We start from the raw sequence: 144179 nt of genomic DNA on the forward strand, positions 1-144179 counted from the left end.
AGGAAATGATAGAAAAAGGAAAAAAAAAAAAAAAAAAAAACCCCAACTTCACAGAGTTCCTAAATACAAGGGGAAAAAGTAAAGGAGTAAAATTTGTCAAAAAGAAGAAGAAGACAAAGTAAGGAGAAGTGTGGTCATTTGAAACAAGATCTAAAGAGGGTTTCTACGAAGTAAATTATGACGAAGTAAGGAGAAGAATGGTAATTTGAAACAAGATCTAAAGATGGTTTCTACGAAGTAAATTATGACTCTGAACAAACCTTTTTTTCTTGCATCTATTTTGATTTCATTATGCTGAGTGTTGGACTTGAGCTTCGGTGGCCTTATTCGGTTGTGTGTTTTTCACTATTTCCTATGACTTCGTTTCTACTTTCCACACAATTCCCTGATTCAGATCAGAGGTTGGATTTTTAATGATTTTTTTAACATTTTGTTTTTGCAAATGATGATTTTATCTTAATTATTTATTTTTTTTAAATGGCAGATGAGGGAAACTTTTTACCGTCCGGTATTCTTAATATATGATTAAAAAAATATTATCAGTTTTGTTATTATTTTTTTAATATTTCTAGTAAAATATTATATAAAATATTATTATTTCTACTTAAAATATTAATGTTTTTTAATATTTTTGGTAAAATATTAAATAATAACAAAATCGGTAGAAAAAATAATGTTTTAGATAATACTTTATCGAATATGTTAATAAAATCGGTAAAGTGTCCAATAATAACAAAACCGATATAAATAATAATTTTTTAAATAATTTTTTATTAAAAATATTAAATAAATAGTAACAAAATTAATAACATATTTTTTTAATCATATATTAAGACGGACTCACCCTAGACTTTCCTGTAGATGAAGCAAGGGCTTTACAAACTGTTAAGTTCCCCTGGGGCGAGTAGACATATCATGGTTTAGAGCATCTTGAAGGAAACACGGTGGCGATCAAATGATATGATTTTATTGATTGTGTGGATTTGATTATATGTTTTTATATCTAACTTTCAAGTAATAATACGAATGATGATTATATGTTTTCATATGTAATGAGCGGCATGGGCGGATGCACTGCGGATCAAGTGTATTCTATTGTTTTACAAAAAATTATTTAATTTAATTTAGTATATTAAAAATATATATATAACTTATTTTTTTAAAAATAAAATATTATACCTTTATTCTTAAATTTATGGATATGCACTGATGAGGGGTAGTTTTATCATATGGTAACTTAATTTAAGGTTAAAATACGTCAGAAAATGAATGTAATCGAAAATATTAAAAAAAATAAATTTAATATTTTTAATTGGATATAATTTAAAATATTAATTTTTTAATACTTTTTGTTGAACCAAAAATATTATGAAAATAATATTTTTGTTTAATCTAAAATATTTAAAAAAAATTAATATTTTAAGTTATGTTTAACTAAATATATTATTTTTATAATATTTTCAACTACACCCATTCTCTATTATTTCTTAACATTAATTCTTAAATTAAGTTGTCATTTCTTATACTCTCCTATAATGAGACATTTTCCTATTTTATAATTGTTAAGATTTCTATGCATCCAATGACAGATCAAAAATTGAAAACTTTGACGGTCTTAGTGGCTAATACCTAAAATTTTATTATTTTCGTCTTATTTATGAAATATTATTTTTTAAAGTTTTTTACTAAAATAAAATATTTAATTAAATAATTTCAACAATTTTAATGATTAAGAGAATCATTATTATTTTTTAATATTTCTAGTTTAAGTATTATATATAAGGATAAAAATATTTATTATCAAATAATTAAGAGTTTTTAAATAATAAATAATTCAATATAGATTTATAAAAAAAATTAAATAGTATTGCGTAAGAAAAAATAGATGTTAGATGTCACTCTCTCTTTTTAAATTTTTTTCCACTTATCATTGTTTATCTTCTTATCATTTTTTATTTTATTGATGGACAATAATATTAATTTTAGTGTTGGTTGTTGATTGTCAGTTTTATTTATTTATTTATTTTTTATATTGTATTTATAATTTTCTTTTGTTATTTTTTAATTTCTAATAACTCTACTTTCATGATATCATTTCCTTTGTCTTTATGGTATGCTTCCTATTATCTTTTATCGTGTATTTTTATTTATTTATTGTTTGGTTGTTTTTTTTTTTGTTTTTTTCTCATGTTTAAATATATCATTGTCTTAAATGACCAAGATGTTGTATGTCTATTAACTTGTCGATCTTCCATTATTTGGATTATCGAGTTAGATTTAGATATCATATTTACGTTTGTAGATAGTTTTCTCACGATACTCAATTTTGATTTACGATTGTTTGTGGTCTTCAGTAGTTTGATATCATGTTGTGATTTATTTTATCGATGAAGTTAAATATATTTAAATCTATTTTTTGTTCGAGTTTTTTAAATGAGTTTTAAATATTTTCCTTATTTGATCATTTTAAGATATTAAGTAACTAGTTTTTTGTTTACGATTATAGAAAAATATCATAATTATATATTTAATTTATTATAAATATTAATTGTAATTTTAGATATTTTATGTTCATACTAAACTAACAACTTCTATAAAAAAAATTTCAAATAACATTATTGATCAAAATAGTATTTTTTTTAACGTGCACACGTAAAAGCGTCTTTTCAAAGGCGTATTTTTATCTATGTGGTAAGTCATTTAGGCAATGTCTCTCACGCTAACGTCGCTTAGGGTTAAAATAAAAGAGAGAGAAAATAATATACAAACATAAAAGAGTTTGTACGAATTTTATATAAAAAGAAATAATATGCACGGTACTTGTCTAAGATAAATATTTACATGAGCATGAGTCGATATGATGGCGATAATGATACGTACATATAAATTTTATCTTTAATCACATAATGAGTGCATATTTAAAATATTAAATTTAAATATTAAAAAAGTTGTATGCCAACGTTACATGCTTATTGTTTTGAGTGTATGTTATGTACGTAAATTCTGTTTTGCTGTAAAATGGTCATTCTGCTTATTCTCTCTTTCATCACGGAATATGTTAATGTTAATCCCCACTGGATTTCTCAACAGAGCTTGGGGTTTTTTAAACTGTAAGTGAAAAAGCCAACAAAATCCAAACAACAATAACAACAACAACAAAACCCTATTCCCATGTGTAATGGGGTAAGGGGGATGTAGGGTAGTAGGGTAGTAGGTTGCCCCCAATGCCAGGATTGAGAGTAGCTTCCGTGGAAGACCTCCGGCAGTCAGAAAATCAAAGATAAAGATTAAATGTAATGCATGTATAAGTAAATAAATAAATACATAGTTGAACAGTCTTCATATGCAGACTTCATATGCGTGTCTGTAATGGGAAGTAATCCCTGTAAATAAATTCCTGCGTAAATATCTCTGCATATAGACAGAAACGTAAGACCCGACTAAATTTAAAAAGAGGAAACCAGAAGAGAATGATACACAATAGTCAACGATATCAAGCTACGAGAAGGAATAAAGTCAAATGGGTTAAAACCTAAACTAAGGCAACACTACTCCGCTACCCTAGTTCTAGGCCTTCATAAAATCTAATGACAGAAACGTATATAAAGTAGAAGTCATGAAACTTATTACAAAGGCGTTAAAAAGAAGACAGAGATGTTATACCATATGTCTGTGACCCGCACTACTCGGCTACACTGGTCTTAAGTCTCTATATTTTCCTATCAGAGGTCATGTCATCGTTAATGGCTAAATCCTTCAAATCAGATCTCAAGCAGTCTTCCCACTTCCACCTTGGTCTTCCTCTCCTTCTGGCACCGTCGATTGTAATCAACTCTACCCTCCTGACCGCATTCGACGGTTGTCGCCTTTGGACATACCCAAACTACCGTAGTCTACCCTCCCTCAATTTTTTGGATACAAGCACCACCCCCAAGGACTTCCTAATAGCAGAGTTTGGTGTCATGTCCCACAGAGTTCTACCACATGCCCATCGAAGCATTCTCATTTCTACGGCCTCCATCCTCCTTACGTGATCCTTCTTGATTGCCCAACATTCTGATCCATACAGTAGCGCTGGTCTTATTGCCATTATATAAAATTTTCCCTTAAGTTTTAGAGGCACCCTCTTGTCACACAAAACTCCAGTTGCAACCCTCCACTTTAGCCATCCCGCCTTTATACGATGTGTAACGTCATCATCTACACCCCCATCTTTATGTATCATAGACCCTAGGTACTTGAAACATTCATTTGAGGGGATAACATGTCCCTCTATACAGACTTCTACATCTTCATCATTTTGGTTCCCACTGAAGTTTGAACATAAATACTCTGTCTTTTTAATATTGATCCGTAAACCTTTTACTTCCAAAGCAGTCTTCCAGGAAGCCAGTCTTCTATTCAGCTCAGTTTTTGTTTCAGCAACTAGGACAATGTCTTCAGTGAAAAGCATACACCATGGAATACCGTCTAGTGTCGCACAATAGATGTCATCCATAATCAAGGCGAAGATGCAAGGGCTAAGAGCCGACCCCTGGTGGAGCCTGATTTTCATCGGGAATGCCTCGGTGTCGCCAACCGTAGTCCTGACGTAAGTAGTAGATCTACAGTACATATCACGAATCGCCCGGATATAAGCAGTTAGGATCCGTCTCATTTCCAAGGTCTTCCAGATCGTATCGCGGGGAACGCTATCATATGCCTTCTCAAGGTCAATGAACGCCATGTGGAGATCTCTATTTTTTCCCTATATTTCTCCATAAGCCGTTGAAGTAGATGAATTGCCTCCGTAGTAGACTTGCCTGGCATAAAGCCAAATTGGTTTTCCGAAACCCTAGTAACATGTCTCAACCTAGCCTCTATCACCCTTTCCCATAGCTTCATGGTATGGATGAGTATTTTAATACCTCTGTAGTTGCCACAACATTGGGGATCTCCTTTATTCTTATAGATTGGTATCACCGTAGACTCTCTCCACTCCTCTGGCATCTTGGCAGTCTTTAAAATAATATTAAAGATGTTGGTTAACCAATTAACTCCCACTTCTCATAGGGCCAACCACACAGTGATAGGAATTTGATATGGACCTACAACTTTGTCTCTCCCCATCTTTTTAAGAGCCATTTTGACTTCCTCAAACCCAATCCTACTTGTAGGATAGTCATTGGCCGCTGAATGATGGTCGACTGACCCATTGACGGTACTATCTCTACAGGGATAGGCACCGTCATTAAATAAGCCAAAGAAGTAACTACCCCAAACCCTCTTAATATCATGATCTTTCACTAAAAGAACGCCATTGTTGTCCTTAATAAACCTAATGCTACCTAGATCATTTTTCCTATTTTCCCTGGATTTTGCAAGCCTGAAGATGTCGTTTTGTCCTTCCTTGGTGTCTAGTCTCTTGTACATTTCCTCGTATGCCTTATCCTTTGCTTTAGCCACTGTTTTCTTTTCCTCCTCGTAACTTTGTTTAACTATCGATCTTTCTTCATCGTCATTGCATTGTAGAAACTCTTTGAAGCAAGTTTGCTTTGTCTTCACCTTAGTTTGGACTTCGTCGTTCCACCACCACGATTCTTTATGTTCCTTAACCTTCCCCGTCGATAACCCAAGGGTGTTTTTGCCCACCTCTCTGATGGAATTTACCATATTTTCCCATAATATATCTGCATTATTTGAGTTTGTAGTTCCAAAACCTATACTAGAGAACACCTTACTCCTAAAGTCATCAACTGTCGCTCCATGTAAGTTCTTCCAAATGATCCTAGGTTTACCAAGTTTAGCCCTCTTATGAGTGCTCCGCCCGTGGCGTACGCGAAACACCAAAACTAACAATATGTGTTGTGATGTGCATGCCTCTTCAGGAAACACCTTACAGTCAATGCAAGCCCATCGATCCCGATTTCGAACCAGGATGTAGTCGATTTGGGTACAATGTCCCCCACTATAGAACATAATCAAGTTCACATCTCTCTTGTTAAAGAAGGAGTTAGTGACCACCAAATCGTGTGCAGTAGCAAATTCAAGCAACGTACACCCCTCCTCGTTCCTACTACCAAAATCGAAACCCCCATGAACACCGTCATACCCGTCGGTTGCACTACCTATTTGGCCATTGAAGTCTCCCCCTATGAAAACTCTTTGGTCCTCCGGAATGCTCCTAAGTACATCATCTAACTGATCCCAGAACCTACGTTTCTCCCCCTCCCCTAGGCTAACGTGTGGGGTAAACACTGAAAAGACATTCACCACTTCCGCTTCTATAATAACCTTAATCATCAAGATCCTATCCCGGTATCTACAAACTTCAACTACATTTTCCTTGAGCCTAGAGGATACCAAGATACCCACCCCATTTCTAGCGTTATCTACGCCTGAATACCACAACTTGTTCCCATTACACTCTCTGGCACGAGCCCCTTTCCACTTAGTCTACTAAATACATGCAAAATCTATTTTCCTATTACTAAGTACGTCGGTCAGCTCCAGTAGCCTAGCATTTAACGTGCCTACATTCAACGAACAAACTCTAAGTCTAGTCTCCTTAACACCTCTCTGTCGAGCCCTCTCCCTATACGCCCTATGGGATCTAAAAGAAGGACATTACCTCAAGTAATCATCTATAGCCGAAGCTATGAGGAACTATGAAAAAAGAATCCAAAGAAGACAGAAGATGCACCAATAAAACGCTAGAGAATTGGGGTACTAAGAAGCCTAATTGGTTACTTAATATAATTTTAAGACAAATTAACACTATCTTACTTATCTTTAGGCCAACAACTAAAAATCAAGTGGTAAAACCACAACAAATTTTATAAATCTTTATAACAGTAGATCCTACTCAAAGCAAAACTACTTTTCAAGTAAATTACAAATTAACTCAAGCTGATATTTAGGTAGACAAATTAACAATCAGAAATAAAAAGGGCCGGATCCAATGCTACATCTAACTCGAACCTAAACTGAAACATATATCAACACAAAGAAGATAAGGAAATCGAATCAATTCACGGATATGCAGTTACAACACTGGTATGACAAAAGAAACATGAGATCTCTAGCTCTGGAGCTTCACGAGTTCATATAGTTGAGCTTTCAGCAAAAATTTACAAATCAAAGTATCTTAAAATTTCCTTGAAAGCATCGAATTCTTCTAATAGAAATTAAAAAATATGAAAGCATTCGAAAAGCGACAGAAATTAGAATTAAGAAAAGAAAAACAGATCTTAGAGAAAAAAGCTTCAGGGAGGAATGAAATCTTTACTTGAAGATAAAGTGGGAAGGAAACAGGAAGCTTCCCTTACTAGCAAACACCTAGAAGCTAAAATTAGTAGATCTTAATCAAAATTTTCAATTTTTTTGTATTTAAGCTAAATTTTCAATTTTTGTATCCTTTTAGCTGTGTGTTTGACATTGGGCTGGAATAAAGAAATGGTGTTTTCCAGCTTTTGTTTGATATTGTTGTCAAATGTCTTCTTCATGGTGGTGGAGATTATGATAACATCACCTCGCACATAAGGATGCCTTTGTTAAAAATTAGATGGTTTCTATGATGAAATTCATTCACAGCCTCGTAGGAAGTAGTATTCCTTATGATAAAGAAGCGCACTGACTTTACAGTATCACGAGCCTTTTGAGCCATGTCCTATTCTGACTAGTTTCAAGGTTCCCTTTGTCTTTCACTGGCTTGAGCAAGTTATTTAGTTATATGATTCATCCAAGTTGATTTTATGTCCATGTATATATATTAGGGATTCCAGTTTAAGTTGCAAATGCTGTTTCGATGAGCTTTTTTTTACGTTTATCTTTGGAACAATCTTAAACAAACAAATGGTACAAAAGTTCAACCTTCATAGTATTGAGGTTCACTTTTCATATATGTTGTTTTGCAGCTTGTTTTTCAAGCAGGAAATGGAGCTATCTTTGATAGGACTTCAGAATGCTGGAAAAACCTCGTTAGTAAATGTTGTCGCAGTAAGTAAATTAAAATCAGTTGTAAATGCGGTCGCAACATATGCAGGGTCCATTACTAGCTATCTAAAAACATGTTTCTTTATCTTATTCTCTGAATTGATTTTAAGTTGATTGCTTGTCCTTTTTCCCCAGACTGGTGGGTATAGGGAAGACATGATCCCTACAGTGAGTCATATAATCTAAGTGGATTTCTGTTAATTTTGTGAACTGCAATGCTATTACATTCCAATGCTTTTATAGTCCTTTATTCATCCGAATGGCTTCTTTTCAGGTTGGATTCAACATGAGGAAAGTGACAAAAGGAAATGTTACCATAAAGTTATGGGATCTTGGAGGCCAACCTAGGTTTCGTAGCATGTGGGAACGATACTGCCGTGCAGTTTCTGCAATTGTGTAAGAAGCGACTACTTCATTTTCATAGGCTCGTCCTATGCAATAACTTTCTTTTATTTCCATTGACAATTTCGGGCCATATCTGCATTAGTAGTGAGCATTTCAATGCTATCTTGATAATTTTATCCAAAACGACCAGTCCTTCATGTCTGTTTAGGGCGATGTCTTTGAAAACCGTAGCTAACGAACTGAAGGCATCTATTCTACTTGGTATTAGAAAGGTTTATACTTGATGCAAAAAGGTTATATAGCCTAGAGATATGTGCAAGAATTATCATATATAATTTTTTTCAGTATTTGATTGGCCTTCGGTTGCTTACCATTGTACTTTCTGCTTCTCAAATCACGAAACCGAATACCCCCCCTAGTCATAGAATTGCATCCACTGCTTTGTATATCTGCTAGAATAAACCTGATTTTCTCGCAGTTATGTAGTGGATGCAGCTGATCCCGGTAACCTGAGCATCTCAAGAAGTGAGCTTCATGATTTGTTGAGCAAACCCTCGCTTAGTGGCATCCCTCTTCTGGTGCTAGGCAACAAAATTGACAAGCCAGGAGCTCTGTCAAAACCGGCTTTAACTGAAGAAATGTAAGAGAGATTCATTCAATTTTCTTGATTAACTAGACATAGCAGAATTGCAAGTATTTCTGCTTTGCTTAAAAAGTAAAATACTTTCTCCTAACATGTGACATTTCTAATGCAGGGGGCTCAAGTCAATTACTGATAGAGAAGTCTGCTGCTTCATGATATCTTGCAAGGATTCAACCAACATTGACTCGGTTATTGATTGGCGTGTAAAGCATTCAAAATCTAAGAACTGAAAAGAGGGTTTTCTTTGATTTATCTTGTGATGAATCTGTGTTTTTATAATTTGCATTTCCGAAAGGGATAAAATTCGTGTTTGAGAATTTCGGCTTTTGGTTTTTCCCTAACTTGATCTTCCGACGGTTGAATCACTGTCTTCTCAACGTGTACTGTACATTGGATCATCACACGTGTTATTCAAGTAAGATTATCTTTCTCATAATTCATAGCAATTGAACGAGTTGAGTAAAAGTTTAACAAATTGATTCCTACTCCATTCTTTGAATAAGTAAGAGGCAGTGTGAGAAGTTCATTGAGGTGGCCAATTACCCAACAATAACACATCATTGCTAGAACACAAACGTGCAAAACTGTAGTTCAATTTATTCAGATGGACTTCCAATAAAATAACAGATAATATCTCAAGAGTGCCATCACAATGCCATCTCTATTTCTTTTGCTATATATATATATACCCTCTACTTCAAGATAAAACTATAGAATCACATAAACCTCTAAGCTTCTCAGCAAATGTTCGTCCAAAAAGAAGCACAGCTTCATGGGTTGATCTCATATTTTCTTCTTTACAAGCCTAATATATTTACAGTAATAGACATGATTCATAGTTGATATACCAGGCCAGCAAGATGTCAAGTCTGATGCAAGGTTCCAGCAACAAGCTAAGACGAAATGGTGTCCTTCTACACCATCTGCACAAGTTTGCGACTGATATAGATAAGATAAACAGAAAGAAAAAGAAAAAGAAAAAGAAAATCCACTAAAGAGGGGGCAAAATCCTAAACAATTACATGTCACAATAGAGCTATATTATTTGAGACCAAAGACAAAACTCACCCACAAAATGCAATGCATTGTAGTTGTGAATAGCTATCTTTCCTAAATTGTTGTTTCAGAAACTTTTCAACCATGGAGGAGAAGAAAAGATTAAAGTAATCTCATAAATAAGTAAATAAAATTTGTTCAGCTGATGTCAAGTTGCTGTGGTAAAGCTTTGTTGAATGACAGAGCTGCAGTTTCAGGGCGTAAATATCGCGAGTATTACTAGCTGTACTCTTGGTTGAGATCCAACCCTTTTAAACAACCTACACGAGCATCCTCTGAGAAACCCTGTGTTTCCGGATCTATGTACATTGTTCAATGGAAGAATATATAAGAACAAGGATTTACCATGTAACTAGCATCCTAGACTTCAATGCTTTAGCTGCCGCTTTAGCAAAGATTTTTGCTGCTTCAGCTTCAGCTTCTGCGGCCTCTGCCTCTCTTGCTGCCTTTTCAGCCTCGGCAATAGCAACTTCTGCCTCTGCAACTGCTCGTGCGGCAGCCGCAGCAGCCTCTTCTGCAGTCATGCTCTTCATTTTTGATAACTCTGCATCAACTTGAGTTTTAGTAAGAATGTTGTTGATGCCTTTCTTCTCTGCTTTTGTAGAATCCTTCTGCCTTCCTTCCAAAGCAAGCAGAGGAGTTCTTCTTGCTTCAGAAATAGTCGAATGTGGTGCAATCCTATACTTATGCTTTACCTATCAATATATGCACAACATAATTACGAATCACTCCCAACTTATGAACATTCAACTTAAACCTTCTTTACAAACATGCTAGTAACTTTCCAAAAGTACATCAGGAAAACCAACATAATATTTCACGCAATTCACACGGAAGAAAAGTATTGATGCCATGATATCCATTATGCAACTAGTATGCAACCTTTCCACCTTTCTTTCTTTAAATCCAATATTGCAAGAGTTCTGTGCGACATAAGTAGACACAATTTCATTTTCGGAAACATTAACGGCTTTAAATTATTACCTAACGGCTTTAAATTATTACCTAATATAAAGACTTTTCTATGACCCAAGAACACTAATGTGGAATTTAACTTTTCTGGCATCAAGCTACATTACAGGCTAAATATTATATATATATATATAAGGAAGATAATACTATTATAAAATAGTGTTACACAAACAATAACAGAGTAATTACTTTTGTCAATGTCCCATTTGCTACCAGCAACTTTAGTTTTGTAGCCAAAAGCTTCTTGAGGTTTGGCTGTGCAGCATATTTCTCCTAAAATGTCAAAAAAAAAGAAGAACAAACTCTAATTAGTTTAGATGTTTTAGGGAAGTCTTTTGCAACAGTTTCTGAGCTGAGCTTCGGTTTAAATGATTGAAAATAGAATGTACAATAAATAAGGAGAAACAGAAACCCTAAGTTCCACACTCACTTGGGAACAAGACATAAAGAAAATTGTTGTCACATAAAGCCATTAAAAATAGAAAAGGCCTTGTTCAAGTATTTAGGATTTATACCGATCCAAGAAAGAAAAGTACCTCTATGTATAAAGCAATTGAAGCTCTGTCAGAACCACCAGGCTCTCTCAAACTAGTGATAGCCTCTAATAAAATGTTTTCCAACCTACAAGCATTGAGATGACGTCAGGATTTGTTATGCATGTACTAATCAGAATAGTAAGGCTCTCAACACAAGATTGTTTTGACCAACAATGACCAAAGGTCGTATAATTTTAGTTTTCATCAGCTAAAAATAACTTATCTAAATCCCTAATCTAAGGAATTAACCAAATATTTGCATTTACAGCCAGTTTGAAATGAATCAACCTTGGAAATGTCTTGCCTTCTGCTTCATTTCATGTTCTAATATCTGGCAGACAGGAACTCATATACTAACGTTTAACTAGTGTAAGTTTGGTATGATATAAGAGAATACATAAAAATAACCTTGAAATTAATTTTTTGGAGCCAGTTGCCCTCGGCGTTCCACTATAAATGGCAAGAGGCTTAGGATATACAATTTCTTCACTCGGAGGTACAGTGATAAGCGCCATGTGGTTATCATCATGTTTAGCAGCCATCTGATTTCTTTTAAGAGCAAGCTTGGCCTTCTGCCTTGACCCCCATATGGCCGTGGCATTTATATTTCTCCATTTGTCCTGGTCATATTAACACTTTACACATTATTTCACCTCTATTCATTACAGAACAATGTCAAATAAAATATGCAAACAGCTCATGTTCAAAAGTTTTGGATGCAATTAATAAAGACACTGTCCAAACACAACAAATTTAGGTCATTAAACCAGAAACATCAAAACTCTTATTGTGATGATGTTGATGAATCCTACTCGAATCTCAGCTACATACCTTGAGATCCACGTTTGAGCGTGAACGCAGGACCGAACTAAACTCAGGATCTGAAAGTATATTGCGCCATTTTCCAGTTCCATGTTTGAGAACTCCTGCCTTGAGGGCAGCTTCTTCTTCTGCTGTCCATTTCTGCTTAGGGGCACCCATCAACAAATTCCTGAAACCCCCAATATATGAAAATATATAAACATTTCAAACTGAAAAAATCAATCACCAATACAAATCAATTGTATATACTTTCGTGCCTATTCATAAAGTTTAGACAACCAACAAAAAACATTGCATCGAACAAAAGATAGGTGCTAAAAAATGCATGTAACCATTTGAGGCCGCAATCTCATTAACACAACACCTAGACATTCCAAGAAAGATACTTTTGCTGACATTTTGCAATAAATTGATCTCAGACTCCAATTCTCAACCATTCTGAAATTCATATGTAGCAAATTTCAGAATTTTACCAAAAAGAGAGGTAAAATACAGAAACTCAGAAGCAAAAACAGAAAATATCCTTAATACAATCAAGTTTGAAAAATCTAGACAAAAATTTACAAAATTAACCCGTTCTTAAGCATAAAACAAAAGTTCCAAGTTTCCATTTCTCTTAACTCAAATTATACACGAATTTAGACTCAACCCATCACAGCATGTAATCGCAGCTAATAAATGAAAGCACAATTATAAATCTTTAACTTCCCGGAAAACTCCAATAAAAAGCATATCCTGAAATATACAATTTGTGAATGTTTAAAATTCCCACAGATTGCATTCCTTTTGTATCATCTCTACGAAAACAACGTCAACAGAAACGAAGCAGAAAGAAATCAGATTGAGCATTTTCATCACGAGCTTATAATTTGATGAAATTCATCAAGGATCGATTTATCTTAGAGAATTCCGAAAAAAGATTAAAAAACAAACAAACCTTTTACATTAAGCACTGAATTCTACAAATTTAAAGCGAATAATTTAGGAGGAAATTGAAGATGAAAAATGGAGTACCTGATCGGAGAAACGCAGGAAGGGAGGAAGAGATCACGCGCAGAGTATCGGGCTTTTGTTACGAAATTATTTCTTACAAAACAAAGCAGTGAATAAGGAAAAAAAACATGTAAGAGAGATTGCTTTAGTTTTATGTCCGTAAGAATATTTAAACGGAAATGTTTTTTTTTTCCACTTCTACTTAATATTATTTATTATTTCTGTTATTTATTTTATTTGCCTATTTGGCTTTCTGAAATCAACTGCAGCTTTATTACTCTAGTTTTGACTTTACCATTCCTGCTTTTATACAGTGTTTACTTTTTCTCATGTTGTTTTTGTTAATTTTATTAAAGTACTATATATTTATATTAAGTTATTAACTTTTAAAAAATAGTCATTTATGGGTAAAACTTTCGAGATAATGTTCTCGAATTTTTTATTTAACGATATAACGTACTCCCAAGATTAATTGCTCAAATAGGGTGAATTGTACAGTATTGGCCGTAGGTTGCCATGCCTTCCGGGCGACCTACGGCGTGGCAGCTTCCCAGCATAGGTCGCCATGCCCTCCGGGCGACCTTGTAAGTCGCCATGCACGCCAGGCGACATGGTAGGTCGCCATGCACGCTGGGCGATCTTGTCCTGCGCCCTGCTCCCCGCTGCATACTTGCCTGCTCCCCACTGCATGCAGGCGACCTCTTCCGACGTGCATGGCGACCTCTTCCGACGTGCATGGCGCATGCAAAGCTTCATCCTCTCACCACAGCTCGTAGCAAAGCTTCATCCTCTCGCCACAGCTCGTATAGAACACTTTTGTCGTGATTTCATTGTTGCATGCATGAGGGAGACAGAGGTGAGGGAGGCAGAGCCACCTTTGTCGTGATTTCAACAGAATCACGGAGGAGTTCGAGCCGCTTGCATGGCGACCTACAAGGTCGCACCGAGTGTATGGCGACCTATGATCTCGTTTGGCTTGCATGGCGACCAATCCATGCACTGTATAATTCACACCATTTGAACAATTATTTCTTGGACAGCATTATCATGTGAATTATTTTTTTTCACAGCAATATCTTGTGAGTTTTGCCGTCATTTATGTATAAAATTTAATATATACAATAATTCATATTATGCGGTATGTTTGGCAGGTCTATTATTTGTTTCTCATGTTTTAGTATATGAATTAATAGAAAAATTGTAATTATAGAGGGGTAAAGATTAAATATAAGTTAAGGGAGGGAAAAATATTTCAAATAAAAATGAAAAAAAAATAATTTTATAAAAATAAAGTACAGAGACTAAGATTTAAAATTTAAAGGGACTTTTGATATATTTAAACCATTGTTAATACATTGTGAAATATTTTCTTAGAAGAGACTTAAATCTATTAGCATTTGTTCTCAATTAATATTCTTTTCAAACAGGACCAGAGTCGCATTGACTATAAATAGTATCAGCAGATACAATTAATTGAATAAACTTCGGGCATGCATAATCAAAATAAAAAGGACAAATGGGTGAGACGCCCATGAAGCAAGAGTGCGTGCGACCAAATTTACAGTGTCATACCTAGGTAACCTCCAAATTCGAATGGCCCGCAAGTAATTGAAGGGCCTCCTCAAGATGAAAACGAGCCATAGAAAACTTCAGTGTTCGACATTGTAGTTGACTAATCAAATTTATCGCGTCACTTTCCATGATAATCTGAGTAACACTTAACGTGAAACCTATTTGAGGATCAATGGTGATCGTGTAAGCTTCTGCAATAGCAGTAAGAGAGAAAGTCTGCCCAATGACCACCATGCGATACTCATCACGGGCAATAATCCCCACGACTGGCATCCCTGTTGGTGAGACACCACCATCAACATTAATCTTGATGATTGAGTTTGATGGTTTACACCATCTAGATGACAGTGAGGACGAGAGAAATGGAGTCGGATCAGCATGAACTTGCGCATAAACATGATCTTGTAAAGCGCGAGCTTTCGATATCAAATGTAACCCTGATGTCAACCGCCCCTCATGAACAAACAAATTACGACACATCCACAAGGAGTATATAATCCCCAAGATATCAATAAACTGGCATAAGGACAAAATCTGTACCAAATAAACTAGTCAATCATCACATGAGGTATGAAATGTGTGAATACATAAAGCCGAGTAACCCACCTCAGACAAAATGGTTGCCGAGTCCAGACATTCCCGAACAACATGCAAAGCAGTCTTAAAACAATAATAACACATGATAAAGGATTAAAGCCATTTATGAAAAAAATATATTATTATTCTATCAAATAAATATCCTTAAAACTTATCCAAGTTTGTATTTCACAATTTTTAAAGATTATGTTTTAGATAAATTTACAAGCTCATAGTGTGATAAAGAGAAAATATAAAGAAAATGTTTAGGTAAACTCTTAAATATATGTAAAGTTAAAAAATATATTAATTTGTATTTTTATTATTATTTGATACAATGATATTAATAGAGACGGATGCATGATTTTATCTTGTTGTTGTTGAATTTCTAAACTTTAGAAATAGACGAACTTATAAAATTCTAAAGGGACGAAAACAAATTTTTTATAAAAATTATATATAGGATAATATAAAATATATATTAATTTTAGATTTTCAGGGGACAACTGTCTCCACCTATCCCCTCGGTCCATCTGTAAATACTAATAATATTAAATAATCAAGACTCTAAAATTATAAATTATTATTCAATCCTTGTAAACTTATTAAATTTTAACTTAATGCAATGATTGTTACTAATTTATAAACGAAAAAAATAAAGAAGGGAGAACATAGAAAAGATCATATGAGAAATAAAATTTAATATGGTTCAACATTAGTTACCTCGATTGATTAGAAGAAGAAAAATTTACTATAAATAAATAGATCACGAATGGTACAAAGCTTACAAATACATAATATCACATGTATCCTAAAATATGATATCTATATCAAAATTCGGAATATCTCAAATCACTCTTCCAATATCTCTACAAAACTCATGTCTACGATGTAAACAACAAAAAGTTAAAGAGAATACAAAATGATTACATCTCTCCAATATAATTTTCTCTTATAGTTCAGAACAATATTTTTATAGAAGTAAAGAAACAAAATAAGTATCTGAAATATAAATATATCAATGAGTATATGTAAAAAATGATTGGTCAAAAATAAAAAGACGATATTCAAGTACATTTAATGTTGATTAAAATCCATAATTATGAGCGCGCGCACACACATATATATATATATATATAATGTAAATTGTTATCATAAAATATGACATAAAGCAAGTGATCAATTATATTATAAAGTCATAAGGTATTAGAAGTGTCATAGAAACAAAAGTGTAGATAATGTTAAAGTTTTATTTATAATTTGATGATGGGAAAAGTTACAAGTACAAACAATATATGATTCTTAAATCAGTTATATAGAGGGGTTATGGTCCCTAAGAAATAGATAATCTCGTATTTACTCTTATCCCCGTTCAAAGAGTTTATACTTAATGAAACTCTATCTTCTTGGAAGATCACAACCAAAGAAATACGTAAAGATTTCAACATATCAATTAATCTAGATACGCTTCCACAAATCTAATATTTATTATTTTTATAATTATTATGGTTTGGTTCTAACAGTTAAATCAACTTTAACAATGTGAAGTTTTTGAATTAGTAATTCAAACACCTAAAGCTGTAATGTAAACGAGGTATAAATGAGTAGTCCTAAAAAATAAAATACGATTTGAATTACGATATTTTTTTAAATTACTTTGTGGTGGATACAACTATTTTATTAGTCTGATAGTTATGAAAAATTTTATAATATGTCTAATGATTTTGTAGATCCACATATAGTTAAATTTATCATTGAGTGATTTAAAATGCAAAAAACATTTGAAAATTCCTTAAAACTTTTGTACAAATATGCATACTTAAATATTTTGATTGAATGAATCAATCTAAATATGTTGTATAGCTAACTCAATAAATATTTGTTGAAGGTTAAATATGATATCAAAATATGTTATAATATATATATATATATATATATATATATATATGATAATTTGAATATTATTGGAACTTTAGAAGAGCGTTAAATTAAAACTCATCAGAGAGCTTCAATAACATCTAGATAAAAAAAATCATAAAATCAAGTTTTGTCTCTACTTTATAAATCAAGTAGTTAAATGTGTAATTTCCCCCCCTTCAAATTGATACTAATAAAGGATCTAAAATAGCAAAGATATGAATAAAGTATATATATTGAGTAACTAGATGATTGTAAGTCTATTAAATGTGATACAAATATTTTTATCTTCAAAAGAAAAAGAAAAAAAAAATTACTCTGGAAGCACCATATTTGAATTGATAGAGAAACATTATATCTTACTTGATATAGAAGTACTAACTAAGTGTTACAAGATCATATTACCTTTAATCTTCAAACATTAGTCGGCATCATTAACTTTATACATTGAACTTTTTTGTCACTCCGTCTTTAATTTTGTAAGGAGGTTATGGTTTGGCTTAATTAAATATTTTTTAATCATTAAAATACATATAAAAAAAAATATTTTCTTTTTTTCTTTTACTTCTTTTTCTCTTCTTCTTCTTCTTCTTCTTTTTATTCTTCTTCTTCTTCTATCTCTATTTCTCTCATCAACTTGAATGAACTTAGATTTTGACCAATAACTTTGATCGTTATTATGATCACTGTCGATCTCGATCAAGCAAAAAGAAAAAAAGGAGGGTTTAGCAAAAGAAAAAAATAGCTCTTAAGAACCCCATTATAATCTCATCATACACCCTCTCTGGTAATTTTCGTCCACCATTCGAGGTCCCTCTTTACCATCTATGTTGCCTCGGCCTTAATCACGATCAACTTTCATAATCTTCACCTTAAACACACACACACCCAAATTGTTGGGATTTTTGAAGCTCGATTTGCACAACCGAAAAATACACAAGGGGTGAAATGGAAAAAATTGTTTAGGGAGTAAGGAGAAAGAAAAGATAGAAAATTTTGCACAATAATTTATAGTTGTTTGACTTCTCAACTAAGTCTACCTCCACTACCTTAGCTCCTTACTAAGGATTTTCCAACAAATTCACTAATTTGTTCTTTCTTTTTCAAGGACAAAGAGATAACCTTTACAAGACACCCTAGCTTTTAACATGCTCAGCTAGAACCAAAACCCTTTTACAAGGAAAAAATGCAAACAAAGAAAACCTCTAAAAGGAAGGTGTTTACAAATTTAAAGCGCACAAGAATAAAATATTTACAAGAGTATAGGACTAAAGAGTGAAAATCACTTCTCTTGTATTTGATTACTTGGATAGGTGTTCTGACCCTTCTTCAAGTGTCTTGAACTTGTATTTATATGTTGGAATAAGTTTGTGGCCATTTCTAGCAGTTAGGAGTAATTTGGAGCCGTTGGAGATGTTATCTCTGCAAAATAAAAATGCCTAGTACAGAGGGTATCAGTACTTCTATAGAGAGTATCAGAACTACCTTTGTTATATTTAAATAAAACTAGACGTTACCCACCGTTGGGCATATGGTATCGATACTAAGCTATGGTATCGTGTTGGGATTTGCGGAAGCTCGAATCGACAATTGAAACGGTTTGCAAAGAGGGGTTGGAACGGTTTTTGTGTTTAAGGAGTAAGGAGATTGAAAGATAGAAAATTGTACAACGATTTATAGTGGTTTGACTTCTCAACCAAGTCTACATCCACTACCTTAGCTCCTCACCAAGGATTTTCCAACAAATTCACTAATTTGTTCTTTATTTTTACAGGACAAAGAGATAACCTTTACAAACTCCCTATATTTTTCACGGGCAAAACTAGAACCTTTCCCTTTTACAAAAGGATAAAAGAAGTAAACAAATAAACCTCTCAAAGGTAGGTGTTTACAAGAATTAAGCTCACAATAAAAAAAATATTTACAAGAGAAAGATGAAATAAGAATGAAAAACTCTTCTCTTGTGTTTGATTGCCTGGATAGGTGTTTTATTACTTCTTCAAGTGTCTTCAGCTTGTATTTATAGCTTCAAATGAGTTTGAAGTCGTATATAGCCGTTGGGGATGTTTTGGAGCCGTTTGGGGATTATTTTTCTATAAAAATAGGTTTTCCATAATAGGGTGTATCAGTACCCCTTTATAGGGTATCAGTACACTTTCATTAAATTCAAATAAATTAGCCCTTACTAGCCATTGCAGCCAGGGTGTATGGATACACTTTAGGGTGTATCGATACACTAGTGTGTGGATACACTCATAGGTGTATCGGTACACTATTTACATTCGATGTTTGAGCAGTCATAGGTGTATGGATACACCTGCAGGCTGTATCGATACACCAGTGTATAAATACACTACAGGGTTTATGGATATACTACAGGGTGTATGGATACACTGCATGGTGTATGGATACCCTTTGACCCCTTTAGCATTTTTGCTCAAATTCGAATTTAATGGACTTTGAATTATTTTTGAAACCTTTTTAAAACTTTGAATAAATTTAATTCAAGTCCAAAAACATTTTGCCTTAAATTTGTTACATCGAAACATAATTCAACAATCTCCCCCTTTTTGATATAACAAAACATTTGAAAATTTGTTTTTGGCAAAACTCCCCCTTAATAAAATGTTTAATGAAAAAGATACCAATTGTTTACAAAAGGATATCAATTGTTAAAAAGATACCAATTGTTACCAATTGTTGGAAAATATATGAAAATGTTAAGCTCACTCTTTTTCATTAAGAAGTTGAACTTTTTCATTAAGAAGTTGAATTTTTCAAACCAAACTTCTCCCCCTTTTTGTTATATAAAAAATAATTCAATCTTTAAAGTTCTAAATAACTTTGGTGAGTAAGTTGTAAATTTGACATTTAAAAATTATTTGAAAAATCAAAGCTCCTCTTCAATAAATGCATTCCAAACAAAATTAAGCTTTTAACATCTTGACACTTAAAATTGAATTTCAACAAGGAATAACAAACATGTTTGTAGCATATGAAATTCAATATATCCAAGTATAAAATACTTTACGCAATATCAATTGTTGAAATTAAGTGCATATGCATAAAGCTTTTCAAAAATGTTATGCATTTGAAATTTTTTGATATCAATTGTTAGAGAGATATCATTTTCATTTAAACGACATGCATAAACATTTAAATTTAGATCAAAAATTTAAAATTTATAAAATCAAAGTATTTGAAAAGTTGATATCAATTGTTAGAGAGATATCATTTGCATTAAAACCAATTTTGACCAAAATTTATTATGATGAACAAAAATTATGAAAAATCATTAAAACTTTAAAATGTTTGTCATACCAATTGTTTTCAACATACATGAGATTAAAACAGTACATAATTATTTAAAATAAAAACTCATGCATGCTTAAACTAAAATGAGCAACCAAATAATCAAAATAAAAAGCATTAAGTTTAGAAGTTACCCATTTCTTTTTCATGTGTGGCTAGAGCATCTTGAATATCATTTCTTTCATCACCATTGCTCCCACACACCTAAAAGAGACATTTAAGTAGATTTTGGTATCCAAATTGCTTTAGATCCTTGAACATTAGTTTCAATGCCCCTTGTTCCTTTCGGAACCCATACTTGCCTAATTTTAAAATATTTTCTTTTCTTTATGGGACAAGTATGTTCCAAATGGCCATGAAAATGACAATGTGAGTATTTTGTCATTTTTAATCATAATAAGTTGTTTTTAGAAATTAATTCCTTTTCTTTTGTTAAGCTTTCAAGCTTAACTTCTAACTCAAAATTTTTCTTTTCTAAATCATTTATTTTGATTTTTGAAAGCTCTAAATCATTTTTCAAAATTTCATTTTGTTTTTCAAAATCAACTTTTGCTTCCAAAATCGATTTATTTTCAATTTTGAGTTTTGAAATTAATTTTGTATATTTGGAATTCATGGTCCCAAATCCCAAATACAACTTATTATAAACATCTTGTAACTCATCAAAAGAATATGAATTAAATTCATTTGAGTTAGAAGATACCTTGAATTCTTCTTGAGTGGCCATGAGGCATAGGTTGACTACTTCATCTTCATCATTGGAATCATCTTCATCACTCCAAGATGCAACAAATGCATTCTTCTTGCTTGACCCCTTTTTCTTTAGAAGAGGACATTCATGATTGACATGCCCCTTTCTTTGACAATTGAAGCACACCGAAGGACTATTCTTCTTGGTTGATTCATGCTTTACTACCTTGGAAGTCATGAATCTCTTTAACTCTTTTAAGAGCTTGACCGTATCATCTTCTTGTTTATCATCATCTTCATCCACCTCATCACTTGAATCTTGATAGCTTTCATTGGTGGATTTGAAGGCAATGCCTACCTCATTCTTCTTCTTGTTTTTCTTCTTTTCATATTTTTCTTCTTCCTTCAACATCATCTCATGAGTGAGAAGGGAACCAATTAGCTCGTCAAGAGTTAGAGACTTTAAGTCTCTAGCTTCGATAATGGCCGTCTTATTTGATTGCCACGACTTTAGAAGATAGTAGATCATCTTTCTTACAAGCTTCTCATTAGGGATTACTTCTACAAATCCCCTGAGACCGTTGACAATCACGAAAAATTTATCTGTCATAGCTTTGATGTCCTCATGGGGTTTCATCTTGAAGTTCTCATAGCTATGGTTGAGAAAACTTATCTTTGGTTGAGAAAACTTATCTTTGATTCCCTCACTTAGTCGGTTCCTTTATGAGTGACTTGGAGCTTATCCCAAATCTCTTTGGCACTAGAACAAGATGAGATTCTTCCATATTTATTTGGGCCTAATGCACAAAATAGAATATGGATAGCCTTAGAATTAAGCTAAAACTTTTTCTTCTCTTCACTACTCCAATCGTCGTATTCAACGAGTAGAGTGGAGTAACCCCTCGTGATTGAGTTCTAAGCTCCTAGATCACAGGCTCGAATAAAGTACATCATCTTGTTCTTCCAATGATCATAATTTGCTCCATTGAAGAAGGGCGGCTTGTTGACCGGTTGTGAATCCATAATAGGATAATCTTTAATGTAGTAAGCACCGGGGGTTGAAGCCATCTTTTTGTCGATTGCGTCAGGAATTGGTAGAGCTTCTTCGAGGATTGTCTCAAGGTGGTTAAACATTCTAACGAGTTAAGCTCTGATACCAATTGTTGGGATTTGCGGAAGCTCGAATCGATAATTGAAATGGTTTGCAAAGAGGGGTTAGAACGGTTTTTATGTTTAGGGAGTAAGGAGAATGAAAGATAGAAAATTGCACAACGAATTATAGTAGTTCAACTTCTCAACCAAGTCTACATCCACTACCTTAGCTTTTCACCAAGGATTTTTAAACAAATTCACTAATTTGTTCTTTCTTTTTATAGGACAAAGAGATAATCTTTACAAACTCCTTAGTTTTTCAGGGCTAAACAAGAACCTTTCCCTTTTACAAAAAGATAAAAGAAGTAAACAAATAAACCTCTCAAAGGTAGGTGTTTACAAGAATTAAGCTCACAAGAACATAAATATTTATAAGAGAAAGATGAAATAATAATGTAAAACTCTTCTCTTATGTTTGATTGCTTGGATATGTGTTCTGTTACTTCTTCAAGTGTCTTCAGCTTGTATTTATAGCCTGAAATGAGTTTGAAGTTGTATATAGCCGTTGGGATGTTTTGGAGCAGTTTGGGGATTATTTTTATACCAAAATAGGTTGTCCATAACAGGGTGTATCGGTACCCCTTCATAGGGTATCGCTACACTTTCATTAAATTCAAATAAACTAGCTATTACTAGCCGTTGCAGCCAAGGTGTATGGATACACTGTAGGGTGTATCGATACACTAGAGTATGGATACACTCATAGGTGTATTGGTACACTATTTACATTCGGTGTTTGAGCAGTCATAGGTGTATGGATACACCTGCAGACTGTATCGATACACCAGTGTATGAATACACTGCAGGGTGTATGGATACACTGCAAGGTGTATGGATACACTGCAGGGTGTATGGATACCCCTTTAGCATTTTGCTCAAATCCGAATTTAATAGACTTTGAATTATTTTTGAAACCTTTTTAAAACTTTGAATAAATTCAATTCAAGTTCAAAAACATTTTGCCTTAAATTTGTTATATCGAAACATAATTCAACATATCGATACTACTATGTAAAGTAGTATCGGTACCCCTTTGGGTATCGGTACCATTTTTGCATTATGGAATTTGAGCAATGTTGGTAGTATCGATACTACCTAGTGAGTATCGATACTTTCCTTACCTTTGGTATCGGTACCATATGAACATTATCGATACTGTTCATGAGGTATCGATACTGTAAGAACAATATTTGTACTTCTTGTTCAGAAAAGTATTTTGTGCTCAATTCCGAGTAAAATTAACTTTGAATTATTTTTGAAAACTTTGGAAACTTTGAATAAATTCAATTCAAGTCCAAAAACATTTTGACATAAATTATTATATCAAAACATAGTTTAACATAAATCACGACACCCATACCCACTATCACATTACCATCTTTTCAAATAATTTCTAAATAATCATTTCTCTTAACCAAAGCAATAAAATACCCATATCTTATCGTTATCACCTATCGCCACCAAGTGAAGCCCTAACTCTTAATCACCAAAACTTTCTACCCTTTCCATCTGTCTAACACAACCATCATTACCTTAAAGCCATCAAAACACCAAAATTCCTAAATCTTTTCCTTGAATTTCTCTAATCCAAACAACCAAACCCAAAGAAAGACTAGTTACAAGAAAAAAGAATATCAAAAGAAAAGAGAAGGAAATAGGAGACTACCTATGCTCGGCTAGAGATGGTCACTCATGTTCGAAGGGTTGCCTTCCAGATTCGGATAGTGAGGAGACATAAAGTGACGAAAGGACTAACATACTTTTATTTGGATTTAATGCGACAACAAACATAGAAGATAGGAGGAGGTGTAGTTGAAAGATCTCGATCCAAATTCATGGTGATAAACTAAGCAAAAATAAAAAAAAAATTAAAAAAGAATGCTTCTTCGATTCAATAGTCTCTCTTTATCACGATTTTTTTCTATCTTACTTACATGTATAATATCTCATTTTTATTTTGTCGATAGCTTGCCTTCATCAAAACTTGTTTTAGATGAAAAGAAACGAAGAATATATTAGTGAAAAATATAAAAAATAATATTAAAAAAATATTACTTAGAGCCTACTTGGAAGTTAAAATAAATTTAATAAAAGAACACCATTTCATCGCATGGTCGAAGAGAAAAATGATGGTGATTAAAAAAACTTCTATATATAAAGTTTAGTGATTAAATTTAAATGTGTTAAAGTATAGTGAACAAATCAGGAGTAATAAGAAAGTATAGATATTATTTATGTAATTTATTCAGAAGGTTTAAAAAATTGAAGAGAGAAAATTAAAGAGCGCAAAAACAATCTCAGCCCTATCCCTCTCTTGCGGTTGCCCTGCGAGATCTCTTTCGCTTCTATCGACCTATCGTTTCCCCGGTTAAGTTTCAATCGCCGGCGCACCTTATCGATTGCGGTTCAGGTACCTTTTAGTTTCTCTTTTACAACCTTTGATGTTCTTATTTTAAACTTTTGTGTGTTGCTTTTGTGATTTTTTAATTTAGCTAGTTTATATCATTTAAATGGTTGTAGTCGAATCGGCTGAATATGAAAGACGGGAAAAAATGAAATTACAATTTTGGAACGTTTTTCTCCCAAATAGTTTACGTATGTTAGTTTGTCTTTCATCTGAGTTTATAGGGGTTGTACTTCATAACAATGGAATGAAAAAATTAATTTTTCTTATGATGAAGAGTAGTATACTTCCTATGATACATGGTAGCATGTTAAATTAGAAAGATCTGCTAAAGTTTTATATATACATATATATGGTGTTTCTTTAATTGATTTAGGATTTCCGTTATGCCTGCAAATTCATCCTAGAATATTGCTAATGAGCGTTTGGTACATCATTCTTGTTTCTCATAAATTAACTTGCAGTTGGAATTAGGACATAGGCTACAAATTAAAGGCTTTGAATAGCCACACGAGGTTCTGCAAAGTATAAAATGGCACACCGATTGTTAAGAGATCATGAGGCGGATGGCTGGGAACGCTCCGACTTCCCTATCATTTGTGAGTCATGCCTTGGTGATAATCCATATGTCCGAATGGTATTAACTTTAGTCTCTTTAATACTCTCTCTGTCTCACTCTCTTCATCTCCTGTTTAGGGAATTTGAATTGCCTTCTTTTTTGTGGGAACAGTAAACCAAGTTTTCATTTACTAAATACTTTGTAAGGATTTAACCTTTTGTTTTTGGTTTTGCTTTTAGTCATATATCTATATAATGTTAACAATCATGTTAGTGTATGTGTGCAGTTGGAAATACAGAAACTTTCTATAATTTGGTTGACCGTTGACCCTCTTTTGCTGAGGTGAAAACGTAGAATAATAAATCATTTTTTTCAAGGGGTTATCAAATTTGAATTGAAGGGGGCAGGTTTTGACTGTACTCTTCTCTTGATTCTTGCAATTTTTTTTACTAGTGAGAACTAGTAGACCTGTTATATTGTTTGTTTCTACATTTGCCTTTTTTCTTGCTTCCAGTTCTATGACTTCTATAGCCTTGGTTAAAAATGAAATAAGATTCTCCCAAATGAATTTTCTGTGTATAAAACAACAAGATGGTTTACACTAGCATTTAGGTTGTAATAGTAATACTAATCGGACATATTTGAAAATTTCATGACATGTGTATTTCTGTTACATTGGTTGAGATAACTCTAATCAGCATCTGCATAAGCAGCAAGAAAGGATTGCGATATAATAAGACAGTTAGACTATGGTTCTGAACCTATAGATTCACCTTGGAGTTTGAATTTAATTTCCTTTTGTTTTTTTAATAATATAAATTTCTGTGTTTTTCTCTTATGGGTTTCTTTAAACACTGGTTACAGACAAAAGCAGATTATGATAAGGAGTGCAAGATTTGTACACGGCCATTTACAGTCTTTAGGTGGAGGCCAGGTCGTGATGCAAGGTATAAGAAAACTGAGCTTTGTCAGACTTGCAGTAAGTTGAAAAACGTTTGTCAAGTCTGCCTTTTAGATCTTGAGTACGGATTGCCAGTTCAAGTTCGGGATACTGCTCTTAGCATAATCTCCAATGATGCCATTCCAAAGAGTGATGTGAACAGGGAGTATTTTGCTGAGGAGCATGACCGCAGGGTATGTATTTTCGTGCTTGACAGCTATCTTTTAGCATCTTTTTATGAAGAGAGTGAACCTCTTAAAAGTGTCATCTTATATGAAAATTTTCAAGCAAGTTCTTGGTAAACTGTTTACTTTATAGAATGCTATTGTTTTGGTTGTCATTGCAGTAGCTGAAGCATTTCAAGTTGCCTTTGGAAATTTGCTGTAAAGATATTTTGCATTTCTATCATGCATTAGTAGAGATTTGCACAATGTGAAAGCTGAACCCTTTTGCTAGCTCATGTACTTGCCAAACACATTAGTGCAGCTTACATTTTCTTGAGTTGATATGTAGATACACCATCTCTCCTTGTTCCTCTTAGTACCCAGCATTTAATTCATGATGAGTGTTAAGTTTTGCATATTCACTGCTTTGCATTTGAGTTTGTGGTTTTTTCAGTTGTCACTTACTAATTACTCTCACTGTATTGGGAATAAATTTGTTATGATGTTTAAAATCTGATGTTAAAGCTTTTCCTTCAGATTTTGTTGATTTGTAGTTGTTGTCTGCTGGCATATAATTTTGAAAGAAATTGTAAGATGGAGTAATGAACACTGGAATTGTTTTTATAAAAACTGTTCCATAGTTGGTAAATTTGTGATGTCTCCTCTTTTCTTCTCTATGATCATGGATGCTTAAAGCTCTATGGCTGTGCGAATGAGATGGAGTTGATGGTTATAAGCGTGTCTTATTTTTTTGTTTTAGTTATCCTATTTCCTTTTTCTGTTTTTCTCTTATGCTTAGTTAAGTAAATTTGTGGATTGCAGGCAAGAGCTGGTTTAGATTATGAATCCTCATACGGGAAGGTACGGCCAAATGACACTATTCTGAAGCTTCAGAGAACAACACCATACTACAAAAGAAACCGGGCACATATTTGCAGTTTTTATGTGCGGGGTGAATGTACTAGAGGTGCTGAGTGCCCCTATAGGCATGAGATGCCGGAAGATGGGGAGTTGTCCCAGCAAAATATAAAAGACCGATACTATGGGTGAGCTCTTTTCTTTCTTCTTTTTCTAATGATAAAAAAATTAATGGAACTATGTTTTCATGGAACGAACATTGTCTGGAAGATGGTTTAGGCATTAGCCCTTAAAGAATATCCCTTCTTATTGGGTCGCAGTGGTGGGATGGTCATGTCATGAACAAAATTTTATCAAGTCTTTTTAACAGCATGTCCTTTCCCCATCTTTCTATATCCTTTTGTGTGAATTTGTTGTGTTAATTGTCAAATGTGTTTGGCCGTGGAAAGCAATGTCACTGGTCATGAAGGCATGAAATATTCTGTCTTTATGTTTTTTACTTTTTAGTTCCTTGTCATTTTAATGTTCATCTCTAGATATTAATGGTAATGCTGCAATTCATCGACAAACTTAATATGCTTACACAGCAGATGATGCTTTTTTTAATATTGTGAATGATTTTGTCTCTGTTGTTGCCCCTAAATATTTGCAGTGTGAATGATCCTGTGGCACTGAAGCTACTTAACAAGGCTTGTGAAATGCCTTCTTTGGAAGCTCCCGAAGATGAAAGCATTAGAACACTTTACGTTGGTGGGCTGGATAAAAGGATTACTGAGCAAGATTTAAGGGATAACTTCTATGCCCATGGTGAAATCGAATCAATAAAGATGGTCCTTGACAAGGCATGTGCCTTTGTTACATACACAACCAGAGAAGGAGCTGAGAAGGCTGCAGAAGAGCTTTCTAGCAAGCTAGTCATAAAGGGTCTTAGGCTAAAGCTAATGTGGGGTAAGCCGCAGGCACCAAGACCCGATTCAGAAACCTCCAATGGAGCCAGACAGCAAGCAGCAGTGGCTCATAGTGGAATGTTGCCCCGGGCAGTAATATCTCAGCAGCAGAACCAATTCCAGCCATCTGGGCCTGGCATGCATGACCAACCCCCACCTATGCAGTATTTTAACATCCCACCTCCTCCTCAGCTGGACAGAGCCTACTATCCATCAATGGATCCTCAAAGGATGGGTGCTCTGGTTCCGTCCAACGACGGGGAGAACAGACCTGGATCAGAAAAACAAGGGCAACATAATCCCTATCAAGCTATGCCCCCACCACCACCTGGGCAATATCCTCATCAGCATTATCCACCATTCGGGTAGATGCAACCAATGCTGCCTTATCAGCAGTATCCTCCGTATCATTCAGCAATGCCTCCGCCTTGTGGTCCACCTCAACAGTATAAACATTCTGGGCCACCAAGGCCTCCACCACAGCACACACCACCATAATCTACATCATCAGGGGGTTCTGCCCCAGCAGCCCCAGGGCCATCTGCTGAATCTGGTTCATCTAATCAGTGAAGGTTTCACTGACCGTTGTTTTTGCTACCTTAAAAAGACAAAAAGAAAACTGTTTTTGCTAATGTAAGAATAAAACCTGATAGCTAGCTCTCAACATTATTTTTTTATTTTGACTTCAATTTTTTTTTGCTTTAGTTATATTTTATTAGCTTTCCACAATCGGTTAGGATTGAGAAGTTAGGATAATTAAGTATACCGAAGGGCATTCAAATAAGGGCCTGGATTATTTGGCCCATTAGGGCAACCTAACTTTTAATTTGGGATCTACGACAATTGCAACAGTGCCATGAAATTTGTTACGTCGGCGTGATGAGTTCTATAGGATATAATTTTTTAACGGGTCGTGTCAGGTGGGTCCCGCAGCCAGAATAAATTTAATATATACCTAATAAAAATATTTTTTTTCAAAAACTTTAAAATAAAAGAAAAAGTAATATTTTAATGCTCATGGAACTTATCACGCCGGTGTGATGAGTTTTAACGGGTATAAATTTTAATTTTTGACTGTTGGATTGACCGTTGTTCAACGTTCGAAATTCTTTTAAAATTTCAATGAAACTCGTTACGTCGGTGTGACGAGTTCCAATAACGAGTTCCAACGGGAAAAAAATGTCTTCCCTTTAAGTTGTACACATCATCTTCAATCTCTTACATAACACACTCCTTTCATCTTCAATCTCTTACACAACAAACTCCTTTCATCTAACCAAAAATATTTCAAACAATGAGCAACAAATTCTTCACAGTTGTCCATTATAATGGTGAAATTCTATGAAGTAATGTTGGTGTTGTATTTAAGTCACACAGGCCCATCAATATGATGTTCCCTATAGATGTATCTCATCGCCAAATGAAGCAAAAAATAGAGAGAAAACTTGAAGCTTCTGTTTCATGTTTAAGTTATCGGCACCTGATCTCCTCAAATCCAATGACATATGGAAAAGTTCAGGTTGATGACGACGACGATGTTGCTGTTATGGTTGGACTTCATCAATCATCAAATAATAATATGGTGGAGATATATGTCGAAACCACGAATGCAACTGATATTCCGACGTCATCAATACCAGCTTGAAAAACAGAATAAGCAAGACCATTTGAACCACATGCAAGTTATGGTGATGATAACCTTGTTGGACGGTTCGACGAAAGCCCTGCTGAATTTAGCGAGGATGATGAAGACATTGTTCCGTTGGTAGACGATGACGACATACCATTAGTCGATGAGTCTGATTTTTTTGAGGTTACTTCAGATGGACAAGGTTTGGATGTTTAGGCTGATGTATGGGAGATAGTTGTTTCACGATGTCAAGGATTGCAGAATACTCCAAATGTTTGGGCAAGGACAGGCCCTCAACCTGAAATACCTCACCATGATTTGCCTCGATATCATTATGCAGTTGCAATGCATGACATTAACTATGATGCTATGCGGAATCCTGAAATATTTGATATGCCAGAGTTATGTGCTGCCCACTGGGGTTCTTCAGACGAGCGGTCATCTGAGTTGGCTATTGGGTCTCAGTTTCAAATAAAAACAGAGGCTATTGGGTTCTTCAATTCTATGTCGCGGAGTAGGATCAAAAGACTTATTTTGTAAGGTGTATACACCATGATGTTAGCCGTAAATAGAGGATACGAGTACCATACCTACAACAGAAGATGTTGTGGGAAGTCACAAGGTTCAATGCAGAGCACGCATGTATAATGACCTCATTGACACATGACCACAAACATTTAGATTCGGATGTCATATGCTCTTATGTGAAGCTGTTGGTGGAAAAAAAAATCCAAGAGTGCATGTTTCTATGTTAGTGGCATCCATTCGAAATACATTTGGTTATATTCCGACTTATTACAAGGCATGGATGGCTAAACGAAAAACAATGACCTTGTTGCATGGTGATTGGGATCAGTCACTTAATGAGCTACCACCACGTCTGCTGCAAGCAATGAAAATTTTCATCCTTGAAACCATTGTTAGGTACAATACTCATCCTGCAGTCACGTTTGAGGGAGACGTTATCCCTGGGAAGATAACTTTTGGTGCCTTGTTCTGGACGTTTAAGCCAGTTATCGAAGGGTTTAGATTTTGCAAACAAATGATTCAAGTTGATGACACTTTTTTGTATGGGCTCTACAGACACGTCTTGATGATAGCCGTTGCACAAGATGGAGACATAAATATTTTCCCATTGCCTTCTCCATTGTTAAAAATAAATCGGAGGAAACTTGGAATTTCTTTCTCTCCAACTTGCGTTCCCATGTTATCACTCAAGAAAGGGTTTGCATGATCTTAGATCAGTCGCCTGGGTTATTAAGCACAATTGGTTGACCCGAAAATAGATGGATGCCACCGCACGCATATCCTGCATATTGTATACATCATATCGAGTCGAATGAAATGAAGAGGTTTAAGCAGAAAAAAGATAAAAAATGAGATTATCAACATGGGTAAGTACCTTAGCTTTTGTCATTAATTATTTATGCTTCATTAATTTTTTTTCAATAACATTTAATTTACTGTTTTTTAAGGTATGCTTTACTCCAACCAAATTTCCGTGCACGGCTTGAAAATTTGAGAAGATATGGATATGATGTGTATGAGTTCACAGCTGAAATCCCTTGGGATAGATGGTCACAAGCATATGATGTTGAGGGTCGACGTTACGACCATATGACTACCAACCTTGCTGAATGTATCAACTCAGTGCTGAAAGGGACTTGACATCTCCCAATAGCAAGTATTGTTAGGGAGACTTACTTTAGGTTTGGTATATTATGGGTAGACAAAAGTGCACAAATTGATGACATGACCAGCGATGGGAGAAATTGGGCTCCAGATTTAGAGAAGGCAATATAAAAGAATCAAACACATGCGACATCAATGTTTGTCCACAATTTTGCCAGATTTGGTTTTGATTTCGTTGTCCAAACACTAGTTTGACCACATGAGGGAGATAATTCTACAACATACACTGGTAATCTGAATAGAAGATGGTGTGATTGTGGTCGATTTCAAGCTTTTAGGTTCCCATACGCTCACATTGTTGCTGTATGTATGCACATCAATGTTGACCCATACTTATATGCTGATGATTGTTATAACTTGCACACTATGCGCAACATTTACAGTTGTGACTTCAAATACCTCCCAAATGAAATATACTGGTATCCATGCACAATTTCTAAGGAATGGTTGCCAAATCCTCAATTGTGTAGGAAGTTATGGGGTTAACCTGAATCTAGCCGAATTCATACCGATATGGATGATCCTCAAAGAGAGCCAGGTCAACCAAACTTTGTGGCCACTGCAGAGGTGAAGGTCATAACAGAATACATTGTCCACATCTTCCAAAATATCAAGTTGGACGCTAAAATAGGCGTTACAAAATATTATGTACTGTAAAACCCCCTAGTTCCAAACTATTAGTAAAATTTGTGATTTCTTTTTCAAGGATTAAGAGTACCTTGGAAAACCCCTAGTTAGTCAATGATTATCGTAGGACCTTTGTATTTTTTAAATAAATCTAGTCATTTAAGACCATTGGGTTGGACAGTATCGGTCATTGTCCACATCTTCCAAAATATCAAGTTGGACGCTAAAATAGGCGTTACAAAATATTATGTACTGTAAAACCCCCTAGTTCCAAACTATTAGTAAAATTTGTGATTTCTTTTTCAAGGATTAAGAGTAACCTTTGGAAAACCCCTAGTTAGTCAATGATTATCGGTAGGACCTTTGTATTTTTTAAATAAATCTAGTCATTTAAGACCATTGGGTTGGACAGTATCGGTACTCCTCTTTATAGTATCAAGACTATTGCGTGAAGTAGTATCAGTACCCCCATGAGTATCGGTACGTATTTTGCATTCTAGAATTTGACCCGTTTGGAAAATACTGGTAGTATCGATACTACCAAGTGAGTATCGATACTTCTTTTACCTTTGGTATCAGTACCAAATGAACAATATCAATATTGTTTTTTAATTGAAAATGGAGAAGACAAATTTATAATTTACAATTTAAAATTTAAATTTAAAACTTCATTAAAGTTTTTTAATTGAGAATTTACTCAAAATTAATCATTTTGATAACTATAACTTCACATTTAATGATAAATAAAATTTTGAATTTTAATGAGACAATAATTAATTAATTAAGACAACATCATACATAAACTAAAACCATACAAATCAATATTTGAACATATGCCATTTTTTTTAATTTTTTACATCCATCTATAATTCGATCTTCCTTCGTCTTATTCTTTTTCTTCTCAATTTCTATACTTCTTTTAATTTTTTCTTCCCTCTCAACTAGTCATTTTCTACGCCGCTTCGGTAAATCTTCATACTTCATACTTCATACTTCTTCTTCTCCTTCTTTTTCATTTTCATTTTATTCTTCTTATGCTCATCAACTATGTACTTTGTTGCCTCCTTTTCCCACTCTTCATATGAATAATAGCTTGAATTCAAATCGTCAATCTCCAAGTCGATGATGTGAAACCCATAAACACTGTTAGCCAAATCAATCCCAAAATTTTCCCACGACCACATATTTTATATTTTCAATTTTTTGTCACTTCTCATACATCATAATCTTCACCCTAAACCCCTATTTATACTAAAATTTTCAAAATAGCCGTTGGAACTCGTCACACCGACGTGACGAGTTCTAGTTAATTTAAATTTTTTTGACCGTTCCACAATGGTCATCCCAGGTCCAATTTTTGAATTTATACCCGTTGGAAATCGTCACACTGGTCTGACTAGTTCCTTGTAGTTTTTTACCTTCAAATTTGTTAAAAAATTCTAAAAGTTTGATATTATTTTTAGCTTCAAAATTTTAAAATTTTAAAATTTTAAAAATTTACATATTTTTGTTTTTAATTTTATTAACTACACTAAATATCAATGAAATTTAAACAATTATAATTTTTTTATAATTTTAAAAAAATTACACTTTATTTAATTATAATTTAAAAAAACCAACAAATTTATTAGTTAGCTATGAATTTTTGATACAATTAAATATTGAGTACAAAAAAATTTTATTGCTTATATTTGTGCAATTCTTGCCGATGTTGAGGCGTGGTAGAATGGTAATGACGTGGTGCTCATCGATTTCATCGTGATCGTCTACCTTCTTCATTGTCCTCTTCTTCCAGTTCCGGTGTGCCGAACACTACTCCACCACTTTGATATACATCTTCAGGTGAAAATGATGGAGTACACAAGGTATTTGACGCCATCGCTTCAACTTGAGATTGTACGTGATGAAGACGATGATCCCATGAACCTTTTTCTCCTGGTTCTGAGGAAAATTATTGTGAAGGTGGCACTTGATCCCACCCACTTCCTTCCCACGCCGCTCGACTCTCCATCGATGGTTGATATGCACCATATCTACCATAACTTTCTTGCGATGAATAATAATTGGCGGAAGCATAAGATGAAAATTTGATGAAGATGATGATGTTTTCCACATTTTGCCTTCATTATTTCCCACTCGGACTGCTCCTCCAGCGTTATCAAGTATGGTTTCTTATTTGCTTCATAATTTTGGAGGTAGGGAGAAACAGTGAAATCAAAATCTTCGGGTTGTACCTCGGAACGATTAGGCAATCGTAAATGTCTATTTTGCCATTGATGTATGAATGTAGAATGCTTCATCGGCCAATCTTCGATATGCTTCCCACGCGCATCTATTTTATGCAAATCATCAATATTATATATTAACATTTCTATCGGTTGGTGAAACCCAAATTGTCGTAAAACTCTATCGACGACATGAATCTCAACAATTTCGAAATGGAGCTATGGTGTTATGGCACACCATGTCTCTGCTCCTTCAAAGAACATTGGCGGTAGACACGGTTGGATATCCTAGTCATAATAAGGCATCCAATTAAACTGTCAAAAATATTATGTTAGTATAATTAAATAATTAATATTACAATTTCAAAGTTAATGCAAAAAATACTAACATTTACCGCATGCATCTACTTTGGTTGCACATGACAACTTTGTATCGGTTATTCGGTGTCACAATCTAAAACAATTATGTTATTTATTGTCATTTTCAAAATATTTAAATAAATATTATAAAATATCAAAACTCTAAACATATGAATTTATCTTGCGGCGAGAGGAAACTCCATAGGAGAGGATGTAATAGGCCTCATAAATGGGAGATGATACCAAGCCCATGATTGGAGCAAAACTAAACAACCTGCTACATCCATTTTTTTTTCCTCTAACGAATACGATTGCTTTACATAGTTCATGAACAAACGCCAAATTGCAAAACCCCAACTTTATTGGTGACATACAGCAAAATCCTCCATTATCGGAAGATATTGGGTGTGCACCAAATTGCCCGATTTATCCGGTAGCAAGATCCCTCCAATCAACGTCATAAGATATGCTCGAGCTGTATATATCACTACTTGCTTAGTTGATTGTTCATCTACTATAAATTTTCTTTCTAACCATGTCATCTGTACTCGCAACCCATCAATGACATCGGCTGGAGCCTCCTTTCCCAATAAATTTGAAATAACATCATTTACCTTATAAGTGTTGCGAAGCACCAATGACATACCATTAATCGGAACGCTAAGTTGATACAAGACATCATCCAAAGTTATCGTCACTTCACCACAAGGTAAATGAAATGTATGCGTTTCGGGACTCTAACACTCAATCAACGCCGATATCAATGCCGACATTACCTTAAATCCGCGAAGAAACGTCGCTCCATATAATCTCGACTGTGAAAGATATATCACTATCCACTTATATGGCTCTTCATTCGTCATTCCTCGATTACGAATGACTCATTCTTCTCGCTACAATTTGAAAATCAATTATTTATACAATTACATAAATAACTATTATTAATAATATCATTTCGTTAAAACTAAAATGAAATAAAACAAATTAAATTTCTTCTCTTGAGACCATGTCAACACAAAAGTTTTTGGTCTCAATAGAATGTTTGATTACAAGTGATAAATCAATCCAACCCAAACCCCTATTTATACTACTCTACCCATCAGCTAGTTTTTTTCAAATTGAAAATAGCCGTTGGAAGTCATCACACCGGCGTGATGAGTTCCATTGTAATTTTAAAAAAATTCGACCGTTGAACAACAGTCAATCCAACGGTAAAAAAAGTCAAATTTATACCTGTTGAAACTCGTCACACTGGCGTGACGAGTTCCATGGGCATTAAAATATTATTTATTTTACTTTTCCTTTAAAAAATTTGAAAAAATATTTTTTATTGGGACTCGTCATGCTGGGGTAATGAGTCCCTCAATATATATTAAATTTATTTTGGATGCGAGACCCACCTGACACAGCTCATTAAAAAATTATATCGTATGGAACTCATCATACCGGTGTGACAAGTTCTATGGGCACTATTGCAATTTCCGTAGATCCCAAATTAAAAGTTAGGATGTCCTATTGGGCCAAAAAATAAATTGGGTGGATTATTTGCCCAATTTGACCTTCAAATAGGTATGCTTGTGAAATAATTTTTTTCGCTGACATTGCATGATATAATAACCCTCCCTTTTCTTTTATCAGATTTATTTTTTAGAGGAGTTAATTGCACTCCACCATCCCTAAACTTTAACTTGCATCTCAAATTAGTCTATAAACTTTTAAACATTTCAATTTCATCCTTAAACTATTAGTATATGTTCAGTAATGTCCTTCTGTCAATAAAACTGTTAAAATGCCCATTGAAATCCATGTAAGCATTGATGTAATATATAATTATATGACATACCATAAATTATTATTAAAGTGAGAAATAAAATAATAATTAATTTTCTCAAAATTTGAAAATTCCAACCTACGCTAAGGAAATTCAATTCTCTCAAATCCTTCCTAAGATCATAATAAAGATAAAATACGTGGAACAAACAGAAGATCAACTGGAATTTTCTCTAATCCTTCCCAAGATCATAATAAAGAGAGAAAATAAGTGGAACAAACAGAAGATCACCTGTAAAGGAGAGGAGCGTTCCCCTTACTCTAAACCATCCATCTTTACGATCCCAAATTCATCTTTTTTTCCAGTCTTTATAGGGATCAACTTAGGGATGACAATTTAACTCGAAACCGATAGATTTTTGACCCGATTTGATTTGATTCGATTCGATAGGATTGAATTTTTGTAAAAAAAATCGGGTTTGGGTCGGGTCAAATTTTTTAAGGAGTGAGGTTGGTCGGATTCAGGTGGAGGATGAAAAAATTCTGACCCAATCCAGGGATAATAATGAAATTTTTTTAAAAAATATTTTTTAATTAAGTCTTTATTTTAATCGGTCAAGTTGGATCGGATCGAATTTATACTCTAAAAATTTGGATCAAGTCAGAACCAGATGGAAGATATATATATTTTCTTGTTGGATCAATTCGAATGGATGCTATATTATTTTCAGGTCAAATGACCAAAAGCCCAACTGTATTGTAGAACCCAACTCTATTCCAGAACCCAACTCTATTCCAACATGTTACCATCCCTAGGTGAAATACAAGGTTCAGTTAGGAGAAAGCCACGCTCAATCAATTGATTCGGGGCCTGAGGAGAATCATTTTCCTATTGAAGTTGGCGGCATGTTTAGGAAGATTATTAACTGAAACTGATAATCCATGGTTTAAGAGGTAAGTATTTTAAAATAGTTATTAATATTTTAGTTACTTTAAATTTTTTTAACTTTACTGTTTTTAATAAGTTCAATTTAAAGATTTAAGATTTTGTTTATTAGTATCTTATAACACTTCAAATTCCATGCTAGTAGTTTTAAGTTTACCTGAGAGGTATGCGAATCCAGTGAATTTCATAATTTAAGTCGTTGGACTTAATTGGATTGTGTTGAGTTAATTGATCAACGAAATAGCCAAGGGGTGAATTGACAATAAAAATTTTGGTAGAAGATTTTGCAGAAAATTGAAAATATTTGCACAGCGATTTAGAGTGGTTCGACTTTCTCAACCAAAGTCTACGTCCTCTACCTTAGCTATCAACACTAAGGATTTTCCACAAATTCACTAATTTTCTTTCTTTGAGGACAAAGAGTAACCTTACAAATCCCTCAAGAATTATACCCAAATTCTTGATAACACTCTCTCCAAAGAGAAAAACAAATTTCGCAAACTTACAGAAAAACCTCACAAGGCAAGATGTTTGCAAAATTTTAGAACAAAGAAAGAACACTCAAGAATAATACAATTAAGTACAATAAGTGTTCTTGAAAGCAAAAATGAATATTGAATAAAAATAGGCTTGAATTGCTCAAACTTGAGGTTTGATGCTTTCTCTTTGATTCTCTAGCTTCTCTCCTTAATTGTTGTTGATCAATGGCTACTAAGCTTGTTTAAATACACCTTGAATTACTTCTGAACGGTGGGGATCATTGGTGAAGTCAATAGAGCCGTTATTGTGTGAAAACAATTAAATAAAACAGTTGGGAGCGTGGGGGTATCGGTACCTCTCCATAGGGTATCGATACCTGTAGTGTAAAATTCAAATATTTCGATCGTTAATTGACTAGGGGTATCAGTACATCCAGGGGGTATCGGTACCCATAGAGCATTCTGTTTTTCTTGGAGCCAAAACTTGCATAGGGGTATCGGGTATTACTAATTTTCATAATTTGCATAGCCATAATCCAATGTTCATAATTTAATGTTTCTTTAATATTCTTAGGCTCTATACATGAGATAAATGCAAAATAATTACAAATATTTCTAAGAGAAGATCGAGTTGTTACCCCTTTGGATGGATCACCTATTATCTCACCATCCTTGACATAGTTGTATTCTCTTGGGTAAGAGACTTCCCTATCTTCAATGGTTGGATTCTCGAGAACAACATGAGTTTCCTTATCTTTCATTTATTCCTTTGATGATGGTTCTCCAACGTCATGTCTACCGTCATTTGTATATACAATACCTACATCATCATTCACACAAGAATCCTTCCTTGGAAGGAGATTATCATCGAAAACAACATGTATAGACTTTTCTACCACTAACATTCTTTTATTAAATACCCGATAAGCTTTAGAATTTAAGGAATAACCCAGAAAAATTTCTTCATCACTTTTAGCATCAAATTTGCCAAGATTTTCTTTACCGTTGTTTAAAACAAAACATTTACATCCAAGAGGATGAAAATAACTAATGTTAGGCTTTTTATTTTTGAAAAGTTCATATGAAGTTTTCTTTAAAATTGGCCTAATCATTACTCAATTATAAACAAGCGGTATTTGTGGCTTCGCCCAAAAATATTTTGGCAAATTGTTTTCACAAAGCATAGTTCTAACCATTTCTTCTAAAGTTCGATTTTTCCTCTCAATAACTCTATTTTGTTGAGGGGTTCTAGGTGCTGAAAAATTATGGATAATACCATTAAAATTACAAAAATAAGTAAATCCAAGATTTTCAAATTCAGTACCATGATCACTCCTAACACTAGTTATGGAGTAACCTTTTTCATTTTGGATTACTTTTGAAAACGTGATGAATTTTTCTAATGCTTCATCTTTAGTACTTAAGAATAGAATCCAAGTATATCTAGAAAGTCATTACCAAATACAATCAATATTGTTTTCCACCTAAGCTAACAGTTCTAATTGGCCCAAAAAGATCTATATGAATCAATTGTAATACTCTACTAGTTGATACATCATTAATGGACTTAAAGGAAGCTCTTTGATGTTTTCCCTTAATACAAGCATCACATATTTTATCTTTATCAAATTTTAGTTTTGGCAACACTCTTACTAAATCTCCTTGAATAAGTCTTTGTAAAAAACTCATGCTAGTATGTCCTAGTCTCCTATGCCATAACCAACTATCATGCTCATCCTTAGCAACTAGGCATAAATTAGTCATATTTATGGAATCTAAATACACCATGTAAATGTTTCATATTCTGTGACCAATAAGCATAATCTTGTTAGATGCAATGTCAATGACTTTACAACCATTTGTTTCAAATAAGACATTGTATCCTTTATCACAAAATTGACTAATACTCAATAGATTATGCTTTAACCCATTCACATATAATACTTTTTCTATCTGTATGGAAGAGGTATTACCTATTGTACCTATACCTTCAATGTGACCTTTTGAATTATCACCAAAAGTCACATCTCCTCCATTTTTGTCGTTAAGCTTGATGAACCGTCTCTTGTCTCTAGTCATATGTCTTGAGCATCCACTATCAAGGTACCATGAGTTTGAACTTGTTTCTCATGCATTGTAGCAATGCTCATTTTCCTACAAACATATATTAATTTTTATTTTTGGTACCCAATTTCTTTTGGGTCCATATTCATTAGTTTCTAAAATTCTAGTCCCCTTGGGTATCCATTTGTGTAGGATATCCTTATCTTTAGTAGTAATGAGTTCTTTAGGAACCCATATACTTTTAACTATTTTTCCATTTGAGGTTCTTCGGGAACCTCTATGATTGTAGTTTTTAAAATGTTTTTTTAACAAAGTTGGATTTTGAATTTTCTCATTTTTCAAAATGATTTGTTCTAATTTTATTAAAAGAAGCTTTAAGATCATCAATTTTCTTTTGATGATCATCGTTGACTCTTGAAAGTAAGTTTTGCAAATTAGTATTTTTCTTTTGAAATTCATCTAATTTGATTTGCAATTCTTTAATCTTACTTTCAAGATCGTTGTTGGTTTTGGACATAAGACTACTTTCATTTCTCAATTTTGAAATATCTTTTTTGTATTTTGAAAATAAAGTCTTATAATCCGAAGCCAACCCATTATAATCCTCTAATAACCCATCATAAGATAAACCATCTGAATCAAATGAGTTAAAGGTTGTCTGAGAGTTTTCCCCGATGGCCATCAAGCACAAGTTTGCTACTTCTTGTTCCTCTTCATCGAAACCTTCCTCATCGCTCCATGTAGCCATATAAGCCTTGTGCTTCTTCTTGGATTGACAATTTTTCTTCAATTACGGGCAATCGTATTTGACATGACCCGAATCACTCTAATCTCTTATGGATTTGACATAGAAAATAATAGGGTCTTTCTCCTTTGGTTCATTTTTTAAGCCTTCGTTACGTTTGAATTTTATTCCTCGGTTGGGCCTCATTAATTTTTCTAAACCGTTTAACAAAAAATTCCATTTCCTCGTCATCGTCATCTTCATCCGAATCACTCTAATCTCTTATGGATTTGAGAGTAACTCTCACGTTCTTCTTTTTCTCATTCTCCTTCTCTTTGTCTCGTCAATCTTCTCGAGGTCTACCTCATCTTGAAGCATCATTTCATTAGTGAGGAGAGAACCAATTAACTCTCGAGAGTTAAAGACTTTAAGTTTTTAGCCTCGATGATTTCCGTCTTCTTTGATTGCCAAGATTTTGGAAGAGAGTAAACTAACTTCCTCACAAGCTTTTCGTTTGGAATAATCTCTCGATAAGATTTGAGACCACTGACAATCATGAAAAATCTATCCGTCATAGCTTTGATATCTTCATCCGGTTTCATCCTTAAATTTTCATTGCTATGAGTTAGAAGACTAATTTTAGATTCTTTTACCTCTTCTATGCCTTTATGAGTGACTTAAAGTTTATCCCATATCTCCTTGGAGGTTGTACAAGATGAAATTCTTCCGTATTCATCCGGTCCAAGAGCAAAAAAAATAATATGGATAGCCTTTGAGTTGAGCTGGAATATTCTTGTCTCTGTTTCACACCACAATCTTGAATGAGTGGAAGAAATGAAGTATCCGTCTTCTATGATATTTCATGCTCCCATATCACTTGCTTGAATGAAATATCTCATTCTATTCTTTCAATAAGCATAATTAGCTCCATTGAAGAAAAGAGGCTTGTTGACGGGCATAGAATCAAGACCGAAGTCAGAGTTTGAAGTGGAGGCCATTGATGACTTGAATATCGATATAACTCTTCCTGAATCTACTCAAGAGGCGATTAAACCTTCAAATGAGTGAGGCTATGATACCAATTGTTGAGTTAATCGATCGACGAAATAGACAAGAGGGGTTGAATTCGCAATAAAAAGTTTGGTGGAAGCTTTTGCAGAAAATTGAAAATATTTGCACAACAATTTAGAGAGAGTGGTTCGACTTTCTCAACCAAAGTCTACGTCCACTACCTTAGCTATCTACACCAAGGATTTTCCATAAATTCACTAATTTGACTTTCTTTTGAGGAAAAAGAGTAACCTTACAAATCCCTCAAGAATTATACCCCAAATTCTTGATAACACTCTCTCCCAAAGAGAACAATACAAATTTCACAAACATACAGAAAAACCTCACAAGGCAAGATGTTTGCACAATTCTAAAACAAAGAAAAAACACTCAATAATAATACAATTGAGTACAATAAGTGTTCTTGAAAGCAAAAATGAATATTGAATGAAAATAGGCTTGAATTGCTCAAACTTGAGGTTTGATGCTTTCTCTTTGATTCTCTAGCTTCTCTCCTTAATTGTTGTTGATCAATGGCTCCTAAGCTTGTTTAAATACACCTTGAATCACTTATAAACGTTGGGGATCATTGGTAAAGTCAATAGAGTCGTTAATGTGTGAAAATAATTAAATAAAACAGTTGGGAGCGTGGGGGTATCGGTACCTCTCCATAGGGTATCGGTGCCTATAGTGTAAAATTCAAATATTTCTACCATTAATTGACTAGGGGTATCAGTACCTCCAGGGGGTATCGGTACCCATAGAGCATTTTATTTTTCTCGGAGCCAAAGCTTGCATAGGGGTATTGGTACCCTATAAGGGGGTATCGATACCCTCTGGGCATTCTAGTTTTTCTTGAAATCCTTTTATAAAGAAAATATTTTGACTCGATTAAGGCTCGAAATACTTTATAAAATTTGTTTCAAAAAATATTTTAAGATTAAAACACAATTTTACACTTAAGTAAGGATTGAATTTTACACTTAAGTAAGGATTGAATTTGACATTTGAAAAACTTGGAGTAATATTTTGATATTCGAATAATTTAATCAAATATATAATTTAATATAAAATCTAAAAATTCATTAATACTTAATTTGTTATATCGAAACATCAAAATGTTTTCAACAGGTTGTAATTGGATCCAATTAGCCATAAAAAGAGGATTTTTTAATAGTAGAAAATCGAGGAAGGATCAATTGTCCAATTTCACTTTTTTAAAGGATAAAAGCTTTTATATCTTTCATTTCATCCCATTCTCTTCATTTTTTCATTCCTTCTCATTTTCTTCTCCCATTTTCCTCTCCTAGTTCCATAGCTCAAAGTAAGTTATTGAGCCTATTTCATACTTCAATTTCATTCCTAATGCCTCCATCAACATCATTTTAATGAATCGAAGCCTTGGGTTCTTTCTAGCTAAAGAAAAAGTAGGGTTTTCATCCAAATCAAAAAAGAAAGGAGTGTGGCTAAGCAAGGAGCTTCATTCGAGATTAAACATCAGTGTAGTGTATTTCTAATCCTTTGGAGTGTTAAGGCTTTCATAAATGTGAAAATTGCTAAGATTTGTGTAGTTGAGTATTTTACGGTTTAAATTTGATTTCATAATTAAATAACGTTTTAGATGTAAAAAGGTGTTTTTATGTCACTTTAAGACCCCAAGTAACATTATAAAGGTTTAACACATGTTTAAGAACTAAATTAAGATATTTGGGATACTTTTGGGTGTTTTCTAAGCCTAAACAAGACATTTCTAGGTTCGAGTATCGGTACTGGATGAATAATATCGATACTAGATGAATTGGGATGAAAATTAGAGATTTCCAACAGGGAGCATCGATACTTCCCCAACAATATTGATACTCAGGGTATACAATATCGATATTGCTCCATATTTTCAATAATAGAAGCCCTTTTTGGTACTGATACTCACAGGGGTATCGATACTTGACCCTAGGGTATCGATACTACAAGTAGAATATCGATACTACTCACTTTGGATTGTTATATTAGACCCATTTAAGGCCTGTAAGAGTCAAGGATGATTCGTAATGGTGGAACTTAGTCTGTGGGGGACATAAATGGCCAAAGGGACCCATAGACACTCGTAGGAGTGGGTTACAACCAGAGTAACCATAGTAGGCGTAATACGTCCAAGTATCTTCAGTTGAACACGTAGCAAGTATCTGATAAAGAAGTATCATTGCAGAGGATGTACCAGTAAGCAGTATGATGAAATAATCAAATTTTAAAAATAATATAATCGTGTATTGCAAGAATGATAGAGAATGATGGACGTATAATTGTCCCTTTAATTCGAGTGTAAATTGAGGGAAATAGTGGTAAGATCGAATATAGTATCGATACCCCTAGTCAGGTATTAGGCTAGCAAGTATCACAACCAGTGAACAGTAAACATAATAATAGTCGTAAAATCACGAAACACTTAGAGACTCCTCTAGAGACAGAGAACGACTAAAACACCCTTAAGTAATGAATGAGAAGAATAGAGCCACTTAAAAAACTAACATAAGTAATAGACTAATAAACCTTCACATAGCGTTCTAGATGAGAGAACGAACAAGATAGAGGCTAGTGAGGGGTTGACCTTACTTTAGTGTGTCGAGCTACACTAGTGTGTAGTTAGGTTACCATAGTTTCCTTAGTGGGGTATTTTCAGTGTGTGAGGCACTTCAAGGGCTAACTAGGTTGCGAGGACAGAACATTCACGAAGAGTAGGTTAGCGATATCAGTGTTGTATGACCTTTGGGCCCTTAGATATGCATGTATAATTGCATCAGTCCAGTACAACAGATATTTTTAAAGCTTGGCTTGACGGCTATGTGAGACTGAGCCAATGCTTTAGTTGAGTGGGAATTGTACCGATGCTATGTGACACCGGATTCCTCCTCCATGATCTACCTGATGGTTATGTGAGGATCAGGAGATTATTCAGCAGCTTAGTGGAAATTTCACCAATGCTATGTAATACTGGGTTACCTCAGTTAACTAGTGTTGATGGCTATGTGAAACCAGATACTAGTATTGCTGCATTTAGATAATGCACGTGAGTGTCAGTGTCACATTTAGATAATGCGTAGTAGTTACAATTATTAGGGTTAAATACTCTTTAGTGGTGTACTCACCGGTGAGGCCCTTAGCAGAGGATTAAGGGAAGCATGAGACTCCTATTTCAGTGATAGAACAATTAAATCCTAAGTATGTAACATCCTAAATATCAGGTTAGTGACCAACATGTAAGAATTCAAAATTTAGTGGTTTAATTGAAATAACTTGAAAAGTTCAAGGATTTATTTTTGAAATTTTTTTAAGACTTGATATCAAAGTTGGACTATTAGAAGGGCATTATGGTCTTTTCAAAGGAAGTATTTTTATCTTCCCTTTTAAGGGATATAAAACACGTGGAAGAGAAGGGAAAAGTCTGGAAAATTTATCTTCTTCATCCTTGCCCGTGGAAACCATTTCAAAGGTGAGTAAGATTTAGTTGATGATTTCTTGAAATTTTTGGTTTGGTTGTGGTATTTGAGTAATATATAAACTTAAGGAAAGCTTAAGGTTGATTAAAACTAAGAAATTAACGATTTATCAATGGATTAGTAAAATGAGTTTTTATGTGAAGTTATGAAATATGGTCAGTAAGTGGATTCTAATTGCATATTTGACTTGTCAAGGGTTAAATTAAAGTGTTTGAAGTATTAGAAATGATTTAGAACATGATTGAAATTAAGGTATGATTTTTAGTCTCAAGTGTTTTAGTGGGATTTTGGATGGTTAAGAGTGTTAAAGTAGTTGGTTTGATAAGAGTAGTTGATTTAAAAGGCATGAAAGGAGATAAAAGTAGGAGATTTAGGTAAGTTTTGGTTAAATTTCGAAATAAAAATGGTAATTTCTGGGCAAAGAGTATCGGTACTGGAAGAACAGTACCGATACTTCAAGGAAAAATCAGTTTGAGTTCAAGGATCGGTATCGATACTGATTGAGGGAGGTACCGATACTGAAAGGGGAGTATCGATACCAAGAGTAAGGTATCGATACCATTATCAGGTTTGAAATTCCAAAATGCCGAAATGGTATCGGTACCGAAGTGGGTATCGATACCATAGAAGGGAAGTATCAATACTGTAGTGGGAGTACCAATACTAATACGCCTGAAATGATAAACTAAGTGTTTCTTTCAGGTTAAGTTATTATGTGTGGTTATAAGCGATATGAGTTGTGATATTCATTTTCGATTGTTCTTGTGTAGACACCAATCAAAGAAAAGTTACAGACACTTCGACGTTATAAGTTATCGATCAAAAGTGATAAGGATTCGTTTAGGACTTCAGTGAGGCAAAGTGAGTGCAACTCATTTGTTTATATTCAATTCGAGGGCGGCTTGTGATAAGCCAACCTCAGAGTTTTCGATCGAAAACCTTTGAATTTCTTTTATGTTATATTTTTACAATGTTTTATTCAAGTTCTATTATTTAAGCTATGTTTGATGATTATGTGTACATGATTATGAAAACATGACATCTGAATACGAAAATACTCGATGTGAAAGTGTCTATATGAACAAGATATTCTTTGAATAATGAAATGATAAATAATTATATGGTCAAAAGCCCATGGAATTTGTATGATGATTAGAGGTATAGTTGGCATGCCAAGAGTCGAGGTTCTATGTGGTCATTCGGGACAATTATGTGGCACTTCGTTGCAAATTATGCGAGCTGTGGTGACAACATTAGTGCACAACCTCAATGTACTAAAATACCTACAGTTCTCAGTAATATACATTGGGTCTTTAAAAACAAAGTTATATGAACCGAACAATGAATAAAAGAATATATTCTTGTTATGAAAAGCAATTTGAATCCCTTATGAAATGTTTTATGGCATGAATAAGAATTTTTTTATAATGTTTTATGTGACTCGTAATTGCCTCACTAAGTCAACGGCTTAGCGTGTGAGTGTTTCATATGTAGGTTTGAAGAAACCAGATGATTAAGGTTAGGCTAGGACAACAAACTCCCGCAAAGATCAGATCAGAACAATTTAAATGTATGTTTCTTGTAAATTGTAAGCTGTTAGAATGTACTACAAGTTTAAATTGGAATGCTCTGATCTATTTTGTAAAATTATACTTTTGTATTTATGTAAATTATTAAGGTTTATTTAAGTATGAATGCAAGTTTCATTATTTACTTTTTTGCAAGGGTTCCGCCATTTTAATATGTATAAAAGTTTAAATTTTACCTCATTTTTTAAGAGTCAATATTTTCAAAAGTCGATGTGACACTTCGGATTCGTATCTGGGTCGGGTACGAGTTAGGGGTGTTACAAAATAAGTAGCACTTGATTAAGATCACACATGTACATACTGCTTAGTACAATGTCTCTATCATGCTTATGTTTACGAGACTCATAATGGTTCTCTAGATTAGCAATTATACTAATGGACTTTGTAAGCTCAACGTTCGGATTTTTGTCGTTCGTAGGTCAGTAGCTACAGCTGTTCGTGGAACTTTTTTGGTTTATTAATTGATTTTGTGTTAATGAAGATGAAGCTAAAAATATTTCAATAATTTACTATTAACTCAAAACATTTAGATAAACATCACGTTTAATCTGAGTATTTGATTCACTTTCATTGAAAATATTTAAGCTAGATTTATTTGTCTTATATTATATTTGTTTTATTGGTTGAAACCTCTTATTATTATTAGTTAAAGCATTCTGATATTGTATTTGACTTTGATTATGTTGTTATCTGAACAGAATAATGTCGTTGCATTTAATATGGAGTTACAAGAGTGGTTAGAGGCTTTTATTTGTATCACTCCTGCAATATCAAGTGCGATTGATCACCCAATACATAACATTTTCAAAATCATTGTCGGTAATCAACTGAACATCTCATTGAGAGTGTTGTTAACTTGTATCAACGAATTTCTCAAATAAACTTCTGAAATTATACAGCTGTTGTTAATTTAATTATACTTTTATGTCCGTAAGATTAACAAGCAAAACACTAATTGCTCAACCTCACCAGGCTTAAAATATTACATATATTTAAATTTTGTTATTTTTTATATTTTCTTTCAACTTTTTATTACATGAACCTTGACAATAAAAGTATGGTGCTGATGGTATTGACACTGGGCCTTGTATCTTTTTAACGTATTATTTTTGTTACTTACTTTTATAGTATTGAACTTGATTCTAATTGGTTCGAATTCAATTATAGACCAAATGATGATGACTAATCACTATCTCAAGTAGGGTTGTAAACGAGCCGAGTCGAGTTCGAGTATTGCTAAGCTCGACTCGACTCGAAAACTCGCGAGCTTAAAATTTTCAAGCTCGACTCCAACTCGAAATCCTGAACTGAAGCTCGTGAGCATCTCGAAAAGACTCGAAATGAAAAAAATCTTAAACTTAACTCGATTGAAGCCTCAAACTCAAACTCGAACATGAACATTAAATTCATGAAATCTTACTGTATTTTTTTAAAAAAATCAATACATAAATGTTAATATTATTAATAATTTATTTTAAAAAATAAAATCTTAATATATTATATTTTCGAGCTACTCACGAGCTTTTCGATTCGAATATCGAGTAGCTTGTTTCGGCTCGTTAAGAACTCAAGTCGAGCTCGAGCTCGAGTCCATTCAATCCGAGTATTTATCGAGCTTTGATCGAGTCGATCTCGAGTAGCTTGCGATCTGTCTCGTCTCATTTACGACCCTAATCTCAAGTATTCGGTTCTCAAAACAGAAAGGAAAAGACTGCGGCATGTACTATTAACAACATTGTTAGACTTTAAACACTCTAACTCATACGGAAGTTGTTGGACGATTGGATCAAGCTTGAATGTTATTGATTATTGATTATTTTTTATCACTATCAACCATGTATTTAACATTAAATGAAGCATTCAATTTATTAAAAAAACTTGAATTATTGATTATTTTTTGTCATATCGTTTTACAATATTATTTGAGGATGTTTATTTTTATATTCGAAATGAAGCTTATGTTAAATAGCAACAACTTGATTTTTCAGACTATATCAACATGATGTCACTGTATGTGATAGGACTCAAAAATTAAAAAAAAAATAGAAATATTAAAGAGATTTTTTTATATTCCTGATTTTAAACGTCTAAAAAAGATATTTTAACTTGTTACTAGAGTGACTTTTCTTTGTGGGACTAATGGGATTAGGGGCAAATTTATTCTTTGAATTGAATACTACTGTCCATTCATAAAAAAATAACATTTTGATGTAAAGATAAATGATTAAAAAGATATTACGAAATACATACCACATTTACTTAGTTAGCTGGAGAAAGGAGAAAAAATGTTTTATTAGGAAGTGAGTATAACAGAAAGTATACACAGGAAAGAATGACTTGTTATTCATCTCAGTTGGTGCATTACATTTATAAGAGAAGATTAAGCTCTCATTAGCTGCCAATAACCGTCTAAACAAACTAACACTCTTAGCTAATCAACCTAACAGACTAACTCCTCATGCATGTGTGCATTGATAACAGTCTAACATTCCCTCTACTTTCTCTTCCTCCTTCAACAAGGTAAGACACATCCTTCCGTTCGACTTGAATCGGAAGTGCCGATGCTTCCTTTCGTTCGACTTAAATCGGAAGTGCCGATGCTTCCTTCCGTTCGACTTGAATCGGAAGTGCCGATGCTTCCTTCCGTTCAACTTGAATCGGAAGTGCCGATGCTTCCCTCCGTTCGACTTGAATCGGAAGTGCCGATGCTTACAAATATTATTTGGATTGTGGTGATGGAGGCTGAACGTGGCTTACCATCGTACTATAATGTTCTGGGAGTCGAGATCGATGCTTCCATTCAAGACATCAAGCGTGCTTATCGAAAGCTTGCAATGCAATGGTATCTGGATAAGTGGACGAGCACTCCTTCTCTATTGAGTGAAGCCAAGCGTAAATTCCAGCAGATTCAAGAAGCTTATTCCGTTTTATCAGATCAGAGAAAGAAAACTCATTACGATGCTGGATTATTTGATCCCGATGATGAAGACGATCAGGGCTTGTCTGATTTTATGGCTGAAATGATCTCCCTTATGGCTCAAACAAGGGAAGAGGAGAAAGTTTGCAGCCTGGAGGAGCTGCAGAAAATGTTGTGCGATATGGCACAAGAATTTCACTCACCGTCGTGGTTATGTGGACCGTCATCTCTGCCGAGGCACCAACGCCTCAAGAAACCAAGTGCCGATGCTTCCTTCCGTTCGACTTGAATGAAGAACTAGAGAGACAGAAAGTTTAGAAGCGTGAAAGCAAAATTCCCAGGACTTTGCGAAAGAAAGATACCATATTGGAATGTTATAAGAAAGTATGCCAAACTAAAACTAACACTCTTAGCTAATCAACCTAACAGACTAACTGCCTCCTCATGCATGTGCTGCATTGATAACAGTCTAACATGTTTGATTTCAAAAAGTTATATCTTATCATTTGGTTACATGTATTTAATTTAATTATCATAATAATAATCATTATTTATGTTCAAATCTACACAAAACCTGAACTTGGTTTGCAGTGTTTTAATTAGTGATAGATGACCATGGATGACCTGGTTTTGGGATTGAGTATTCAATGAGGTTCTAAAATGTTGGTGCTGGTTTTGGTTTTGGTTTGATTATGATAGTATATTGAACAAGTAAATTTGGGTAGTGGGTTCATGTTTCATACAAGATGGGGTGCACAGTTCTCTAGTAATGTTTATTGGAGGCGGTTGATTACTCAGGGATAGAAAACAGTTGCAGGCCACTGGAGCGCTGGTATTGGGTCTATGGTTTTGTTTTTATTTGCAATATGCTGAAGCACTGCTATTGCCTCTCGGAATTTGTTTTTTGTTCAATCCCGATTTTATCTTCATTATAGAGGACTAAGTGGAAGTGATTAGTTTACATGGTGTTATGTGTGAAGCTTTTAATTGAACATGGTCCTAATTTTAATTTTAACTATCTCAGTCGTTTGTTGCAGATGGAGCGTGTGTGAGCCTGGTACTTTATGTATTGTGACAGATGGTTGAGTGTTTTTGTTTAGGCGATCATGGTACACTCTTTTTTCCTCCAACTAGGATTAGGGAGGTTTTTAACGAGGTCCATGGTTTGTCTTATTTTGTATGGTTTCGTTTCAATAAAATCAAACAAAATTACCTCTTTTAAAACAAAAACAATACCTAAACTTAAATAATATAAATATAATAAAAATAACTATTGATAAATAACATAAGAAAATACTCTGTTTATCTCCCCAATAACAAAAAATCATTGTCAAACTGCTTGATAAATCGAAGGACAATTTATACATGTTGGATTTGTGATTGTTTAACTTGAGTCCTAACAAACAAAATTTATTAACTACAAACACTAAAACAATTCGTTTAACTTAAGCCCTAAAAAACGTAATTACTTTAAACACTAAAACAATAAAGTTAGATAACATTGTTATGTTTGGCTTGAAAAAATTAGCAAAGTTGAAAGTTTGCAAAATTGAAAGTTGGCAAAATTGAAAGTTGGCAAAGTTGACATCTTTTGTTGGTGGCTAACTTGTACACATTGGAAAATTCTTTGTTAGGTGGCCAACTTATTTTTCATATTTGGTCCCTAAAATATTAAGTTATTTATAAGTTTAGTCCTTAAAACACAACTATAAATAGGCCTAAGTATTTCATTACAAATCATCCCAAAAACAAGTATCTCTTCCTCTTGTTTTATTTATTCTCTAACTTTTGGGAATTCTAAAGAATTCCATTTGTTGCAATATTTGTTGATAGTGAAGTTATCATTCGGTGTGGTGCCCGAGGAGAAGACGATATTCTCGTCGAACCTCGTAAATTTGGTGTGTTCTCTCCTTTATTGTTCTTTATTCTTTTTTCAATTGTGTTTCAATATTCAATAGTTTGACAGGTTTTTCCGCTATGCAACCTTTGGTGGTTTTGATCTTGACATTTGAGATCAATTTTGAAACTACGTTCGTGTGGGAAATAACCCGATTTCCCCAACAATTGGCATTAGAGCTTCGGTTGAGGTTATCCTTGTGGTCTTGTTGCTGAAAAGATACAGTTCTTGCTATTGAATATTGTTCGTTAGAATTAAAATGCTAAAATACAGATCAGTTGAGACATCAAGCTCTTCATCTGGACCGGTGGGGAGGATGATGTCAAATGCAAATTTCTCGGTGGAGTTGTTCGATGGATCCGGTCATTTTGGCATGTGGCAAGGCGAGGTGTTAGACGCTTTATTCCAACAAGGTCTAGACATCGCCATTGAGGAAGAAAAACCCGAATATATGGAGGAGAAAGAATGAGAAACTATCAATCGTTTGGCGTACAGCACGATTCGATCTTGTATTTCCAGGGAGCAAAAGTGTGGCTACAAGAACGAGCCTTCTGCAAGTAAGATATGGAAAGCATTAGAGGAAAAATTCCTAAAGAAAATCTCTTTAGAGGAAAAATTCCTAAAGAAAATCTCTCAGAATCGTCTCCACATGAAGAAAAGATTGTTCATATTTGATTATCAACCAGGCACCAGTATGAATGAACACATCACTGTGTTCAATGAGCTAGTGGCAGACTTATTGGGCATGGATGAAACCTTTAAAGATGAAGATTTGACTTTGATGTTGTTGTCATCTCTTCCAGATGAATTTGAGCACCTTGAGACAACGTTACTTCATGGTAAGGATAATGTTACCCTTAAAGATGTAATTGTTGATTTGTATAGTTATGAGCTCAGAAAGAAAACCAAGAATGATAGCAAGTACGAAGCAGCGGAGGCCATGGTGGTAAGAGGTCGCTCGAAAAGTCAAAAACCATAATAGAGAGGGAGATCAAAGTCGAAGTCCAGACTGGGAAAAGATGAATGTGCCTTTTTTCATGAGAAAGGCCATTGGAAGAAAGATTGTCCGAAGCTGAAGAAGAAAGGAAAAGCTGCTCTAGATGCATGTGTTACAGAGTATGATACAAATGACTCTGACATATCATTGGTTGCTTCATCAACAACATTCCATTTAGATGAGTGGATATTAGATTCGGGTTATACCTATCATATGTCCCCTAATCGGGAGTGGGTCTCCGATTTAGTATAACTAAATGCAGGAGTTGTTTATACGGGCAATGACAATGCTAATAAAACTATTGGGATAGGTTCAATTCGATTGAAGAATCAAGATGGATCAACCAGAGTTCTGACTGATGTCTGATACATGCCAGTTTGAAGAAAAATCTCATCTCATTGGGAGCATTGGAATCCAAAGGCTCAGTAGTCACTAAGAGAGATAGAGTTTTAAAAGTCACATCTAGCGCACTTGTGATGATGAAGGGCATCAGGAAAAATAATTTGTATTGCTACTAAGGTAGTACAATTATTGGAGCAGTTGCAGCAGCTTCTGGAGGCGATGATTTGGACACAACCCAGTTGGGACATGCTGGAGAGAAATCATTGAAAACGCTGACAAGTATTGTGGATTATTCACTCAGATGTATGGGTCCTTCAAAGACATCGTCTTTGGGAGGAACCATTTTTTGTAACTTTTGTAGATGACTTTTCCAGAAGAGTTTGGGTGTATCCGATGAAGTCTAAAGATGAAGTGCTTCAAATTTTCCTTAAATGGAAAAATATGATCGAGAACCAGACTAGTAAAAAGATCAAACGTCTTAGGACAGACAATAGAAGGGAATATAAAAGTGACCCATTCTTTGGCGTTTGCCATTAGTATGGTATTGTTCGTCACTTCACTATTAGAAATATACCACAACAAAATGGGGGTGGTAGAGCGTATGAATCGATCACTATTGGAGAAAGTTCGATGTATGTTGTCTAATGCTGGGTTAAGTAAGGCATTTTGGGCTGAGGCTATGACATATGCTGGCCATCTCATCAATCGTGTACCATCATCAGCGATAGGAGGAAAAACACCAGTAGAGGTATGGTTTGGAAAACCTGCTACTGATTATGATTCATTACATGTATTTGGATCCACTACTTATTATCATGTGAAAGAATTCAAGCTTGATCCGAGAGCAAAGAAGGCTCTCTTTATGGGAATCACCCATGGAGTGAAGGGATCCCCCTTTTGGTGTTTAGACACCAATAAGATAATTTGTAGCAGAGATGTTACCTTTGATGAATCTGTCATAGTAAAGAAGGTAACAAATGAAGCTGTCCAGACAAGTAGTACTTCGCAACAGGTGGAGCATACTCCAAAACAGGTGGAGTTTCAGCAGACGATGATCCCAGAAGTTGATGCAGCTGATTCTTTAACTCCAATAGAAGAATCAGAAGATGAAGAGGTTCAAACCCAATAACCATTGGAGACACCAGAACCACTTGCAGTTACAAGGCTAAGGAGAGAAATTCGTAGACCTGCTCGATTTGTTGATATGGTGGCCTATGCTCTTCCAGTTGTTGATGATGATATCCCTATCACTTACCAAGAAGCAATACAAAGCTTGGAAAGTGATAAGTGGAAAAGTGCCATGGATGAAGAAATGCAATCTCTCCAAAAGAACAACACTTGGAAACAGGAACAATTACCGAAAGGTAAAAGAACAATTGGATGTAAGTGGGTATTTGCAATGAAAGATGGATTTCATAGCAAGAAAGATGTTCGCTACAAGGCAAGGATGGTAGCTAAAGGCTACGCTCAAAAGGAGAGAATTGACTACAATGAAGTATTTTCCCCTGTTGTGAAACATTCCTCCATTAGAATATTGTTAGCCTTGGTAGCAAAGTTGAATTTGGAGCTAGCTCAACTTGATGTAAAGACGGCTTTCTTACACGGTGATTTAGAAAAAGAGATCTATATGACTCAGCCAGAAGGATACAAAGATGGTGATTGTGAGAAATGGGTTTGTAAGCTGAACAAATCATTATATGGATTGAAGCAATCTCCGAGGAAGTGGTACAAACGATTTGATAGCTTTATGAGGAGGCAAAAGTACACTAGAAGCAAATATGATCATTGTGTGTATTTGCAAAAGCTCAAATATGGATCTTTCATTTATCTTCTCTTGTATGTTGACGATATGTTGATCGTTTCGAAGAGTCAAAAGGAGATAGAAAAATTTAAGGCTCAGTTGAATCAAGAGTTTGAGATGAAAGATCTAGGTGGGGCCAAGAAAAATCTTGGAATGGTGATAAGTAGAGATAGACAGAGAGGAAAGCTTTGTTTAACTTAGAAGCATTATCTGAGAAAGGTATTACAATGTTTTGGCATGAATGAAAATACCAAACATGTAAGTATCCCACTAGCTTCTCATTTGAAACTTAGTTCTCATTTATCTCATAAAACTAAAGAAGAACGAGAGTATATGGAAAAAGTTCCATATGCTAATGCAGTTGGGAGCTTGATGTATGCAATGGTGTGTACACGTCCTGACATTTCACAAGCAGTTGGAGTTGTGAGCAGGTACATGCATGATCCTGGAGAAGGACATTGGCAAGCTATGAAATGGATTTTACGGTATCTCCAACAAACCATGGATGTTGGTTTAGTTTTTGAACAGGATGAAGCACTTGGTCAGTGTGTGGTTGGATATGTTGACTCCAACTATGCTGGTGATTTTGATAAGTGTCGATCAACTACTGGGTATTTGTTTACTCTTGCTAAAGCCCCAATAAGTTGGAAGTCTACTTTGCAATCTACGGTGGCTTTGTCTACTACAGAGGCAGAATACATGACAGTTTCAGAGGCTGTGAAAGAAGCAATTTGGCTTAATAGGTTGATGGAAGACTTGGGAGTTGTTCAAAGTCACATTAATCTCTATTGTGACACTCAGAGCGCTATTCACTTAGTGAAAAATCAAGTCTAGCATTCAAGGACTAAGCATATCGACGTGAGGTATCACTTTGTGCGGGAGATCTTTGAAGAAGGAAAGATTATACTTCAGAAAATTGCAACAGTAGAAAATCCTACAGATATGATGACCAAGGGGGTAACAGTAATCAAGTTCAATCATTGTTTGAACTTGATTAACATCCTGAAAGTTTGAGCACCTTCGGGTGTATGGCGTTTGTGAGCACAATTAGAGGCACTACATTAAAAGAGTTTCGTGAAATTTGGGGAGTTGAAGAAATTGAGTAGGCTTGGTAATTTCAAGCTCAGGTGGAGATTTGTTACGTTTGGCTTGAAAAAATTAGCAAAGTTGAAAGTTGGCAAAATTGAAAGTTGGCAAAGTTGACATCTTTTGTTGGTGGCTAACTTGTACACATTGGAAAATTCTTTGGTAGGTGGCCAACTTATTTTTCATCTTTGGTCCTAAATATTAGGTTATTTAAGTTTAGTCCTTAAAACTCAAACTATAATAGACCTAAGTATTTCATTAGAAATCATCCCAAAACAAGTTCGTATTCTCGTCGAACCTCGTAATTGGTGTTTCTCTTTTATTGTTCTTTATTCGTTTTTTCCATTGTGTTTCAATATTCAATAGTTTGACGGGTTTGTCCCCTGTGCAACCTTTGGTGGTTTTGATCTTGACATTTTAGATCAATTTTAAAACTACGTTCGTGTGAGAAATAACTCGGTTTCCCCAACAAACATAGTCTTATACACCTATACCAGACACCCTTAAAGTAGAAATTAGTATATATAGTTAAATAAACAAAAATTTTATAACCATCACACACTTACATCATTTGATTGTTGCAAGTTCTTATTCTGTTTAATAACTATGTAAGTTGTCATGTCTCTATTATCCACATTTTGAGCATATTATGGTAACTGTAATTTTCTTAAATTTATTAGATTCTTGTTTCTATGAAGTTAGTTCACCAGGTTCATTTTTTTTGTACAATTTAAGTTTTCTTCTTTTGGTTGTTCAATAGAAGACTTTGAAATGATCATAAATGTTGAGTATGATGTGTTACCTTTAATTGGATTAATAGCTTCTTGATAAAAAAAATTGTGTGTCAACAAAGTAACACATAACAACATAAGTCTTTGAATTCCCTTTGTTAAACGAAATGGCCAAAATTACATGAAGGATGCCATATAAGTTCCACTTCTTACAATTGCATGACTTCTCATCTAAGTCCACCATGAATTGATTAATGAGGCATATGATTTGAAATTTTCTCAATGTTAATGGTTGTGACCAATAACGTCCTGAAATTTCTTATTTTTACTGAACTTTTTTAGAATCTTATGACATGATGGACCATAACATTTATCCGTGGCATTCCTATTAACATAAAATATATTCATCAATTTGTATATAATGTTTTCAACCATAGTTAAGATTGTCTTTCGCATCTAATATGAATATTTTGAAACATTCACATAAACTATTCAACAACATATCACACTTTGATAGGGTGTTAAAATGAGACATTGACCATGCTTTTAATGGTTTTTTCCGAAAGTCATTTGTTTGCATTTATATTCTTTGCTTTCAATTCATCCATAAAATGGTTGAAGTATATCATGTTCGAAGCTGACACAACATCCCATAGTGCATCTTTTAATCCCTTATCTCAAAATTCATCATTTTTGAAGTTGTTATGTAAATGTTTGACAAAAAAATCACTTCTAAAAATAATATATTCCATACTCATGTTAAACTCTATATTAAAATTAATTATTATTAGATAAATAAATTAATTTATATATTATAATTGACATATAAATTAATAGTTAAAGTATGTACCTTTTGTTTATGTGATATCATGTCTAAGAATATTAATTTCAATGTTAATATTTTTACTCAAAGCTGAGTGAACCACTTTCATGTTTTGTGTTTTCACTTTCAACTACTGCATATGCTATTGGAATGTATTCGCATCAATATCTACAACACTTAACAATTGTTCTTCGGATTTTTCTTTTAGATGATAACCATCAATACTAATAAAAGGTCTATAATAAGTTAATCTTATCACACATGCTTTGAGGCATACATACATTCTTTGGAACAAATCATTATCTAATTTACAAATAACATTAGAACTGTTCATTATAATTTTCTTGAAGTGTTTTTAAGGCTAGTTGTTTTACACTAAACAACTTGGATATTGGGATAATTAACACATAATCATTGTAAACTAAACTCTCAAATAAAGATAATGGGGAATTTGGATCAGTAAGAAAACAATGCATATTTTTTTTCACAATCACTCGTAATTCATACTTTCATTTTCATAATCTTTTCAGCAATTATTTTTCGATTTTTATGTTCTAATATGAAAGATTGGGTCATCAAGGTCTTTAGTGAATTTTCTAACATATAAAGTTTAATCACACCCTTCTTTACAAATAATCCTAAATCTTATTTTATCATTTTTCTTAACAACTACATTCACCCTATCTTTAATGTTAGCATTTTTTATAGCAACCTTTATTTACTTTTTATCGGTAAATAACATCCTAATAGAAAAAACTGGACCATTCATATCAGTCACATAATTAAACTCACATCATTTCTAATTTGATTTATCAACTTCTTCATTATCATAATCATCAATACTATAAAGATCAACCGAAGAAGAAATAGCTTCATTATCTGATTCATTTTCTTCCAATCCTAAATTTTCATCATCAACAATTAAAAACATTTACATTTTTGCTCAAACATGGCATCATCATCTCATCAATTTCATAATCATTGTCATTAAAATCACTCTCAATATGATCATCATCAACAATAATTTCATTTTCAGCTCCAACTTCATTAAGAGAACCAAGGTAAAAGGTATGTGAGGTCCTCACACTTTAAAAAAATTTGATCCTCATATTTTTCTACACTCAATGTAGCCATCAAACTTAGAAAACAGATCCAATGTGGCCCTTTGACCAACGTTTTTAGTCGTCGACCGTTACGATGCTGATGTGGTACTTCACAAGGTTAACGTGCAATTTACGGTGACTAATGATGTGGCTGATGATGTGGCAGATGGGTTATATTGATTTTTTTGGTCGAGTTCAAGGGTCAAATTGTTTTTTTAAAGTCAAGGACTTATTTAATTTTTTTATGTTTTTTTAATTTTTTAATTTGAACTATACAAATATAGAAAAAATATTAAATATAAAAATACTAAAAATAAAAATTAAATTACAAAAATATATATATATATATATATATATATATATATTAAGGTGATTGAAAATGTTATTATTGAATGATTCATTTAATTTAGAGACAAATTCTAATGTGAATTTTATTTTACTTAGCATTATAATTATATTGCTATGTTTATACATGTCAATTTTAATGTGATTTTTATTTTATAGAGACGAATTTTCTATTCTTGAAAATTTTTAAAAAATAAATATTAGGGATAATAAAAAAAATCTCATACATGTAGATTACATATTTAGTGAATTTTATTTTCTTAAATCATGTTATATTCAGTAAAATGCTCTTTTTAATTGTATAACTATTTTTTAACATTTTTAATTATATATTTTTTGGTAATTTATACATAAATTTTAATTTTATGACTTTTAAATTTTATTTTTATATGAATTTATAGTATTTATTTAGTTAAATTTTATAAAAAAATTAGTAAAATCAAATTAGAAAGAAATTTAGAGTTTAAGATAAATAGAGGTAAATGTATAAAATAAAATTTGCATAGGATGGACAAGTTCATGTTTGTATAAATAAAAATCTGGTTAAATGAGGTAAAATATAATGACATATTTTTAATTTTTAGTAATTTAATTTTTAATTTTTATATTTAATTTTTTGAATAATTTTTTATTTTAAATTAGAAATATTTTATTTTTAAAATATCAAATAAGTCCATAAACTTTTAGAAAAAACCAATTTGACCCTCGAACTTAACCCAAAAAATAAATTTAGCTGATCAGCCACGTCACCAACCACCGTGGATTACCACATCAACACCTTGAAATGCCATGTTAATATTATAACGGTCAACGACAGAAATCATTGGTCAATGAGCCCACGCTAAAACTATTTTCTAAGTTTGAGATCCACATTGGATATAAAAATAATACAAGGATCATATTATTTTTTAAAAGTGAGGGCCTCACGTACTCTTTTTCCAAAAATCCAATTATAAAACATAATTTTTTATCAATACATAATATACTAAATACTAATTAATAACAACTTACATCTGGATGGTAGTAAACAAAACCCTAAATCTTTATATTGAACTTATTCAAAATAGTAAAGTAAAAAAATGACACTAATTAAAATATTAATAAATATTTTAAAATATTTACCTCCTAAATTATGGATTATCAATTCCCTACTAATTATGTTCCAAAACTTGTCCCAATTTAAATCGAAAAACGTTTCTCTTATGTTTGTTCCACTGATTTTCTCTTTTTATTATGATCTTGAGAAGGATTCAAGAGAATTCAACTTTTTTAGCATATATTAATAGTTTAGTGATGAAATTGAAATATTTAAAAGTTTGAGGATTAATTTAGAGTGAAAGTTAAAGTTTAGGGACAGTGGGTGCAATTAAAGAAAGATTCAACAGTTTTGAATTATGGATTACTTCGGTCCATTGCGGATTTTTTAAAAATCATCTCTTATTTACAACATTACCCCTCCCATGTCTCTTATAAATACAAAGGTTCATGTCATTATCGTTCACACCAAAAATCATATACTTTTTTCTTCCTTTTCATTTGTCTTTTTTTTCAACAAAAAAAAAATTCATTTAAGTTTCATCTTTTTTAATTGGATCAAATTTCATTTATATATATTTATTTTTTGTCTTTATTCTTTAACAAAAAGTAGTTTCATTTAAGTTTCATATTTTGTATGTGGATTAAATTTCATCTTTCACACACGCATATATATTTATTGTTTTTCTTCTTCAACAAAGAGTAGTTTGTTTAAGTTTTATATTTTGTACATAAATTAAATTTCATCTTTTACACACACATATATATATATATATATATATATATATATATTTACGTTAAAGATAAATTAAATTTTTATCTTTCTTCTTCAACAAACTGTAGTTTCGTTTAAGTTTCATATTTTTTACGTGGATTAAATTTCATCTTTCACATATATATTTTTTTGTCTTTCTTCTTCAACAAAGAGCAGTTTCATTTAAGTTTCCTCTTTTGTGCGTGGATTAAATTTCATCTTTAATATATATTTCTTTTTTATATTTCTTTTCTATATTTCTTTTCAACAAAGAGTAGTTTCCTTTAAGTTTCATCTTTTGTACGTTGATTAAATTTTATCTTTCATATATATTTATTTTTTGTCATTCTTCTTCAACAAAGAGTAGTTTTATTTAAGTTTCCTTTTTTTATTTTCATATATATTTTTTTTGTCTTCTTTCAACAAATAGTAGTTTTTTAAGTTTCCTTTTGTACGTGGATTAATTCATTTTCATATATTTCTTTTTTGTCTTTCTTCTTCAACAAAGAATAGTTTTGTTTAAGTTTCATCTTTTGAATGTGGATTAAATTTCATCTTTCATATATATTTCTTTTTTGGTTTTTTTTCAACAAAGAGTAGTTTCGTTTAAGTTTCATCTTTGAATGGATAAATTCATCTTTCATATATATTTATTTTTTGTTTTTTCAACAAAGAGTAGTTTCATTTAAGTTTCTTCTTTTGGGCGTGGATTTAATTTTATCTTTCATATATATTTCTTTTTTTGTCTTTCTTATTCAACAATGAGTAGTTTCGTTTAAGTTTCATCTTTTGTTTGTGGATTAAATTTCATATTTCATATATATTTCTTTTTTGTCTTTCTTCTCCAACAAAGAGTAGTTTCATTTAAGTTTCTCTTTGTGTGGATAATTTCATATTATATATTTCTTTTTCTTTTCAACAAAGAGTAGTTTCTTTAAGTTTCATCTTTGTACGTGATTAATTTATTTCATATATATTTTTTTTTTTCTTTCAACAAAAGTATTTTTTAAGTTCCTCTTTTGCGTGATTAAATTTCATCTTTCATATATATTTCTTTTTTTTTTCATTATTCTTCAACAAAAGTATTTTTTAAGTTTCATCTTTTGTACGTGGATTAAATTTCATCTTTCATATATTTTTCTTTTTTCTTCTTCAACAAATAGTAGTTTCGTTTAAGTTTCATCTTTTGTACGTGGATTAAATTTCATCTTTCATATATATTTCTTTTTTGTCACTATTCTTCAACAAAGAGCAGTTTTATTTAAGTTTTCTCTTTTTTGCGTGGATTAAATTTCATCTTTTATATAAATTTATTTTTTTTCTTTCTTCTTCAACAAAGAGTAGTTTCGTTTAAGTTTCATCTTTTGTACGTGGATTAAATTTTATCTTTCATATATATTTCTTTTTTGTCTATCTTCTTCAACAAAGAGTAGTTTTGTTTAAGTTTCATATTGTGTACGTGGATTAAATTTCATCTTTCATATATATTTTCTTTTTGTCATTCTTCTTCAACAAAGAGTAGTTTCATTTAAGTTTCATCTTTTGAGCGCGGATTAAATTTCATCTTTCATATATATTTCTTTTTTTTCATTCTTCTTCAACAAAGTGTAGTTTCATTTAAGTTTCATCTTTTGTACGTGGATTAAATTTCATCTTTCATATATATTTCTTTTTTGTCTTTCTTCTTCAACAAAGAGTTGTTTCATTTAAGTTTCCTCTTTTGTGCACAGCTTAAATTTCATCTTCTATATATATTTCTTTTTTTTGTCTTTTTTCTTTAACAAAGAGTACTTTCGTTTAAGTTTCATCTTTTGTGCGTGGATTAAATTTCATCTTCTATTAATTCTTTTTTTTTCTTTTTTTGTCTTCTTCAACAAATAGTAGTTTTTGTTTAAGTTTCATCTTTTGTACGTGGATTAAATTTATCTTTCATATATATTTATTTTTTGTCATTCTTCTTCAATAAAGAGTAGTTTTCATTTAAGTTTTCTCTTTTGTGCGCGGATTAAATTTCATCTTTCATATATATTTCCTTTTTGTCATTTTTCTTCAACAAAGAGTAGTTTTGTTTAAGTTTCATATTTTGTAGGGGATTAAATTTCATCTTTTGTATATATTTATTTTTTGTCTTTGTTCTTCAACAAAGAGTAGTTTTGTTTTTCATCTTTTGTACGGGGATTAAATTTCATCTTTCATATATATTTCTTTTTTGTCTTTCTCCTTCAACAAAGAGTAGTTTCATTTAAGTTTCATTTTTTATACGTGGATTAAATTTTATCTTTCATATATATTTCTTTTTTGTCTTTGTTTTTCAACAAATTGTAATTTTATTTAAATTTCATCCTTGTATGTGGGTTAAGTTTCATCTTTCATATGTGAGTGTATGAATCTAAAAGTTTATGTACTAACTTCAAAGGGATAACATCCATCTTAAAATTACACTTATTATCATGAAATTACTTATAAAATAATAATTCTCCATGACATAGTAAATTTGTTTTATTTCTTGTAATTTATTCTTTTCTACCCAGTATAATATTCTGTTTTATTTTAGTGTTATTTTCTAAAATGTTTACATATTGAATAAATATAAATAAAATGTATTTCAATAACAATATCCCTAATAAATAAAATCAGATTCATATATTAAATTTTGGGGTTAATTACATTGTTGATCACTTATGTTTGTGTTTTGTTCACTTTTCCTCACTGATTTCAAAAAACATAATATATAGTCACTTTCGTTTTTATTTAATTAAGAAGTGGTCACCTCGAGTAAAATGTCGTTAAATATTTTGATATAACCACACGTTGGTCCCTATTATTTATATATTCTCTCAATTTAGTCTTACTTTTAATAAAATAAAATAAATTTAATCCTCCAATCGAATGATGTCACGTGTCACTGGTAGCACATGTCGTGCCACGTGTCACCATTCGGTTAGAGGACTAACTTTTCAAAATATTGGTGGAAAATAAATATATTAAATTAAAATAAAGTTAGTCCTCTAACCGAATGGTGATAAGTGGTACTAGTGACATGTAGTATCATTCGATTTAAGGATTAAATTTATTTTAATTTATTAAAAGTATGACTAAATTGAGAGAATATATAAATAACAGAGACTAAATGTGTGATTATACTAAAATATCACGTCACCTAATATGTTGATGGTAGTTAACTCGTGGTGACCACATCTTAATTAAATAAAAACGAAAGTGATTATGTCTTAATTAAATATAAACGAAAATAACTATATATTACGTTTTTTGAAATGAGTGAATAAAAGTGGACAAAATATAAAGATAAGAGAGGAACAATGTAGTTAACCCTAAATTTTAAACGATTCAAGATAGGATTGGTGCTGAAGACATAAAAATCAAAATAGGATAGACATGAAATGGTTACAACTTCCTGCTGGTGTTTCTTTCAGCCTTTATTTAGAATTTTGCTTTTGATTATTGTTTACATAGTCTTTGATTAAACTTTTGAGCATATAGAATTATGCAAATGAGCGGCTTCTGTATGATCTGGATTAAGCTAGAAGATGTCCCAATTTGTCAAATAAAAATCGAAAAATTATCACAACATTTACAATTCTTCTGAATGACCAAATGGTTTTACATCTAACCCAAGCTCTACCTCTCTAAAATCTACGACAAAAAGGCAACAGCATGAAGGTGTTGTAAAGGGTGAAACTAAAGGTTATTTCTTTACATATAATGCTTGTTTTTTATTGCAACGAGGGAGAGAATGACAGGAGAAGAAGCATGCAATATGCAGCAGCACAGCACTGCATTTCAAATTCCAAATTCTGCAATGGTCATCAAGGCAGGCCTCCATTGCCCATCACCACTACCACCGCCATGATGTCTGCCCATATACCTACTGCCGCTGGCTCCGCCACCGCTGCTTCCCGGTCTATTAACTTCCTGCCCCACCTGCAAAAGATTAAAGGACATGCAAATAGACAATGGCACCCATAAGACATTGGCAATTCGAAACCAAGTTTTCCACTACATTTGGATCCTTATCCATTCATTTGCCAGCTTTGCAGTAGACCACACCGTACGAAGAAGACAAGATATTGGACTAAATTCTTATGGTCCAATTAGTCAACCACCTACACCTAAGTTGTCTAATTGGGCTTTTTGAAAGGCACACACGTGCACACTTCGCCACTAATCGCATACAAACAAAACATATAGTCATGTCATTTTAACAGCAATTTAAATTATTTTTCTGAAAAAGCTCTAGCCTTTTCTATAAACATAATCAATGACAATTATATTTGTCACCTTATTTAAGTCACCATGATGAATGGTGATTAAGTTAAGATTCTTCCCTGTATCCATACGATAACATTTTTTAACTTATCAACTCATAAAGATGAAAGGAAAAACATAATACTATACAAACACTTTGCAGATAAAGTGTTTCCACTTTCCACTTTCACCTTCTTTTTATTTACTTTTTCAGATCATAAAAGTTCACCTTCTTTTTTCTGCAGAAAAGAGGAGACTTGATGCAAACAGGCCACACTGTAGTGTTATTAGTTTAAATAAATGTCTTGAAATTCGAGACCCGAATTAATATTATTACTCGTTTCAGAAGCTTAGCTCATCTTTCATGACAAGTTTTTGTTAATTTTCAGGGAACTTGAAAGAGTAGTTCACGCATACAGAGAGTTGTAAAGCTTTGAGCTTAGTTTAATTACCTTAACATCACTGTGGTCGTCAGATTTAGAGTTGAGTTTTGAGTTCATATTGGAAGCAGTGATGGACAAATCCTTTCTCTTCAACTCCATCCCAACCCCAAGCCCTCCGTTTTCTTTCAACAGTTTACCAAGTTTCACGCACTTGTTTGCAGCAAACTCTTTCAAAACTTCTGGCTCAAAAGAAGCCCCAATTAATATCAAATGAATAAGAAAAAGATACTATCCTTAACAAGTTGTGCATGCAAGGGATTAAGCAATGAGAAATAACCTTCGAAGCTGACAAGTCGATAAACATGGCCGATTAACAAAGTGTCATTGGGTTTCAAGAGCTTGAGCTGCTTCACCGGCGTGCCATTTTCCTTCTTTAAAGTGGGTGAGGTGACGACGAGAGCAACGTAATGACCGGGATTCGAACCCATGATTTCATTAGCAGTAACCGACCAGAAAATCCTCTGGATCTTGTTTCCAGGGTGTTGAATCACCACCGTGGATGCCTCAGCTGCTTGACAGTTCCCCATAAGATCTTTTCTTTTAAGCTAAAACTTAGAACAAGTCTGGAAAACAAACGATGAACATATGTGTTTTTATGGAGTTTTACAGCATGGGGGGGGGGGGAAGGTAAAGGAGTTAAAGCGGATAACTCGAAGGGAAACAAGGAACTGAAAAGGAAAATTTGGGGAAATTGAAGGCAAAGTACGAAAAAAAAAACAAAAAGGAATCGTAAATTGGGTCTTATACTTTACATGTTTTGGGGCAGATGCTGACCAAATTACAAGCTTTATACAAAATGAATTAATTGCATCCAATTTTTTTTTGAAATTAAAAAAAGTTAAGTTTTAAAAAATAATTATGACTTCATTTGAAGAAAATAAAGGTTTTGAATTAATTTGAATAAAAGTCGTCATCGATAGTTGGGTTAGTAGATCGAATATCTAAAACGTCTTTTAAAATAATTTTAAGAAAAATCGTTTTTAAGAAAAAATTGGTATGTGTTATCAAAGATTCATTTTTTTAGGATATGAGAGTCGAATACGCACGGGGAAGGATAAACACCCCATAACGCCCAAAATTGGTACTTAGTCGCTTATATATTTTCGTAAATGATGGAAATAAAAATTCAAATAGAAAATTAAATTATGATTCATTTATTGATTAATTTATTTCAAATTATTAAAGAACATTCCATATTTTGAGAAGAGACCACGAGATTTGCACTTCAACTACTAGGAATGCTATCTCATCGATTTCCTCTCTATAAAAGAATGCCCCTTATGTATTCATGGAAACAATAATATATGACTAGAATATAAATTGAATATCGGTGATTGCATAAAATAAATTATTATTTAAAGAAACAAGCATTGCCATCATTTGAGTTAAATAAAATGAATTAATTATCAATTTTATAAAAAATAAACTCGACTTATTTCAAGTTCACTTCGCGTTCGAATGTCGTATGGATGTTGTATCAAATCACACTACTTTGATCAAACAGTGTTTTTCACGCCTATTCTACGATGGAGTGTTCTTGAAAACATTCAAAAAAAAATATATAAAAAGAAAATTAACATCAAGTACAGGAGATATAAAACATTGAATTGAGCATTTTATAAAATGAAATAAATAAATAAGGTCAAACAAAATAAAATAAATGTTAGTAATATATATAATATACAAGGGTCAATGAATATATATATACAAATATATGAATAATATGATATAATATATACACACAACAAAGACCAAATAATAATAATGAAAATAAACATACATAAACATACTTATATGATAAAAATAAAAGTAACATGAACCAAATTATGTGAGGATTAAATCAGAAGAGAAACAAAACAATAAGTATAAGATATATAGTATACAAGATGTACATAATTTATACATACATAAAATATAGTATACAACATGTCATACGACTATTATTATCGCCTAATATAAACATACATATATAATGTAATAATTAAAATATACTTAACCGAGATATAAATGCATATAAGGCATATAATGTATTTACATATATGTAATAATATAAGGTACATTTAATAAACATAATAGTACATATATATATATATATATATATATATATACACAAAAGGTAAAATGAAAGGAATAAAATATTAATATATAGACTAAAATAAATGCAATGTACAAGGTGTCAAACGGAAATGATGCGTGAAATAAGGTAGGATTAAACTAGGAATCAAATGAAATTAATTAACGGAAAATGGTAAAATGCATCCAAAATCTTATGGAAACTTTAAAAGATGCCTTCAAGATGTATGGAAAGTGAATCAATTCATTGAATATAGAAAAATAAAAAGGAAACCAAAATAAAATTGGAAATGAAATTAAAGTTATAGTATTTAATATAAACACATATTCGTGCTATATAAATAACATATACTTATATACTAAATATATCCAAATATTAAAGGTAATAAATATATAAGTATTATCATACTATTATGCATGAATGTAAATATAACGAATCCCAAAAATAAATAACAATAGGAAATAAATTACATACCAAAATAATAATAAAGACATAGATAAGAGGTAAGATGGCAGAAATTAAAGTGTAAATAAAAAGTTTAAAGGGAAAAAATGGTCAACAACAAACAAAATAAATAAATATAAACATAATAAATGCTTAGAATATAAACTTGAAAAATAAAGGACAAACGTGCAAATAAACGAAAAATAAATAAACAATAAATTTATGGACGAGAATGAACAAAGAAATAAAATAAAATAAAAAATAAAAAGCAAGGCATAAATGTAAACAAAAGTAATTAAAAATGTACTACATTGAAAAAAGCTATAAACCAGATGCATAAATTCTAAAACAAATAAAATAGAAGTTCACATACCAAGCAAAGGAGATTAAATTGATTTAAACCATAAATTACAGGTTACAAAGAGTAATTAGCCTAGTGACCAAAATAAAAATAATAGAAATCAACAAAACAATTCGAAATAAATAAAAAGTATAACAAGTGACCAAAATAAAATAAAACATAACATGCAACCTAAATCAAAACAAATAGATAAAAGATGAAATCAGTGACCAAAATAGAAATATGCGGCTAAATAAAAGGGATTTGGACAAGATTTACCCAAAACTTTAATATAAACCTAATTTTATAAGTCTAAAAAACATAATCCTAAACTAAACTAAGCACCCCCTCCCCCTTAGTTTTCAACGAAAGCTCTTCATCTTATATTCTCTCCTTATGGTCGAGAAGGCTGAGATCTCAAAAACAACATCGGGCACCATGTATTGGTGGTCGTTTACCACTCTGAACGCCGCTAGCCACTACTGAGGAGGCTCCACCATCCCTAGATGAACCGAAAAGCTTTGATTTCTTTTCTACTCCAAAACCTAAACAACCCAAATACTAAAAGGCCTATAAAATATTAACTATCTCGAACGGTTCTAAACCAAACCCCAACCTCTATGCTTCCTCAGACTCTGGCGACATCCCAAACCAACGATAAGGGCTGACAACAAAGGTAAAGAAAACCCTTTCCCTATCTTATTTTCTGTGCTTTGTCTTGTTTAGTTTGAAATTAAAAGAAGAAGAAAAACGTAGAAAATGAAAGAAGAATGCTCATTGCTCTTTCTTTTTGTATTGATTTCTTAAAAATAGGAAGTGATTACAAATTTTTTAGAGAAAAAAAGACACAAGAGAAAAATCGAGAGAGCTGAGAGAGAAATCAAGGCCCCCTTACAATATTTTTTTGGGATTTTTATCCCATCCTTTACAAGAAAGAAAAAATTATACATTATTAATCTGACTGATGATTTGGTTGGCACATTTGGTGGTGCCGTGATTTGGGGGATATGGTGGCCTTGTTGTTGCTGTCGTGGAGGTATGGGCAACAAATGGCAAAGCATGGTGTTGGCAGGGCAATGGTGGAGCTGGTAGTGTATGGTGAATGGGATAGCAGGGTATGGTGTTGCAAATAGGTTAATCAATTTAGGTGAAGAAACCCAATCGGGTCTTGGGCTCACCAACGGGTTTCGCTCTAAGACTTGGATTGAACAACTGTATCGGGCATGGGATGTTGTTTGTAGTCGTGCCCAGGGAAAAAAACGAGTGCCTACATCTTCCCTCTTTGCCTATTCTTACGTTAACAAGAATAGGGCAAATATGACAAGGCGAGTTTTTATTCGATTCTCTTTCTTTCTTTGAAATTTGATATTAAAGAAGACACTGCTCATCCATGTTGAAGAGATCTGGCCGCTTTCAGATAAATCATTTGCTAAAGTTGATGTTATTCCTTCTCGCTGAGGAAATATGGTTAATTTGGAGATAAATTGATGACAACACGGTTCCTACGTGATGAGTAAGTGTGATTGTCTGAGGGTGACAATGCTCCTTCGCGTTTGAGGAGATCTGGTTGGTGGACAACATTGTTCCTACGTGATGAGGATGTCTACCATCTTTAGGGATAATTTGGAAACAAGACAGTTCCTATGTGATGAAGAAGTCTGGTTATCTGAGGATGACGCTACTCCTACGCATTGAGGAGATCTGGTCGGTGGATGAAATTTTACCTACGTGATGAAAACATTTAGCCGTCTTTAGGGATAAATTGGAGACAACACGGTTCCTACATGATGAGGAAGTCTTGTTATCTGAGGATGATACTGCTCATACGCATTGAAGAGATCTGGTCGGTGGACGACATTGTTCTTATGTGATGAGGACGTCTAGCCGTCTTTAGGGATAATTTGGAGACAACACAGTTCCTATGTTTAAAGAGAAATTATCTCAAGCGTGACAAAAATGTTTTCGAGAGAATTAATCTCAAAGGTTTCTGTTTCAAGAGAAACTGTCTTAAGCGAAACAAAACTTTGTTTCGAGATAAACAATCTCAAAGATTTATTTTTCAAGAGAACTTGTCTCAAGCGAGACAAAACTTTGTTTCGAGAGAAACAATCTCAAAGGTTTATATATTTTGTTTCAAGTGAAATAATTTCCAAATTTTGTGTTTTGAGGGAAAACTGTCTCAAGCGAGATGAAATTTGTTTAAAAAAACAATCTCAAATGTTACCAATTTTGTTTCAAGTGAAACAATTTCAAAATTTGTGTTTCGAAGAAAAACTGTCTCAAGTGAGATGAATTTTGTTTTGAGAACAATCTCAAGTGAGATAAATTTTGTTTCAAGTGAAACAATTTAAAATATTTTTTGTTGGGGAAACTTTCTCAAGTGAGACGAAATTTGTTTTTAAGAAAAACAATCTCAAATGTTCGTGACATAAGGAAGACTGTCTCAAGTGAGACGAATTTTTTTTTTTAAGAAAAACTGTCTAAAGCGAGACTAAATTTGTTTTTAAGAAAACAATCTCAAGTGAGATCAATTTTGTTTAAAGAAAAAATGTCTCTAGTGAGACGAAACTGTAACACCCCCGAATACGAGTCTGATGTGTAACAACGACCTTTCAAATCATTTACTTATATAAAATAAAAGAGAATTTCAGACTTAATTTGAATAAACTGAATAATTTACATACACTAAATCAAAAAGATTACAAAAGTTGATCAGAGCATATACAATTTAACTTTAAGGTACATGCCAACACTATTTACAATAACAAAAGAACCGGCTATTAAATTTCTTCTGATCCGACCTCTGATAATGTTATGATATCTCTGATGCTTATCCTTACTATTCAGACTTCTTGGATCCTACGTATGAAACACTCACACGCTAAGTCATAGACTTAGTGAGACATGTAAACAAATATTGGAAACTTTAACTACTTAACAATGCATGTACATTAAATACGATAATATCATACCAAATCATATAACAAATGCTTACGTACACATGTACCACCATTATCATTATTACCAATCTTATCATTAGTTCTTATAATTATATACTATTATACATAACATTCGTAATCATCATATAATACATTTAACCAAGCAATACACAGAACATCACATAAATCCTATATTACATTTCACATAACAAGTCATATACATCACATACAGCGTATTTGTTTTTATCTCTTTATTAGCCCATGTACACTTATGAGAACTAAAGATATGTGAGTACATTGAGGTTGTGCACAAATCCTGTCACCACAGCTCGTATATTTGCACCGAAGTGCCACATAGAATGTCCCGAAGGACCACATAGGTATATCCCAAAGGACTACGTAGAAATGTCCCGAATGACCACATACATATATACTCCAAAGGACCAAATATGTGTCTCGAAGAACCGCATATATGTTCCAAAGGATTACATATACGTACCGAAGGACCACGTAGAACCCTCAACTCTTGACATGCCAATTATACCCTTAGCTCTCATATCGCATAACATGGACATTATCATTTATATCATTTCACATATTCATATAAGCACATAGTTCACTTGCACGTAGAACATTTTCATATGATTCACATTCACATGTCACATGGTTTATATCTTGTTCTTATTCTTCTCATAGACATATATTCACATGTTCACATAGTCAACCAATTCATCACATATACATGTACTAGTATGACTCATATCATTTTACATGTAGTCTCATAACTTATTCTCGTGTAGATCATATAACATTCTCATAGATTTTCATAGCTCATAGTCATATATAGCATATCACATAGGATCATCTCACATAACATGTATTCATGTAAATCATGTATAGAAATTGACTTGACATATAGACATATACATATACTCATGTACACGTAAGCACCATCTCAATATCATACTTGTATTAATGTACTCCTCTAATCTAATATAGGAATTAGACTCTTCGCAAGTCTTAATTCAATAAAATAACCTATACATAATATCATGTACTCACCTTGGTCTCACTAGTCAATACCGATCTCTTATCTCTCTCTCGATGACTCTTACTTGGTCGACTTATCTGAACTTTGCTCTCGATCGATATTTACACGAATATACAATCCATATAAATATCATAATTTGAATTACTGTAAAATTATTATTACCAATGCAAACTAAATAAAAAACTAAATTCCAACTTAAGTAATATCTGTACTACAAGTACAGTACCGATACCTCTATGCTTGTAGTATCGATACCATCCAACGGTATCGATACCTATTCTTAATTATGGAATTTTATTGTAAAAATGGTATCGATACTTCCATCTTGGTATCGATACCTATGGTACAGATACTATCACTTCATTATCGATACCCCATGAAGACTTTACCAACTATTGCCTTATAGTATAGATATTGTTCATGCAGTATCGATACCTACACATAGTTATCACATATTACTGCCTTGTAGTATTGTCCGCGAATTGTGAGTACTAAATATGGGTGCGGAAATATGTACAAGTATACACAATCGAACAAGTAATACAGTGATGAGTGAGTATCGTATCCACAGGGATTGGAGAATCTTGAGTAAAGTTTATGCACTATTCTAAAGTAACTAAGTATAGCTAATGATATTCAAAAATGAGAATGTTGTGGCAAAATGGATGGAGATGTCGTGACAAATTAAATTGTGTTTAGTTCAAACAAATGGAAATGCAAAGGCAATATAAAATGTAAATACTGGATTTGATTATCATGACTTTAGACTTCCTCACATGACAAGCTACTATGGGAATGAGTGATAGGAGTCACTAAGGAAAATCTAAGTCCATTTCTCAGAATGATCTTACTTCTATGTCTAATATGCCCGACAGAGTCTACTAGGGTGCCCTATGCTATCTCTAGTAAGGGACTCGACATAGTGAAGATGCCTTGGTAAAACCGGTTGGCGTAAACCCCTGTAGTGATTCTATTCGTCCAGATAACAGGATATGTCTCGACAATACCTTTTTGCGGCAGCATTAACATCTAACATATCGCTCATGTACAACTCCTTTTAGTCGAATGAAATCCTAGCCTTACCTCTAAGGTTGATTAGGCCTAGTTACTATCTAGAACCCCTTGCTTATATGGTTCCTCCCTAGTTTCTCTCGAACACTAAGGATGTGCTACCTAGACATTCTCTCAAACACTAAGTAATCTCCTAAGGAACGACTACTATCGTAGCTCCTATAACCTTAAGGCACCAAGCTTCAATAACAAAACATAATATAACATAGAAAAATAATCATTTATTAACGCAAAACTTAAATATCCAAAATAAACTCCCACCAAATAGGATTAGTTCATGGTGGGGGCTCGAAATAAGCAAGCACAAAGCAAGTTAATTCGTTCCTTACAACCCAAACGATAAAATATGAAAGCAAAGAGAAAAGGGAAGGAGGAAAAGCCTTTGACGTGCACTGCCGGAGCTTCCCTCGGCCACCACGGACAGTCCAAGCGAATTAGCTCCTCTCGGACGCCTAGAACGCCACTCCCTCTAGCTTGTCAACGGAGGAATGCCACGGTAAAAATGATTGACGGAAAAAGGAGATATCTTTTTCTCCAAATTTTTAGGCTCTTAGTGGCTGTGTAAAAGTCTCTAAGTCTCCTTAAAAAGTCAGTCTTCATCTTCTATTTATAGGGGAGAATGAACCTAGGGTTTTTTGTTAAAATTACATTAGTACCCTAAAGTTCATTCCTTTTATGTGAGAGTCGGTGCAAAGATGGTAACTGGCCCCTCCTTTATGGCTGATTGCAGAAATCATGTTTTATGCCATGACAACTAGCTCTTACTAAAAATATTTTCTTTGACTTTTTCTGCCCAGAAATGTCGTCCGAGTTGTCGCGACAATCATATTTTGCTCAGTAGTCTCATCATGTCATGGTAATTCCCTTTTGCTTATCATTGCTCCCAAATCCTACACATCATCAAACAAAAAACCTTCCCCATAAAGCATCACTGATTACAAAATAAAAATGCCTCGGCAAACAGAATTCCACCACATGTAACTATATGCTCCTAAATGCATCTATATGATCCTAAATGAGATTTTAGACAGTAAATAACTTAAGTTAAAAGGTCCCAAATATGACCTTTTTACGGAGTTATCAAGTATCGTACTTACTCATTCAGTACCGATACTACTAACCCATATCATACTTCTTTAACTCAAAAATTACCAACACTTCACCTAAACTCCACTTATATAACTCCCTTCATGCCATTAAACTCAACTATATATACTTAAACCATCTTTTATCACTATAGCACATCATCATCTTCAATTTCTCACCATAACTCTTGAAATTAAGAATTTTGCTAAACTTTCAACATGTTCTAAACTCATTTCTAATACTTTAAAATTCTTATTCCTACTTATGACAAGTCAAATTTATCAACAAAACTTAAAAAACTACATCATATTAATAATTCACTTCTACACCATTTTTACAAATTCCTTTCTAATTCTCTTTCTTGTTGTTTTAATCCTATACAAGCTTTCTTTAAGCTTGTATAACACCCAAGCCTTCAACGCAACCCCAAAATTTGAAGAAATTAACAAAAATCCATAATCTTACCTTTGAAGTGGAGCTTACGGGAAGTAGAAGACAAGAGGAAATGTGTTCTAGATATCTCTCCCAAAATCCCACGTGCTTATCTCTTATTAAAGGAGATAAAATATCCTTTATTATGGAAAGACCATAATACCTTTCATTCTTTCATTCTTTGCTATTTAATCCAATACCAAGATATTCTAATTTAAGTCCCTAAACTTTTCTAATTTTTTTGAAATTATAAAATTTCAAAATCTTATAATTTCACTAACATATTTTTTGGGATGTTACAAATCTCCCCCTCTAAAAATATTCATCCTCGAATTTTTCACTTCACAAAGAAATAGAGAAATCACATATATATATCACCCTTACGTTCTTAGATTACTTTCAATACTTTATGATTTTCGTATATGTCATAAATAAACTTGTATTCAATCTCCCCATAATTCAATCAATTACCTGACTTTCTATTCCTTCAATTTAATACCTACATTTGACCTTTAGAACTCCTTATAACATCATTCAACATGTACAAAGTTCTATAAATATAACCTTGATATTCATCATGACTTGCACAATATCTTGTTCTATATTACTACTTATCAATAACCATCTAGGTTTCCTATATTTTTCAGAATAATTTTTCATACCACATAACAATTCAAACAAAACTTATTCATCTGAGAACCATGCCTTAATAGTTTATTCTCTACTATCTCAATACTTATTGCTCTAAATCAACATTTTCAATTCTCCCACTAATGTTCTACCAGTGTATAACTATGTTGATCCCGAATCTATCAAAACCCAAAACTACTTTACCACATTATTGAAAAGTACCTGCAATGATCTCTGGATCATCGAAATCTTTGTCGGTCCTTAAATTGTAAACCCGTGTAGTTGTATGCATATCATGTTGAGTGAATGACTCAGGCTGATTTCTTCCATGACCTCTACCTCTACTTCTTTGAGATACTATAACAGATCGCTCTCTCTGTACAGTCTCATCAATCATGAACGAACAAACTCGAATAAAATGTCCTATATCACCATATCTAAAGCAGGCTCTGGAAACCACTCGAAATAATCATGTATCATTCTTTTCACAATGTGAACATTGCCTTGATTGACTTACATTTGATCATTTAGCCGAAGATATAGCTCATTCAGACATAATTTGAGTTTGAGGAGCAAAATCTCTACTTCTTTTTTATGGTGATGAACTGGACGAAGCACCAACTCTTTTATATATCTGAACTTTATGCTCTCTTAACCTCTCATTCTGAGCTCTCTCTAGAGCTTTAGCATGATTGACTACCTCTTGAAATGATGAAAGATTCAAAACTAACAACAACTCTTTTAATCTAGGGTGCAAGCCCTCCACAAACCAATCACATACATAATTTTCAGTTGGAATAAGCTCAGCGGCAAAATGACTTAACTTATTAAACTCACATTCATATTCATACACAATGTAATTCCCTTGCTTCAAGTTCAAAAATTCTTGTTCCATTTGCCTAATAAACTGATCACCAATATACTTATGCTTGAATTATTCTAAGAATAATAACCATGTAACTTGATCATTTCTCAATCTCATGGTGGCATTTGTCCACCTCACTCTAGATTGACCATACAACAGCGAAACTATTCCATCTAATTTCTCCACTTCAGAGTAGTGGAGTCCATCTAACATTATCTTAACATCATTTAACCAAAGGTTCACAGCAACAAGACCTTCCTCAACTTCACCCTTGAACTCGGGTGCTTCTAACCCTTTCAATTCCTTGGCAACATTCACTCTAGGAGTTGAGGGACCAAGAGGTTGAAAAAGCGTCATAATGGCATTTAACGTCCTGAAAAACAGTCCTTGATCTTGTACATGTATTACCGGAGGTGTAGATCTTAACCTTGCCTGGCCAGGGCAGGTGAATTGCTACTACCTTTAGGTCTATCATTTCTCCTTTCACTTTGGAAGCTCTCACAATCAGACATCTAAGACATAACCATATAACTCTATTAGAAGACAACATACACATTACTCTATTAGATCAGAAGTATTCACCTTTTTATTGGCATGTATACTTTTTAAAACACTTTTGACATCGGTTAAAGCCTAGAATCGGCTAACCCTTAGCTCTGATATAATAAAATGTAACACCCCCAACCTGTATCTGACCCAAATACGAGTCTGATGTGTCACATCGACCTTTCAAATCATTTACTTATATAAAATAAATGAGAATTTCAGACTTAATTTGAATAAAATGAATAATTTACATACATTAAATAAAAAAGATAACAAAAGCTGATCAGAGTATATACAATTTAACTATAAGGTACATGCCAACACTATTTACAATAACAAAAGAACCTACTATTAAATTTCTTCTGATCCAACCTCTGATAATGTTATGTTGTCTCTGATGCTTATCCTTACTCTTCAGACTTCTTGGATCCTACGTGTGAAACACTCACACGCTAAGTCATTAACTTAGTTAGACATATAAACGAATAATGGAAACTTTAACTATTTAACAATGCATGTACATTAAATACGATAATATCATACCAAATCATATAACAAATGCTTACATACACTTGTACCATCATTATCATTATTACCAATCTTATCATTAGTCCTTATAATTATATACTCTTATACATAACATTCGTAATCATCATATAATACATTTAACCAAGCAATACACACAACATCACAAAAATCCTATATTACATTTCACATAACAAGTCATATACATCACATACATTGTATTTGTCTTTATCTCTTTATTAGCCCATGTACATTTCTGAGAACTAAAGATATGTGAGTACATTAAGATTATGCACAAATACTGTCACCACATCTCGTATAATTGCACCAAAGTGCCACATATATATTCCAAAAGACCAAATATGTCTCGAAGAACCATATATATATTTCAAAGGATTGCATATATGCCCCGAATGACCACATAGAACCCTCAACTCTTGGAATGCCAACTATACCCCTTGCTCTCATATCACATAACATGGGCATTATCATTTATGTCATTTCACATATTCATATAAGCACATAGTTCAGTTACACATAGAACAATTTAATATGATTCACATTCACATCTCACATGGCTTATGTCTTGTTCCTATGACTTCTCATAGACATATATTCACATGTTCACATAGTCAACCAATTCATCACATATATATGCACTCGTATGACTCATATCATTTCACATGTAGTCTCATAACTTATTCTCGTGTAGATCATATAACATTCTCATATATTTTCATAGCTCATAGTCATATATAGCATATCACATAGGATCATCTCACATAACATGTATTCATGTAAATCATGTATAGAAATATACTTAACATATAGGCATATGCATATACTCATGTACACCTAAGCACCATCTGAATATCATACTTGTATTAATGTACTCCTGTAATCTAATATAAGAATTAGATTCATCGCAAGTATTAAAATAACCTATACATAATATCATCTACTCACCTTAGTCTCACTAGTCAATACCGATCTCTTATCTCTCTCTCTCGACGACTCTTACTCGGTCGACTTGTCCATACTTTGCTCTTGATCGATATCTACACGAATATACAATCCATATAAATATCGGAATTTGAATTACTCTAAAATATTCTTATCAATGCAAACTAACTAAAACACTAATTTCTAAATTGAAACTTAAGTAGTATCGGTACTATAAGTACAATACCAATACCTCTATGCATGTAGTATTGATATCATCCAACGGTATCGATACATATTCTTAATTTTAGAATTTTATTGTAAAAATGGTACATATACTTCCATCTTGGTATCGATACCTATAGTACCGATACTATCACTTCAGTATCAATACCCCATGAAGATTTTACGAACTATTTCCTTATGGTATCGATATTGTTCATGCAGTATCGATACCTACACATAGTTTTCACATATAATTGCCTTGTAGTATCAATACTTTCTCATCCAGTTCCGATACTACTAACCTATATCATATTTCTTTAACCCAAAAATTACAAACACTTCACCTAAACTCCACTTATATAACTCCCTTCATGCCATTAAACTCAACTATATATATATACTTAATTTTATCACTATAACACATCATCATTTTCAATTTTCACCATAACTCTTGAAATTAAGAATTTTGCTAAACTTTCAACTTGTTCTAAACTCATTTCTAATACTTTAAACTTCTTTTTCCTACTTATGACAAGTCAAATTTATCAACAAAACTTCAAAAACTATATCATATCAATAATTCACTTCTACACCCTTTTTACAAATTCCTCTCTAATTTTCTCCTCTTGTTGTTTTAATCCTATACAAGTTTTCCTTAAGCTTGTATAACACCCAAGCCTTCAACACAACCCTAAAATTTGAAGAAATTAACAAAAATCCATAATCTTACCATTGAAGTAAAGCTTACAGGAAGAAGAAGACAAGAGGAAATGTGTTCTAGATATCTCTCCCAAAATCCCACGTGCTTATCTCTTAATAAAGGATAATATCCTTTATTATGGAAAAATCATAATACCCTTCATTTTTTTCCTTCTTTTCTATTTAATCCAATACCAAGGTATTCCAATTTAAGTCCCTAAACTTTTTTAATTTTTTGAAATTAGATCTTAAATTTTAAAATCTTACAATTTAGTCACTAACTTAGTTTTTAGGATGTTACAGAAACTTTGTTTCGAGAGAAACAATCTCAAAGGCTACAGACAGTCTATTCCTTTATGTTGAGGAGATCTAGCTTCCTTTAGAAGATCTGATCGTTCACTTTAGGATGTCAAATATGTGGATGACATTGTTCTTTCATGTTGAGGACATTTGGTCATCACCAAACTTTGTCCTGAATGATTATCTTGAATGTTTTATGGGTGTCATGATGAAGTTTATTTCATGTATTTGATTTGATGGCTTTTTTACTTTGTCCTTGTGATAGGATGAATGATATTAAGAAAAGAAATTAGATGATGTCCTCATGAGAGGAGAAAAATAGCCTTTGGGAGAAAATAAAATGAGGATTTTAGGAAAAACAATCTTAAGAAAGACAAGATTAATGTTTTTAGACAAATAAACTTGAAAAAGATGAAATTAGTTTCTTAAAAGTAATTATAAAAGTATCTTTATGAGGATAAAACTTTTTATTGCAATGTGATAATGAATGTATGATGCAAAATGCAAATTTCATATAACATATATGTATATGTTGATGTATTTTTCTTGATTTAATGGTCAGGGACGGATGTTTGAGCACTATTCCTTCTATCCCTGATTCGGTTGTCTTCACTCTTTGTTTGCACCAACGTGCATCCTGGCAATTATTGACTCATGTTAATGAAATTCATCCTAACTTTTGCTTTTTATTCATAATCGACCCTTGTCATAAATTCTTCAATTAAAGCCCAATTAAGCCCAATAATTCTCCAACATTAAACTTAAAACCCAATATCTCAACAATACCAAAATTACCATTCAAGCCATTAACTTATCAATATTCACCAGTTTGTACTTAAACTTTACCAACTTTCCAAAATGGCTTAATTTCACATTCTAACTTCAATTTCAGCCCTCTAACAGTAATTTCCAGTAGTGTAAATCACATATTAACAAATTTAGCATCCAATCACAACTTTTCTAAAATTTTCAAATTGGTCTCCAAACTTTTCATAAATTACAAAATAGTTCCCAAATTTTTCTAAGGCTTAAAACATACTTCCTACATCATTTCCAGCCCTTATAATATTTTTCCATAATTTCTCTCCCTCAAATACACCATGGTCGAATGCTTTAACCCTTAAAACTAGGTTTTCATGATTTTACTATATTTTGATTCGATTCAAGCATGAAATAAACTTCTAATCAACCTTAAAAAATCTCTATAATCAAAGCCCTATTCAATTCTCATCGAAACACAAAGTTCTATAATTTCATCTTTTGACCAAAAATATATAATTAAATCATCATATTTCATCAATTTCAAGAACCCTAGTGCGATGATAAACCCTAAATTTGAGGATTTTTGAAATCAACTAAATTGATCAAGCATAATTGGTACCAAAAGATAATGTTGTTTTGAATAGATCACTTTTTAATTTCACGACATAAGAAAACCAATTTTTTCCCCTTACCTTAGGATAGCTCACGGAACTTTGGAGAAGAAGATGAATAAGTTGGCATGAATTTTTTGATAAATTTCATGCTAAATTTACATTTTATTTAACTTTAATGAATATTAAATTCATTAAATTGGGAAAAGACCAATCTACCCTTAATTAAACTTCATATTTACCATCAAACCAAGACACCTAAACCTTATCATATTCTTAAAGTCAAAGATGAACAAACAATATCTTACTTTACCGATTTGCCCTTACCTTTTTTCCAAAAATTGCATTCTTGCCACTTTAATCCAATAGTTCATATTAAACATGAAATTAATCCTAAAATATAAATATTTATATTATTTTCCAACATTTAAAAATGTTCAAATACTAATTTTAGGTCTAAATTATCATCCTTTAGATTTTCCTGAATTTTCTATTCGATCTGATTTACCAGATTTTTACTCAACTTCATTGCTTTATAACTTTTAATATAAAACTCGTACTAAAATTCTAATCCCCACATAAACATTATTCTTGAGATAAATTATTTATTTACTAGTCCAAAATGTAACTTTTTAAAATTATCATATTAGTCCCTAAACTTTTTCAAAGTTTATACTTTAGTCACTAAACTTTAAAATTTTGCAATTTGGTCACTAACTAAGTCCATTTATGAAATAAAATTATTTTTTTGAAAATTACCACTTAGATCCTTAAACTTTTCCTAATTTTCTACTTTGACCATCAAACATTCAAAATTTACATTTTGGTCGCTATCCAAAATTTTTTGGTATTACAAATCTCCTCCTTAAATAAAATTTTTCCTCGAATTTTAAGACGTACCTGATGTTAAGAGATATGGATACTGCTTCCTCATATCCTAATCTCTTTCCCAAGTAGCATCTCGACTTTTTGATTCCTCAGAAGAACTTGGACTAAAGGAATGGTCTTATATCGTAATTCTTTGACTCTTCTAGCTTGGATATCAACTAGCTCCTCTTCATAAGTTAAATCTGGTTGATCCTCTATTTCCTCTGGTGTAATAATATGCGACGGATCTGATCGGTACTTCCTGAGCATCAACACATGAAAAACGTTATGGATCTTGTCCATTTCATAAGGCAAAGCTATCTGATAAGCTACTGGTCATACTCTTTTCAAAATCTCATAAAGTCCAATAAATCTCGGATTCAGCTTTCCTTTCCGTCCAAACTGCAATACTTTATTCCAAAACGATACCTTTAGAAATACCTTATCTCCCACTTGATATTCAATCTATTTTCTCTTTAGATCTGCATAAGACTTTTATTGATCGGAAACTATCTTAAGATTATCTTGGATAACTTTCAATTTATCTTTCATTTCTTTCATTCAATCAAGGCTAATTAGATCTCGATCATTTAGTTTTTTCCAATTTAATGGTGTTCGACACTTCATCCCATACAAGGCTTCAAACGGAGCCATCTTGATACTCAATTGATAACTGTTATTGTAGGCAAATTCCGCTAAAGGAAAATATCTTTCCCATGATCATTTGAATGCAATCACACATGCTCTTAGCATATCCTAAAATATCTGAATAGTTCGATTCAATGCCTCGTGCAAAGAATTCCAAAATCTTGAAGTAAACCTGGGATCTCGGTCAAATACTATCGATACAGGCACTACATGAAACCTAACTATCTCTTTTATGTACAACTCAGTATACTTATCCATCGAGTTATATATTCGAACTAGAATAAAGTGAGTTGTCTTGGTCAATCTGTCCACAATTACCCAGATTGAGTCCTTTTTACTGGGTGTCAAAGGTAGCCCTGTAACAAAATCCATAGTAACTCGTTCCCACTTTCACTCAGGAATGGATATCGGTTGTAGCAATCTGGTAGACCCTTGATGCTCAATTTTCATTTGCTGACATGTCAGTCATTCTGCAACAAACTCTATAATAGCTCTTTTCATGCCAGACCACCAATATCGACTCTTTATATCCTGATACATCTTATTCCCGCCTCGATGCATAGTCAATGAACTATAATGTGCCTCAGAGAGAATATCTTTCTTCAGTTCTTCATTATCTGGAATGTAAAGTCTTCCTCCATAATATAAGTATCTATCAGTCCTGATTTCAAAGTCTTTAGTCTCGCCTTTTTCTACTAGTGCAATTCTTGCCAAACATTTTACATCTTTTCCTTGCAGCTTTTTTGTCCAATCCAACATCATCTACTTTAACTTAAGCTCAGTAATCAAGGCGCCATCTTCCTTTAATGATAAACGTGCATCCAAAGCTCGTAAAGCTGCAAAAGTCTTTCAGTTAAGTGAATCAACTACCATATTAGCATTCCCTGGATGATAATCGATGATTGTATCATAATCTTTTAAAAGCTCGATCCATGTTCTCTGCCTCAATTTCAGCTCTTTTTGAGTCAACAAGTACTTTAGACTTTTGTGATATGTATAAATATAGCACCGCTCACCATACAAATAATGATGCCAAATCTTTAAAGCAAACACGACCGCTGCCATTTCTAAATCATGTGTCGGGTAATTCCTCTCTTGATTCTTCAGTTGTCTCGAGGCATAGGCCACAACTTTCCCTTCTTATATAAGCACACATCCCAATCCGTTATGAGATGCATCACTAATAACCACATAATCTTTACCCGAATCAAGTTGTACAAGTATTGGTGCCTCAGTTAAAATCTTCTTTACCGTTTCAAAACTCTCTTGATATTTCTCCATCTAAACAAAAAGCAAATATTTTCTTAACAACTTGGTTAGCGGTGAAGCTAACATCGAAAAGTTCTTCACGAACCTTCGATAATAACCAGCAAGTCCTAAGAAACTCTGAACCTCAGAATCATTCTTTGGGGGTTTTCAATCCACTATAGCTTGAATCTTTTTTGGGTCTATTCTTATGCCTTATGAAGAGACTATATGGCCAAGGAAAGCAACCTCTGCTAACCAGAATTCATATTTGGACAATTTGGCATACAATTTTTTCTCTCGAAGAGTCTGAAGAACAATACCAAGATGAGCATCATGTTCCTCTCTTGACTTTGAATGCACCAAAATATCATCAATAAATACCACCACAAACTGATCCAGGTAAGGTTCGAATACTCAGTTCATCAAATCCATAAATATTGCATGAGCATTAGTCAAACCGAAGCATCACCATAAATCCATAATGTCCATACCGAGTCTAAAAATTTGTCTTTGGAATATCGTCCTATTTAATATTTAATTGGTGGTATCCTGACCGAAGGTCTATATTAGATAACACTGTTGCTCCTTTCAGATGATCAAACAGATCATCAATCCTCGGAAGAGGATACTTATTATTTATTGTTACCTTATTTAATTGTCGATAATCTATGCATAATCGCATAGACATATCCTTCTTTTCCACAAAAATTACAGGTGATCCCCATGATGAAACACTAGATCTGATGAATCCCCTATCAAGAAACTCCTGTAATTGGGCTTTTAATTCTCTTAACTCAGCTAGGGCCATTCAATATGGAGCCATAGAAACATGTTCAGTACCCGGGTAAACATTAATATTGAATTCCACCTCACAGTCTGGAGGTAAACTCGGTAATTCTTTTGGGAAAACATCTAGAAACTCTAGAACTATTGGAATATCATCTAATCTCGCTTACGGTATTTGAGTGTCTATTACATTAGCCACAAAAGTTTTACTCTCTTCCAACATCATTTTTTTGCAGTCATTGCTGATATCACATTGGATGGTGCTTTTGCTTTTTCACTTATTACTAAGATTTTTTAACCTTCCGCGTCCTTCAAAAATAATCGCTTCTTGCAACAATCAACCCATCAATGATGTTGAGACAACCAATCCATGCCCAAAATAATCTCGAACTCGTTGAAAGGCAATTTCATCAAGTTTGCCGGGAACAAAACCCCTTGAATCTTTATCGATCATTTTCTACATATTCGAGTTACCCTTGCACTATGACTCATAGGATTTACTGCTATCATTTCACTAGAGATTGGTTATAACAGAATTTCTCTACGTGTAGGTATTTAATATTAATAATAAAAAGGTTTTTATTTTATTAAGTATTTATATAAAAATGTCATTGTTAATATTGTAAAATTTCTTGAAATTATTTGTTAATTATTCACTTAATCCATGCAAGACCTCCAAACACTTGGGGTGCCCTTCCGATAGTTATTCTAATATAGATAATATTAATATTAGTATTTGTTATTTATCTATATTTATGTTATATTAATTTAATTAGATACATTTTATTTACTTTCAATGAATGTAAATTTTTTTTATATTTTCATATTTTTTAATAATGAAATTACTTTAATAAATATATATATATATATATATATTATATTGTATTTATTTAGTTCTAGGTATTTTTCAATTTATTAAGTTATTTGTTATATCATATGAATATTCTATCCATTTTATATATGTCATTTATTATTTTTGCATTCATAAATCATGCACTGACTTTCTCATTTTATAAAATATTCAAAGGTAATGTTGTTTTGCGTCGTGTATTAACGAAATTACGTCCAACATAACTGAATTTCAATTTCCATTAATTCACGTAGTGAGATGACATCCTTCTTAAATAAAATCGAGTCAATTAAATCATTTTCACTAAGTCAAATATTTTAAAAGGGATTCACTCATTTGTTATAAACTCGTAGAAATATAAGGATCGCAACTTAAATTTTGAGTTCAACTATGTAAAATTTCATCGTTTTAGACACGTATGATCGAGAGTACCAATTTTGGGCACTGTGGGGGTGCTCACCCTTCCCCATGCGTAATCGACTCCTGAATCCTTAAAACGAATTTCTGGTAATACACATACCACTTTTTGTCTTAAAAATGATTTTTCTTAAAAAATTTAAAACGTTTTTAGGTATTCGACCTACCTAACCTAAAGGTCAATGGAAACTTTAAAATTCAAATTAAACAAAATTTCAAAATAAAGGCATAATTGTTTTAAAATTTAATAATTTATAAAAAATGGTTATGGCAGCTTAGCGACTCTGTTGGGACACTAGAGTGTCAAGCCCTGTTCGATTATATGTTGTTTAAGTCGATAGAATTTTATAAATTTGAACCGTTATTTGAGTTACAATCCTTTTTATTTCAATTCTCATAATCATGCATCATATTTTACTGATTTCTTGTAAATAGTTGACCTAATAATTGTATTTGATAGGTTTTAGATAAGTTAACTCTTTTTGAAGTAAAACGGTCATGTTTTTGTTTTTTTGGGAAAAAAGTTTGTGAGTTTTTCCTCACACACATCAAGTGCATTTTCATGTCATAAGGTCTATACCCGAGCTTTGTCCTATTAAGTGGGAGTGAGTCACTAGTGCCTTCGTGAGTAGCCCTCTGCATAGACCAGTGAATAACTTCCGAAGTACATGCCCTTATGATCTTTGTAAGCAACCCTCCGTGTAGACATACAAAATATGCTTCCTCGAATTGAATTCAATCCGCTTAAGTCTATAATGGAAGAGGATTGATGGTTCGGCAACCCATGCCCGTCAGAAATCATGTCGAAACCCCGTCCGACCTTACTCACCATAATGAGTACACAAAGGAAGAATGTCTCATAACCTTTTCTTTTTAATTCATATAGTAGATTTATTTCAGAAATAAAAGCATACAAACTAGACACCATGTGGTTACATTGTGATTACACAATTCAAGCATGTGGGTTAGAAAGTATGTCTTGGTAAGATTGTTTCTTTAATAAAAGTATGCTTAGGTAGGTACCTTGATAGAGTAGGTAGTATTTATTTTATCTTCTTATCCCGACTAACTTGTGTTCCTTTTTGTTCTTTTTGATTGCTTTTGTTTGTCATTTCATATCATTATATTGTTATAAAAGAAGGCATTGATCTACTAAGTGATTTTTTGTTTGGAAAAAAATCATACATGGAGCAAAAGTATTAGAACCGGAATAGCTCGTATACTGAAGTTCGGGTATGGTCTAAGACTTCTAGAAAAGAACGAGAAGATGGTCTGTCAAGGGACTACATATCAGAGCTAACTAGATACACTCACATCGATATCCAGCAAAACGACATCGAGGATCTAGAGAAAATATGGATTAGTTTGAAGAGAAGTGATAAGCAAGCATTCTGGGGCATGTATGGTGACATCGTAGATTTGTTCTTTGTTACTGTAGAGGAACTTTTTATCAAAGTTTTGACGCAATTTTGCAACTCAGCCTATACTTACTTTACTTTTAATAAGCATGATATGACCCGACCATTGAGGAGTACATTGTTTTGTTTAATTTCAAAAAGATTCAGGTGGATCAAATTTATAGCCGACCTTCAAAGCCTCAATCCATCAAAAACAAGATAGTAGTTGTTACGGGGATGGGTGAGAAATATGCCTTTGAATAAATCAAGAAGAAAGGGGAATGTGAAGAGGTTTCATGGTTAGACATCAAGAAGGTCTTCGAAACACACCCTGATAGTGACAAGAAATTAATCTTGTTGGACTTAGGGATTTATGGCCTTGTGATCTTCACTAAGATTCTGGTATGTGGAATAAATTATGTGGGACTTTTTTGATCAGTTGAAAAGTGGAATCAACCCTACGTCGATGGTGTTAGATGAAACCTTTCGATCCCTAAGTGCATGTCGTAATCATGGAGGAGGATGGTTTTTACCGATATTCTGGATCCAAAGTCATTTTTGGAAGGAAGAAAACACGTCTTTTAGTACAATGTTATCCAATTATTCTCCGGTATAAGATTTTCTCAAGTAAGAATAGGCAACAAATACCCTTGAGGATATATGGACTATTGCTTTCAAAAACCTTAAGGAAGAAGAAATCATCTGGAAGACACCTTAGTTTTATCTAAGATATGTCCTCTATCACAAAAAAGACCATGATTGGGTAATGTTTTTAGGAATATGGGGGAGCTATTGGGTATGCACAACTTCTGGTGTTGAAGCAGTATGGAGTACGTCAATTCATGCCTGTCACCCATGGTTTGGCTTTGTCTGAATTTCCTTTTCAATGGGGACACTATAAGTCAAAAATCAAATTAATTTCTAAACAATGGAGTAAGATTTTCCGAAGCTTACTAATGGCATCGACATTTATGGTAACCCTTGATTATGAGAATTGAAGCCTATAAATAAAGAACGAGAATCTTCTACAACCTGATGAAAATGACGTCCCAATGGAAGAAGTGATAAAGAAGATGCCTTATGAAGTTGAGATTCTTAGGAGATAATTCGAGGTTGAGAGAATCGAATGGGTAAAGGAAAGTGTAAAAATGAAGGATGTGGTATTCCATCTACGATTGGACAAAGATGTTTAAAAAAAAGAAGCTAAGCAGTACAGAAAGGATTTCGAAAAACTCGAAGAAGACCATGAAGATTTAAAAAAGGTTTATAGGGAATTGTACTTAAAATACCGAAGGGCTTGGTTCGACAAGACTTCAGAATAGTGATTGAAAGATATGTGAGTCTAAAGAAGACGTTTTAACGTCTTAAAGGATGAGAATAACTTCATCTCAAAAATTTGAAGTTGAAATAAAAAAAAATAGAGAAGAATGAGAGGCTAATATGAACGAAATGATCAAGTAAACCAAAGCCTATAACCATGAAATTGATAAATTAAAGAAGAAAAATTATGAAGGCTGAGAGAAAGAAAGGATTAGAATCCATGAATTGAAAGTTGAAATGAACAATGTGCTGGAGCAGTATGAAGCCAGAGTCCAACGAGTTCAAGAACTTGAGGAAGAAAAGGAGTTGAAAAATGAAAAAGTCTGGACTGAAAGACAAGGTTGGAACCATATTCTTGATACAAAATTAGTCAAAGTTCAATCTTGGATGCAAAGGTACTCAATGAAGAATCAATGTGTTGAGGAACTTAGCATGGAAATAGGAGAGGTGCATCTAAGACACGAGGAAGAAATGGGACATACTCGAACTAGGAACCTTGAGCTCGGGGATCAAATCTCATAATTGGAAGAGTGGCTACATCAAGAGCAGGTCCTACCAACTTCGATGAACTTAAGGTTATCTCGAGAAGTGAATAGAGCTTTGCGAGGACAAGTTAAGGGACTAGATGGTGAACTTCATCAATGATGGATTCAAATCACCTACTTAGAGAATGAGATCAATAGTATAAATGCTGGATGGAAACACACCTCTGAGTATTATCGAGCCATATTAGTAGAACGAGAACACATGACGGGCGAAGCAATTGCACAAATGGGTGATGTAGCCCGATACACAAGAGACTCGGCTAATATGGTAGAAATTATTTTGGATCTTACAAGTCCAGTATCTGATTATGGAAGAAAGTTCACAGTGCTCATAAATGAAATTATAGAACTGAATATAAGGGCTAGGCCTTATCTGTAATCAAAATACTTTGTATTTCTTGAGACTTTTTGGTCTAATGAAACTTGTTCTATGATATTCACGATTAGGGATCAACGCCTTTTTGAATCACATTTTTGCACTTGCATAAACATTCATACATTTATTTATTGAGTCATTCATAAAATACATTCATGATTAGAAGAATGATAAAAATTAATTTATCAAAGATTATGTGACAGAAGATATTGGAGGAAAAAAATGATACATCAACATAACACTCAAAGCTAAAGAATGGAGGAAAAACTTGAACAGATGAAGAAAGAGATGGAAGAGAATTTAATGAAAATGCAACATGATTTATAAGCGAAAATGGAGCAAAGTCAGAAATCTTCCATAGACGACATCATGTAAAGCCAATCTAGTATGGTTGATCAAATTGTTGCATAGTTGACTGCAATAAATGTTGAGACTGGGAAAGAGTTGGTTGTTACACCAGTTGAAACTACTAAATGTACTCTAATTTATTCTATTATGAGATCGGTCATCAAACCTGAGAAGACCACTGAGAACCTTGTTGGGTCATCTGCCACTAAATCCCAAGTAGTAGTAAAGAATCTTCAATGCAATCTTAATAAGCCCATGGTACCAGAACTTGATGAGATGGAAAGAACCAAGAATGAAATACTTGAACACCTAAAAGATTGGTGTAATGATTTCTTCAAAGAGGTGGGAGGGCACAGTTCCCAAGAGGTAAACGCGACTGAATTAAGCTTAGTACCTGACTTGATACTACCTCCCAAATTTAAGATGCATGAGTTCGAAAAGTATGAGGGTAAGACTTGTCCTGTTTCACACTTGATAATGCTTATCATGAGAATGACAAGTTTTATTAAAGACGATAAACTTTTGATTCATTGTTTTCTAGCAAGTCTGACTGAGCCTGCTGTAAGATGATATAATCAATTAAACCGAACATAAATAGAATCCTAGAATGATTTGACTAACGCATTCAATGAGCAATATAAACATGTCACTGACATGATGCCTGATAAGGTAACTCTCCAATATATGGATATGAAGCACAATGAAAGTTTTCATCATTAAGCTCAGCGTTAGAGGGATATTGCTACTTAGGTTCATCCTTTATTGGTTGAAAGAGAATTCATAACAATGTTCATAGACACATTGAAGTCTCCCTACATTGATCATATTCTAGGGATTGCTACAAAAAGTTTCTCTGACATAGTCATGTGTGAGGAAATGATTGAACGAGAACTAAAAAATAGACAAATTGTTGGTAGACCAAACTCGACAAAGAAGCCCTTTGTGAAAAAAAATAAAGGATAAATGAATAATGTAAACATTTCTATAAACAAACCAAAGAATAAAGGTTCCAGTTCATAAGGTATGACAAAACGTGAAACAACGATGAGATGATGTCATTTACTCCTATTCCGATGACATATAGTGAGCTCTTCCAGGGCTTGGTCAAATAACATGTAGTAGCTCCAAAGTATGTAAACTAGTATGAACCACCATACCTAAAATGGTACAATGAGAATGAAACTTGTGAGTACCACACTAATATCCCAAGATATACAATTGAAAATTACATTACTTTCAAAAGAGTAATTGAGGACTTGATTAAGAGAAATGTGATATCATTCAACTCTATATGAGCACCATGTATTGCTACAAATATGGTTTTAAATCACCAAAATAAAGGCATCAATGCCATGGATGAAGGCCAAAGGATCAAAACTAAGGTGGAAGAGGTCAGGACACCGTTGAGCTAGATGTATAAACAAATGTTGGCTAGAGAACTAGTAAGTCTAAAAAAATAATCCATTGATGATAAATCCAAGATTTACTATGAGTATCATTGTGAGGAAGGTCATCAACTCCAAGACTGCCAAGAGTTCAAGCAGGTGGTCCAAGAATTGATGGATAAGAATGAAATACAATTCTTCGTAGAAAGTTCAACAAACAATGAAGATGATGTTTATCCATTTGCAGAAAATTTAGAAAATATTCAATGAATGATGAGAAAACCAATGTTGGTTATATCTAAACCAAGTTATGAGATGAACAAAAGAAAGTCAATGCCAAATATAGTAATACAAGCATCAATACTATTTGCTTACACAACCAAATAAAAAGGTCTCGTGGAATTACACATGCCAAATTAACACTCCTAAAGATAAGAAATATGATGTTAATGAAGTTGGACGCTTCACTGGGACTAGTAAATGTTATGCCTCTTGTTTAGCTGAAAAAAAAGATAGTATTAGCAATAACAGAACCCGATGATAGGGTGAATGAGCATGTTCACACTGAGAAGGCTTAGGAATTCCTAAAATTTATGAAGCCTAGTGAATACAACATTATGGATCAGCTCTGAAGGACCTTAACATAAATTTTGATGTTATCTCTTCTTCTGCATTCTGATGTACATCGAAACACATTGTTGAAGGTGTTGAATGAGACCTTCGTACTGAAGGATATACCACTAAAACACATTGATAGGTTAGTGAATCACATCAATGCAGATAACTTCATCTATTTTTATGACGATGAAATACTTGAATAAGGAAAAGGTAGATACAAGGTGTTGCATATAATTGTTCACTGCAAAAGGGGTTATTCTTTCTAGAGTGTTGATAGATAATGGATCAGCTTTGAATGTTATACCATGGGCAACGCTAAATAGACTCCCTATGGAGATTTCACACATGAATGTTTGTGGCAACATTATTCATGTGTTTGATGGCACTGAAATGAACATTATGGGTAAAATCACAAGTCCCCTCCGAGTTAACCCAACCACATTTGAAGTAAGTTTATGGTAATGAACATTTATCTGAACTACAATTGTTTGTTTGGAAGGCCATGGATACATATGGTTGGGGTAGTTCATTCTTTATTACACCATAATTTTTAATTCATTTTTGAATTAACTTTGGTTACCATAAAAGTTGAAGAATAGATAATATCGTCTTTCACCACTAATGCACAATATGTTGAGGTGAATGAGAATGTACTTGAATCATTATTCCAGTCTTTGGAGTTTGTCAATACTACTTTTGTATTTGAGGGAAAGAAAATGTCCTCTCCTAGAATTTTGAAGAGCTCGAGTTGGAAAATGATTAGGCAAGAGGTTGTAAGAAATCACTAAATTTCAGGCTCTATCACCCAAGATAAATTGCTTTAGAATTGGGTACAAGCCCACTTATCAAGACAAGATTAAAGATGCCCAGAAGATTAAAGAAAGAATGAATGCAAGGGCAAGTGGTCAGGATATTACTTGGGGGCCTATGGATATACCACTCATCACTAAGACTTTTACATTTGAGGGTTTTATGGTCGATACATTAGAGCACCCATGGGTTTATGAAGAGGATACTAAATTCGAGGTTATAACGAAAAACTTGAGCATAAATGCTATCATAGATGAGTTAACTGCAGAATGCTCATGATCGTCGATTCATCCTTGTCCTCTTGAATATGCTTTAGCCACCTATACTATTGAAGAACTCCCTATAGTCTACAAGCTTGTTTCAAAGTAATGCATAATAATAATCATGTTGTTTTTACCTGTATATTGTAGGGTTCTTTTTGTAAAGAAAAAACTGTTATTTTTCATTACTTCCATGAAATTATGCATTTTCCACATTCTCTTCGGAACAAACATTTTATTTATTTCTTTATTGAATTACTATAACTCTTCTTTTGGTAAATAAAATATAATTATTGTCCATAGCCTGAACACATTATTTTCCATTTGCAGGTCTCCGGATATCAATTGTTCAAATAATTATAATTCTAAACCAAATGTTGATTTTGAAAATGGTATGCGTCTAAAGGAATATAAGGGTTATAAGGATGATGAGGAATGTTAATTGAACCCTAAACTTGTTAGATTAATTGATAAGAAATAAACAGATTTTGCCTTATCAAGAGATTATTGAGACAATGAATTTGAGGACAGAGGAAGATAAAAAAGAAGGTCAAGATTGGTACTTCACTCTCAGTAGAAATAATACATGACCTCATAAACCTACTACATGAGTTTAAAGATATGTTTTCTTGGTTGTATCAAGATATTTCAGGTTAAGTTACTGATATCATTGTACATAAGCTGCCAATATAGCGAGAATGTAAGCCAATACATCAGAAGCTTTTAAGAATAAGACCATACATGTTGAAAATAAAAGAAGAAGTGGAAAAGCATTTTGACACTAGATTTATGTAGGTTTCTAACTATCCTGAATGAGTAACTATTATTGTGCTCGTTCTAAAGAAAGATGGGAATGTTTGAATGTGTATTAACTACATAGATTTTAATCGTGCAAGTCCCAAAGGCAACTTCCCACTTCCTCATAATGACACCTTGATTGATAGCACAAATAAGCATGCTTTTTTCTTCTTCGTGGATGACTTTTCAGGGTACAATCAAATCAAGGTAGACCCCAAAGATAGGAAGAATATAATATTTGTGTCAATGTGAAGCACATTTTTCTATAAAATGATACCCTTTAGATTAAAGAATGCATGGGCAACTTATTAATGAACTATGGTCACATTATTCCATGATATAATACACAAAGAAATAGAGGTATATATGGATGATATGATTTCCAAATCACAAAACAAAGAAACTCATGTTGGAGTTATAAGGAAGTTGTTTCTAATGTTAAAGAAATACCAATTGAAGCTTAACATGGCCAAGTGTACATTTGAATCAGGGAAATTGCTAGGGTTCGTAGTAAGTGGAAAGGGGATAGATATAGATTCAGACAATGTTAAAGCAATCCAAGAGTTGCCACTTTTAAAAACTCTAAAAGAAGTTCGAGGATTCCAAAAGATTATGAATTTTATTGCTTGATTTATCTCTCAATTAATAGAGAAGTGTGATCTAATCTTCTATTTGTTGAGAAGGAAAAACCCATCGATTTGGGATAATATCTGTCAAAAAGGTTTTAATAAAGTCAAGCACTACTTATCAAAAGCATCAGTTCTAGTACCCTCAATTCTAGAAAAGCCATTAATTTTTGTTGGGATTTTCGGAAGCTCGAATTGACAATCGGAACGGTTTTTATGTTTAGGGAGTAAGGAGATTGAAAGATAGAAAATTGCACAGCGATTTATAGTGGTTCGACTTCTCAACCAAGTCTACATCCACTACCCTAGCTCCTCACCAAGGATTTTCCAACAAAATCACTAATTTGTTCTTTCTTTTTAAGGACAAAGAGATAACTTTTACAACTCTCTAGTTTTTCATGGGATAAACTAGAACCTTTCCCTAGCTTTTACACGGGCTTAGCTAGTACCTTTCCCCTTTGCAAAAGGATAAAAAAAGTAAACAAATAAACCTCTCTAAGGTAGGTGTTTACAAGAATTAAGCTCACATGAAATAAGATTGAAAAACTCTTCTCTTGTGTTTGATTACTTGGATAGTTGTTTTATTCCTTCTTCAAGTGTCCTCAGCTTGTATTTATAGCTTGAAATGTGTTTGAAGTCATATCTAGCTGTTGGGGATGTTTTGGAGCCATTTGGGGATGATTTTTCTGCAAAACAAGGTTTCCCATAACAGGGGGTATTCTTCAAGGGGTATTGATACTACCTTTGTTAAATTCAAATTAAACTAGTCGTTGCTAGTCGTTGGAGCCAGGGCGTATGGATACCCCTGCAGGGGGTATCAGTAAACCCAGGTATAGATACACATAGGGGTATCGGTACCCTTTTGCATTCGGTGTTTGAGCAGTCATAGGGGTATGGATACCCCTGCAGGGGTTATCGGTACACCCGGGTATGGATACCCTTTGAAGGGGTATCGATACCCATTTGCATTTTTGCTCAAATTTTAATTTAATGGATACCAATTGTTTACAAAAGGATACCAATTGTTAAAAAGATACCAATTGTTGGGAATATATGAAAATGTTAAGCTCCCACTTTTTCATTAAGAAATTGAATTTTTCAAACCATACTTCTCCCCCTTTTTGTTATATCAAAAATAATTCAATCTTTGAAGTCATAAAATAACATTGGAGAGGAAGTGATAAATTTGACATTTAAAAATTTATTTGAAAAATCAAAAGCTCCTCCTCAATTAATGCATTTCAAACAAAATTTAGCTTTAAGAACTTGACACTTCAGCAAAATTAAATTTCAACAAATAATAACAAAAATGTTAGTAGCATATGAAATTCAATATATCCAAGTCTAAAATACTTTATGCAAAATCAATTTTTGAAATTAAGTGCATATGCATAAAGTTTTCCAAAAATGTTATGCATAGAAAAATAATTATATCAATTGTTAGAGAGATATCTTTTACAATTTAAAGCACATGCATAAACATTTAAATTTAGGTCAAAAAAATCAAAATTTTGATATCAATTGTTAGAGAGATATAATTTTCATTTAAAATCAAAGTATTTAAAAAGTTGATATCAATTGTTAGAGAGATATCATTTGTTTTAAAACCAAATTTACCAAAATTTTATTATGATGAACTAAAAATTCTGAAAAATCATTAAAACTTTAAAATGTTCATCATAAACATCTTTTTAACATACATGAGATTAAAACAATGCATAATCATTCAAAATCAAAACTCGTGCATGCATAAATCCAACTGAGCAACCGAATAACCAAAATCAAAAGCATTAAGTTTAGAGGTTACCCATTCATTTTTCATGTGTGGCTAGAGAATTTGAATATCTTTACTTTTATCACCATTACTCCCACACACCTACAAGAGACATTTATTTCGATTTTGGTATCCAAATTGCTTTGGATCCTTGGACGTTAGTCTCAATGCCCCTTGTTCCCTTGAGAACTCATAATTGTCTAATTTAAAAGCATTTTCCTTTCTTAAAAGGACAAGTATGTTCCTTATGACCATGATAATGGCAATGTGACCATTTTTCCATTTTTAAACATAATAGGTCGTTTTTAGAAATTAATTCTTTTTCTTTGTTAAGCTTTCAAGTTTAATTTTTAAATCAAAATTTTCTTTTTCTGAATCATTTACTTTGATTTTTGAAAACTTTAAATCATTTTTCAAAATTTCATTTTGATTTTCAAAATCGACTTTTACTTTCAAAATCAATTCATCTTTAATTTGAGTTTTAAAATTAATTTCATATATTTGGAATTCATGATCTCAAATCTCAAATACAACCTATTATAAGCATCTTGTAACTCATCAAAAGTAAATGAATTAAATTCATTTGAGTTAGAAGATACCTCGAATTCTTCTTGAGTGACCATAAGGCATGTCCCTTTCTTTGACAATTGAAGCACACCAGGAAAATATTCTTCTTGGTTGATTCATGTTTCACTTCCTTGGAAATCATGAATCGCTTGAGTTCCTTCAAGAGCTTGACCATCTCATCTTCTTGTTCATCATCGTCTTCATCCACCTCATCACTTGAATCTTGATAGCTTTCATTGGTGGACTTGAAGGCAATGCCTACCTCTTTTTTTCTTGTTTTTCTTCTCTTCGCCTTCATCATTTTCCTTCAACATCATCTCATGAGTGAGAAGGGAACCAATTACCTCATCTAGAGTAAGATACTTTAAGTCTCTAGCTTTGATAATGGACGTCTTCTTCGATTTCCAAGACTTTGGAAGAGAGTAGATCATCTTCATCACAAGCTTCTCATTAGGGATTACTTATCCAAATCGCCTGAGACCGTTGACAATCACAAATCTCTTTGGCACTTGAACAAGATGAAATTATTCCATATTCATTTGGGCCTAAAGCATAAAAGAGAATGTCCATAGTCGTTGCATTGTGCTGGAATTTTTTATTTTCTTCATTACTCCAATCATCCGAATTATCTATCTCATCGGGTGGAGTGGAGTAACCATTCGTGGTTGAATTCCAAGCTCCTAGATTGTAGGCTCGAATAAATAACATCATTTTATTCTTCAATTGTGCATAATTTTCTCCATTGAAGAATGTTGACTTTTTGACCAGTCGTGAATCCATAATAGGTGAATCTTCAATGTAATAGGCACCGGAGGTTGAAGCCATTTCTTTATCAGTTGCATCGAGAATCGGTAGAGCTTCTTCGAGGATCGGCTCAAGGATGTTAAGCCTTCTAATGAGTCAAGTTCTGATACCAATTGTTGGGATTTTCGGAAGCTCGAATCGACAACTGGAACGGTTTGCAAAGAGGGGTCAGAACGGTTTTTGTGTTTAGGGAGTAAGGAGATTAAAAGATAGAAAATTACACAGCGATTTATAGTGGTTCGACTTCTCAACCAAGTCTACATCCACTACCTTAGCTCTTGACCAAGGATTTTTCAACAAATTCACTAATTTGTTCTTTCTTTTAAAGGATAAAGAGATAACTTTTACAACTCCCTACGTTTTTACGGGATAAACTAGAACATTTCCCCTTTACAAAAGGATAAAAGAAATAAACAAATAAACCTCTCTAAGGTAGGTGTTTACAAGAATTAAGCTCACATGAACAAAATATTTACAAGAGAAAGATGAAATAAGTTTGAAAAACTCTTCTCTTGTATTTGATTGCTTGGATAGTTGTTCTATTTCTTCTTCAAGTGTCATCAGCTTGTATTTATAGCTTAAAATGTGTTTAAAGTTGTATCTAGCCGTTGGGGATGTTTTGGAGCTGTTTGGGATGATTTTTCTATAAAACAAGGCTGCCCATAATAAGGGGTATCAGTACCCCTTCAAGGGGTATCGGTACTACCTTTGTTAAATTCAAATTAAACTAGCCGTTGGAGCCAGAGGGTATCGGTACACCCGGGTATGGATACCCTTTGAAGGGGGTATCGGTACCCATTTTCATTTTTGCTCAAATTTGAATTTAATGGACTTTGAATTATTTTTGAAACCTTTTTAAAACTTTGAATAAATTCAATTCAAGTCTAAAAACATTTTGCCTTAAATTTGTTATATCGAAACATAATTCAACAATTTTGTACTTAGTAGTCTTTGAAAATTCAATGGGGTGTGTACTAGAACAACTTGATGAAATTGGAAAGAAAGCGTGAGCCATCTATTATCTTAATAAAAAATTCACTAACTATGAGACTCAGTATTCTCCGATTGAGAAGTTATGGTTTGCCTTGGTGTAGTCTACAAAATGACTGAGGCAATACTTGTTATAGCAAATTACTTGGTTCAAATCGAATTTAAATTCGTTTAGATGTATGATGGAATCTTCAGCCTTAACTGAAAGGATGGCCAAGTGGCAGATATTGTTGTCTAAATTCGACATAGTTTATGTGAGCCAAAAGGTAGTGAAAGGTAGTTCCATTGCAGACTTCTTGGCAAGTAGAGCGTTGGAGGATTATGAACCAATGAAATTTGAGTTCCCTAATGAGGACTTAATGTATATCTTCAACGTAGAGGAGGAACAAGCCCCAATAGATGAAATATGGAAGATGAACTTTGATGGTGCCTCAAATACTATATGGTAGGAAATTGGGGTAGTGTTGGTCTCACCAGAAGGAGATTATTATCCTTTTACTAGTCAGCTTGCTTTCGAATGTATGAATAACATGGCTGAGTATGAGACGTGTATCATGGGAATCCAAGCTACAATTTAGCATAAAATTAAGATCTTATAAGGATTTGGGGATTCAACCTTAGTCGTCTACTAGTTTCATGGAGAATGGATGATTAGAGATTCCAAATTGATATAATACAATAATCTGATCAAGTATTTGCTAAAATAATTTGAATAAATTACCTTCACTTACCTTTCGCGTGAAGAAAACCAAATGGCAGTTGCCCTGGCTACGTTAGCTTTAATGTTCAAAGTTAAAAATCATGCTCGAATAATGACCATATGAATGTGTATACGAGAAGCTCCAACTCACTATTGAAACATTAAGAAAGATAAAGAAGATGATCTCCCACGGTATTATGACATCCTTTAATTTGTTAAATATCAAGCTTATCTGAATAAAGCTACGGAGAATGAAAAACGGACTTTGAAAAGATTAGAAATGGGATTTGTACTCGATAGGGAAATCCTTTACAAGAAAAGAAACGATCATATACTGTTGAGATGCTTGGACAAAGTTAAGGCCAAAAAGATACTTGAGGAAGTCCATGAAGGAATATGCAGAACACATGCCAATTGGTTCACAACGGTAAAACAAATAATGAGGTTTTGGTATTATTAATCTATAATGGAAGGGGATTGTATAAGCTATGCCCGAAAATGCCATAAATGTCATATCTATAGTGATAAAATTCATGTGCCTCCCTCACCCTTACCTGTAATGATTGCACCTTATCCTTTCTCAATATGGGGCGTTGATGTCATTGGATTTATCACACCAAAGGCTTCTAATGTGCATCGCTTCATCTTGGTGGCCATCGATTACTTCACCAAATAGGTCAAAGTTGTATCTTATGCTAGTGTCAAAAAGGGTGTAGTTTGTAGATTCTTGAAGAAATAGATCATTTGCAAATATGGAACACCCGAAAGAATTATTTTAGTTAATGCTTTAAATATGAACAATGATTTGATGACAAAAATCTATACAAAGTTCAAAATCAAACATCATAATTTGGCTCTTTATCGCCCAAAGATGAATTGTGTAGTGGAGGTAGCAAATAAAAATATCAAAAGGATTGTCTCGAAGACTACTGAGACATATAGGGTCTGGTATGAAAAGTTACCCTTTGCTCTACTTGCTTATCTATTTGCACCTCAACTGAGGCAACACCTTTCTCACTGGTCAATGGGACGGAAGCGATTTTACTGGTCGAACTAAACTTAGAAGAATTATATTAAGTACAAAATAGGTTTGCCCAACTAAACTTAATTAAGGAAAAGAGGTTGGGAGTTATTTTTCATGACCAGGTGTATCAGAAGAGAATGTTACGAGCTTATAATAAGAAGGTTAAACCCCGATAATTTTATGAGGGAGATTTGGTGTTGAAAAATATTCCCTCTATACAAAAAGACTTTTGAGGGAAGTGGATGCCAAATTGGGAAGACCCTTACATCATGTAAAAGGTCTTTTCTGGATGAGCTCTAATTTGACTGAAATGGATGGAGATGAGTTTCTTAATCCTATGAATTCTGATTCAGTCAAGCGATACTATACATGAAGAAAAGAAAATAAGAAAGAAAAATGAAAAAAGTGAAAAATGAAAAAAGTGAAAAATGAAGTGAAAAAATAAAAAAATAAAAAAAAATGAGAAAAGAAAAAATGAAAATGAAAAAATAAGAAAAAGAAAAAAGGGTTCAAGATGAAAATCCAAAAATGGGCTTCTTCAAACCAAAAGAGGATTCAAGTTGAAAATCTCCAAAGGACAACTCAAATTTTTATGATTAAGTTAATGAATGGAGGATTCCCTTAGAAACCTGACAATTAAGGGAGATGTACCCATACTCTAATATCTTTAGTATGATTTGAATCATTTAAACACATGATAATATTCACAAAAGACTGTTAGTGAGAACATGAAAGGATTTTTGAACTTGATATCAAGGGACTTGGTTTTCGTTTTTTTGTAATGTTTGCCTTCTTCTTCTTGAAAGAAACATTGACTCCAAAGGATTTCACCTTCCTCATTTTTTGTTGTTAATAAGAACATTTGATTATATTTTACTGCTTCATTTTATAAGCATCATACATATAAATAATTGATTAATGACATTTTTTTCTATATAAAATGATTATTATGCTTTACTTTGAGGAAAGTTCAGGGGTATAGGGATTTAAAAACAGGTGTTTGCCAGGAAGCATAAATGAATCCACCCCTCATTAGTTCATTTTGATTGATCAGGACATGAACCAAAGTAACTTCAATCAATTCATCAAAATGAAAACAGTATAGACATGAACTCGCCTTCAAGCAATTTCCAATTAGGGATATACTTGGTTAGACTTCAATCAATCAAATCATTTCAATAAAAATTGATTTTTGTAAAGGACTTGGTTCTTCTATCAAATCAGAGAAAATGAATTCAGGGTAATAATAGGCAGAGTGACCAGAAAATAGTACAGATACTTGATCGTCAAATAGTATAGGGACCTGATCGCTGAATAATACAAGGATAAAAGTCACAAAAGCACAAGTAGTAGAGGAAATTCCACCTGCTACGATAAAAGATCGTTCACCAAAAACAATAAAGTCATAGTTCCAAGATTAAATCATGCAAAACTACATCCAACATTCATCATATCAAATTGCATCAGATCATCTTTAGGACATGTTGCAAATGACATGTATGGAATCATAATGTATTACTTATATTTAGCAGGATCCAGGAAATCCATCTCAGTAGTAGATCAATCATCTTTCAATTATGACTAGATCTCCTCAACACGAAGGAGACATGTCATCATCAGATTTGACATCTAGCAAATTACTGAAAGTGACCAGATCTCCTCATCATGTAGAAGCCGTGTCGTTTTCAAAATCAAGTTATCTCTAGACAATCAGACTTACTCAACGCGAATGAACAGTGTTGTTTCCATATGCTCAATTATCAAGACATGACTAAACGTCCTCATCAAGTAGGAAATATTTCATCCACTGAATAGATCTCCTCAACATGGAGGGGCAATGTCATCATCAAATTTGACACCGATAAAATTACCCAAATTGACTAGATCTCATCACGTAGTAGTTGTATCGCTTTCAAAATCAAATTATTTTCAGGCAATCATATTTCCTCAATACGAATGAACAACGTTGTCCTCAAATACATAATCACTCAAATACGGCTTGCATCCTCGTTAAGTAGGAACAAAGTCGTTTTCAGACCTTTTACCTTGGAATTTGGGATACATGGTTTAGAGTGAATGTCAAGGCTGGACAAAATGGTTTCTTTGGTCTTTTCCCTATTCTCGTTATATGACAATGGACAAAGTGGGGCAGTTGTACACAGTATATTTTGTCCGACTTTATTTACTCATTGTTGTTATTATTAGATTACGTATATATAGTTGTTATTATTAGTTAAAAATAATCAGTAGCTATTATTAGTTAGTGTTAATTGTGTAGGTTAATGTTAGTCTAAAATAACAATGTATAATGTATGATAGTGTCGTTTAATATGAAAGTTTGCCTCGTATGTGAGTACAGACAAGTGTAGTTTAATAATATGAAAGTGTTGTTAATTATTGTTACATTTAATAATATAAGTGAGTATTAAATAATTAAATATGAATATATATTTATTAATTTCCTTTTATGTTAGTAGATTATACAAAAAAAAGGGACCCAATACAAACAGGCCAACGACCCAAACAAATGCAAGCCAAACACTAAGCCTTAAAGTATAAACTTAAGAAGATGGCATGTGTGTGTCAAACCCAACAAGATTAGGGTTTTACCCTTTCTTCAACCGCCACCTTGCTCCCAACCGTTAGATATGTGCTTAATCCAACGGTCCAGATGAGAAAAGACTAGGGTTTTTAGAACCCTAAACCTAGGGATAGACATAGGACCTGAACCTGACAGGTTCCGACCTAGCCTGACCCAAATCGGGTCAGTTTTTTAAAAAAACTTTTGGGTTCGGGTCGAGCCAGATCTGCTTTTTTAATGTTATGTTTAGGTCGGGTTCGAGTTTAGGGTAAAAAATACCCGACCCAAAAAAATTTATAAGTTTACCTTATATATTTAGGGATAATTATAATAACACCCCTCTATATATTATTTTATTTCAATTAAACCCCTATTTTTATTGAATAAAAATTATATTTTTTTAATAAATATATTATTTCTGGTTGGGTTCAATTTTTATCTAAAAAAATCAGGTCAGGTTTGGGTCGGGTTCGAGTCGGGTGAAAGGTATATATTTTTCAGGTCGGATTCGAGTTAGATGGAGGATTTATAATTTTCGGGTCGTGTCGGTTGGGCCAAAAATCAAACCTGACCCATGCTTGTCCCTACCTAAACATGCTTAACCACCGCCACCATTATCTGCTCCTTCCACCGGCACCGCCTAGGCCAAATCACTATGACATTGTCGTTTTAGCCGGTAATTAACATGCTAATCAATCAATAAAAAACCAAAATCAACCAAGAAATACATATAGCAAATATCTACTCAAATAAAAGAAGGAATCCCGAGGAATGTCTAGGATTGTCAAGTGCCAAAAATAGGATAATCATGCCCTATCTTCTCGGTAAAACCAAAGCAGACCGTAAAATATAACATGCAAAGATGGATCTCGAAAGGAAGAGAGAAGAGGAGACCATTTTTGAACCAGAGAAAAAAGATAGAAGAGAACACGAAGAAACGCAGAAAATAAACTAAAAAGGAATAATGTTTTACCTCTAAACCCCAAAGATCTTTGTATCACCGGAGGAAAGCAAGTCTCAAAGTTTCAGAGTAGTCTATTTTGAGTTATTTTGGGATTGTTTCTGAGAGATGGTAAAGGTTTGAGTCGGGTTTGGGACTAGGCAGTTTAGAGGTTTGAAATGATGAATTTTAGGGAGTAAACATAGATTCATTGATCCCTCTCGACATCGTTTAGAGGGTTACCAAAGAGAGTTTTGTTGAATCGCTCGTTTGAAAGGAAAAAAAATAAAGATGGTTGGAGAAGATAGAAAGCGGTTGGGAGAGGAGAATTAGAGAGTTAGGATTTTTTAGTTATAATAGGGTATTTAAACAACACGAAAAAATTGTTTTTGGGAGTTAGGGTTTCTTGAAATCAGCGCATGGTCCAATTATGTCAGGGGACATATGTAGTTTGTAATGTTACATTTCATTCACTAAATGCTAATTTTTATTTATTACGATTTAAGCCTTAATTTTCCTGTGTTTACATTCTAGCCACTATATGTTTTATTTATGTATTGGGCAAAGTGCCTTTGGTCACCTGACTTTTTCATGAATTACACGTTAGCTTTATTTTTCTTTCAAAATTGGCTCTATGTTTGAAAAGTGTTGCATCTTAGTCCTGCATGTTTAATTCAGGTTTATTACGATTTATGTGCTCCTATTTGGTGTTACTTCTAGTTTTTGTCATGATTATTGCCATGATTGGTTGACAAGCTTTTAAAATTACATTGATTTTTTCCATTTTATATGTCCATTATTATTGTTGCATTCATAAATCATGCATTGATTTTCTTATTTTATAAAATATTCCAAGGCAATGTGTTTTGCGTCGTGCATTTATGAAACTATGTCCAACATAAATGGATTCCAATTTCCGTTAATTCACGTAGTGAGATGATATTACTCTAAAATAAAATCGAGTGAATTAAATCATATTCAATGAGTCAAATATTTTAAAAGAGATTCACTCATTTGTTCTAAACTCGTAGAACTAGAAGGATCGCAACTTAAATTTTGAGTTCAAATATGTAAAATTCTATCGTTTTAGACAACGTATAATCGAGGGTACCAATTTTGGGCGTTGTGTGGGTGCTCACCTTTCTCCATCTGTAATTGACTATCGAATCCTTAAAACAAATTTCTGGTAATATGCAGACCAATTTTTGTCTTAAAAACGATTTTTTTTATAATCGTTTTAAAAGACATTTTTAGGTATTCGACATACTTAACTCAAAGGTCGATGGCGACTCTAAAATTCAAATTTAATTCAAATTTAATTTTTTTAAATAAAATAACAATTATTTTAAAATTTAATAATTTATAAAAAAATTATTCTAACCATAGATATGGTAATTTTAAATTTTAGGAGGACGGTCGCCATTCCCAGTCCATCCCTGCCCACGCGAGGAAATCTGTCCCTCAATACATCTCTCTTCCTACAGGATTTGAGTCCCATTCCAACATCGTCTCAATAGCTTCTACAAGTGCAGCGTCACTTAATGTATTCCAATGTTCCTCCAATATTCTCAAGCCCTCTATACAATTCGTCTCTAATTCCTAATATTGATAGCCTGACCACCATTGATGCACAAATTATCCCATAATCATTGAAAGGCTTTAACATAAAGAATGAGCCTTGGTGTAATGAAGAAACACATGATATTCACATCCTATTCACTGTTGTTACAAATAGTACACATGCTATTCGTTAATTGAGGAAGGGCACTTGTTGGCAACATTACCATACTGACTTTCTACTCACATATTACCATACTTGTTGACGACGATTAACATTACCATACTGAGTTTCCTGTTCACTGTTGTTACAAATATTACATATCCTTATTCGTTAGCAACTTACCTCTTAACTAACCAAAGAAAAACTCTAATGCCTGGGGGACATAGATTTTCTAAATAACCTTCCAATGCCCACCGTTGGAGCCCTCAGTTTTAGCAAGGGCACCATAAGTTGATTTAATTGAGAAGGTTCTCTCATCCCGTCACCAACCCAGAGTATCGGCCTCGAGATTAGCTTGGGGAGGACTGGACTGGTAACACCAATCTACCTTGGTAACAGGCCATTTAAATATATGGTTCCAATCCCATTGGCCTGAGCCGGTATGCAGGAGAAAGGACCATTTGATCTAGCCGTTTATTCACTAATGCACCCTCATGATTCAACCACGTATCGAACCAAAACGTAGGATGTTGTCCGTTTTGAATAGTCCTCCTTAAGCTCCTTAACACATCCTCTCAAGTTCTACATATTCCCTTCCGAATCTGTGACCAATTATGACCTCGCAAAAGCTTTGGCAATCAACTCTGAACAATGATATTTGGTCGTTAAGACCTGCACCTACAACTTGTCTGTATGCTTTACTAATTGAAATTCCGATCTTCATAAGAAACGTTACAAGGCTCTAACTTTTTTAATCCCAAACAATCATCCTCAACCCGTTTCTGGAAAGTGTTACAATCGACAAGACTAATCCCCCTCTTGTTGTTTGTACAGCCCCATGCGAAGTTCTGAGTCATCTCTCCATTTCATCGCTTACATCTTTAGAAAACTATGACGATTGCATCATATAAGAAGGAATTGCTTGTAGAATGGATCGAACTAGATTGATGTGACCAACCAGAGAGAGTTTTAGCCGCCCAATTAGACAACCTACTTTTAAGTTTATCAATCAAAACAACATACGTCGATTTGAGAACTCATTGTTGCAGCACAACCCCAAGATATTTACCCAAATTAGCAACTTCCACCCGAATTTCTCTCTTGACGTTTATAAAGAGAAAAAAATGAGTCTTTGAGGCGCTAAGTCGATGCCCCAAATTAATATATAAGCCCTCTAGAATCCCTTTAGTAACATTCATCTGCTCCAATGTTACTTCACCGAAGAGAACTAAGCCATCCTCAAAAAATAAGTGTAAAATAGGAGGACAACTGCGGAATAATTTGATTGGTTTCCAACAGCCTTTATCAACATTTCTCACCATCACTTGAGAGAGGTGCTCCAACAAAGCACAAAGATGCAAGGCCAAAGGAGTCACCTTGCCTAATGCCTCTTGTACGTTTAAATTCTTCAGTCTTTACTTCATTCCAGAGTACTTGAGTGGTCACTGAACGCATGCAATACATAATGAACACAATTAGATTGGGCGGAAATCCACGTCAACTAACGTATCTTCAATAAAGTCTCACTCCAAATGATCATAATTTTTTTCAAGATCGACCTTTATGTTCATCCAACCCTTTCTTCCTGCTTTATGTTTCTGCTCGGCACAAAACTAACTTGATTCAGAAGAATTCACTTTGATAAAAATGGTTTTAAGCGATTCACTATAATCTTAATGATCGTTTTATATATGGGTGTACACAAACGGATCAGTTGATATTAATTCAGAGACTCCGGTGACTCTATCTTTGAAATAAATATTAGAAAAGTGCTATAAACCCAATTATGTAGAGTTACACCCATAAAGAAACAACTTTTACTCGGAGTCTTCTCAGTTCACAATGAGACTTTAAATGTTTGTACGTAAGTTTTATTACCCCTTTCATGTTTGGGCAATGAACCATATTGTCACCTGTTGGTAATATGGTAATCTTAAAGAAAGTATGACCATTTACTTCTGCAGGCCTTTGATTGGGTTCTTTATAATTGAGGAAGGCTGATTTACGCAAACTCAGTGACGAGCTAAAGACTACTCTCCCATCACTCTCCAATGTCGGTGAACTTCTTTATACTTGTTTACCTGAGAGTTTCTCCTCTAGGAATCAATCCATTCTATGTTTTCTATTAAATTTTATTGTTTTGATGTTTTCTTAAAACGTTAAGTAATGTTTTAAGATGTCATGCCATGCCTTGTCGTTTTTCATTATTTGATCATGAATTTGAGGTTTTGGTCATGCTTTCTTATGAACTTTAGGTTAAGACGTGCTGCTACTTTTATTCTTCATAATTGCAGAGAAGTATGAAGGAGGATATGGAAAACATAATAGCGCCATTGATGGTGAGACTGATAAATCGATGGCTGCTTTTCGGGCGGTGCGGTGTTCTACCTATTAATTAGCTAGCAGCGTGTGCCACCTCCTGTGGTGCCACTCGGAGCACTTATCGTATATTGTTTGCAGGCTAGATTATGACGCCATCGCTGTTCTTATATCAACTTCCTTCAATCCACCTGGGTGCTACTCTTTCATATGTGACCCATTTCTTCAAACTTCTGCCTGGGATTCATAACCATCCTCGGAGTTTCAACGATCATGTTTTCGTTCTTACCCGGGGGGTTCCAAACCCTTTGTGCATTCCTCTTCTTCGGTATGGGGATTATTCACAAGCTGATCTTGTTCTGGCACCAACCCAAGGGTCAAGGCACTTCATACAATCTGGTACGAGGTTTTGATGGGGATATTGTATGGTGTAGGAGCTTTGGTGTATGCAACAAGGATACGGAGCGGTGGATGCCGGGGAAATTCGACATTGCCGGGCATAGTCATCTGCTATTTCACGTCTTGGTTGTTGCCGGGACATACACTCATTACCGTGCGGGTCTGGTTTAACTCAAATGGAGGGATCTACACGGATGTTAAACATGTGAACGTCGAAAAATAGTTTTGTAAGTATTTTTCTTAGTAGAAGAAGTGGAGGGAATGGATGGATACAGTTGTAGTGTTAAATTCAACCCATTATCACCAACGTGTATGATTCTTCAAGAAAAAAAAATTCCCATAGTGGAGAACAATCCAGTTTCAACGTTAACATATGCTATGAAAATGGAAATAACAGTAAGTTTGTTGCAGAGCTTTCTCCATTTTTTTCCATGTTTCAGATAGTTTTCCTATTCTGTCGATGAGCATGTTATGGCCGACAAGGCAAAGGAGGAAAAAAAATGTAAAAGAATAATTGCTTTCGTTGAGAGTCGAGATCAAGACCTCCCGCTTACTAAACGGGTGCTCTAACCAACTGAGCTACGAAAGCAACTTGGTACGGTACTTCGGTGTTAATATTTAATTCTTAGTCTGCATGTAACAAAACGAGCAAAAGTAAACCAAGTTAAGAGAACCAATAACCTCTCTTTCCATTATATAAACTTTTTTATTTAAAGTATAGATTTAAAAGGAGTTGAATATCCATTAATCTCTCTTTTTTTTCTACGTTTTTTAATTACCCCGATTTGAGACAGTTTAGGGGAAGAAATTGAAACTTTTAAAAGAAATGTAAAATGTTTTTTTCCTTAATCTTTTACATTGATTATTTTATGAAAATATATAATTTTAAAAATTATTAAAATAAGGTTTAAGGGTGAGAAAATTTCCTGTTTTCATTTTTTTAAAATGACTTAGTATTTAATTTTTTTTACATCCAATTAAGCCCACAATTCGAGAAAAAAATTAATATGAGCCTTTGTCTAAATTTTTATTTCTTTTTCAAGTTAATTGTAGCATGCATCCTAAAATTATGAATTTCATTTTAAATTGTCTACTAAATTTTTTAATGTTTTAATTTTATTCTAAATTATGAATCTCGTTTAAATTATTTCTCAGACTTTTGCACATTTTAGTTTCATCCCCAAACTATGATCCTCATTTTAAATCAGTGTAAAACTCTTTAACATTTCAATTTCATCATAAACTATTAGTATAATGCTAAAGCTAATCAAATCTCATGTTAATAAAAATCTTTAGGCCAGGGTTAGACTATGTTTAAAACTAAGGATTAAGGGTCACATTTGCCCTTGTAGTAGACTTAATTTATCATTTTCGTCCCTATCATATTTTCACATCAATTTAGCCCTCAAAGTTGTTTAATTGCATCATTATATATATCTTACCCCTAACTCAAAACCCTAAATTATATCCCTAAGATAGGGTTTAATGTTAGGATCTATGGTTTAAAGGTTATGGAGTTTTGATTTAGGGTTTAAGATTTATAATTTAGGGGTTAAGTTAGGGGTAGAGTATAAAATGATGCAATTGAGCAATCTCGGGAGAAAAATTGATGCGAAAATACGATAATGATGAAAATGATAAATTAGGTCTACTACAAGGGAAAAAGTTACCCTTTTGCCTAAAATTAATTATATATTTGGATGAATTTGGGGATGAAATTGGAAGATCCAAAAGTTTGGGCATCAACTTAAATTGAGGATCACATTATATGGATGGAATCAAGATTTTTAAAATTTTGAAGATTAATTTAAAATGAGAGTCATAATTTAGGTATGGAATTGAAATAGTTAAAAGATAAAGATAATTTTAAAATAAAAATCATAGTTTAGGGATCGAGTGATTTAATTAACCCTTCTTTTTTCTTTAACTTTCCTTATAATTATTGTCATAACCATTTTTTGAGAAATAATTAAATATTATTTAAAAAAACGATTATGACTTTGATTTGGAAAAATGATTGATTTTGAATTGATTTGAATTAAATCGAATGGGATTCGCCATCGACCTTTGGGTTAGGTAGGTCGAATACCTAAAAACTTCTTTTAAAAACAATTTTAATGAAAATCGTTTTTTTAAACAAAAAATGGTATTCGTTTACCAAAGATTTGATTTAAAACGGGTTCGGGAGTCGGTTACGTGTGGGGAAGGGTAAACACCCCACAACGCCCAAAATTGGTACAATGTCGCTTACACGTTGTTGTACATGGTGAAAATCGTGAGTCGAACGTAAAGTTAAAATGTGATTCATTTATTGAAATTTAATTAATTTGCTTCGAATAAATTAATTACAGAAAATTCTTTAACTCAAAAAGAAATATTGAAATTAGTAATCCTCCATCGGGAAAGCTAACTCGACTATTTCTTGTCAATAAAAGAATATTCCCTCATTGATAAATATGCGAATCGAATATAAATGAAATTGACATTTGCATTCAAATAAAAGGAAATAAATAGTGAATTAAAAATAACACACACTGTATTATTAAAATAAATTAATTAGTAAAATTAAATTGATTTATTTCAAGTTCGTATTTATTCGAATGTCGTATTGGATTATACCACTTCGATCAAGTGATACTTTCCATGCCCGTTCTACAAATTCGCGTTCTTGAAATTATTCGAATAATATTTAAATAAACACAATGGAAATAAATAAAAAATATGCGAAATAAATATTTACAACAAATAAAATTAAGCATACTTAATTCTATATATGATACAAATAAATATATATATATATATATATATATATATATATATATATATATATATATATACATACATAGGGGATGGAAATAAATACAAATCAATATTACAAAAATACAAATGAACCAAAAAAGTAAGTATTTGAAATTATAAGGGACCAAAATAGCTAAAATATAAACTCAAAGGACCAAAATAGTACAAATAGGAAATTAAAGGACTAAAATGTTAAAAACAGAAGCCTAATGAACTAAATACCAAAAACAGAAAGTTAAAGAGTCCAAATAACAAACACAAAGACTTTAAGGGCTAAAATGACAAAAACAAAAATTTGGGACTAAAACAGTAAAAAAGGAAAATTTAAGGACCAAAATACAAATACAAAAACTTAAAGTGCTTAAGTAGAAGAAACATAAATTAAAGGACTAAAAATAAAAATTACAAATAAATAGGAGCCCAAATCATAAATATATACATAATATAGGTACTGGAGATAGAAATAACCCATAAATTATGATAAATAACTAAAATGAAATAAACATAAATATAAAGGGTCCAACAGTAATTAAACCAAATACATACGAGTGACTAAAATGAAGGGTTCACAAATTACATGGTCAAATTCGAATGTCAACAAAAATACACAACACAGACTACAAGTGACTAAAATAAAATAACTGAAAACATTGTGACTAAATTAAAACATACACAAACATAACAAAATAAACAAACTAGTGACTGAAATATAATTAGTGAAAGATACATGCCTAAAACAGAACATTAGAAATTTCATTTAATGATTAAACAAAATGATTACAAAATATTGGGGATCAAAATTGACATTTACCCCCTATGTTGAAACACGTATGCCCAGACCCTTAAAATGACATCGTTTCCTTTAGTGGTTATATATCACTTTTAAGGTTTAGGAACCCTATTATCTCATTCTCATCTCTCAGTCAAAAATAGGGAAAGGAGAGAGTTTTAACTATCTCCCCAAACCCCCCTTTAATACCCGTCGATCCACGACGGTCCCAACGGCCAAGCACGGCGGCTGACGCTTAAAATAACCACCCACAGAGCACACTTGCCCTCCTCTCTCTCACTATTTTTCCTTTGCTTCTCCTAAAACAAACCCAACCCTTCCAAAACTCAAAACCCCAAACAAAGGTTCTGGAAACCCTAAAGATCCATAAAGATTTACCTCCGGTTGCTGCTCTCTTAACTCCGATGGAGTTAGCGAAGACCATATCTCGATGAAAGGTGAGTTTTTTGGGTTCTTATCTCTCCGTTTTCCTTTTTATTTTCTCTCTTTTTCTTTTTACCGAATGGTTCCCCCTTGTTTCCTTCCCCGAAAATGGTATCCCTCATTCTCTTTTATGATTGCTTACATGTGTTGATTGAAATATGGATTTTGAATCCAGTTGATAGGGGAATGATACCCTATAATATATGATAAGATTTGTTTTGATTTTTTTCTCTGTTTTCTAACTTGGTGTGATTTCTATCCACTGTTGATGATGGATGCGAGTCATTGTTGGAGTCACTATTGGTGTCACTGTAGCTTATACCGACGACTCGGGATTCACCATCGGCGGCTCAAGCATGGCTGGGAGATGGAAGGCCAAATAGCGACGGCAGGTGGTTGTTGGATGATAGCTTTTAGGGTTTCAAAACCCTAGGGTAAATTAGGTTCAGGGTTTGGCTTCAAAAATTAACTGGGCTTATTGGGTTCTTGTTGGGCTTCAGGGTTGGGCCTCGGGATTGGCCTGCAAAATGTAACTTGTAATTAATAATAATAATAATAATAATATAAATAAAATGAAAAAAAAACCAGACAAAAACGGCTGTCTACAATTATTTATTCAAATATATTGTCAATAATATTTGACTTGGGTTTGGGTCCAAGCCCGAAAGATCCAGCATAGAAAATAAATGCGTTATCAAATCTCGCGCCTTCTCGTCTATCTATAAACCAATGTTAAAGTTATCCTCGTTGAATTAGAAGGCAGAATTTGAAAATAATTTAAGCTCCATTACTCCAAAAGTTAATGTGCTATGATTAAAATTTTTATTTTAATATATTTTTTATAAAAAATATTTTAGTTACGTATGTTTGATAAATATATTACTTTTTTTCTAGGATGATAAATTAATATTAGTTTGTTTAAATCTTATTTAAGTTCCTTCCAATTTTAAATTCAAATAAAATTATTGTTTTAGATTTTTATATAAACTTTTATCTTCATTTACAATAATATTATAATTGTTAGATAAAACATAAATATAAATTAATTTTTACAGTCACGTAGTAAAATAACATAAAATTTCTAAAATAATTATCATACATTGATATTCACTATTAATTTTATAAGGTGCATTTCACAAATAATCATTAAATTATATCAAAGATGATATTTTTAAATTTTAAATTTTAAACTTTCAAAAGTTATACACGAGTATTTAATGTGTACAACACAATTAAACACTATTAAAAGTATGATGTGATATGTTAAATTAATAAGAAAAATTACATTTAACCCTTGAGTTATAATTAAAATTTCGTTTTAATGTTAGTTTTTAATACTTTTTCAAAAGTAAATAAGTCCTTTAAATTTTTAAAAATCCAATAAATCTTTTAAATTTTTTAAAATAATTAAATGTTCATAAAATACCACATTAATAGTATTATGATTAGCTACAATTTTCGTTGATAAGAGTTACATTGATTTTCTAAAAAAATTGAGGACCTCAATGATGATCGATTTAAGAGTTATATTGAGCGCAAAATAAGTTCTAAAGTGACATTGATTTTATTTTTTTCCTCAAAACTTTTGAGGGCTTCAATAAGCATTGCGCCAAAAAAAAGTTCAATTTAAACGGAAATAACGGAAGTTTGGCGTTGTAAATTAAAGAGTCAAACCTATATGACCAGTTTAGACTCTAGTTAACAGCTGTGAGCAATCAACCACAGGCGTCAATAGCCACGTGTTCTCGAACCATAGTTCACGCCCCTATTAGCAGCCCACGTGTTTCGGCATCCGGCTCAGCGAAACCGACGCCTCTTCACTTTTAAAAAACACAGTGACCATGAAGTTTTATTGTATAGTAGTCTAAATATATGATTAAAAATAATAATATCAGATTTGTTATTTTTTTTAATAAAATCGATAAAATAATTATCTAAAATATTATTATTTTTATTTAAAATATTAATATTTTTAAAATTTTGGGTAAAATGCTTAGTTATAACAAAACTAATAAAAAATAATCTTTTAAATAATCTTTTATCAGATATATTAATAAAATCGATAAAGTATAAAAAATAACAAAATTAATAAAAATAATAATATTTTTGATAATTTATTTATTAATTTTATTGAAAAACAATAACAAAACTAATAATATATTTATTTAATAGTATATTAAGTCTTTCGTATTTAAGATTTTCTCTAACTACAAGCAAAGACACTTAAAACGTTGTCAGTCCACTCGGTTGTCCCAATCAAATTTTGACAACTCAGTTTTTGTCCTTTTCTTATTTTTTTCCCTGTTTTCCTCTGCTAGAAAATCTCCTTGATCACCAAACTTAAAAACCAAAAAAAAAAAAATGGTGTCTCCTGAGTCATCTCATTCGAAGCCTCGACATCGGTCGGTCTGGTGTTTCTCCGATGGTTTTCTTCACTGCGGTGGTGTTGTTTTAGCTATAATGTTAGTTTGCTCATTTTGGTCGTTTTTCACTCCAACTATTAACTTCGGCTTCTCCATTGCCGACCCATCGTCTAATCCGGTAGGTTGCAAGGAAAGTGGGTTCGGAGTTAACTTGAAGTCCGACCCAAAAGGCCAGACCTTTTACGACGATCCAGAGATGAGTTACTCCATAGAAAAGCCGGTGAAAGAATGGGACGAAAAACGCAAAGAGTGGTTAAAGCATCACCCTTCGTTCGCCGCCGGAGCAAGCGAAAGAATCATTCTCGTAACCGGGTCTCAACCAAAGCCATGCAAGAACCCCATCGGCGATCATTTACTCTTGCGTTTTTTCAAGAACAAGGTCGATTACTGTAGAATCCATGGCTACGACATCTTTTACAACAACTTGTTATTGCACCCCAAAATGAATTCCTATTGGGCCAAGTTACCGGTCGTTAAAGCAGCCATGTTGGCTCACCCGGAAGCCGAGTGGATCTGGTGGGTTGACTCGGACGCCTTATTTACGGACATGGAGTTCAAGTTACCTTTACAAAGATATAAAAACCAGAACTTGGTCGTTCACGGTTGGCCAAAGTTGATTTACAACAGCAAAAGCTGGACCAGTTTAAACGCTGGGATTTTCTTGATGAGGAACTGTCAATGGTCCATGGATTTCATCAACACCTGGTCGAACATGGGTCCGATGAGCAAGGAGTACAAAAAGTGGGGTCGGATTCAACGATCAACGTTCAAAGATAAGCTTTTCCCTGAATCAGATGATCAATCGGCTCTAGTTTATTTGCTTTACAAAGAAAAAGAGAAATATTATTCTCACATATATTTGGAAAGCCAGTTTTATTTTGAAGGGTATTGGGTTGAGATCATCGGAAGGTATGAAAACACAACGGAAAAGTATTTAGAGATAGAGAGAGGAATGCCGAAGCTGAGGAGGAGACATGCAGAGAAAGTGAGTGAGCAATACGGTGCGTTTAGGGAAGAGTTCTTGAAGGAGGCTGGGAATGGGAAAGGGAGTTGGAGGAGACCGTTCATCACGCATTTCACTGGATGCCAGCCTTGTAGTGGGGACCATAATCAGATGTATGCTGGTGAATCATGTTGGAATGGAATGGACAAAGCTTTGAACTTTGCTGATAATCAGGTTTTGAGAAACTATGGGTTCATACACCCGGATCTACAAGATTCCTCCACTGTTACCCAAGTTCTTTTTGACTACCCTGCTGATGAAGGTCCATGGTAAAAGCAAACAAAGCAAAAGGGTATGTATGTTTTTTTAATTGAAATAAAGAAGCTTTAGATACTTATTTGGTTCCTTCTTTTTATTATTCTACATGTGAAAGGATTGGTTTTGTGCACTACTTTTAACTTAGGTATGGGGCCTTTTTGCAAGCTTGAAAGAGAGAATATTCTCTTGTTGCCTTTGCCAAATCAATTCTTTAGTTGGTGTCATTGTTAATTAGTTGGGTAGAAGAAACCTAAGGGAATTCTTTTGAATTTTTATTTTTAGAAGTAAATGAATTCAAGGCTCTCTTTTTCTTCCAAGTATTTACAGTCATTCTACCTACTACTACTACTATTGATATTACCTTTTGTGCGTGTTGATATATGTGAAGTGACATAAACTACCTATTTGGTAAATATTATAAACACTAATAATTTCAATAGGATTTTATAACTCTGCTTTCAAATTCATGATCTATTGTTTTCTTAAAATGGGAATTCGTAAAATTTTCATATCGAGTAATTTAATGATTTCATCGTTAGGGAAAAATCTTTAATTTCCTAATTTGATGTTGAGATTGACTTTAGTAGCAATATGCCTTTTTGTGTCCTCCCATTCAATTTACTAGGGATGGGCATAGGATCCGACAGGTCGGGTTGAATTCGAGTTTAAGATGAAAAATATTTAATTTTACTTAGAAAAAATATAATTTTACCTTATATATTTATGAATATTTATAATAATACTCCTTTATATATATATATATTTTAATTAAATCAATGTTTTATTGAATAAAAATTATTTTTTTTATTATTTCGGGTCGGATCGAGTTTAAATTTTATCTCAAAAAATTAATTCGGGTGGAGTATATATATTTTTTGAGTAGGGTGAAAGAGTAAAATTTTTAGGTGGGGTAACCCGACCATTCCCATCCCTACAACCTACAAGGAAAATGTCATTTTAGTCCATCCCTACAATTTACAAGGAAAATGCCATTTTAATCCTTTCGCTCTCGAATTTCTAATTTTTTTTTACAAAAAAAATTCATTTTTCCCTTAATTTTCTTTTACCTTTGAATTTTTATTTTTTAAAATTATAAATTAAATCGAAGAACGAAAAAAATAATAGATATGTTAATTTGATTATAAATGATCAAATTATGTATTCTAAGAGGTTTTATTTTAATTAGATACTTTTTAAAATAATTAAATTAATTAAAATGATAAAAATAAAGATAAATTGATTTAATATCTTAGATTATAGATAGATGAAGTGTTATGAGATTACATTTTATATTATATCTTTTCTGTAATCGTATTTTAAGATCTTAAATCATTTTTTAATCAATAGGTAAACATATGTTCATATATGTTCAAAGATGATTCTTAATTACGTGACATTGAACACTGATACCCATACATGTCTGGTGCTCGAACATAATACCTCAATAAATAACAATAATTTATATATCACTAAGGTAATTTAGTTCGTGCTGTTATATTTCATCATATAATTTTAGGGGTAAAATACACAAATTATTCCCGATTATAAGATATTGCTTTATTGAATTTCTCAACTATTAAAAAGTATAAAATAGTCCCTCAACTATAAGATACTGTTTTGTTGAATCTCTAAACAATTAACAGCTCTAAAATGGTCACTCAACTATTCATATATTTTAAACTCGTCCATTTTGTTAAAAGGTTGACGTTTGTCTAAGTTGAACGTTAGCCTGCTGGCTGGGATATGATAAAAATATATTTTAATGATGTCTACATGCACAGTCATTACTTTCAAGCACGAGCTCAACAACATAATATAAATAGAGAGTCATTCCACAAAATACAACTCAAACATTTATAGGATCATATTTTATCATATCCTAGTAAACGATTAACGTTCATCTCAAACAATTGACATTTTTTATAAAAAAAAAGGACAAGTTTAGAACATATAAATAGTTAGATGATGCACGAACCAACTTACTTCAGTGGTTAAAGGAATCATTGTTGTTCTTAGAGGTCTCGGGTTCGAGCACCAGCGACTGTAACAGAGTGATTGAGCGTTCATTGTCAAATGATTGATAGTATATTTAGAACAAGTAATACTTTGTAATCATCTTAACTTAATAATAAAAAAAAGAATAGTCAGATGACTATTTTGTAACGTTTAATAGTCGGAGACTCAACAAAGCAGTGTCATATAGTCGGGTGATCATTTTTTAATTTTTAATAGTTAAAGGATTCAGTAAAACATTGCCATGTAGTTATGAGGGGAACTTCTACTGTGCGACGCCTAAAAACAGTTAAAAAACGGCGTGACCTGTTAAACAAGTGACCGGTTAAAATTTAGACCGGTTATGTTATATCATTTAACCGGAAATATTATCAAGTACAATAATATATTAGGTAGCGCTTATATAATGTAATAGGTAGCGCTTATATTGACCTATTTTCTAACTAAACAGGTATATTTAAATCGGTAACATTGCTAATTTACCTATTACATTATAATTATCGGTTTTGATGTTTTTGAGATTGATACAATTTTAAATGTATCGACACTTTATGCGTGCATCTCGTTGTGCTTTTATTTTGGGAAAAAAATATCGACACATATTTAAAGAGTGTCGATATATAATGTAAACCTATTTGCTAATTAACCAGTATAATTTTACCGGTTACATTGTAAATTTACCTGTTACATAATAATTATCGATTTCGATGTTTTTTTGATCGATACTTTTCATAAATACATCGAAACTTATGCGTGCACCAGTTTGAGTTCTTCAATCAACAGTTTCAATGACACAAAATCCTAACAAAAAAAAATTAAACTAAAACTGACCTAACTTTATCCTATGGAGATAATAAGAGTATATCATAAGTTTGCTTTAAGAGATGTCTTTTTCTGGGTTTTTGTTTTTTGAGAAACTGATAACATGGTGGGTTTCCCAATATTATTCTTTTGTTACTGCAAAGTTTTTGTTTTTTTCTTACTGAGTTTTGGTTAAAATATCTAACTTTTTGTATTAAAAAATAAAAATTCTGAAACAAAAATGACCACACAAGCACACTTTTTTACTACCGGTTTTGTTATTTCGAGACCGATTTTGTCATATTTTTACCTGTTATATTGTTATGGATCGATACATTTTTATAAAGTATCGACACTTTATTGGTGCTATAACTTCTTTTCTTTTAAATTCCAAAAGTGTCGATACTTATAATAAAGTATCGACACATTATTGACACTATAACTTCTTCTGTTTTAAATTCCAAAAGTGTCGATACTTATAATTAAGTATCGACACTTTCAACATATCCGGTAGCTCTTTATCGATTTTGTCATTTCGAGACCGATTTTTTCATATTTTTACCTGTTATATTGTTATGGATCGATACATTTTTATAAAGTATCGACACTTTATTAGCGCTATAACTTCTTCTCTTTTAAATTTCAAAAGTGTCGATGCTTATAATAAAGTATCAACACTATCAACATATCCAGTAGCGCTTTACCTGTTTTGTCATTTATAGACCGGTTTTGTCATTTTTTTTACCTGTTATATTGTTATGGATCGATATATTTTTAAAAAGTATCGACACTTTCAATATATATGGTAGCGCTTTACCTGTTTTGTCATTTATAGACCGGTTTTGTCATTTTTTTACCTGTTATATTGTTATGGATCGATACATTTTTATAAAGTATCGACACTTTCAATATATCCGGTAGCGATTTACCTGTTTTGTCATTTAGACCGTTTTGTCATTTTTTTTACCTGTTATTGTTATGGATCAATATATTTTTATAAAGTATCGACACAAACCGACAAGCTAAGTTTGCCGGTTGCCAAATTTTTTAATATTTCTTTATTTTCACCTATTACATTATTATTACTCGATATTTCCGGTAGCGCTAAACCGAATTTGTCAAATATCTTTTAATATATCTGATAACGCCGTATATTAGCCATATATTAGTCTGCCTTTCCTGAGACAATCCCAGTTATGAGACCATTTTTTTAATTACTTGGTTAAGGTTAATCAAACAGCTGAAGTGACCGCAACTGTGACATATCAGGCCCACAACACCTGATTTACTTTCTTATTCTTTGTAAATTCCTAACCTCATTCCTATCCTATGCTGGAACTAGTCATATTTGTTTGCGATTCATTTGCTTGAATCCAACAATGTAAAAGTACAAAAGACAAACATGTCTATTTCGAAGTATTAATATGATATGAGATTTGGTTTAAAAGTTGTGAAGATGGTGCTAGATTTGGCTGAAGTTTTGTTTTGTTGAAAGGTGAAGAACACCTCAAGACAATTAGATTTTTGCACTCCAAGCAAGAACAAGATAAAATCTTGAACATATGAAAAAAGTCTAAAAGATAAAATTTTAAAGAAGAAAATTATATATTTATTAATTATTGGACTGTGTATATCTGCCATTATTTCGGATCTGCCCCAATGTGTGTAGAAACTTAGCGTGGTGATGTTTTGTGGACTGCTCATTGGGTCTCTTTTATTTTGAGCAGTTGTTTAACTCCTTATCCGTGTTCATTAATTATAATTGTTTGTTGTTTGCTGAGCAAAAAAAATTCAGCAGCCAAACAACACTGACTTTCTATGTAACTTTGAAAGATTAAGCATGAATTTGACAGCACATAAATAACTCAAAATATTTTGACTCGACTCGATCAAATACTCACCCCTAATCACACGCCACAAAAACATGATCCGTTCCACCCCTCACACTTCGATGATAAACATTAGAAAATTCTGTCGAAATCTAAAGAAAATTCTGGATTCGAGGTCTACTCCATCCATGCTTAACGAGTAACTTGTTAATTGATAAAAACGAACCCTATCATGAACCCAAACGATCCGAACTTGAGATAGCACTATGTTAATTACTTTCTATGCCAGCAGGCTCATCATTCCTCTTTCCCTTAATGGTCTGCTAAAAACGTCTGCAGCAGCTCATCTTACGTCTCCAAATCAACAACTTAGCACTCCATTAGCTTTTATAATCGATAGAGTCTTAGTTTTTGCGCACACCGTCAATTTAACTCTTGTTCTTCAATTCATTCATTCTTCTCTATACATCCCCTAGCTTCAACATCTCATCTAACCATAATAACCAAGTTAAAATTCTACTCCTTAACTTGTATTAAAATTATAGTAAAATTTTAGCAATAATTATTTTAAAAACTAATATATTTTCTCAAAATTTATTCAATAAAAAATTTTAAATAATAAGTTAAAAAAATTTACTTCCTCGCCTCGGAAATCTCTAGTAGCGTTCCTTTTAAATCGACTGATGGAGATCATACTACTTTTACTTGCAGATACGCATCATATTGTGGTGTCAAACACTAATTACTTGATGGAAATGGCGTCAATTGCCGTTGTTGTTTGGACCATAGACTATATATTCGTCCCATTGATCAATATTTGCTGCCCTCAAAACTATACCGAGAGGCTACCCTTTCCAGGTAAGTACTCGAAAGGTCACATGTGTTGTCTTTACTTGTGCATTTGCAACTGTTTGTGATGATAGTGTTGTCTGGCACTAAATCGAGGCAAATGGATTTGCCATCTCTGGGCCTATCCGAGAGATGCATCTTGGAATCCAATATCATTTCGCATTTCGAATTCGAGTCGGTGCAGAAGATGTCAAGCTTTGCCCATGTCCCAAATTAGTCGGCTTTTAAAAAGAAATGTGCTCCTTGTTAACTATGGAAGGAACTTAGTATGGAATGTAGCAAAAGAGAGCATTGCTATGAATGTAATTGATCTTTCATTTACACAGAATGAGCAGTTATTTAAAGGCTACAATACATAGCTGCACAGTTGGTTATACCTAACTATAACCAATTAATTGCTTAACAACTACTTCACCGAATATGGTTTAATATTCACCCTGCTTCTTACAAACTTCCTTCAACTCAAAAACACACAATTTACTCTTGAACAAATCAAATTTGATCAAGGGAAGAGGTTTTGTTAGGATATCTGCTAATTGGCTACTGGTTGGCACATAGTTGATTTGCACTTCATGTGCTACCACCTTTTCTCGCAAAAAATGCAGGTCTAGCTCGATATGCTTGCTTTTTGCATGCAATATGGGTTTCCAGCCATAGCTACGACACTTGTATTGTCACACCACACCTTGGGCTCTTCAAGGAGTGCAATCTTCATCTTTTGCAGCACAGCCTTGATCCACACAACTTCAGAAGTAGCATCTGCAAGGCTCCTGTACTCATCTTTTGTAGTGGACCTGGATACTGCACGTTACTTTTTCGAGCTCCATGCCAGCAGGTGGTTTCCATTATACACACAGTAACCTGAAATCGATCTTCTGTCATCAGCATCTCCTCCCCAATCAGAATCCGAGAAGGCATTGAGTACCGCCAGTTTTTGTTCTTGAGTTGAAAACCAGAGGCCAGTTTCTAGTGTTCCTCGTAAGTATCTCAGAATACGTTTGACTGCAAGCCAATGCACCTCAGTGGGCTCTTGCAAGAACTGTGCAGCTTTGTTGTCTGCATATGAAATATCTGGCCTCGTATGACAGATGTACTGTAGTGCCCCAACTACACTTCTATACTGTTGTGGCTTGCTTAACACTTCCCCATTATTCTTACTAAGTTTGGTTGTTGTTTCCATGGGAGTGGAGGCTGAATTTACATTCAACATTTGATTCTTTTGCAGCAACTCAGTAACAAACTTCTTTTGGCTGAGGAACAAGCCACTATCTGAACGGTGTACTTCTATGCCAAGGAAGTACTCAAGCTGCCCAAGGTCCTTCAAAGAAAATTTCTCATGCAATGCATGAATTATACGATCAATTTCGAGTTGGGAACTTCCTGTGATGAGAATATCATCCACATACACAACCATGTATACTACTTCATGATCTTCTTGGCGAATAAACAATGAGGAATCTGCCCTCGAAGGCTTGAACCTTAAGCTAAGCAATAACTCTCTTAGCTTAAGGAACCAATTTCTTGGAGCTTGCCTTAATCCGTATAGTGCCTTTTTTAGCTTGCACACCAAAACCGGTTCATCACTGGATTGTTCTTCAAAGCCAGGAACCTGTTGAATGTATACATCCTCGCTTAGATCATCTTTCAGAAATGCATTGTTGACATCCACCTTACTTATTTTTCAGTGACATGAAACAACCAGTGAAATCAGTATGTTTATTGTGAAAAATCGAACCACAGGACTAAATGTGTCCATAAAATCATAACCTGATATCTGAGAATACCCATTGGCAACCAGTCTAGCTTTCAACCTCTTTACTAAGCCATCATCATTCTTTTTCACCTTAAAGAGCCATTTGCAGCCAATGGCTTTTCTACCAGCTGGTAACTCCATAATGTCCCATGTATTATTGTTAAAAGTGCATTGTATTCAGCCATAACAACCATCCTCCAGTCATCATCTTCGAGAGCAGCTCGAATGTTACCAGACACTTCTTTGCATTGAACCGAGTAAATTTTTGGCTTAAAATTCACATGCTTACTTCGGGTTTTCATAGAATGAGTATTGCTCATCCTAGTATCTGGGACAATTTCTTGACTTTGAACTTGCTCACTAGAGGAAGTCTGTTCTTGCTGAGAAGAGACATTAGCAGCATACTCAGAAGCAGGAGAGCCAGATTCATTATTTGTTGAATGCTCTTCAGGATGCATATGCAGTTCATCGCCTGTGGCTGCAGGTTGATCAGCACTGCTTGCTTCTAGCCTTAGGTCAGTACTGACATCAGTAGACCTTGGCACAACTCTGGCTTGCTTGTGTTGACTATTAACAACTTGTACAACCCTTGATCGAATTACTTCATCACCACCTCTATTATGAGCTACTGCTTTGTGAGAAAAAGGAAAAATGTTTTCATTGAACACTACACTTCTGGAAACATAGATTCTGACATGCTCATCCATGCACTGATAACCATGATGCATAGGTGAGTACCCTAGTAAAACACAAGCCTTAGATCAAAAATCCAACTTGTGTGTATTGAACACCCTAAGGTTAGGGAAGAATTGACTACCAAAGGTTTTGAAGAAACTGTAATCAGGAGGCTTTTCATACAGCTTCTGATAAGGAGAGATGTTGCCAAGGATCTTGGAGGGCATTCTGTTGATGAGGAATACTGCACTGAGAACTGCATGAGACTAAAATGTTAGAGGCATTGAAGCTTGTGCTAGTAGAGTTAAGGCAGTTTCTACTATATGTTTCCTTTCCACCACCCTATTTTGTTGTGGGGTATGTGGATATGATTTCCTTAGCTTAGTACCAAGTCTATGTGAGACAGCTTCAAGAAAACGAAACTCACCTCCATTGTCTGTTTGTAATGCAAGAATAGTTATTTTAAATTGATTTGACACTAAGGCAACAAACATTTCAAAAGATACAACAACCTCACTTTTATTCTTTAACAGATAAACCCAACTGTTTCTTGAATACAAATCTACAAAACTCACAAAGTATCTGAAACCACTAGAAACAATAGGAGCAGGGCCCCATATATTAACTTCTACTAACTCGAATGGTTGTTTGTACACAGTTTGTGACATAGGAAAAGGTTGAGTTTTGCTTTTTTCCCATCTGACAGGCTACACACACTTCACTTTTATCTACACTTAGCCTCTTATTGAGGATTGTCATCACCACCTCAGCTGTTGGATGACCCAACCTCTTATGCCACAACCAGTATCCATTGGCATCTTCAATAACAGTGTTGTTAAGTGTTGTTGTGTCTTGCATAGTTTGACAATCAACGCTATACAATCCTCCATCAAGCTTCCCTTCTACCAGCATAATTCATGTGCTCTCATCCTTAACATAACAAATATTTTTATGAAACTCAAAGAAAATTGAATTGTTTTGAGTAAATTTCGAAACTGACAAGAGATTTTTATTAATATTTGGAACATGCAGTATGTGATCAAGAAAGAGATCCCTAGAAATAATCTTTAAAGCATTTCTACCAATATGAGCAATTGGAATAGTAGAACCATCTCCTAGATGAACCTTACCACTGCCAGTGTAAGCTTGTTTTCTCGAGAATGTAGAGGTGGTGCCAGTCACATGGTGTGTGGCTCCTGTATCAGGAAACCATTTTGCATAGTTCAAAGGACCATTGGCCATTAATGCATTGACCTACACATTGTCATTTGGCTCCTGCATTGGCATTTACAAAGGGACTGTAATGATAATCAGATGTACGAGGGAAACATGAACACATGTTCGCTTGCATGTCATTAGACGAGGAACTTTGTTGAGCAGTTACACCTTTGAAGTTCTGATCAAACATATGCCAACACCGGTCAACTAGATGACCTAGCTTTCTACATAGTTGACACTGCTGTTTGGGTCTTCTATTATACTTGTTACTTACAGTACTGTTAGATATATCAGTCTAACGATTCTTGTATTGTTGAGTTTCGAGCCTTGGTTAGTGTTGTATCGTGTGAAATTAACTCCTATTGGGAACCTTGATGAGTCATCAAGGCGAGACAACATCAATGAGAACCGATACCACATTATCGAGGGTAAATGGTTCTCTGCTCATAGTAATCGCAACCACTGTTGGCTCATATTCGACTGGCAGACCATTAAGGACGGTGGCGATGTGATCAATGTCTGAAATAGGATTGCCACACGTGGCTAAAAGATCACATATTTCTTTAATGGCCATGGTGTAATCTTTCATAGATTGATAGCATTTCTTCATCGATCTAAGCCGACAATGCAAGGCCATTATTTTTGTGGTAGACAGCTTGGAATACAACTTGGTGATGGCATTCCAGACTGCAACTGTGGATTCAGCAGCAACCAATTGAGGGGGAATGTTAGTGCTAACAGTGGAAAGAAGCCAAGGAACTGTCTTGCTTGATATACCGTAGATAAGTTGGATTATCAACCTGCTCACTAGCATTGTTAAGTGTTAGTTTTGCTGGAATCACCATGGATTCATCAAGAAATCTTTCGAGTCCAAGCCCTCTGATTGTGAGAATCACTTGCTGCTTCCAAAGAATATAGTTCGAGTCAATTAAGCATACGTTGATTCTTTTATTAGCAAAGGTATGCGAGCTAGCTTCTGTAAGCTGTTCATCCTCATCTATAATCGACATGCCTTGCACCATGACTTTTCTTAGAAGACAAACAAGAAATAGAAAGCAAGAAAGAAGAAAGAACAACACACAACAAAAGCCTTTCCAGGATCTAAAGGTGAATGATACCATGTTAACTATGGAAGGAACTTAGTATGAAATGTAGCAAAAGAGAGCATTGCTATGAATATAATCGATCTTTCATTTACACAGAATGAGCAGCTATTTAACGGCTGTAATACACAGCTGCACAATTGGTTATACCTAACTATAACCAATTAACTACTCAACAACTACTAACAACTACTTAACCGAATATGGTTTAACACTCATTTCACTAGTAAAGTCTTTTGGGGAGAGTAACTCCAAAAGTAGGAGTCGATGCAGACCTAACTTCCGACAGGCCCGAACCTGCATATGTCATTACGGAATAACAAAAGATTTGCATCAAGTTTTATTTTTTCGGTTCACATCAATCTCAAATAAATAAATAAAATAAATTAATATACACCGGCTAGCTTACCCTGGAAAGGAGCTTGGAGAGCTGAAATTCTTTGAATAAAACACAAATTCCCAAGTGCACACCAATTATAATCTAGGACTCTATAGTACCCGTTTAACCCGAAAACACCCTATCTCACATAATAGCTTCCAGTAAGTGTCCACAAGGCGCAATCCAGGTCAAGCTCAACTGCCACACCCAACAAGCAATTCAAGCACCTATTTCTATTGACATTGGCTCCTGTTTGGTCGATCCCGAACTTTCTAAAGAACAATTGGTATCCTTGATCAACAAATACCCATATGTCTTCAACATGTACGTCGCAACTATACCACAAACTTCGTCTAGGTTTTCAGTCACCCATGTTTGCGGCCTATTGGAAAATCCAAACTAATGCATCTCGGATACTAGTTTCCCACCAAACATGAGCTTTACGGGTTGAGTCTTGATGAATAACAAGTCTTTGTCGAAATCAAATCCAGAAAGTATAACGAGAACATCCGAGTTTCCCGAATGCACTGCTTCGGTTCCTTTTTGCATGTACTTGTACCAGTCATTTACGTTATGTTTTGGGACTCTTAGCTCATTCCTCAGGCTCATTTATGAGTGTTTTAAATTCAATATATTTACTTGTTAATTCTCTCATGTTATCAATTTATTACTACTGATTTGTTTCCGTTTCTCTTATTTATATGCATACTCTTTTCCAAAACCAACAATAAGAAGGGTGTCCTATGCATTTTTTTTATTATCCGATCGTGGTTGGAGATATGAGCACAAGTTGGGGCACATCATAATTTAACATGACAGTTTCTAGAAGACCCAGTTAGCAGCTGTAGTTTCTAAAAACAATCCAGCCAGCATTATATGGGAAAAGGATGGGCAAAATCTTTTAGGAATTTAAATTTAAGTTTGAATTAAAAAACATTTTGTATCTTTTTATGTTTAGAATAATTTATCTTTGAATCTTCTGGTGTGTTTGGTTCATGGAATGTTACCAGTGGGAATAAAAGATTACCAGATAATAGGATTACTGGGAATGTTGTATTTTATGTTTGGTTAGTTTAGTAGGAATGTAAGATTATCGTGTTTGGTTAAAGGAATAAAATATTATTGAAATGTATATTTGACCAATTTGTCATTATTATATATTTGTTTTTTAACAAGTTGAATTCTACTATAATATTACTATAATTAATTTATATATTTTCTTTAAAAAAATTAAATTCATAAAATTTATATAATTTTTTTACAAAATTGAAAAGATAAACAGGTTTAATGAAAGGGTAAAATTTTATTTTAACCCCTGAACTTCATATAAAATTTTAATTATAGACTATTTTTGTAAATCTAAAATAGTTTAAGGATAAATTTGTAATTTAACCTTCGAAGAATTTTTATTATTCAACGGCAGAAGAATGATATTTTTGGGAAAAAATTAAGGGCATTTTAGTATAAAACGTCGGTAATCCAACAAAACCTAAAGGAAGGGGGTAATCACATTCCCGGTAATATACCCCAAAAAATCCACTGTTGGTAATAAAAGATTACCGAAAATGAGACTATCGTCCAACCAAACGGGGGAATGGGGATTTCATTCCCCCGATAATAAAACATTCCTTGAACCAATCGGGGCCTTCATGCTATCTTTAGCATTCTAGAAAACTATTAATACTCCCTTAGGGTAAAGTTTGAAATACATTTGGATTCCATTTGTTTTTATTTTCTTTTTATTTTTATAAAAGTTTTTTTCTTTGTTTTTACTTTAATTTTTTTACTTATTTTCTTAAAAAATTCTAAGTATGATTTCTATCATGCTTGGCTAATTTTCTCATTTAGCAATGATTCAACAATGACTCAATTCATATTGTGAGAATTGAAAAACACTTAATATCATTGGATATCATTTTCAATTTTCTGCAAACTTGGATTGACAATCGACCTTTCCTCTAAAAATCTTAGGATCAAACTCAGCTAACTTTCAATTAATCCCAAAAACATTTCATTACTATTTTGATACAATTTCTTATTAGCACCACGAAATGCTAGATTATGTTTTATAATAAACTTCACAATTGAAATAATTCTCAATAAGATATTTTTTCAATGTTCTTTCTCTTTTTAAGTTGTTTTTGAGCTATTTTATCGATAGTTATGTTCTTTTTAAGTCTTAAACGCAAATCATACCAAGTGGCCATATTTTGTACATGTTCTATACTGGTTTCATGCTCTCTAATTCTAACACAAATATGTGTCCAATCACTATATCCTTTATTTCCTAATTGACCTTTACCACACCCCTTTCTTAAATAATTTACAACAAAAACAAAAAACTCCATTAAGTTCTTTTGAATATACAAGCTAATCTCTATCACATTTTCCCCATTTGGTAGTATTATAGTGTAAAATGAGGTAGAAAATTGTCTTTCAATTTTATCATTAACACCTTTCACAATAGATAAATCTCTTTTAGGACCATTTATCGCTAAAATTTCAATCATTTGAGAATCTAAAGCATCTCAATTTCTTGGATCAAATATGTTAAACTTATGACACGTAATATCATCAAAAACATTACTATTATCAGCATCAACATTATTAGCCTTATCAATATCAACTATATCAACATCAACATTAGAAGGTTCAACATCATCATCAAAGACATTTTTCTCATTTACATGCATATCCTCATCACCATGTTCATTATTATTATTTAAATTCACATTATCATAAACATTAACATTATTATCATCGACATTATTAATATTAAAATCACCAACATTAACATTATTTTCATTTTCGGACACATGTGATTCATTAATAATATTTTCATTTTCATTATTAACATTAGCAATATTATCATCAATATGTATTGCACGAGTCAGGTTTCGGTCAAACCGACCAGACCCGAAAAGTATGCATCCTCCTTCTGATCTGACCCGACCCGAAAAAGATACGCCCTTAACTCGATTTGAATCCGACCGGATTTTTTGAGATAAAATCTAAAGCTGACTCGACCCAAAATAATAAAAATATTATTTTTATTCAATAAAAATTGGGATTTTATTGAAAAATAATAATATATAGAGGTGTATTATTGTAATTATCCCTAAATATATAAGGTAAAATTATTTTTTGGGTCGGGTTGGGTTAGGTATTTTTCACCATAAACCCGAACCCGACCTGAACCGAACCCGACCTGACCCAAACATAACATTTAAAAAAAATTGACTCGATCCGATCTGAACCTATTTTTTTTAAATTGACCCTATCGGGTTGAGTTGGGTCGAAACCCTTTCAATTCGAGTCCAGTACCCATCCTAAAAAAAATACATATCTCCAAGATAATTCTCTGCAAAATAATTATTTCTAATTTTTATAAAGGCTAAAACATTCTGTTGGGATTCGATGAAGCTCAATTTGATTAACCGAATAATTTGCCAAGAGGGGGTGAATTGGCTTTTTGAGTTTAGGGAGTAAGGAGTATAAAGATGAAACAATTTGTATAAGGATTTATAATGGTTCAACTTCTCAACCAAGTCTACATCCACTACCTAAATTTCTCACTTAGGATTTTCTAACAAATTATCTAATTTGTTCTTTCTTTTTCCATGACAAAGAGATAACCTTTACAACTCTCTAGCTTTTAAAAGGCTAAGCTACAACCAATCCCTTTTACAAAAGGAATAAAGATGTAAATAAGAAGAAAAAAAAACTCTTAAAGGAAGGTGTTTACAAGAATTAAGCTCACAAGAAAAACAAATAAAAGATTTGCAATGAGCTCAAACAAACTAATATTTACAAAAGAAAGGAAAATATGAATGAAAATTTATTCTCTTGTGTTTGATTGCTTGGATATGTGTTGTGTAACCTTCTTCAAGTGTCCTCAACTTGTTTTTATATGTTGGAAAGAGTTTGTGGCTGTTTCTAGCCGTTGGGGATTAATTTTCTACAAAATAAAACTACCCAGGACAGGGAGTATCGACACTCCTTTAATGAGTATCGATATTACCTTTGTAATATTTAAATAAACTAGATGTTGAAGATCGTTGGGCTTGACCAGTATCGATAATATGCTTCATAGTATCGATAATACTGTTTAAAGTAGTATCGGTACCCCTTGAGTATCGGTACTTATTTTGCATTCAAGAATATGAGCAATTTGGAAAACAATTGGTAGTATCGATACTACCTAGAGAGTATCAATACTTTTCTTACCTTTGGTATCAGTATCACATAAACAATATCGGTATTGTTCATGTAGTATCAATAATGTAAGAACAGTATCGGTACTAAGTACCCAGAAAAACTGTTTTGTGCTCAAATTCTAGTTTAATGGACTTTGAATTATTTTTGAAAACTTTTAATGAATTCAATCAAGTCCAAAAACATTTTGCCTTAATTTGTTATATCAAAATATTATAAAACATAGTTCAACAATCTCCCCCTTTTTTTTATATAACAAAACATTTGGAAAAAATTGTTTTGGCAAAACCCCCTTAATAAAATATTACATGAAAAAGATAAATATTTGGAAAATATTAAAGCTCCCCCTTTTTCATTCTTGAAATTGAATTTTTCAAACCTATACTTCTCCCCATTTTTGTTATATAAAAAATAATTCAAAGTTAATGGTTTAAAACAACAATGAAGAGTAAGTAAGAATTTTATCATTAAAATAATTTGAAAAATCAAAAGCACCCCCTCAACAAATGCATTCCAAATAAAAAAAAATTAACTTTAAAAGCTTGACACTTAAAAGACATTTAATTTCAACACACATGAACAAACAAGTTAGTAACACAAGAAATTCAATATATCAAAGTCTAATATATTTTATGCAATGTCAATTGTTGAAACTAAGTGCATGTGCATAAAGATATCCAAAAATGTTATCCATTTGAAAAAATTGATATCAATTGTTAGAGAGATATAATTTGTAACAAATCACATGCATAAACATTTACATTAAGGTCAAAAATAAATATTTATGAAAACAAAGCATTAAAACCATTTTTGACCAAAATTCATTATGATGAACAAACATTTATAAAAAATCATTAAAACTTTAGAAAATGTTCATCACAATTCTTTTTAACATACATGATATAGAAAACATAAAATTATTTAAAATCAAAACTCATGCATGCTTAAACTAAATGAGCAACCAATTATGCAAGATAATCAAAATAAGCTTAGAGGTTACCCATTCCAAATCAAGTGTGGCTAGAACATTTGAGTATATTCACTTTCATCACAATTGCTCCCATACACATACAAGAGACATTCATTTGGATTTTGGTATCCAAATTTCTTTGGATCCTTAGACTTTAGTTTTAATTCCCCTTGTTCCCTTAGGAATCCATACTTGTTTAATTTTAAAATGTTTTCCTTTCTTTAAAGGACAAATATGTTCCTTGTGACCATGATAATGATAATGTGAGTATTTTGTCATTATGAAATTAGATGAATTATTCAAAATGATTTCCTTTTCTTTTGTTAAGTATTCAAGCTTAACCTTTAAATTAAAACTTTCTTTTTCAAAATTTTCAATTTTCATTTTTGAAAGCTAAATATGTTTTCAAAATTTCATTTTGATTTTCGAAATCCATTTGTGCTTTCAATATAAAATTGTTTTCAACTTTAAATTTTGAAATCATTTTCTTATATTTGGAGTTCATGGCCTCAAACTCCAAAAATAATTCATCGTATGCATCTTGTAACTCATTAAAAGAATATGAATTATATTAAGTAGAGTTAGAAGATACCTCAGGCTCTTCAAAGAGCCATTAAGTGCACCACCTTTGTTGGTTCTACTTTCTTGTTTCCATGGATCTCTTCGAGCTTATTCCAAAGCTCCTTGGCATTTGAACAAGAAGAAACTCCTTCATAGACATTAGGACCAAATGCACAAAACAACATGTGCACAACTTTAGCATTTTGTTGAGTTTTCTTTTGTTCTTGGGCATTCTATTCTTTCGTCTTCTTCTTTGGAGAAGAGTAGATGTTCTCGATCATCTCCCATGCATCAAGATAATTGGATTAGATGAATAGCTTCATTAATTTTTTCCAATGACGGTAGTTGACTCCATTGAAGTATGGAGGCTTATCGATCGGTTGGGAGTCTTCCATGTGGAACGAGCTGGAGGTGGAAGCTATCTTATCAGTTGAGTCGAGAATTGGTAGAACATCTTCAAGGATTGTCTTAAGGTTGTTAAATCTTCTAATGAGTCAATCTCTGATACCAATTGTTGGGATTCGATGAAGCTCAATTTGATTAACTGAATAATTTGCCAAGATGGGGTAAATTGTATTTTTGACTTTAGGGAGTAAGGAGTATAAAGATGAAACAAATTGTATAAATATTTATAGTGGTTCGACTTCTCAACCAAGTCTACATCCACTACCTAAGCTCTTCACTTAGGATTTTCTAACAAATTCACTAATTTGTTCTTTCTATTTCCAGGACAAAGAGATAACATTTACAACTCCCTAGCTTTTTAAAGGCTAAGCTACAACCAATCTCCTTTACAAAATGAATATAGATGTAAACAAGAAAAACCTCTTAAAAGAAGGTGTTTACGAGAATTAAGCTCACAAGAAAAACAAATAAAAGATTTGCAAAAGGGAAAGGAAAATAAGAATGAAAAGCTCTTCTCTTGTGTTTGATTACTTGGATAGGTGTTGTGTAACATTCTTCAAGTGTCCTCAACTTGTTTTTATATATTGGAATGAGTTTGTGGCTGTTTCTAGCCGTTGTGGATGTTTTGAAGATGTTGGTGATTAATTTTCTGCAAAATAAAACTGCCCAGGTCTGGGAGTATCAATACTCCTTTAATGAGTATCGGTACTACATTTGTAATATTTAAATAAACTAGCCGTTGATACATTTGGTATCGGTATCACATAAACAATATCGGTATTGTTCATGTAGTATCAATAATGTAAGAACAGTATCGGTACTAAGTACCCAGAAAAACTGTTTTGTGCTCAAATTCTAGTTTAATGGACTTTGAATTATTTTTCAATCAAGTCTAAAAATATTTTGCCTTAATTTGTTATATCAAAATATTATAAAACATGGTTCAACACATTCATATTTATAAAGTCAAATACTTAATCACTAGGAATTCCTATCTTGTAAGAATTCTAGCCTAAAATATGTTTTTATTATTATTTAAATAAATTAATCACCAAGTAATTTTCCACCAACAGAGTTACAAAAAAATCTAACTTTATTATCAATTATAATTTGAGTCAAAATATAACAAGTTTTGTATTTGGAAATATCCTAATTATGGGTCAAGATAGGGTAGGGACCGAGAGGGAAATGGGTTAGACTCAGAGTGAGCTGGGTGAGGAGCACGGATGGGCATGAGTCGGGTAGGGTCGGGTCAGATTTTCGATCTACCCGACCTGACATGAAAATTATACATCCTCCACTCGGTTCAAATACGACACAATATATATATAATTTTCACCTAACTCGAACTTGATCCATCTTTTTGAGATAAAATTCAAACCCGTCTGACTCGAATCTATTTTTTTTAAATATGATTCGACTGGATCGAATGAAAACCCTTCAGGTTAGGTTCATGCCCATCCCAGTGGGGAGCAGTTGCTTGGTCTGTCGGGCTTGCCACAATTGTATCTCCAACTGGAGTCAAGGAAACTCTAATTTGATCCTCTTGTGTGATCTCAATAATGTTCCCAATCTATCAAGTGGAAAGAATGGCAAGAGGTCTGCCACAGAATAGACCCACAAGTAGGGATGTAAAATTGAGTAATCGATTAGGTTTAAGTCAGATCGGGTAAAATCGGATACAAGTCAAGTTAGGTAAATTTGATGCTTCGATCTGGATCAGGTCGGGTCCAGATCAAATCAGGTCGGGTCATTTTTAGGTTGATTTGACACCATGTACAGTTCGGGTTCAGGTCGGGTTACTTTCAGTTCGAATTGATGTCAGTCATGTCAAAACAGTTTAGGTCAGGAGCATATAAAGACTAGGTTAATTTAGGTTCGGATGAACTTCAATTAGATCTCGTTCAGATCGGGTGACATCATTGGCAGATAAAATTTAGGTTAGAACTTTATCATATCCGGATTGAGTTCAAATCAGGTTAATTTTTATTTTTGGATTAATTATTTTCATCTTTCGCGAACGTTGAATTGCAATTTGTAATTGTATATAATTTAGACATAAGCTTAATTCTGTTATATATATATACATACACACACTTTATTTAAAGTATATATACCTTATAGTTTATATATATTATATATAATTTATAGTTTACACTTTATATATATATACTTATACTTATACTTATATATATATATATATATATATATATATATATTATAATTGTTCTAATTTTCCCTAGCTTTTGAAATTAATGCAATTAAGTCCATTTTACAATTTTCCTCATATTTTACAATTTTTTTGATTTGATCATTTTATGTTGTTCATTGTATTTAAATTTTAATTTGTAATTTCATATTTTTTCCTCATAATACGTAAATCACATAATATTTTTTTCAAATTATATTCACCAACTTTTTAAATGTATGCAATTTAGTACATTTTTATATTAATATCAGCTTCAAATTTTATAATTAATTCAATTTCATCCCTCATCAATGCGTGTTGTTTAATTTATTCGATTTTTTTCCAATTTCATGTTTGTTCAATTTGATACTTTATATACATATATAAACTATAAACTATAAGTATATATGTATATAAAGTATAATGTACATTATATATACATGCATCATATTATCATAACATTCATTACACACACATATAGAGATATATATATTATAATTGTTTTAATTTTTCCCTAACTTTTGAAATTATTACAATTCAGTCCATTTTCAAATTTTTCCTCACATTTTACAATTTTTTGATTTGATCCTTTTATGTTGTTTATTGTATTTAAATTTTAATTTGTAATTTCATATTTGTTCAATTTAGTTCTTCAAATTATATTTGTATTTGAAATTGACCCATAATTGTTTATATTTTTGTAATTTACTTAAAACCCTATAAAATGTAAATCACATAATAAATTTATTTTCAAATTATGTTCACCAACTTTTTAAATGTATGCAATTTAGTCCCTTTTTATATTAATATCAACTTCACATTTTATAATTAGTTCAGTTTCATTCCTCATCAATGCGTGTTGTTTAATTTATTTAACTTGTTTATTCCAAATTCATATTTGTTCAATTTGGTACTTTATATACATATATAAACTATAAAGTGTGAGTATATATATATAAAGTATAAAGTATATAATATAGAGTAAAAAAGTGTGTGGTTATAAGTATTAAATATAAAGTATATAAGTATATAAATATAAGTATTATATATAAAGTATATAAGTATATAAGTACTAAAGTATATAATATAAAGTATTAAACTATATAATATAAGTATTAAATATAAAGTATTAAAGTATATAAATATAAGTATTAAATATAAAATATATTAATTATCATAATTAATATGTTAAGTATATTTATTAATTTAATTACCATAAATAATATTTTATTATAACATTTAAAAATTAATCATATTAATTAGTATGATTTATTATAAACTCAAAATCTCACAATTTTATTAAAATCTTATATTTCATCAATGGTAATATATAAGTTAGTTAAATGTTAAGTCAGATAAATTCAAATCAGGTCAATAATAAGTCAGATCATTTATAGGTCAAGTTGAAAATATGTCAAGTTGAAAACAGGTCGGGTAATATCAATTATTTACCAAGTTAATCTCGGGTTCAAGTTCATATCAGTCGGATGCAGGTCGGGTTTAGGTATCATATTTTCAGTTCAATTCGGGTTCATGTCGTTCTCAGGTCGGGTGCAGGTCGAGTTCAGATCCACAATTTCCAGGTCCAACTCGATTCAAGTCAACACCAATTCCGACTCGAGTCGGTTTCGAATTATCATAACGCATGTCAAAAATAATTTTGACTCGACTCAATTTTAATCAATTTTACAGGTCGAATCATCTTTTTACACCCCTACCACAAGAGTCTATCTTCAAAATATATTTTGGAGGTGTTGATATGATGGAAGTTTCAGTACTATCATTCATTGCTTCTTGCCCCCACTTTTCCCTCTTAAAAATGGGATGCAGACTCTCAATCAATCCCCTGTTATTATTATTATTATTATTATTATTATTATTATTATTATTGTTATTATTGTTGATGTTGTTGTTGTTGTTGGTGTTGTTCTTGCACTTCAATATATAAAACATAAGCAGCAGTTTCAAATGTATGCAAAGGCGACATGAGACAATTAATCATTCCAGACATCACTTCTTCAACTCAAAATTATAGATAGACTCGTACTAAAAATTATCATAAGTTGAAGATAACAAAGATGAAGGAAAATTATTCAGAGAAACTGAAGTTCTTACAAGCTTTCTTGTAAATACCTGATACAGGCTCAATTTTCTTCCAGAGTCCTGTCTTCCGAGACTGAAATTTTAGGTTCTGATCATGGTATAGGAACCGAGGCAGCACTTACAAATTTGGACCCGAGCACATTATCACAAAGGCTGGTGGCACCATCATGAAGTTTCTTCTTCTCAGCTATTGGATTGCTCCCTGAGCTGTGCAACAAAGCAGCTGAAGATCCTAACTGTGAGTTGTTGCAGCTATCCACGTTGTTTAAGGCCTCTCCTAAAGGACCTCCCTTTGAACTTCCCCAGGATATCGGTATTCAATTAGCTTGCTTCTTGGTGTGGTCAGTAATGTCAGTGTTCCCAGTGGGGGCATGACGAGTCTGGCCTTCCACAGGTTTTCTTGAACGTTGACGGCCCCTGATTTTGTGCCTTCCACAATACTTTTGTTCAGCAACAGCAGCCTGGGAGCAGCGCCATTTCTTTCCATCAGTTCGGCGACAACTCCCTGGCTCAGGGTCAGTTTTCCCATTGTACCACAGATGGAAATTACCCCATCCCACTAAATAAAATTAAACAACAGCATGGCAGCAGACGTTAACGGGAGACAGATATTATCATTCAAGTATATAATTTTAAGGAAAGATGAGTTTTGACATGAATTATAAGGCAAGGATCCAGCAGATGAGCTGGTGAAGCCATAAGGGTGGAGGGACTTTTTCAAAGGAATGAGCAAATTTGAAGGACAGTCACGTTAGAGGCGATGTACTTGTATATCAATGCCTGGTGTTTTAGCTCATTCCATTGAGATAAAGTAAAAAGCCCCATGCCTGCATTCAGGCTTCCTGAAACAAGACATTGGAGGGTTAACTTGCCTGAAACATTTACTGATGCTAAGTATGCCATCAAACTTATTTTGTCACTATTGTGCACAGTAAACGTAAAGAGCAACAATAAAATACGAGTAATGTTTTCAGTAACAAGAAATGTGGAATTCTATCCTAAAACTAATTGTAAAAAAAAATATACCAAGTTTGTAAGAGTGAAAAATCTATATTTTATGCATGAAAAAACCCTCACTATTTTCAAGCAAATGCCTGTGAAAAAATCCTCACTATATTTTGCAACCCCATTGTCTGCAAATGGAGAATGAAGCTAAATCTCTCATACTTGATGAAGTAACATTTTGTACTTAAGATTAAGGTCAGTGATTAATTGACTCGTATGACTCGTATGACTAGAACACTAAATCAACCGCAACATAAATATATATCACAGTAGTTTTGTAACTTAAATATTTCTCTTTCCTCTTTCTCTCAGAATTTTTTTTCCTTTCCTTTCTATACTCCATTATATATATATAATCATAACATCAAATACCAATTTTAGTTCAAAAACATCTTACCACAATGACAGATATTTTGTAAAAGATGGTTTGCTTTGTCATTCTTTTTCATAGCTTGGTGAAAGTAAAGGTGAAATATTGAGTATACAGTTGGTCAATTGAGGTATCACTAATTAGAAAATTGTTACGTTTTGAAAATTTGGAGGAATGAATTTGGATGGATGTCTACAAGTTTTATAGAGTGCTAAGATTTATGTTCTTTTGTAAGGTTGTTTTGCCCTTTAGGGTGAAACTAATTTTTTATGCCAGCTGTTTTTTAGGCGTTGTAAGATTATGTTACGTAGGCGTATTTTCTGTAATATTGACGATTATTAAGCTTTTTTTCCCTTTTATATAAGAAGTTTTTTTTAATGAGAGTTAAGGTGATATTGTTTTGACCATTTTTCTCAAATAAAAATCATATATTGCTTGAGAGAAAAAAAATTCAAATACCAATTTTTCCCTAAAACCAAAGCCTTTAAAAACAAAAGGGAATAAATCAAATATATTACCTGAATTTCTCGTATAGGTAGAGGGTGTATGTTGATAATAAGAAAAGTCATTGGTTTGTGTACTTCTATCTAAAACGCTACCATCTTTGCTGATTGTAACACCCACATACCGATGCGGGTGACTCGATCCAATTTGAGGTGTCACATTAGGGCCATCGGAGCGACCCACAGTAAAAATCCGGAAAATTTTTAAATTTCTTTTAAAACTTATAAAATCATAAATAATTTATAATTAAAATACAAGTTCGAACAACCATTCTTATATTACAGACATAATTAAAATCATACACGTTTTAGACTCGAATATAAAAACATAATACCACCTATATGCCCCCTAAACACATGCACCGTACTCCGTAAGTAACGCTGGTGGAACTCCTTTACTGATGTCAATAGTTATATTGGTTTAATTTTTTTAGCCTGAAATAGTGAGTAAGAGTGAGCTTTGGGAAGCTCAGTAATACAATACTACCAAAAGATGCTGAAGGACATGCAGATAATAGGTAAACAAAAATTTCCTTTTTGATTCAAACATCTCTAGATTCTTATATTGAGCTGAGGTCCCACTGATATCTCAGTTAGTAAAAGACAGGAAGCTTCCAATTCAGAATAAACTTTCGGAGGACTAGGTTCAGGAGATCATAATAGGATGTCTACTGTGTTCCCACAAAACTAGTGAAAATGTACAAATCTTTTTAAAACAGTAGCAATTTAAAACGTATTTTTAAAAACCATAGTAAAACCCTCAAATCAAATGCCAATATGCAGTTCCACAGAACTACATCCATAAGGACTTACTCTAGGCCCAAAGGGCGCAGGTGCCCACTTAAGGGAGCACCTTAGGTCCATAAGGTCTTACCCTAGTTGAACCGTAGGTGTCCACTTGAGGGGAGTGCCCTCATGCCTATAAGGACTTACCTAATGCACACTACAGAGGAGCCACCCTAAGGGAGTGCCTTAGGGTCCATAAGGTCTTATCACTAGGCCAATTAGGCCCAGTAGCCCACCCAAGAGTCACCTTAGATCCATAAGAAATTATCAGTCGGTGTTGAATATATATAAGGAATTACCAGCAACAACTGAACCTACTAGAGTCTTCAGTCATACCAGAGTCCCAGAGTACCCCTTATAAAAATAATTTTAGTCAATAAATAGAGATATGAGAAATCAGAGCAGAGATAAGAGATCAGAATAAAAATCAGAGATCAGAACATATATCAAAGTTCATAGCAGAAATCAGAGGTTAGACTGTATTTTAGATAACATAGACATAATTTTAAAATTAGAGAAAGCATTTTTTTGACCAGGGATACACTAGAGGTTCCAGATATTATTCGAAGGTGATTGGTATTTATCAGATAGGGAGTTATGAAACTTCTATAAACTGATTAAATTTAGAAACTAGATCCCCATAATAGGTTTTGATACGAAATCATCAGTTATTCAGAACGTGATTTATCATGGTCATAAAGTATTCAGATATTTTTCGGAGGCACTATGTAATTAGAAACGTATTTAGAATCCTATGCTTCAGAGTTTTTTGTGTTTTCATATATGACAAGAGTGATTTCATTATTCAGGAAATCAGAGGCATTTTGGGCATTAGTTTCTTGGAGAATTCTTAGTGATTTGATCTAATAAGGGATAAACGAAGATTCAGGGAATTTAAGATTTGTGTCGATCTATCGAAATATCGAGTTAACTCGAACTGTACAAATTCCAACAATGATACCTGTCAATTGGTCAAATCGTTGCACTTCAAGGGTATTCACTCTTTAATACAAACAACTCTTTTCAATTGATCATATTTAGAATCATCGCTGAATGGATCTTAGGGAGACGAACATATATTTTAATGGTCTTTATTTCATTTCTATATTGCAACGATATCAGGAAATGTTGACGTGCTTGATTCGTGGTTTAAAACCCTTATGGACAGTACAATATATAAAATCATCAGTGTTTCCAGACTTATCGAAGTTATTCATTTAATTCAAGGTCATTGAGGTACTTAAATCAATTCGTCTTCAAGTATATCCCAGTCACATCGAAGTTTCCAGAGTAATCCAATCGTTTTAACAATTCGAATACGTACAATACTTCCATTCAATTCAACTTTGTCATTTCGAGAAATTCATACGTGTAAGGTACTTTCGATAATTTAGCCTTCGAGTGATCTCTCAGGAAATAAAAAATATTTAGGTCTTTTACTATCTCAAAGATCATGATCGATTAGCATGATTATTTTTACTTTCCAGGAAAATCTTAATCTTTTATATCATACCAGTATTTTTGTTGTTTCTTATCCAAGCATTTCCGACATTTAACCTTTTAACGAAATTAATCAGAATTTACTAGTCCCAAGATTGATTGATTTAGTGATTAAATCACTAAACTTAGATTTTTGTCTGATCAGTCTACCAATTTCTTTTACGTGACGTCTGAGTCATATATAATTCTGTATTTATTCCAAATTTAATTTGAGTCCAATGATAATTAAATACACCTCATGGACCAATTATTTCCATTCATGCATTTACCAATTAACAAGGTGTCCAGGAAAACATACAAAAGGTAGTAGAGTATTACCTCGATTTTCTTGTTCCACCGATCGAACATTTAAACTCCATTCTGTCACTTTCGAACTTGAATTCAACATCCAATAATTTCTCGGATATATAACAAATGAATTTACGTAAGAAATTGCATTTAATTGAGAAGCCAAATTGAATCCGAAGATAAAACACTGGAAATGACTTACCGAGTGCGAATTTGGCAAAACAGACTTCAGATTCGGACTAAAGACGTCGAAAAACATAAAATAGCACTTTTCAGAAAATTTGACTTTTTTGTCAAAGTCAACGGTCAAGTCAAACCGGTCAACGATTAACGGGTCAGGTCAAAATTTCAAACATGCTCTTAATCATTTATGTTACTCTTAATTTCTTACTTTGTTCATTGACAAGTCAAATATCCAAATAGAACTCCATAAACTACACCAAATTAACAATTCATTTCAAAACTCATTCTACAAATCCCTTTGTAAAACATTCCTCTTGTTGTGTTAATCTTATACAAGTTTTCCTTAAGCTTATATAACACCCAAGCTTTCATTACCAAACCAAAAATTAAAGGAAATCCACAAATTTTAGAATCTTACCTTTAAAAGTGGAGCTCACGGTAGAAGAAGAGATAAGAAATAGGTTTTCAGACTTCTCTTTTCTTTCCTTCTAAACCCACATGTTTATTTCTTTTAAAAAGAAAGATAAAATTCCTTCTTGGAAAAAACCATAACGCCCTTCCACTAATCCAAAATTTCTATCAAGCCCTACACAAAAATTCCACCATAAATCCTTGAATTTATCAAATTATTCTAATTCAACCATTGAGTTTAAAATTCTTACATTCTGGTCACTGACCCAATAATTGGGATGTTACAAATCTCCCCCTTAAGAAAATTCTTCCTAGAATTTTCATTGCATAAAGAGGTGGGAATATTGATTCCTCATATCTTCTTCATGCTCCCACGTAGCTTCTTTTTCTTTGTGGTTTCTCCAAAGAACCTTAACTAGTGGAATCGCCTTATTCCGTAACTGCTTGATTTCAAACGCTAGGATCTTAACTGGTTCTTCCTCATATGTCAAGTCATATTGAACTTTTATTTCATCTAGAGTTATGATGTGTGTAGGATCTGATCGATACCGCCGAAGCATAGATACATGAAAAACATTGTGGATCTTTTCCATCACTGGTGGCAACGCTAACTGATATGCCACTGGTCCAACTCTCTTCAGAACTTCATAAGGTCTAATGAACCTATGACTCAGTTTTCCTTTATGCCCAAAGCGAAGTACTTTCTTCCAAGGTGAAGCTTTTAGGAATATCTTATCACCTACTTGAAATTCAATTTCTTTTCTTTTCAAATCGGTGTATGACTTTTTTCTGTCTGATGCCACTTTCAAATTATGCTGAATCACCTGAACCTTTTCTTCAACTTCTTTAATCAAGTATGGACCATGAACTTCCCGGTCGTTTAATTCATACCAATTAAGTGGTGCCCTGTATTTCCTTCCATATAATGCTTCATACGGTGCCATCTTGATGTTTGATTGATATCTATTATTTTAGGCAAATTCCACAAGCGCCAATTACTTTTCCCACGATCCAACAAAATCGATCACACACACTCTCAACATATCTTCTAGAATCTGAATTGTTCGCTTAGATTGACCATCGGTTTGAGGATGAAAAGAATATTAAAGTTCAATCAAGTACCCAAGGCTCATTGCAAAGACTTCCAAAATCTTGAAGTAAATCTGGGATCTCTATCAGAAACTATTGAGATTAGAACACCATGAAGTCACCCTATCTCCTTGATATACAAATCAGCATATTTATCCATAGAGAAATCCATCCGCACAGGGATGAAATGCGCAGTCTTTGTAAGGCGATCCACAATTACCCAAATTTAATTCTTTTTGTTTGGCGACAAAGGAAAACTTTCTACGAAATCCATTGTGATTCTTTCCCATTTCCACTGAGGAATTAGGATCGGCTGTAATAATCCAGAAGGCACTTGATGTTTAGCTTTTACTTGTTGATAATTAAGACACTTTGATACAAAATCCGTAATGTCCTTTTTCATACTTGGCCAACAAAAACGCCCTTTCAAATCTTGATACATCTTGTTTCCTCGTGGGTGCATAGTTAAGGGACTACAATGTGCTTCATAAAATATATCTCTTTTCAACTCGTCATCATTGGGAACACAAACTCTATTTTTGAAGTGTAAACACCCATTCGACTTTACCTCAAATTCCTTGAATTCACCTTTTTCTAATTGTCCAAACCAAGCTAAACACTTATCATCCTTCTTTTGCAACACCTTAATCCTCTCTAACAATAATGGTTTCAACATTAACTCAGCTAACAATGCACTATTTTCCTTTAACATGATTCAAGCATCCAAATTACGCAAAGCGGCAAAAGTCTTCTGACTAAGAGCGTCAGCTACTATATTGGCTTTCCCGAGATAATAATCTATAATCGTATCGTAGTCTTTAAGTAATTCCACCCATCTCTTTTTCCTTAAATTAAGTTCTTTTTGCATCAATAAGTAATTCAAACTTTTGTGATCGGTGAAAATGTAGCAACGTTCACCATATAAATAGTGGTGCCAAATTTTCAATGCAAAAACCACTGCTGCTAATTAAAGGCCATGCGTCGGATAGTTCTTCTTATGGGGCT

General features: G+C 33.1%; 6 protein-coding genes, 1 long non-coding RNA gene, 1 other non-coding gene and 2 pseudogenes across 9 annotated transcripts; 5 read left to right on the plus strand and 5 right to left on the minus strand.

Moving 5' to 3' along the window:
• LOC120195574 overlaps positions 1 to 353 on the minus strand; it is a 4277-nt pseudogene extending 3924 nt beyond the window's left edge.
• Positions 354 to 7892: 7539 nt separating this feature from the next.
• On the plus strand, positions 7893 to 9226 carry LOC120195470 (ADP-ribosylation factor-like protein 8a). Its single transcript, XM_039197488.1, has 5 exons — positions 7893 to 7977; positions 8110 to 8142; positions 8249 to 8370; positions 8798 to 8959; positions 9075 to 9226. Exons 1-5 carry the CDS (start codon positions 7915 to 7917, stop codon positions 9190 to 9192), a joined length of 498 nt encoding a protein of 165 aa, XP_039053419.1. The 5' UTR covers positions 7893 to 7914; the 3' UTR covers positions 9193 to 9226.
• A 313-nt stretch (positions 9227 to 9539) lies between these two features.
• On the minus strand, positions 9540 to 13509 carry LOC120195494 (telomere repeat-binding factor 2-like). 2 transcript variants are annotated; one of them, XM_039197502.1, is made up of 7 exons: positions 13363 to 13509; positions 12358 to 12517; positions 11935 to 12146; positions 11527 to 11611; positions 11180 to 11263; positions 10364 to 10713; positions 9540 to 9885 (listed from the first exon to the last, which is right to left on the minus strand). In XM_039197502.1, coding segments are annotated over exons 2-7 (882 nt in total). In that variant the 5' UTR covers positions 12508 to 12517; positions 13363 to 13509; the 3' UTR covers positions 9540 to 9884. The 2 variants fall into 2 exon arrangements, with proteins under 2 accessions (XP_039053433.1, XP_039053432.1); XM_039197501.1 differs by lacking the exon at positions 9540 to 9885 and having other exon boundaries at positions 10220 to 10713.
• An 11353-nt stretch (positions 13510 to 24862) lies between these two features.
• Positions 24863 to 29004, plus strand: LOC120195621 (zinc finger CCCH domain-containing protein 49-like). Its single transcript, XM_039197589.1, has 5 exons — positions 24863 to 24970; positions 25429 to 25601; positions 26388 to 26657; positions 27450 to 27673; positions 28138 to 29004. The coding sequence occupies exons 2-5, from the start codon at positions 25497 to 25499 to the stop codon at positions 28799 to 28801; spliced, it is 1263 nt and encodes a 420-aa protein (XP_039053520.1). The 5' UTR covers positions 24863 to 24970; positions 25429 to 25496; the 3' UTR covers positions 28802 to 29004.
• On the minus strand, positions 28920 to 45261 carry LOC120195622. The gene is made up of 3 exons (XR_005523082.1): positions 45252 to 45261; positions 31763 to 31765; positions 28920 to 29026 (listed from the first exon to the last, which is right to left on the minus strand). It is a non-coding gene; the product is annotated as an uncharacterized LOC120195622 (long non-coding RNA).
• A 4556-nt stretch (positions 45262 to 49817) lies between these two features.
• LOC120195584 (dnaJ homolog subfamily C member 7-like) lies at positions 49818 to 50288 on the plus strand. Its single transcript, XM_039197564.1, has one exon. It carries the CDS (start codon positions 49818 to 49820, stop codon positions 50286 to 50288), a length of 471 nt encoding a protein of 156 aa, XP_039053495.1.
• Positions 50289 to 64672: 14384 nt separating this feature from the next.
• On the minus strand, positions 64673 to 66167 carry LOC120195557. The gene is made up of 3 exons (XM_039197549.1): positions 65900 to 66167; positions 65632 to 65801; positions 64673 to 64855 (listed from the first exon to the last, which is right to left on the minus strand). The coding sequence occupies exons 1-3, from the start codon at positions 66147 to 66149 to the stop codon at positions 64715 to 64717; spliced, it is 561 nt and encodes a 186-aa protein (XP_039053480.1). The 5' UTR covers positions 66150 to 66167; the 3' UTR covers positions 64673 to 64714.
• A 32613-nt stretch (positions 66168 to 98780) lies between these two features.
• Positions 98781 to 108482, plus strand: LOC120195585 (annotated as a pseudogene).
• Positions 108483 to 108796: 314 nt separating this feature from the next.
• Positions 108797 to 108870, minus strand: TRNAT-AGU. Its single transcript has one exon. It is a non-coding gene; the product is annotated as a tRNA-Thr (tRNA).
• Positions 108871 to 114654: 5784 nt separating this feature from the next.
• On the plus strand, positions 114655 to 116123 carry LOC120195578 (glycosyltransferase 6-like). Its single transcript, XM_039197559.1, has one exon. It carries the CDS (start codon positions 114655 to 114657, stop codon positions 115990 to 115992), a length of 1338 nt encoding a protein of 445 aa, XP_039053490.1. The 3' UTR covers positions 115993 to 116123.
• The last annotated feature ends 28056 nt before the right edge of the window (positions 116124 to 144179 follow it).

This window comes from Hibiscus syriacus, unplaced genomic scaffold (genome assembly GCF_006381635.1).
Source record: "Hibiscus syriacus cultivar Baekdansim isolate YM2019G1 unplaced genomic scaffold, ASM638163v2 tig00117016_pilon, whole genome shotgun sequence".
Lineage (NCBI taxonomy): Eukaryota > Viridiplantae > Streptophyta > Magnoliopsida > Malvales > Malvaceae > Hibiscus > Hibiscus syriacus.

What these genes read in the sequence shown, in the direction of transcription:
- LOC120195470 (XM_039197488.1), top strand. Translation starts at nt 7,915, where the DNA reads ATGGAGCTATCTTTGATAGGACTTCAGAATGCTGGAAAAACCTCGTTA. An exon ending in CGTTAGTAAATGTTGTCGCA is followed by an intron (nt 7,978 to 8,109) that starts GTAAGTAAATTA and finishes CTTTTTCCCCAG; the next exon opens with ACTGGTGGGTATAGGGAAGA. An exon ending in GGGAAGACATGATCCCTACA is followed by an intron (nt 8,143 to 8,248) that starts GTGAGTCATATA and finishes GCTTCTTTTCAG; the next exon opens with GTTGGATTCAACATGAGGAA.
- LOC120195494 (XM_039197501.1), bottom strand. Translation starts at nt 12,507, where the DNA reads ATGGGTGCCCCTAAGCAGAAATGGACAGCAGAAGAAGAAGCTGCCCTC. An exon ending in TCCAAAAAATTAATTTCAAG is followed by an intron (nt 11,612 to 11,934) that starts GTTATTTTTATG and finishes CAATGCTTGTAG; the next exon opens with GTTGGAAAACATTTTATTAG. An exon ending in CAATTGCTTTATACATAGAG is followed by an intron (nt 11,264 to 11,526) that starts GTACTTTTCTTT and finishes TTGACATTTTAG; the next exon opens with GAGAAATATGCTGCACAGCC.
- LOC120195621 (XM_039197589.1), top strand. Translation starts at nt 25,497, where the DNA reads ATGGCACACCGATTGTTAAGAGATCATGAGGCGGATGGCTGGGAACGC. An exon ending in ATAATCCATATGTCCGAATG is followed by an intron (nt 25,602 to 26,387) that starts GTATTAACTTTA and finishes CACTGGTTACAG; the next exon opens with ACAAAAGCAGATTATGATAA. An exon ending in CTGAGGAGCATGACCGCAGG is followed by an intron (nt 26,658 to 27,449) that starts GTATGTATTTTC and finishes TGTGGATTGCAG; the next exon opens with GCAAGAGCTGGTTTAGATTA.
- LOC120195584 (XM_039197564.1), top strand. Translation starts at nt 49,818, where the DNA reads ATGGAGGCTGAACGTGGCTTACCATCGTACTATAATGTTCTGGGAGTC.
- LOC120195557 (XM_039197549.1), bottom strand. Translation starts at nt 66,149, where the DNA reads ATGGGGAACTGTCAAGCAGCTGAGGCATCCACGGTGGTGATTCAACAC. An exon ending in TCGACTTGTCAGCTTCGAAG is followed by an intron (nt 65,802 to 65,899) that starts GTTATTTCTCAT and finishes CTTTTGAGCCAG; the next exon opens with AAGTTTTGAAAGAGTTTGCT. An exon ending in ACGACCACAGTGATGTTAAG is followed by an intron (nt 64,856 to 65,631) that starts GTAATTAAACTA and finishes AATCTTTTGCAG; the next exon opens with GTGGGGCAGGAAGTTAATAG.
- LOC120195578 (XM_039197559.1), top strand. Translation starts at nt 114,655, where the DNA reads ATGGTGTCTCCTGAGTCATCTCATTCGAAGCCTCGACATCGGTCGGTC.